We start from the raw sequence: 123,673 nt of genomic DNA, 5'->3' as shown, positions 1-123,673 counted from the left end.
CATCCATCCATTCATTCATCCATCCATTCACTCATCCATTCATTCATTCATCCATTCATCCATCCACCCATCCATCCATCCATCCATTCATTCATTCATCCATTCATTCATCCATTCACTCATCCATCCATCCATTCATCCATCCATCCATTCATTCATTCATCCATTCACCCATTCATTCATCCATCCATTCATTCATCCATCCATCCATCCATTCATTCATTCATCCATTCACTCATCCATTCATTCATCCATCCATCCATCCATTCATCCATCCATTCATCCATCCATTTACTCATCCATTCATTCATTCATCCATTCATCCATTCACCCATCCATCCATCCATCCATCCATCCATTCATTCATCCATTCATTCATTCACTCATCCATCCATTCATTCATTCATCCATTCATCCATTCACCCATCCAGCCATCCATCCATTCATTCATCCATTCATTCATTCACTCATCCATCCATCCATCCCAGCCCAGCTGAGAGACACAGTCCCTCCAGTGTGACCTTTATGTTATTTTTATTGTGTATTTGTGTATTTATTGTGTATTTCTGTCTGTGAAAGCTGCTCTATGAATGACGTCTACTGACAGACTTCTTAGCAGGCCTTTCAGGTCTGGGAAGCTTTAGCTCTGCATGAACCCAAACACTCTCACCAGCCTCCATTCAGTCTGCCTCGATGCAATCGCGACACTGAAGCGACAAGAGGTGACATTTATGTCGCAAATATCAGCCTCTGCAACGACAAACAATGCCCTGCCTGAGAAGAGGCAGCTTCTGGAGATCCTCAGGACTTCTGCTTTGTCAGGCATCACATGGGCCACACATGGACCCTCTGAGCCGTTGTAGTTTCCCGCTCTGGTTGGTGACCGAAAGCAACATCTGTTGAGGAGTAGGGAAAAAACAAGGTGAGCAAACATGTCCTGTTCTCACCATGCACTCCATTAGTGGCCTTGAGCATCCCTCACCTTTGCCCCACTTTGTGCATCGGTTTGACCGGAGAGCATCAACAGCTTCCCGACTGGAGATTATTACTCTTGATCGTCCACACGTTCCTCGCTCGGCTGCGTGCTAGAGATGGATTAAGCTGTTTTAGCTGACGGAATGAATAATAATCATGTTTTATTTTTATTAAACCTTCATGGAAAAGCTCCTCAAGTGTGCTGACATCTGGAAAACGCCGATGTGGTACGACTCCTGCATCGCTATCATCTCCTCCTCCTCTCCATGTCCACGAGCGTGCAAGTCAGAGCAGCAGTTCAACAGCCATTCCAAACGAATGTCACATTCCTTATAATGGGTAATCACGTTTGGGATATTTAGTTTGAAACAAGCCTGCCCAATTATTGCAGATATTGCAGGCTGTTTCATGGTACTTACAGTTCTGTATATGAATTATTAATTAAGAATTTAAAGGGGACATATAGATATTTGTTTTTTTAAATAACTTTTTTTAAAGAAGAGTGGATAAATCTATCTTTGGTGATAATGTCCCTGCGAATATTGGCTAATTTCTTTTAATATGCGCTAAAAAAGTCACCTCACCGGTTACCATGGTAGCGTGCAGCTGCGCCCGTCCCCGCTATGAATTTAGTTTTGGTTTAATGTTCAGAGGCGTTTCTGACAGAGCTGTTTGAGACAGAAAAGAGGGACGCTGTCCTGCAGCATCTGTTTGCTATTTTGACCAAAGACAGTCACAGATATTTCATATAAGATTTTGTGAACTACTCTGAAATCAAACAATGTATGAGGCAGTTTCAGGCTTTAAAGATCTGTCAACCATAATGTTAATAAACCATTAATAGTGGCTCTGCTTTATTCCCACTTTTGTCCCATCTAATGCATTTTGTGCAATGCTGTGTTGAAGTCCAGTCTCCTTTCAGCCTGACATACAGATGTGTTCATTCAGCCACTAGAAAACTTGACAGGCACTGTACACAGACATAGTATCATCACTCTCCTAACTGTCACACTCACATACACGTGGCAGGTTTATTCCCTCCTGAATCACAGCTGTGCATGAGACACAAAAAAAAGAAGGTATTGCAACTGTCCAAAGTATCTCTTTAACATCCTGTGATTATGGATGCTACACGTTATCAGTGCTACGATAACTCAGAAAAAAAACATCTTCATGGAGGATAGACTGCAAAAAAAAGGAAATCTGTCACCTGCAGCTTTGATATGAGCCTTAAAATGATGTGCTCATCCTGAGGGTGGGGTAATGACAGCACACTTGAACACACAGCACCTGAATTTCACATAGTTGTGCTATCTCTCTTTGTACACACACATAAATATATCCCTCATTCGAGTGGCCCTGAGTGGACATTGAAGTTATTTTCCGGGTCGGGACACTTGTTATCTGAATGCACCTGCACTCTGGAGGAGGTGGCTGGAATGGGAGGAAGAAGATTAAAAAGAGAACGAGCTAGTCAACCGTGACCACAAGGCCTTCCTCAAAGAAACGTTGGAGCGACATGTGGCTTTGATTTTCTTTATTCATGTCATAGAAAAATGTACATCAAAGACGATACCATAGAAAATAGAAAAATAGCACACGGTACTCACTAGTTCAAGCACAGTTAGGGCTATACAATACTGCTTTGGCATAAAAATAAAAGCATGGACTAAAGTGCAAGGTCTTCCATGCTTTAAAAAAAAACTAATTTAAATACATTCACATGTTTGTTTTCACTTTTTCATCAGCGTTTCTTGTTCACAGCATCATAACAGTGCAGATACAGCATGCATGAAGATACGTTACTATCATCGTACCCCCCCCCCCCCCCCCCCCCAGATTGTCTATGGTCACAGGAGGGTTTGTCTTTTTGCTCACACACGTACAGCCCTATCGCCTTGTTACACTTCACTCGGCGACCGGGATCGATAGGCCGTGTTGGCTTGAAAGCAGCCGCAGAGAAGCATGTAGATGGAGCGCTGGATCTCTGCATTCCTAAAGGCGTAGATGATGGGGTTGATCATGGAGTTGTAGGTGGCAGGCAGGAGAGTGGCGTACGTGTACACTGTCGGGTAGTCCCGCTCACCTACTAGGCAGTAGATGGCGAAGGGCAGCCAGCTGGCGCCAAACGTCCCCAAGATGATGGCTAGAGTGGAGACACCCTTCTTAGTGGCCACATAATGCGAGGTGGCGAAAAAGTGCTGCTGGAGGGCGATCTGGTGGGCGTGGTGACACACGATCTTACAAATCTTGAAGTACAGTGTCAGCATGAGCGCGAAAATGCCGAAGAAAGAGGTGGCCAGGAGCGCGACGTTGCTCCTGGTCAAAGGTCGCACGATGCTGCAGGAGGCGGGCTCGTCCAGGCAGTTCCATCCGAGCACCGGCAGCATGCCCAGGAACAAGGACACTCCCCAGGTGCCCAGCAGCATCAGGTGAACATACTGCAGCGTCTTGTCCGAGAAGTACGTCAGGGCATTGTAGAGGGATAAGTAACGGTCCACGGTTATGGCCAGCAGGCTGCTGATGGATGCAGTGAACGAAGCAACCAGGAAGCCTACAGTGATCAGGCTGATCGTCTCGGACGACATCACGTACTGGAACACAAAGTTCAGGATTAATCCCATCCCTGCCAGCAGGTCCGCTGTGGCCAAGCTACCGATGAGCACAAACATGGGCGTCCTCAGTGTTGGCGTGTAAAAGATGATTGCCACCACTATGGCATTTTCACAGGCAATCACGGTGCCCGACATGCAGAGCATAATGTCCCATGGGTTGATGGGGAAGTCGAATGGGGCCCTGGAGAAATCCAGGCTGCCGTTGCGCTCTGGAGAGTCTGTCTCGATCCATGGGAGCGCCTCACCTGCCACGAAACCTGCAGAGGAGTCGTTCACCGCCAGCGACTCGTTCATATCGCCAGGCTGTCGTCTTTGTTTCCTACAAGCAGCAGCAGAGGAAGAAGATCGGTATGTTGATGAGAATGAGAGGGCACAGCATCCTTCCACGTAAAAAGGGTTCAAGCCTGCGGCTCATTATAGTCTTCTAATGAGTTCTTTTAAAAAGCACAATGTACCTTTAATTGTAAAAATGTAACAGAGAAAATTCACCCTTAAACAGTCTGTAGCACAGAAAAGTTTGGCCCATTTTAAAGTCAGCTTTAGGGTGGATTTCTCTATAATAGTGAGGCAGAAGCAGCGGAGCTGTCCATGGTGCTGAATGAATAAAACTATGGGCAGAAGAGAAGGAAGAATCTGTTTGGAAAGTTAAATGAAAAAATTCTATATATTAAAAGACTCACAAAGTGATTACATTAGCTGTCTATTTTTGTAAAAGTTAATCAACCTGATTTGTAAAACTATGTGTAATTATTGGTATTTTAGCTGAAGGTTGCTCGTTTCCCAATTAGCCCATAAGCTAATTTCATTCATTCTTAAAACAATCTCTTTGCTATTTTGGAGAGATAACTCAAAGTTATTTTTTTAATATAATTTCCCCAACAATAACTAATCAGTAACTGTTTCATCATCATCGGTTCTGTAGTATTTCGATTACCTACCTCCGTGGTAAAAACGGTATCAGCAGAGATTAGATCCAGAGTCCTCCTCTGTGGCAAAATGTCAAAGATCTACACAGAAGGGAGGCGAGCAGAGCCCCCTGTTCTCTCCTCCAGAGAGAGGGGGAGAGAGAGAGAGAGACAGAGAGATAGAGAAAGGGAGAGAGAAACAGAGACAGAGAAACAGAGAGAGAGAGAGAGAGAAACAGAGACAGAGACAGAGAGAGAGATAGAGATAGAGAGATGACAATCCGGACTCCTATTGGATAGCAGTAGGAAAACTGATATTCTCTTTTAATGTATATTAATTAAATAATACCAGAGGAAGCTGCTGCTAAGTTAGCCTAGCATCTGAAGCTGCATTCAACAGGCCACTTTTTATTTTATTTTTATACATTTTATTGAAAATGAACAAATATAATACAACAAATACTGTGACAATTTTCAACAGGCTCAAGAAACATGAAAATCTGGAGAAAGACAAATGAAAGACTTAAATTCTTACAACAATTTTTTCAAACAAAGTCTTGGCTTTCATTGCTTTCGCGTTCAAGGGCAACTCAAATAAGAGTGCAGGAAAGGTATAAAAATAACAATGTCAGGTTTGCTGGCATGAATGCATTCAACAGGCCACTGGTCACGTTCAGCCACAGCTGGAGCGTCACGCCGGCCCAGGGAGACAATGATGACCGCCCATTATAAACACACCAGTGCGCTACTGGAACTGTTATCAGCCCCATCAACGATTCAGGTATAATACATAGAATGTTAAACGAGCTAACTCCATCGGCTGCTTTGGTCCAATCCAAATCACCTTGGATTGGGACGAATGCTCCGAGAGAGCAATAAATAAACATTAATAAACACCAGTTGTGAACGGGTTAGTGGTCAGGCCATGGTAGTTCATGTCTGGCCTCATCTCTTGGGTTGAGGGGGGTCGAATCTCCGATATGCAAAACTGTGTTAACGTCAGATCACAGACCCGTTTATGCTGTTGAACTGAAACCCGGCGGCGACACAAAGAATACGTTGGTTCTGGATCAGACGCGCCGATGCAGAGCATCCTGAAGATGCTCCGTGGACATGTCTGGTGAAGACGCAGCAGTGGAAGAACTGGGATGCTTTGAGCTTCCTGGAATGATGTACAGAAGAGGACGGCAGTGAATGAAAGAAGGGCAGTGACTCATGAACTGCAGTTTTTTTTTTTAAGGCCGGTTAGCCTTTTTTTCTGGATTCTTGGAAGACATTGGAAACGGTTTGTGTTTGAGAAATTAAATTCAGCTCGGAGGCCACAGCTCCGCTGGACATTCAGTCAGAATGCCGATTGGAAGCTACTGTACCTTGGAAATTCCAACTTCTGTGGCATTACATTCTGTTATGCTTGAAAAATGCCAGGTATGAGCTTCATAAAAGGATGTAATCTGCTGTATCAATTACATGTCATGCAACAATGGATGGGAGGCAGCAGTGGGAGGAAGGGGAGAGTCACTGCTGAAGAGCAACATGGGAGCCAGTTTTGGTTTCCAGGCAACAGCTGTTTGTCCACCTTCTGTCAGCAAACCTGGGATGAAGAGGGGGTTGTCTTCATTCATACGCTAAGTGGTCACATGAATTACACGCCCAGTGACTCATGTCAAACACCGACAACACATCAAAACCAAAAACAACAACTCCAAATCATTTCTGATTGTTCACCCAAATGAAAGCAGCGCGCATAAACATTAAATCCCTCCTTTCTTTTTCTAGAGGAGAGCTTCCTCCTATACCATCGTCTGCATACAGTTATTAGTCTCATGAGTCTATGGAGAGGTTTCCAAGTAATGAGTCACCTGCACAGGACAGAAACGCAGCGGAAGTGGAGAAAGTTGATTTGCTGTGGCAACCCCGGATGGGAAGAGCCGAAAGAGAACAAATATTTTATAAAAAGTGGTTTCATTGGAGTAGCATCATTAATGAGGGGAAATGAAATAAACATTGTAACAATCAATACTTATATTGGACTGCAATTAATAGATTAATGTATATACACCCCAAAATATTTACAGAACTCAATCCAAGTAGATAATGTCATATGTGTCAGGTTTTGACGATCCGATCAATCTTTGTGACAGAAACGTAAAAGTAGTTTTTGTTGCATCTGCAAATATTCCAATGATTTGAAATACGCATCTTTTTTTTTCCACCTCTTGTTTTAATCTGGGCCTAAAAGCTCTGGAGCAGTTATTCATTTGATTCTCCTGCCGTTCCAGCACATCACATGCTGAAACGCCCCCACTCCTCCTCGGGCTCACAAGGCATTGGTCAATCAACATGCTGGTTGAAGCGCACGTCTGTTACAGGAAAGGCAATTTTCAGCACATTTCACATTTCGTGACACATGCTGTTGAATGTTCAGAACTAGGAGATAAAAGCAAGAAAGCATGGACAAAAATAAACCGGGGGGGGACATGCAGAGGTTAAATGAAAGCAAAAATATCACTTTTCTTTTACTGCAACAAACTGGAGAACAATAAAGGACAAGTAAAGGAGCTAAGAATAAGAAATAGGAAATAGTGGGGAGAAAAGCACTCAAATGTTGATAAATATTTAATTATACAACTATATATCAGAAATGCCTTTACACAAAACACAATCATTGTGAAGTTTTGAAAACAATAGTTTCTGTAAAATTCACATAAAAATGAAAACTCAGGTTTATTTTAATCCAATAAAGCAACGTGCAACTTAAAAAATAAATAGAAGTCAAATCACCCAGATAAAACTGACTATATTGAAATTGTTTCCTGAGTGAAAAAATTAAATAAAAAACATGTAAAACTTGTGGCTTTTTGTCTGAGGTAATAAAAAGAAATTCAAATCTCAAAGCACGTTTAAGCTGGTATTTAAAGGGCCATTCGTTATATTCTTTGGACTTGCCATTATTTTGACGTGATGTTGAAAACATGTCGTTAAGTAGGGGGATGCAATAAAATGTTATTAATGGGAAAAAACTGAAAGTGCAAAAACTAAATAGCTCGTGGAGACATGAATGAATGAACAATTATTTTTTTTGAAGCTATTAAAATAAATGCCTTTGCTTAATAGAAATACTAAACAGACCTGAATCCTTCAGTCCAAATAAAGGATGTACAGTTTCATCCATCAGTGAGGACCATTTCCTTCCAGCAGGAGGACACCTGGGCTGAAACACGTCTACGCCGCCATCTTGTAACTGGGAATAAGTCATTGCAAGTGTTGCCGATTGGATCTTGTGTTTTGGGCTGGAGCGATCGGGTTTAAAATATGGAGCTCCAGTTTGTCTCACATGAATCTGTTCTTGAAGTAGTCCCTATAAATCAACATGTCCTCCCTACAGAGCGCCCTCATCTGGCCATGAGCCGCCATCGCGTGGCTTTCAAACTCGTCGCAGCTGGCTCTGTCGACCTGCGGAGGACAGACGGCGTAGATGCTGTCCTCTGAGAAGGAGGACACTGGCTCTCTGAGGAGCAAAGGACAGAGATGGGTGAAAGCATGTTCAGATAGCGGCTGCATTGTTGATCTAATTCAAGCTAAATCCCACATTGCAGAACAAAAAAAGAAAAAGCCATGACCATCAATTTTCAGGGAAATACGGCTACTTTTTTTTGGTTGCTCGATGTTCTAAAATTTCACCAAGGATAAGAAAAATGCATGAATAAACCCCCCCCCCCTCAAAACTGCAGGGGAGATATCCTCTTTAAGAGAACTGTTAATAGAAACGAGGATGAAGCAGTCAGACCTTCTTAAAGTAGATGACTCATATTTTTACAGAAACCAGACTCAATCATGTCTCATCATGCTCCGAGTGGATTATTAACCGCATGCTCTTCATGCCGGCGAGCCAACAATAGTGAGGGGCTGCACAAGGCGTGCATTTCACACGGACGCCAGTCATGGGCAAAGTCACAACGTCAAGAGCGTCAAACCTCAAAAAAGGCAAACTACATAGAAAATAGCATTGACTGTTCTCTCTACACGCATCTTTAGTTATATTGCATCCATCCATGCGCGATGGACGAGAAGAAAAGAGAGTAAAGAAGTGACTGCTACGTATAGCAAAGCGCGGTAGCTCTGTTCACGTGTTTCAAGACTGCTAAAAATATCACGTTACCGTTGAAAGAGTCCGATTCCAACTGCAGACAAATGTCACGTCATGACCAGCGTCACGTGAATGAATGCCCGTCAAACACATTCTCTTTTTGCTTTCTGTATTTTAGTAAATGTGTCACGTGTTTTTCTCACAAGCAGATGATGTTCGCCAGGTTTACGTGGCCGGTTCTCTCCCTCCTGTGCTGGCTCTCGCCGAGATGTGCAAACCTGCAGAACAAACGGATAAAACCATCTTAGAAAATATATAAAATACTGTAAATAAAAAAAAAAACACCTGCAGTCTTTGTGCTTTGTGGAAACAAGCGCGTCTCTGCCACGGGCCCATTCCACCTAACAAAAGGTAATTGGGGCAACTATTCTCTCAAATGCTGTACTAAATCGCAGGTTGGTTGCCATCATCTGTTCGTGAACACAGATTATCAGGAATGAGCAAAGCACATCTGTTGAGGTCTCTAATGCTCATATCATCATCAAATCTCCAATTTATCTTCAGGTTATTTTTCAATTGCAAAATACACAATAACAAGCAACAGCCGAGCGCTCCCCTCCGGCCCTCGTTCATGATTTTTTAATATTAATGCACTGATTAGTGGAGCTCTGGCTGCAGCAAACACAGCTTAGGAGCCATTCCAACTTCCAGTCTCGATAATGAATGGAGCGTGTTTCTCATTATGTGCTACTACAGTGAGATGATAAAAAAAAACATTCTCCACTCCAGGTTTTTTTTTTAAGTGATCCCTGACTGTTTTGACAAATCAGTCTAAAAATACAAGAATATACATAAATACATAAATATTTTTGTCTATGTCTTTCTCATAAGCTATAAAATCCGGTTTGTTTGGTGGCCACCAATGTTGTTTACGCCGCAAGGCATTCTGGGTGTGACGCCAAATGGTTGCACCACCAAAGCTCACTGCTGTGTTGGAGTGGAGCAGCTGGTCAAAAGTTTCTTCAACAAGCAAAAATCATTCCTGAAACATTAAGTACATTTTAGATTGCTCCTGATTCTTGTAGCTAATTTTTTCATTAATTGTGTTGGAAAATACAGAAAACAATGTTTTCTAAAGCTGTGAGAAAAACTGAACTATTCCTTGTAACTAGTATTTTGGTAAAACAGGATCATCTACACTCAAACCACAGCCTCCAAATTGAGCATTAAACCATTGTGTCTTTTAACAGTTTTCACAAAACAGGGCTACAAGCTGCTTCATTTGTAAACTACTGGATGGGTGTTCATTAAATGTAATTAACAAACAGAGAAAGGACAACCTAATCAGAGAAACCTGTTTTTAAAGTTAATCTAAAATACATTTTATAGCATTTTATAAATCAAAGTCTGACTTTGAGCTGGGAGGGTCCAGTATTTCAAGGGTGACTAGATAAGTCAGGGTCTTAGCATCTGAAGGGGTCAGTCAGAACAATTGTAACCCAACAACTGCGCTTGAAACTCATGAACTCATATAAAACTTGATCAGCTATTGCCTCAGAGGCATGAGCATGCACCAAAACAAGCCAGGTATTCTCGCTGGGCCGGGGAATAGCCAATAGCAGAACAAACTATTACAGCTCCAATCAAATCACGGGACTGTATCAAATGTGCAGCTGGCAGTGAAAGAACAGGCAGTCGTGTTCCGTTTCAGAGTCTCACGGTGCCTATTCACCCATCAAACAAACAGAGAACGGACAAGATGAAATCGACGCACAAACATAAATGAAACCACGGGGTGAGGGGAAGGAGCTGTGGGCAGAAACAGAGCGGTCCGAAGTATGATACGCACGGGATCATTTCACCGCCTCAGTAACAGGCAATCTGGTCAGTCAGAAAAATGTCTTAAATGTTATTTCTTGTCCACTGTGCATTCTTAGATTTTGTGACAAATAAATTATTAATGCGATCAAAACACCTCTTTTTCTGAATTTTTCTACACGTGTTCTGCTGAGAGAAATGGACTTGAAAGATGGAAAAAGCCCAACAGACTGAATGCACATGTGGATCTGCAATGCAGCCGCGCGTCCATCACCTCTCATAGATGAGCAGGTCTTCCTCAGCAGGAAACGCAGCCAGACTGAGTCCATAGGGCTCCTTCATCGACTGCTGCTTCTGGATCTCCTGTGGAGGAGACACGGGAATGCAGTTAACCTGAGCGTCCAACTGAGACAGAAAAATACAAGGAAGTTTAAATAAAAGTAAAAAGAAAAACACAAAGAAATTAAATTGTTTTAGTTTAAAGCCTCCTCCAACTCAGATGACATTACATCAGATCAGTGCATCATGTTCCTTGACTTTTATTCAAAGCAATTGTAGGTGTCTGATGAGGGTGGGGTCATCTATGGGAGGGGTACAGACATTCTAATCATTATAATTTTAGAACTCATTTCAGAACATTTTTTATTACAACATGGTTTTAAAAAGTAAATGTAAACAATTAAACCAAAAACTGCTGAGCACCTAAATCTATGAAAAGAAAAGCAATATACAGTATATTGACAGGGTGTTTAAAATTCATCAGATGAGCCTCTCTCTGCTCATCACATTTGTTAGATAAGATGAGGAGGCAGTGACAGAATGTCTGATCTGATTAATCCCAGTTTTTGTGTTCACACGCCGCTGACAGGGAGGGAATGCCGTGCTATCGGCATGCATCCAGCTTGCCTTGTGTCATGGGGCGGGATTGCAAGCCTGCTGTTAACGCATGGCCATGGGTGGCTTCTTGGCAGCTTGTGGGCCATTTCATAACAGCTGAGTATATTCTGAATATCGTGGATGAATTCAGTTACAACTGATCTTTTGAGTAATTGGTATGGCAATTCATCATAAACACAATAACTTCTGATAAACCAATAAACATGTTCTTGCAGGGGGGGGGGTGAAATGAATGAGGGTGTTTCAGGACCACGTCCGAGAAGCAGCAGCTGTGAACACACACGTGTGTATATACAGGGGAAAAAATAAATTAACATCACAAAAATACACATCATTGCACAGAGTACGCAGGAACACACAGGTTTTGCAGCACATGTATTGCGTGGAAACAGATTGCACTGTAAATCCAGCCATATTCAGGCAGGTGCACATAGAAAATGAGTCCATGAAATTACACGTCAAACACTGTAATGATCCGGCGTTTAAATATTTTAACAGTTTTGCATTGAAAGATTGCACCCTGCAAATCCATTCTCAGGGAGGGGCTTGGAGGCAGCAGCACGAGACGGGGGGGGGGGGGAGTGTGCGCCCAACACGTGAGCTCGCTGTGCCATGAGCAAAACTCATGACCGGCTCATCGTTCAAGGCCCCCCCCGACAGACGGACCAGAGAAAACACTGATGACTCATAAAGACAGATTGATAAGGAAGGGCAGGCTTAGTCAAAACTCTTTAGATAAAAATTTTCATCCACTGGAATCTGTTTTTTCTTATAACTATCTGCTCACTTTTATGTTTTCTTGAATGCACCAAATGGAAATGTTAATGGAAGTTGAAACGCAGCAGCTTTAGGCTGTTAAATCATTTTAATCCTAAGTTTTTTTGATCTATCAAATGCAAAAAAATCATTGATACAGTCCATTGAAGAACTATATTAGAACCATCAGTATAGGTTCTAATATAGGCTCCTGTTTCACCCTGCTACCCTATTACATTAAACTAATACGTCTGAATTAAGACATAATGCTCAATGCTTCTCAAAAACAATCCAATACAAGACTGAAGGGACAGGAACTTTATAGAACGTGAAGATCTGTTCCAACATTCCGTGACGGCACACTTAAAAGCACGTTCTGGGTGATTCATCCTGTAACACACCGACCTACTCGCGGTGCTCATTACTGTGCTGCATGTGTTCTGTGGAATCTGGATCAACAAGAAAAGTCAACCGGCAACCAGTCCATTTTGGTATTTCACTAGAGAATGAATTGAAACTTGAATGTCTGACTACGAGCCAAAGTCATGCAGCAATACCTTGGAAGCTGCTTTGTAAATGTATGTGCACGGTATTGTACTGAATGTGAGCTTTGGATCAAGAGTAACTTCTTTTCCTACCAAAATGTACAAAAATGATTTGAGAGTGCAGAGGAGCATGCGAACTCGAGCAAGACTGAAAATAGAGTTCATGAGTAAGAGGTTCCTCTGTCTGGCACAAACAGAAACCAGAACTAATTTTGTCTGGAGGACTTCTGGGACATGTAGATAGAAAAATACAATTAAGAATGACATATCCAAATTAGAGAACAAACTATTTCTGAGGCCAAAAACGCAAGTGAGTGGGATCAACACCACCTAAATCGCAGTGACAATTCGCTGGAGGCTTGAGGAGATTACATATCCTTGACTCATAAGAGGATCTCATTTAATTTCCTCAGTATCAAACAATGAGGCTTCATAGGGATACAAATTTAGACTTTGTTTACTTGTGCTTCCAATTCCTCTTTCATAATTTGTTCAATATATTTAATATCATTATTGTGTCAGTGCGTCAGTAAATGCGTTGCCTTTTCATACCTCCTGTGTACGAGAGCTCTCCCCAGACTCCGTTAGCAGTTTGATGGGGGTAGAACGCTGGGACACAGACCCGTCATCGTCACGGTCCTCCTCTGAATCGTCCTCTGAAGTGCTGCTAATGGCCTCCTCGCTTGGGGGAGGAGGTGCACTGGCTGCCGTCTTCCGCTGGAGCAGAGTCTCATCCTTGCTGCTCTTGTTGCTGCAACGATCCAAAAAGATACGCATTCATGCTCAATGATGGTTTCGAGCCCATTATTGGTAAATTGGTTCCAAAACATGATTGTTCATCTAAAATGATAATACAGTAAATAACTGGGGACAGTTTTTAAATGTTAGAATTCTACAGAGAACTAATTGTTTGGGCTAACGGGATAAATTTGGTTGCAACCAAAAGACTGGTTAATAGTCATTAAGACCTTTTTCTTTTTAGCAACTTACCATTTCAGTGGAACCTTGGTTCTCAAACTTATAATTCGTTCCGTAATACTGTTCGAAAACAGAAACTATATTTCCCATAAGAAATAACGGATGCGATTTAAATGCCTACAGTAATATGAATAACTGTGTTCCAATTAATCAGCGTTAAGTAGTTACACATATTCAAGTCAACAATGACATGGGTGCCTACATTTATGCAAAATCTACTTTTAACACCTGATTTAACATCCAAGTGTTTTTCTAGTTTCATCATATTATATTCAGGAAATAAGTAGGTTATAAAATACAATCCTACCGAGAGGCCCTGTTGTCCAGAGCAAGGTCAAGGAAATCAACCCTTTACGAAAAATAGGAAATGCTCTTTCGTAGCGTTATTATGATGTCAGACAATAGGAAACGCTCCCTTCCTCATTAACTGGGGAAGAATTGTAACAGCATTAAACAAGCCTCCATTTTTCTCTTTTAGTTCTTGCTGGGAAGAGGAGCTGTCTCCCAAGACGTGAGTATTTCAGAAAAGCAGCGTAAAAAACACACACATAAACTCACTTTTGTTCTATGCTTCATGAAAATGAGTTGAGCTGAGATAAGATGTTGAGGTGCGATGAATTAGGATTGACTGGCCACTCGTCTGGTCACATGTTTTGCCATACACAGGTACGTCTGCCATACCTAGTGAAATGTTCCACAAGGGCCAAGTATTCTTTTATTGCTGTCGTTTGTTTTCATATGCAAAAGTCAACTGTTTCTGTACTGACTCCAGAAGACCACTTTGTGGAAGCTAACAGGGTTCCCGAAAATACAGGAAGCAGTATACTCTGCATGATTCTATTTTGTAATAATGCATGTGTACAAATACACGCCGTAACACACACACACACACACCAAACACACACTTGCGACCAAAACAAAAACAGGGGAAAAGCCGGAGCCGTGTTTTTGGTTACCTGAGAACACCATGTCAAATGACGCTCTGTCTACGAGGGCACAGTGACATGTAATTTAATACATAATAAATGAATGGATGAATTAACTAGAACATTTGTTTCCAAAGCCAAAGATGCCCTGGATGCTGGAAGATGCAGGCTGCATTTAGACCATAGCCTTTTTTAGAAAATAGTAGATTGACATAAAACCCCAGCGATTTAATTGTACTAGAAATATAGTCATGAGCACATTGAGGAAACTAATGACCAGATGCTCATCTTGAGGGTCTTGTCTTGTAATATCCTGCTTTCAGTTGCACTTTATTTTTTTCCTAGATGCTGCACATGTCCTCATTATGTTGTAGATGGAGGTTTCATTCATGTCTTTGTGTTTTAAAGCCAGGACAGCAGGACAGGGAGAAACTAGAGGAGCGACAGGGGAAAAGCAGAGAGAGCCTGCACTACTTTAAGACCACGTCTCCATGAAGGAAGGACGTGCTCCACCAGATGAGATACACAGTGACCCCGCCTGCACTGAGCTGTGGGACCGCCGTATAAACATGACATAACAAAATGATGCCTCAATACCAAAGCTCTGATGCTCGAGGCCACAATGACACAAATCATTCAGGGGAACAATCTCCCGAGTCCCGACTCATTGTAGTCTGAGCCGTGAGTCTGCAGAGAACCAGCAGCGAAGCTCCCAATCTGTTGTGATGGATTCCCAAAGAAATCATTCAGTAAACGCAAACAGGATGAAATCTCAATCAATTCTGTCTTGTGGGGGTTTTTTTTTTCTTAGGAGAAGTGGATAGGTCATATCCCCTTTTACGAACATTCATATAGACAAAGGTAACACAGATACACCATTTCTGGGATCATAAAATAAATCTCTCTCACCTCAGTGCTGATTTCCCTGTTTCTTCTGGCTTGCGAACGGTAAATGGGCTTGGATCCACTCCTAATGTTTTGGGCATAAATTCCCTTTTATGAAGAAAAATCAGATGGAAACCCATAAAACACTCTGCAACACACTACTGTATATAACAGCTCTCGGTTGAATGTTTTGTGTATTCACCTTAAAGAGTTGGTCATGGCAATGCAGAATGTGTCATCAAAGGAAGTGAGCTCATACGGTTTGAAGAACTCTGTGTATATGTCAATACTCTCGTCAAAGCGGTTCACCCTCTTCACTTTAACCCTCTTCATTGTTTCCTCACAGGGTACTGCACTCACACACACACACACACACACACACACACACACACACACACACACACACGAGTGCAGAAAACAAAAAACAACAACAATTAGTTTGCACTCAGGAGCAATCACCTGGTATATTCTGTTCCTCATTCCTTCCAGGAAAATTCATTCACAAGTCAATAAAATAAATTTGCACATTCTCATGACGTCTCCTCCCGTCTCAAATGAAACTCTTACCCAACTGTCATCTCAGTCTCTGTGTGTTATACTTTGCAATCATTTATCTGTGGCAGATTATTATATTATATAATATGTAAAATATGTTACACAGATGCCATATATTGAAGTGATACCTTCATCATAGGCCACAGGAAGGTAGGACAGGATTCCTTCTGACCACCACAATGTGTAGCTGTAGACAGACAAAATGCACGCGTTAAAGCCTTAGATGAAAACCTTCCACTGATTGATCTGTATTCTGCAGGCTTTGCTGAAGATTGAATTGCTTGGATCACATACTGCAAAACTATACAAGAACCTTAATCAATAGGATCAATTTGAATAAACGGACTGAGCGTGATTTAGTCTGATGTGCTACTAAGAATTATGAGCTACAGTATAGAGTTTGACTGACAAATTCAATAAAATCCATTGTAACCCTGTGGAATAATAGCTGTACAATAGTGCACATCTGGCAGACAACTGGTTCTCAACTTGGACAGACAACAGCTCCAATATCCGACTACAAACTCATGATGTTCAATTTATATGGCACATAACATGAATGCTTTAATTGACTTTGCAAGAGATTTAAGAGGTGTTATAATTAGACTCTTCCAACATTGCTGACTGACTAGCAAGCAGTTTCATGTCCCAGCCATTACTTTAAAGTTAAACCATTTTACATTACCGTCATTTTAAAGATTTACACAACTCATTCGTTGACATGATTTGATGAAAAAGATGAAACCCTTGACCACAGTTTGAAGACAACCTCAAGGGGATCATGCTCTATCAGATCTACACAGTGGTTCTTAGTTACATTCATACATCCTGCGTTTTACAGCCTCCACTCACAGTAAAGTTACACATTTGAGACTCTACAACCTTGAGAAGTTCTCTAGGGTGTTCTGTTATGTAATCGGGCACCTGTCAGTGCCCTTCTCACAAGATGAAAACACGATTCACTCATCGTGCCTATCTGAAGGGCAGATCATGTTAATATAAAGGGTTGTGACTTTCGCCGTGTTTCTGTGTATTTTCATATCTTGTCATATTGTGTATATGCACAGTTTTGCAGTGTATATTTAGAAGTATAGCTATTTATCAATATTTGGATTTAGATTTCTGCATGTGTTGCATGTACATCTAGCAGTCTTGTGTAAATGTAACAGTGCGTGTGCTTACCTGCGTCTGTTTTGAGGGAGGCACATGGTGTTCCTCTGATGCAGGTAGAAATCCGTCGGAAGCTCCCAGAGGTGTGGCTTGGACTCTGATGGCTGGTAGACTTGGAGAAACAGGTTGATAGCATCCTGTCTGTCCGCATCTGGAGGGACAAGTTGTGTGCATACAATGCATTTAATCATTCTCACGTTTGAATAACAATCTGGACAGTATCCTGTGAGAATACATTCTGATGCTCAGTCATGGGTAAATTAATCCATTGGCGAAGAATTAACATTCAAAAGGAGTCAGTCAATCATTGTCGTTATTTTTCAGGCTTTTGTCAACATTGTGTGACATTTGAGGGCACAAAATGTACCGACTGAATGAAAATAGGGAACAGCTTCATAAAGGGTGTGTCTCATGTTTCAATGAAAACAGCTCAACAACTAGAAAACGACAATCAGAGATTGCAGACCCCGCCTCCAAAAGACTATTGGATCTTGTGAGACAGTAAACAGGGCTTCCGGATCAGAGGGGCCAAACCTGCTCTAGCTTGCTGCTCCGGAATGTACTACAAGACTCCTTCTGGACTCTTTTTCCCATCATGCCATTCGTGTCCCTCCCTCTTAAAGTGACAGTTTACAGCACAGGCACAATTCCAGATGTAAAAATAATTCTAGAATCTGGATCCAGATCCGGATCAACGCCATTCTCGGGGAGGACCGAGCCACGGACAGAACCTTACTTGTGTAAAAATTTCAAGTCGATTGGGTTACTAGTTTTTGAGTTACGCGCTCGGACAGACAAACAAGCAAACAAACAGACAGACAGACAAACAGACAAACAAACAAACAAACAAACGCACCCAACTGCAATACCCTCGCCTCCTCTTCGGCGAGGGTAATGAGAACCTGAGACATGTTGGAGAGCTTTTGGGAGAAGCCGATAATTGGGTCATCCTATTTATTTGGATTTTGGAAGACAGTGAATGAAAAAGATGAGATGGCACCTCTACACAACACACCTGAGAAAGCGTTGCTGTAGTAGCGTGACAGTGTCTGCATGATGTCTTTGGAGTGTTGTGTCCATGGAGCAATCTTGCGGTAGGTCTTGACTCTGTGGACCAGCTGAGAGCCTCCATACTGGAGCGACAACGTGTCTCCATGGTCCTCATAGAGCTCCTCAAACAGCCTGGGTCACGCACAGATAACAAGCAAACACACATTAACAAGTTGATCAAATACATGGTTCCTGTCAGTTGGGTTGATGAGGGATGAATAGCACTGACACGAAAAACCACACACAGGCACGCAATCTATGATGAAGTAAGATGCTTTACCTCACGCAGTCAGTATCAAACTGGAGTTTGGGCTTATCGATCATTCCTAGTGCATAAAGCTGATAGGCCAGTGCACACTTTCCCACCATGAACTGGGCAGTGTTGGTCCTATCCAGACAGTCCACGCAGTTGGTCCGCAAGACGCCGGTCTACAACAACAAAGCTGTTGTCATGCCCAGTTATAGTAAACAGCTTCGATAACTCCTGGGACAGCTTACACAACAAGCTCGTCTGACCTCGCATTATGCAGTTACGTGTATTGACCTAGTTTGGTAGCTATAGCAATAAATACACACAAAAAACAACAACAATGCAACAATTACAAACAAAAACAGCTTCCTTGGCCTAGTACTGTATTGTGATTTTTTTTTTTGTAACTGAAAATATTAACAATATTGAAACAGATCCATTTTCCAGTGAACAAAAGCTACAAACAAATCAGCATTTGAGAGGCAAAAAATTCAGAGCCTTCCAAAAACCGAATCATGGAGACAGAAATGACAAAAACCCTGATCACGCTGTAACATACCTGCACAAGACCACTGGCTGTGATGCGTCCTCCTAGAGCTCCCCATCTAAATAAATGAATTCATGTATTTATTTCAACCTTAAAATAGAATATTAGCTTCAACAGATCATTTGGAACACACACCGTCATTATTAGTATATATGAGAGCAAAATTATCAAGATTCGCATTTCAACAAATAATACACAGTACATGCACAATATGCTTACTTTGTTAGCATTTATTTTATGGTATTATAGCCTAAACGATAACTGGTGTTACCCTGATTGATATTTACTGTGATGATGATGATGAATATATTTATTAGATAGAATGTTAGAGCAGTACAAGTACAGTGAAACAATAGTATGTATTTGCAGTACAAGTACAGTCAAACACCCTGTCTAAGAGGAGCATTTCAAAAAAGCCCTTGCGGTCTTGTTTCCGTCGAAAGTCCTTCGTACGTAAATACTGTACTATACTGTGGAGGAGGAAATGCTCACCTGTCCTCTGGTCTGAGGGTATGACAGTAGAAGTCGGAGCGATTGATGAAGAAGCCTGTTCGTTTAACCACAGTCTCTGCTATCATACTCAGTCGGTCCAGGACGTTGCACAACTTACTAAGAGAAATAAAGAAGCAGGATGATTCCTGTTTTAATTAATCAAAAAAATGGCATATATTTCCATTATTCAGCACTAATGTAAAAGTTAATATAAATTAAAGTTTATATAATATAAATGTTTAATGCATCCTCATGGGTAGCACGGGTAGTGCGGTTAGCAGGAGCTAACGCAGCATTGCCAGTTTCTCCCATCTGCTGGTCCCAAGCCCGGATGAATGCAGAGTGTTACATCAGGAATGGCAACCAGCGTAAAAAAAAAAATCAAAGTGCAAATCAAAGTAAATATAATGTAAAAGTCTCCCCTTGTGGATAAAGAAGTTTATTCTCAGAAGTACTCTGGCACTTTGTCCTGCTTCTTGTTCTTACGAATGCAACCTGTTAATTTGTGCATGTTTATTCAGTAATCCCCCTATGACATTGTTTTATAATGGGGCCACTTTCAGAAAACTGGAACTGTTTTGTTGTAAATGCCGCATCATGATTCATTCAGGCAAAAAAAAAAAAAATCAAACTGTGAGTGCTCCTGGTGAGGCTGGAGTGTTAATAACAGCATTTTCTTCTTTTCAAATGAGGTTGATATTTTTGATGAAAAAAGTATGACACTATGAAAGTAAATTTAACATTGACAAACGCCAACCTCTTGGTATAGCGGGCCATGTCCCAGGCGATGTAGTCGATGCAGTTCTCTGGAGGGAGGAACTGGTTGAGATTGAGCACAGCTGGGTAGAGCTCTTCACTCAGAATCTTCTCGTGTTTCCTCTTTTCTCGTTTCTGTAGCAGAGGCACACGTCACCCGTACTGTATAATAAACAAGAGCTGTGGTGCCAAGGTGTGAATGCAAGCGTAAAATTGAATTCCTGCTGTGTAAAAGGGTCCAGCAGGACATACAAACACGTGTATACAGAGAACCAACAACATATTTTCTCTTTGAAGCATTCACAACAATCAGTTAAGGTCTTTCTTCCTTCTTCTCGAGGTGAGCTCAGCTGCAAGAGTTCATTTACAGGATTTAAGGAGCGTGGAATGTCACAGCACCGAAAAATACAATTAAAATAATATACATAGATATATTTAATGTAAACATGTATACAACGCAGACCTATATACCTACACAAGCATGTGGGCTGACCATGGCTGTAAAGTAGCGCGTGACGCCTGCCGAGGTGTAAAATGTTGGATTCCAGGAAGGCGTGACTAAATTCAGCCTCACATGCACACGACAGCTTTGATCGGGAGTTCTTGCTATTTTTTTATTATTTTTTTCTCGACTGGGGAAATTACAACTCTACAATTGCATACTGACAAAAACATATCAATATAGAGAGGGTATTACACCTCAAGCTTCCAAAAGAAATGGACTCTAATTAAGTCAGCTCGCTCGAAAAAACAAAAAAACAGAAGCAGATACACATGCTTGGCCATGTGCAATCATACTATTCCTCTCACTCACACGAAAGACACAGCAATCGATGACGAACCCGAGCTGGCTCTGGTTAGCGCCATGGAGAGGTTCAGGATTTCACGGTTAATGGACGATTCTTCCTTTAGTGGGATGTCGTGTATAAAAGCAGGGCTTCCCCTCCCTTACTCCCCTCAGTCTAACTGTATCACATGGCTGGAGCTTGTGCAGACCTCCGAGCTCTGCGATTGGTCCCTCGTCTCTCCCCCTTAAGAGTAACAACGTGAGCTACAGTTTGCATGGCCGTGTGCCCAAGCGCGTCCACGCATGTGTACAACCAAAAAGCATAGAGCGATGACTGCTAGACGACCAGCTCCGATGAGAAAATGTACACCAGTGAGGCACACAGGGAGAAGGTCCAAATCAACGTTGATTTCTTTTCTCCGTGTATATTTTAGGACGGATTGGCTTGAAACCTTTTGCACGTCTTTGTCACCATTTTCAGGATTTCTATTTTCTCTGATGTTTCAAAAGGGAGCATGATGATATGATAACGTGGCATAAAATGACAATTTTGCATCTATGCAGGTATGCACATTTCCCGTGACGTCTTCCGTTTGATTACCGCTTTCAGCATTTTGAAGCACGTGGCAAACGGAGATAAATTTTCACGCAACCATTTTAAATGTCACCAGGAAGATCTCTGTGATTGTGAAAGTTGTTACAACAAATAACCTCCAAAAACAAAATTGCACAATTGAGCACTTTGTCATTATGTAACTGGAGTGATTTCGCAAACAGTTTAAGAATCCACCAAGACTTACGAATCTTACGTACTCTTTGCACAAAGCTTACGTTTAAAGCATTCCCATTGGTTCACAGCCACAGTTCATAAATTCAGCAATCAGAGAGACTCCACACACTCCAAAAGTAAAACTGTATCTTGAAATGTAAATTAACCAAATGTACGCACCTGTGAGCCATTAATGTGAAGATATGAATACTGTGTGTGTGTGTGTGTGTGTGTGTGTGTGTGTGTGTGCATTTATTACCTTGACTAGATTGAGGATGATGATGGGAGAACCAAACCTCTGCAGCATTTGGTCAAAATGTAGTGCAGCTACATGGGCATACGGATCAGCCTGGTCCACTGAAGGATAAGTCAGAGCCATTGTTTAAACGTTAGGGCATTGAAGGCAACATGTTATTGAGCAGTTACAAGTTCTGACAAACAACTTGGATTATGTAAATTATTTAAATAGCGTCTGCGTCTTTCAACGATTCATGCACTGACCCTGCCACAGGTCCTGCTCATTGTTCACTACTGCATCCGCTTCCATTGTCACAAGTCCACTCACTTTATTTTTTTAATCAACTTTAATGCCTCAATTTTTCTCTCCCGTGGAGCCCCCACACCTGTGGCCTGCCATCAATGTGGGACGACGAAGCAGCCAGAAGAACGATTAGAGGAAGTAGGTCAGGCCATGTCACAGTTTATCCCATAAATGTCTCACCAGTATCACAAAATCTACAATTCAAGTTTGTCATTTTCAGGTTGTCAAAATGATTATGTCATCATCCAGTGTGCATGTAACCGATAAAGTTCATATAGATTCTTACAGTCTTCCTGTACATTTGGAAATGAAGTGAGACAGTGGTGATGAAGAACAAGAGAAGATCATGCAAGTCATGGACGCATTGTTTACTCCCGTGTGGCAATGAGTTTAGACATTCAAAGCAGGGATGAGGAAATTGCTGATGTATGGGCTGATATGGTCGCCAGTCGTGCATACAAAGAGGAAGTGACCCGCTGTCTCCTCACAAAGTCTCTGGCTCACATTCATTTAATAGGTGTTTCTATACAGCCCACAAAATAATCAATATTATAATTACATGCATTATAGGTGGAGTTTTACGTCCTGCCTTCACCTGTTTGTTTATTTTTTTATGTATCCTAGCAGTGAAGAAGAATCACCAAGTCTTTAAGACTTATTTCAATGCAGTTTTCCCAACATTGTTTGTTCCTCCCTACAAGATCATTTCTGGACCTGGACAGCATTAAGAAAGAATACACTGAGCTTCATAAGCTGATGTGGCGTTCAACGCATAATCACTGAAGTAGAATATGGCAGCATTGTTAATTTCTTATCAGCGCAAAATGGACATAAAAAAGATGTTCCATCCATCCTTAGGCAGCTTCATCAGCTCACAAGCAGACGTTGAGTAACTTGAAGTACTGTATTTTGATAAAGGAGGACAAAGAAGCGGGTTGGTGTAAAAGGTAAGAAAGTTGTCTGGTGTTAAACGGGAGTCTTACATCGTATTGGCGGTTTTGGCATCATTGTGGAAATGTCCTGGGACCAGTAGAGTGGGACCGAACCTCGCACCTGGACGTATGAGGAGTAGCGTCCTGCGGTGAAAGACATAACTGAGGCATCATGGACTATCTGTTCAGTCTCAACCTCATTAGCCACATCTCCCTGGAGATGACATAAAAAAAACAGAAGCATGGTTAGAAAGGTCCATTTTGCAGCTACTCACATAATTCTTTTTTACTTGGGTTTGCTTATTTTTCATGTCCAGCCCTCTGTTTATACATATTAATTGTTCACTTTTATTGGAGACATAATCATATCCATGGGTGAAGATTATGTGATACAATTCAAAGCCTCCTCCTTCACGTCTTCAGCACGAGCCCGAGTAGGACTCTGAAAACATTTCAGATTGAGAAGACAGCAATCCAAACATAAAAAGAAAACCGATGTTCACGTGTTGTCTGTCTTTCGATTACACACCCACAAAAACACTAACGTACATTCAAGTTGGAGGCATTTCAGATGAACCCCCTGGGATCAACCCAAGTCATCTCCAGCATACCGTTGGTGCTCAGCCTCATTTCCACTGCCCCTTCCTTCTCTGTTGCCAGAGCTACTGCCATACCTCACAGTTGGCTCCTCTCTTAAGAAAGCGGGTCCCAGCAAATTTGCTCGAGCGCCTGGCAATGAGCGTGATGTGAACCGGTCGGCCATAGATCAGAAGTTCTGTGTTCGGTCAGTAAAGGAGAGATAACGCTGGAAATTTGCCACTGATGACATCATGTAATCATTTGTTTGTACACCCCGGTGCTAAAGTTAAAAATCATTGCTATTTTGCGTGACTTTTCATAGACCACTAGTACTTTCCACACAAACAACTGGCTCTTATAGTAAGAACATCCTCCTTTCTTTTTTTTAATCATCGTTGAACACTGGGATGTTGGTCATATTCATTAGCATTTATAGTTTTATAGAGCAGCTCTTTAGTCAGCATCTTGTTCAGCAGCATATATGTTACATTTTGTTTTTGTCTGCTCCTGATCTCTGTCTCTCCATTACTTCTCTATCCATCTCCTTGTTTTTGACTCTCTTCCTGCCTGTCGTTCTCTCTCTCTCTCTCCAAACAGATGGCCGTCTACTATGAGCCTTAGGTTCTGTCCAAGGTTTCTTCCTTGCCTCCATCTCCAAAGTGCTCTAGTGGGTCAAGTTGGATTCTGTCTTTCCCTGCTACACATGTAAAGTGCCTTGAGATGACTTTCTGTAAATCAGAAACTTTGGCGTAATATACCAATTCATTTAAAATGAATTATTGAATGAAATAATACCAGCTAATTTTGATTGAAATGAAAAAAGGCTGCATATTTACCCTTCTGAATGAGAATTAGGCAAATCGAACTTGACAGAAAATAAATATTTGAAACCTGGACCTAAGGCAGACTATTATGATGATAAATCAGACTGTTTAGTCAGCTGTTGTCATGCCCAAAACTGTTCAGCAGCAATCCACACAGACATGAGTGAAAAACATCTCAGATTATCAAGAAAATGAAGCACATTTTTCCATTTGGGTGTAATGCAAATATCTGGGACGTAACATAAGAAAAACTTCAAAAGCTGTACTAGCTCTAAAACAAAGGCTTTAAAAAACATTATAAGAAAATACAAAGACATGCTTTGACATCATTCTTATTTTGTGTGGTTAAAAGTCTATCCTATCTAATTAAATATGTAAACTGCTTTTTCATAGTTGATAACAGATGGACAGATTATGGAAGCGCCAGTGTTAACATAGCTGATAACCAGTGCCTCACTGTGACAATATTTGTTTTGCTAAATCTCTAAAAACTAACACCAGTTGCCTCTGCAGCATTGTGTTGACTCACACACTCCCTCACAGTGTGATCCACGTGTTCCAACAGGCCACACACAACTAGTGATGCAGCAATAAGGAGGATTAAGGGGAGGGGGACCAAAGAGGAACAGTGGGGGGGATGCAGGGGTGTCTGCTGGGCTATAAGTCAGATCATTCAAAGGTCCTGATTTATCCCAATAAAGCATTACACAATAGAATTTCTGTGTTTGTTTGGTTTTTTTAATTAAAGCAGCTAAAAAATGTAAACGAGGCACACAAAGATTTAAGAATTTGATTGACAAAGCTCAAAAGGATACTGGACTGTCCACAAAAGCCATGGATTATATACATGAGCCAGTCTTGATGCACGATGTCCTTGATTCTTTCCAGCAGCTTCCCGTTCCACACGTATTTGTAGTACGGCTCGTTCTGGATCCCATAAACCACTGTGGTGGCAGAGGAGACATAAAATCTTTACGCCTTACCAAATGATCAGTTAGAAAGCAACAAGCGGAAAGCTGAAGTGACACAATCTGTGAAACAAGATCATTTTTTAGAAACATTGGGTTTGATTTACTGCTGCTAAATTCAAGCTCATGTTACAACCTAGGTCATAAATAATTGATCTAATGCAGGTCAATTTGTTACAGTGGAACCTCGGTTATCGAACGACTCAGTAGTCAAACAATTCGGTATTCGGCTAAAAATAAAAAGGAGTTTAAAATGTCTCAGAAGTCGAACTAATTTTTGGAGTTCGAACACACGAGTGGAGCAGAGGCGAACCGGACACAAAGTTCAGTTCAGGGTTCAGTTGGAGTCGACCTGCGACAGGAGAAACACTGAAAATGTTTCGCCTCTAATGGGTGTTTTTTTGCTTTGTTCTCTTTATCTCTTCGTCATGGACCCAAAGAAAGGCAGCAGTAACACTACTGGAAAAGAAAAGAGGAACGTAGCGAGAACAACTGTTGAATTGAAAAAGGAAATAATCGCTAAAATATGAAAATGCCGTTCGTGTCTGAGATCTTGCTGCACAGTACGGTATGGAGAAATAAACGATTTAGACTTTTCTTAAGAAAGATGAGCTAAAGAGAGAGCGAAGGTAAACCCCCCCCCCCCAGAAGGACAGTTACCCAGTCATTTTATGGCGGGGGACTCCCTTTCAAAGGAATAACCTTTCCCTCCCTCCGCATTCCTCGCAAGACCACAGCCAAAAAGGTATGGAAATGATAAAGAATTGGGTTAAATTTAGTTTGATAGTATTACTTACACTTCTGTTGTTTAGTTAACACGTAGTTACAAATTAATATAACTGTAGGCATTTAAATGGGCATTTATCTGGTGCTTAGGAACAAATTAATCTAGTTTCCATTATTTCTTATCGGAAATAGAGCTTCGGTTTTCGAACAGTATTACAAAACAGATGATGTTCGACAAATAGGGTTTCCAATGTAGGCCAGTGACCTCAATAAAAAATAAAATCCTGCATTAGAACAGATAATTTACCTTATTTCGCACTTTTTCATAGTTTGTCTGGTCCTGCGTCTTATACTCAGGTGCACCTTTATATATATATAATATACACATTACATAACATAACATACACAACAAGCTGACTAAGTGTCCGACTGAAACATAACATGTATTTACCTCATCAAACATGAGGGCGTCTCCAGTCGACAGCAGAAACTGAGCAACATGTGGGTTCTTGATGAACTTCCTCTCACCTTGTGTCGGCACACCCTCATCTTCAAAGATGTCAAAGCTGTCCTGCTTGCTCTGCGTTTGGACCACTTCCTCAGCAGAGGACACCGGCGGTGTCCACAGCTCATAAGGCCTCTGCAGCAGAGTCAGGTTGTACTGCAGCGAATGGCTCAGGTCGTAGCTGTAGCTGCAATGGAAGGTAAAAGGTGAAAATAAAGGCTCACATAAATATAAGCGAATTTGAACTGAGGATTTGTCTTACCTGAAGTAAAAGTTACTGGATAGATCCACATTTTGAAAGATGCGTACATATCTAAGAGAAGAAATACTCATCAGTCCAACACACATCTCATATACGCAACATTGAGGTAATGCCAAGCGATTTATTAATGGTTTATATACATGTTATTAACAAAACAATTCGATATCAATAACGATATGTTGCAACAGCACTAATTCATACATATGACTGCTTAAAGCTGTTGTTGTGGCATTATTTATTTAACGTCTTTGTGACATTTGCTGCATGGGCTGGGTCAGATTTTGTAAATGACTGTCATCATGAGTCTGAGTTATGCATTTGGCAAGAACGATCAAATCAATGATCAGATTCTGTTACTGAGGTCATGAGTAATTATTTTAATCTGCTGCCATGGTCACACTGCAAAACTAAGAACAATCTCAACAACACACAAAAAAAGTGTTTGTTCATAGTTTCTTTGGACTTTCAAAAACTGATTTAACTTCTTTGAGAGGAAAAGATTATATAAAACATTTAACAGCTTTAAGAGGGTGCGATGCATTAATACATTATGAGACCTGCATTTAATCTCCCTTCCAGCATCTTGCACCCATTGCTGCTCCCGCCTTTGATTTTTGTCTGACATTCTGCATTCTGTTCAGGATTGAGCCCTTTTTCAAGTCAAGGAAATGTCACCGTGTCAGACGAAGTAAGATTGTTGTTTTGACTTTTACGTCACAGTGGTACTTCGTCTGACAGGAGAACAATCATGTCTGTGCCTAAAAGGCAACAGCTTTTCTTTTCTGTCACCATGTTCAAGAAGACTATGGTGTATGAGAGAGAGGAAAGAGAGCAAATGCACACATTTGTAAACACCCAACATTACAGCAAAAGGTCTGACCATATAACTGCATGATTCCTAAAAAGAGCAGCACCTTGCTTCATCAGGATGTGTAATCCTGGCTGAATCATTAGGGATGTAGATCATGCTAGTGTCTTCTATTTTGTAGACGGACTGGCCACCGATGTCAGCCACTTTTCTGAGCTTGGTGATCAACACGATGTAGTACCCTTCAAGGAAACGTACAAACCCTGTTGAGGAACAATCACAAATGTACACAATCAAATATAGTTCACTTTATGAGAACTTCCCTTTACCCTCAATTCTGATATAAATCTGAGTTTTTCCACACCGTGCTACGTCAGGCCAGAGAAGAGGTCTACATGCAAGCGGATCTGTGGGTGAATCTTTCTGCTTTCCAGCTACGGCTATTTAATAGGCACAAGTGAACAACTCATATAAAAGTAAAAAAAAAGTGGTTCATGAATATTTGTGTTACACACACACTATATTAACTGTAAATTCAACTCATTCAGTATTCCAAAATGAAAACCCTGACCCAGAAAGCATTATAAAAACGTAGTCAGCGACTTGCTTTCAGCCTCTGATGATCTTCTAGCCCAGTCAATGAAAAACATAATATATAATTATGCTGTATATCACCACAAAACCTAATCTATTGAGAGAAGAATAATACGTGTGTGCCAGTGAACACGCAGACACAAATGTCCAACTACTTTTGTGGTACGAGCCGGCCAGTGTGGGTGAAATGGTTTGTATTATGTTTCCACATACTCGGAGGAGGATGACACAAATATATTCAGAAGATTTAACAAATATTACATAAATGTATTACATAATTAAATAAGTAAAAATAATGATGCTGATATTAATGCATATAACTTTATTCTGTATTAAAGTCTAGAAAAATATAATTAATACTTTCCTGGACGTGCAGTTTAGAAAACTGATTTGCTGTATGTGGTGGGATTCAGAAGTTCAAAATACTCGTAATACACACGTAATACTCTAATTTGTAGCTTTACAGACTGACTGTTCTTCCATCAAATCATTACGTTTCTTGCTGTCTGGAATGGAACAGGCTGACAAAACTGTCAGATGAAAGGGTATGAAAACCTTCAATAATGGCACTTATTATTATGAAGTAATAGAAACTATGGCAGGAAAACAAGACTCGGGATACACTGACTGTACCCTACAAGGCTTTTACTCTATACAACACAATGGCTTTGCCAACAAAGGCGACACAGTAGAAAAAAATAAAGCATCCGATTCAGTCTAGCAAATATCATATGTCTGTGTCAAAGTGACCGACTCGACGACAGACTCAACAAAGATATTGAATTATGTTAGGTGTGTCACTATTATGCATGAAAGACCTATGAGTGAGCGACCTCTAGCATTTTCTTTGCCTGAAAAGGACATGCTTACAGGTTCACATACAAACAAGCCACAACAGTGGAATCAATTCATTGCTCAATCACTTTATTAAAGACCAATACATCTTAAAGCATAATAAACTACTCGTGTACTTCCGGCTTGTGCCGTGAGGGGACGCCGCAGCAAATCAACCTTCTCCACTTCACCTTGTCCTTTGCATCGTCCTCCCCAACACCAGCCACTCTCATGTCCTCCCTCCCTACGTCCATGCATCTCCTCCTGGGTCGACCTCTAGCCTTGTCTATAACTATGCAACTACCTCAATAACTGCATAATTTGTCACTAAGCACCTTCATTAATATCATACTTGAGTATTATGACAATAAAGTGCTATTCTAGTCTATTCGCTTCAAATCCGGCGACACCCTGAGACAGATGCTAGTCCACTCTAAAGACAAAACACCCAAACACAAACAGAGCAATACAGATGACGATGTAGATTAACCTCCATCCCAAATCCAGTTGACTCTTGTTTTTTTTCTCTTCAAGAATAAAAGGTTAGTGTTCTTTGTGCATTAGAGTATGCATAGCATGAAAAAGGTCCGAACTGGGGGAGTGATCAGGCAATGTACATGTGAATTTAACAGTTCTGATACACAAATGTACTTTTCACACCATAGCAGTAGTGCAAGCCAAGGACGCACGTTACTGGCTGCACACATGATTGGTTATACAGATTCCAATCTGCCCGTGAGAAATGATTTCAATAAGCATGCTTTTATAGCACCAGGTCAAAACACAAACGAGAAGTAATATTACATGGAGGTGAAGCACATGTTGCCATCTCATGCACCATAGCAGTTGTTGCGATGCCAGTGAGGAAGACAAGGATGGACTGTACTCACCCACAATGCCATAGGCTGCAACAGCCCTGGACAGGCCAGAGGAACCCTTCTGGCCGATCTTGGTGCGGTTTCCCAGATCCAGACGGCCCAGCAACTCCCGAACCTCTTCTTGGTTGTACACATGCTAGACGACAACAATAAAAATACAAAGAAATTGAGAAAATGAAGTATATATTTCTTCCTCAAAGAATAAGATGCCATTCAGGGGGAAATTCTTCGGAATAATTTCATTCAGAGCCATTGAGACTTGCACAATATAATTATTTTCTGAGCAATTAAAAAGTCAATGACTAACAGGCTTAGTTTAATCAATGACCAGAACGAATAGAGCAATCCTCGCTGACAGGCAAGAGTAAATAGATTAGCTGTTCTGAATTATTTCTGAATAACAAAATGAAAAACAGTAAATAAGTTCATGTTTATTACTTAGTTATAAAGAAAACCTCAGACTGGACAACAAACTATGATCGCAACTAGCAAATTACAGATTCTGATATTAAAATCCTTCACTGCAGGTGCAATAGGGATGTCTCCTGATGTGCAATAGATGCTACAGTACATGTGAGTATGTGTATTAATAGTGAATCGGATGAAACAATTATGCATAATACAATAATCCAATTCAAAGAGAGAATCCAAAATAAAACTAGACCGCAAGGGCTTTTTTTGAAATGCTCCTCTTAGACGGGGTGTTTGACTGTACTTGTACTGCTCTAATACTTGTACTTATCTAATAAATATATTCATCATCACCAACTACCAAAGTTTGATGCCTTCATTGAAATAACTGGATTTGTGCCGTTGTGGCTTGGCCAGAATAACAGCAGCATAACTTAAATACGACCTCAGTTCAAAAGTGTCCATAAATTGGAAAAGAAAAAGTAATCTGCAGAAACCAATTATGAAATATAAACCTTCAGGGCTAACACAAAGCATGTGTGAACTTTCATTGGATTCTGTCCAGTGTTTGTTGAGGTGTGGAGAGACCACATACAGGCAACAATCCTTTATGCCCCTTTTTGGGGCAGGAGTAAACAATTATTTCTCAGCTCACTGAATCTGTTTCATCTCAGAATTATAAAGAAATTGAATGCAGCCTTTTATTTCACTACACATGGCATGCTGTCTTTCCTTATAAATAAACTGAGAGAAAATGATGGGGCTCCGTGTCTTTGTCTTTAAACCAGCCCACCTCCACCTTGTCATCACAGTGAGTCCACACTGATCCCATTATGCATATCAAATAAAAAACAAACACGATTTTTCCTGAGATCGGTATCACTTCTGCGATGAATATTTACTTCTTTCAACAAGCACATCACAGTAATTATCACCCACAAAATGAACCTACAAATCTAGATTCATAGGTTCCTGGTAATGAGCGGCAGAGAAGGAAGGGAATTGCACTCGGCACTCATCAGCTAAGACGTCAGCGACAATACACCGGAGACAGGCTGAGTGATTACACGCAGTTTTACCTCAAGCGTGTTGAACTGTATTAAACAAACACTGTGTTTCTGGTGGAAACTCTATACTTACTTTATCGTCAATTATGACCAGGTCCTTGGGCTCAGTGCGGTCAATCTTCAGGACTCTGTGTTTCGTCTGCGCCTGATTGGTCCCAACCAGAAAGAACCGCTGGCAAGAAACAATAACGTAAAGGCATGACTGCATTTCTCCTCAAATGGGCGAATACATATTGCGGATACAATGCTTTCACCATGAGGCACTTTCTTTGACCAGTTTCTGTCTCTATGAACACTTTGAAAGACCACAGTCAGACAGTATGACTAAAAGATGCACTCTTAAATCTGTCTGTCAGTAACGTGTGACATTTTCTTTCCACCAAGAGCTGCCCAAGTACACATGTATGTATTAAAAGGTCTTGAAATTATACACAAGCTGAGGCAGATATGATTCACTTAATCACATGTGCTCCTGAATTAGAGCACTTTCCATCCAGAGTGCATGTGGGCAGAGCCCAGGCTAAATCACAAGGTTACAGTCTAATGTGTTACTTGTTAGAATTTGTCATTCTTGTGTGCCTATCAAATCATTATTTTTCTCACACTGGCTTGCGAGCTGTCTTAAGACATTCTGTCGACTTAACAACATTAAATTGGAACGCCATGTCTCAGTACAGCCCGTGACCATTGGGGCCACTTTGTTCTGTTCCACACATATAAGCATCCGATGGAGCCCTTCTTGTCCCCGGCAGTCGGTTTGTTTAGCTGTTCAGTACAACTGAAAAAAAAACTAAATAAGATTTTATGACAACTCAACTATGCATCACCCGGACATTCACATGCAATATTTATACCAGCAGCAATCCAACATTAATTAAAGCAAACCTATATTTACAAGCTATTTTGTGCATGAAATGTAAAACTGTCCAGACAATTATTATGCTAATTGCAGAGAGTAGGTAAGCAGGAGCCTGGAGTCGACTTGCAGAAACAGTTCAGCACAAACCAACATTCTCTCGCTGCCATCTAGTGTTTGTACAAATGTAGTCACGGCCCTATTGGGCTTCTTCGTCGTTCTCTCATCTCATTAGGATCTTAAAGCCAAGGCAAATTTCTTAAATCAATATGGTGGGATACTCCATTGTGAGGGTCTACATTAAAGCAGGAGCAATAAATCCTGACATGGATTTTAGCTGTTAGAGAGGGATGTATGATTGTCAGAGAATTAAACATCCGGACTGGCTGTAGAAACACACGTCGCAAGCAAACAGTTGTTTGGTAGCTAAGTATTTCCATAAGAGCTGAGAGAGGCTGGTTGTGCTGGGTAGCCCTGGATTAATCCACACTGGTATTATCAGTATACAACAGACACACACAGCACATGCTCTCTCTCCAGAGAGCAACTGTGTGAATATAAAGCCGTTTTGAGCAGACAATGAACCGGCGTACCGGCAGTTTCAACGCCAATTCCAAAAGAGTTTGGACATAATGCAAAAACGTTTTAAACTAAGTGTTACTGAATACTGTACAAAGAGAATATATCTCATGTTTAGTTTGTCATCTTTATTGTTTATTTTAAATATATGCCAATTCTGAATTTGATGCCTGTAGCTGTAGCACGTTGAGACAGGGTCGCATTTTCCATCATGTTAATCCTCCTTTTCTGACGATAATACTCACATCTGGGAAGAGAAGACTCCAATTATGGTATTGAACATTTAAACAGGGAAGCCTGTCCTATTCTCGCTTCATAATGTCACACACATTTTCATTCAGCTGAACCAAATCTTTCCAATCTGAAGCCACGCTGAACGAGGCTTTGGCACTCTCTAGCTGTTATAACAGAATATGTTGTTCCAAAGCACAAGTTACCCATGTTATGCCGGATCACGTAGGTTAATAGTTTGCACTTTGCATGATTGAGTCTTAACTCAGATTTGGAGATGCCACTGCAAACTAATTTCTGATGATAGTTTTCCAAAGTCTTCCCGAGCCCATGCAGTCATATGTTTCATGGAATAACTTCACATTTCAACGCAGGAATCATAGGTCACATACAGGTTTTCATCTGTTGTGGGATACCGATGGTGTTAAATACTTGCAAATAGTGGTACTCCAAAAGTATCATTCAGAAGATTTTTACATCAAGATTTTCTTTACTGGTGAACCTTTCCTCATCTTTTCTCGAGAATCAAAGGGCATCGGAGTGTACTATTTTCATACGCACTAATATATCAATAGTGTCCACCTCCAGAGTACCGCCGAGGTACCCCCGGCTTGCTGATCATGGAGCCCCATCCTACTACGGGGCCCATAGTAGGATGAAACAAATGCATTTCATTGTGTACTTTGTGTTTTTGTTATTTCTTTCTCTTTCTCTTCTTTCTTTAATCAGCTAAGCCCTTTATCTGTAGAACGTCCTCGTTATTCTGAGCATTCCACATGCCCCTGCCTTTTTCAGAGATGTCTTACTGATTTAACCAAAGGCATGTATGGTGAGACGTCAACAGCACAAAGATCAAGACAGACTTACGGCTCTGGTTTCATAGAGAACCATCGTCTGGATCCCACTGATGATGATGCTGGCTGACTGAGGCATTTTAATGGTCTTTAGTAACAGCCCGAAAGTGTCATCAGAGGCGCCTCAAAGTGTTACGAAACCCTGAAATGAAAGCTTACATTGAAACATCCGCCAAAGGCAACACCTTGCTTGGGCTGTGCATACCTTACTTTGGATGGTTTCCTTATTGGCTAGAACGAACGAACGTCACCCACCATTATTCTTTTTGGCTAGCTAGCTAGCAGCGTTTGCTTTAAACTACGCCAAAGGATATTATTATTACGTTCCTCCGGCAGTCAAAACAACTTCTCTGGACGTCCTCTATTTAACAGATGAACCTAAATGTGTATTTAACACGCTCAAGCATCCACAGCTAATACGTGAGCAAAACAAATAGTGTTCAGTCAGGTGACTGTGATGACTGGCTCGGCCGCAGCTGATACGGTGTCTCGCATGGTCAAAAGGCTCGCAAAACCGAAACGCGATAATAAATGAGTGCAGAGCGCTCGGCCGCAGCTGATACGGTGTCTCGCATGGTCAAAAAGCTCACAAGACCGAAACGCGATAATAAATGAGTGCAGAGCACTCGGCCGCAGCTGATACGGTGTCTCGCATGGTCAAAAAGCTCACAAGACCGAAACGCAATAATAAATGAGTGCAGAGCGGTCGCCTGCTCTGAACTTAATGTCGTTCACATAAAGTTACTACAGGTGCATAAAGGTGTTCAGAAACCACGAATGCACTCCAGCGTTATCGTTAACTACAGTATGAAAAAGCAACCCCACCGACCATTTGCTTGTTGCTATGGTAACAGTGTTTGGCGAACATTTCCGGGTCGCTCGGCTGCACAAGTGAGAGAAAGCGATACAGCGTTACTTGCTGATAGGATATAAAAAAATATTATTATTATTTTCCACGAACGACGTAATTCAATAGAGGATATAACAATGTACCAAAGTAATGGTGAGGATTTTATACTTCATTTCAAATATGATAGTAATTATCATTACTAATAATTATAATGAATAATAATAACAAGAATAAGAAATGTAGACTTTGTTGGGACAGTTCACAATTTAAGTTAAATGTTGCAATGTTTAAATGAAGTTATGCTTTGACTTTTGACTTGTGGTAAACTCTCTTCACTTTTAATGAACTCAAACAGATCGCCTGACAGACAGCCTGATGGAAGATGAGGTCGAGAGGGAGAGACTTCTCGCCAAGCCCACCTGCTTCATCATCGTTGGGAGACCGGTAGTTGTTTAAGCTCTCTCTCTCTCACACAGAAACACAGGTTGCATCACCGACACAGTCAGACGTGTTTCCTGGCAGCTATACAGTACATCGATACAATACTTCTCAGGAGATAAATATTTGAACACGTTTCAATGCCTGGTAGTTGTTTTGTATCTGGCGTTGGAGAGCTGATGCAACGAAAACAGGCCATTTTCAACAAGCACACATGGTCAAAGCCATAAAGTAATGGTTTGAGAGGCATTCTCTGCCCTGATGCTTTGCCCCATTCAGTCCCCAGGCCTTAAAGTCTGGTCGTCTTTGATATGTTGGTGCAGGATTCATTAAAAGGTTTCAAACTATCAACTCTCTTTTCTGAAGTGTTAAGGGTCACTTGTTTTTCTTTTGTTACATTCTAAAAGAAGAGAAATATCAGATAAATAATGCCTCTCTTTTTTTTTTTTTTTTGCCCAGGAGGTCTCAACCTGCCCTGTAACACTCTGATAACATTTTATCTTTCTTTGTTGCAGGGTGTGGGCAAATCCACTTTAGCCCAAAAAATTGCAGAGTCCTGGAAGTGTATATTAATTGATGGTTTGTAGTACAATTGCTTTATTTTTTGTTTTTGCCCCCCCCCCCCCCCCCCTCACATAATTCAGATATTTCTCACCAGTGGTTATATTTCAGATACAGATCTGCTCAACGCACACATTAAAAATGAAACAAAAGAAGGGAGAGAGGTGAGTATCACCTTCTGTAGTCATGTCTTCTCCATCACATATCATATCACACACACACACACACACACACGCATGTGCAGTTTATGATTGGGTGATTCTGACCATTGCAGCTCCTGGAAATATTATCCAGAGGGAGAAGTGTACCTGAGAACATGCTTCTCCAGCTGATTGTTGCCAGGCTGAACTCAACAGATGTGCAGCATTATGGTAAATCCCATTCCTAAACTTTGCTTATTCTGCTTCAGCTCAGATTAACTGTTTGCACGGTGCATCATAACCTGCCATGCATCTACTGAAAAAAACAAACATGTTGTTGTTGTAATACAGGCTACGTACTGAGCTGCTTGCCATTCATGTCAGAAGAATGTCTGAAGATTAAAGAGCAGATTGACCTGATTAAAAACCTCAAACTCACGCCGGATTTCATCGTCAACATCAAGGTTTGCACACGTCCTCTATTTACAGTGCATTGCTCAATGCAGCAGCTGGTAAATAGTAAAGTAAAGTAAATAGAAAGATCATATTCTGACACCTGGGATTGATGGTTACTCGACTTAACACTTCCCATCCGCCACCAGTGTTCAGACAAGGATCTTATCCAAAGGCTGTCAGGTTTGAAGCAGCACCCAGGAACAGCACAGCTGTACAGCAGGGATCAGTGGCAGCGTGAGAAGGTGTTTAGCCAGACGGAGAATAAGGATGAAGAAGAGAGGGTATGGACCAAAAACACAGTTGTGTTTATTGTTCCTTGTCCTTAGTATATGGGAAACCTGGTTTTGATGGTATGAACAGTCGAATCTTTTCTCACATTCCACCGTTAAGTTAGAAACAAGTTTAAGTCACAAATTTAAACTTGCGCTTTGAATAATTAGCTCTCAAGCTAACATTTTGTATCAAAAGATTTTTTTTCTTTTGTATGCAGCCTGGTGAAGAACTCCAAAAGGACACCATTGAACAGATGGTGTGGACATCAGAGAATTTAGAGAGTAATGCACTTCTCAGAATCCACATGTACAAAGATACCATTCTGAGACCGCTGGAGGTAAGTTATAAAGGGCTCCTAATATTCTGAAAGGTTCCCGTTTCATTAAGAAGTCTAATCTCATGCCTGACATGAATCCAGTTTATAATTGAAATGTACAATTTGTCATGTAATATAAATTTGGATGCTTTCTTTGAATTGTTTCCGGTCACATTAGTTTCAGATCAGCTCTGAAATATGTGCTTAAATCATGTAAACATTTTGTGGATGGACCTTTCCAGTCGGAGTGTTTTGTGGGCGGACCAGTCTCGCCCAACAACAAAATAATCGTAAATAGTATCACAAAGCGCATGTTTCCAGTCGGAGTGACTTTTATTATAATGATTCAAAATATTTTGACTTTTGAACCGTTTTCATTTTGGCTTTCAGTGTTGGTTGCACTTACATTACGTTATCCTCATGCGTTTTTCAAATGCCAACATGTTTGCTGAAAAGTGAAGCCAGTGTTTTCAAGGAAGTGTGCTTTCCAATGCAAAGATGTATGCATATATTAATGAGCATATTTTGTTACTAAATACAGTATAGAAATAAAATATGCAGTTTTGGTTACTTGTAAATTCTGTTAAGCCATTTCTACATTATTTCCTGTGTTTACAGGACTACATGATGGAACACGATCCACTCTACCTGTTGGAGCTGGATGGAAACAAAACGCCTGAAGAGTTGCACTCAGTAAAGATGCTAGGAATAAATGACATAAATGCTACAGTATTACAAACTTTGAATTACTTGATGTTGTGTTATGAATGCTCGCTAATTATATATATCTATATTTATTTATTTTTGGTCACCATTGTAAAGCTTTTAATTAGCATTCAGTATTAATCTTAAATTAGCTTAGCTTTGAAACAGCAATTTCCTTTTTGGCTAAATTAAATTATATACATAAACTGAACTATCTTATTGATTCTTTTGTCTCTAGTTTGTTCTGTCCCGTCTTGGATCCTTGGCTATAAACCGTGTTTCAGTTCCAGTCCTCCTCCACCAGACTGATGATGAAGAGTTGCCAGTGGACTTTGAACCGGTCTGCCCTTTATGACCATATATTCATATTTAATGTAACCCTTTATTGCCAACCATATAATATTTGAAACGCATGGCCTTTCAGGATTTTGAGACTTTTAATTTAGAAGTTTGAACTCCCCCCCCCCCCCCCCCCCCAAAAAAAAGATGATAAAAAAAATCCGGATTTTGCAAAAGTTACATAAATCAGAGCACTTACATAAAACATTATGTTTTTTGACAAATTTGTCAGAAGGTTCCATTAAAATTAGAGTGTTCTGACAATTACTTCATGGTGTGGGCTTTAAAGGGTTCAAATCTCAAGTGGTTCAAACTTTCTGGATAATTCTACATTCAAATTACACACACAGGTGATGTCAATGCATCCCCTCCTGAGTTAATAAGTAAAGTAGAGTAATTAGTAAATTCATTTTCCCCATTTTTTTCCAAGGAGGAGCTGCTGAGAGTTATGTCCTCCTCCAGGACAGTGGCCCCTGGCATCAGATGGAGAAGAAGTCGCTGGGGCCAAACCTGCCCTGTTGCTCTGAAGGAGGGCAAGGTCATTCCTGGAAAACCTGAGTTGTGTGTGGGGTGGGTGATCTTATGTATGCTCCTGTCAAGAAAGAAATAAGTGCTATAGCTTTGAATAGGACTCGAGGAAAATGCCAACCATCGTTTTCACTCGTGTGCAGCTTCCAGGACAAACTGTACGTCCTCTCGTCTCAGGAAGCCCTCGGGAAATTCACCACAAACCCCCGACGGTATTTACTCCCTCCAATGCCCCGACTGCCTTGCAGAGTTGCTATCATTGGGCCGCCACAGGCAGGGAAGAGCACTCTATGTAATCTTCTAGCTAAACACTACACTGCATCAGTGCTTGATATGGAGGCTCTGGTGCAGCCGCTTCTCGCCAAAGCTGAACAGGAGAGGCTCGGGAAAATCAAAGAGGAGACGACACGGATTGCTGTAGAGAGTATCCAGATGAAAATAGAGCAGGGTGGCAGTCAGGATTCAGGCAAGTTGAGCTTTCATTGGTAATAATGATGTGTCGTGCAAGAGATTATTTTATGTTATAAGTGTATTCTTGAACATGTGATTTCCTATCAAACACAGAATTAATGTTCTACTTCTTTATTTCATCAGATGAAACTAATTCTTCAGAAGGTAAGGTATATACCGGTGAATGTTTTTCTTTCATTTTAGGGTCTAGTTCAATTAAAAATACTCAACCTGAATAACTGAACAATTCTTTAAAGTTTTCACATAGTTTGTGGTGCACATCAAAAATGGTGTTCTGGTCCTGCTGTGCTGTGTCCCGTAACTTTGGACCTAGCAGCGATTATGTGGGTTTTTTCTTGGAGTGTGTATATATACTGCACTTCCGTTCAGATGTTTGCTCCTGCTTGTTCTTCCTAGTGAACGAGGAGCATCCAGAGGTACAAGCCATCGTGCTTGCTGCTCTGGAAGAAGCCAAACATGTGAGCACATCTCCTGCTGGCTTGTATATTCAGGCACTGGAGTCGCATGTTAAAGAGGTTGGTCTAAAACCTAAAGCATAGCTGCATTTACACAGGATTTCTGTTTTTAAAATGTGTCATCATGTTGTCCGATACACTATTTCTACTGGGATACCAAACATTTCCTCTCTAATATTTTATGACTGTTTTTGAACTTTTCAAATGTTTTATAAATTAACTTTATTTTTTATTATATTTGATATTAATTATCAACTCTGTCACTATGAGACCAAATTATAGCCTACCTATAGTTTGATTAGCTTTTAGCTTGAGATGTCACTTCCTGTAGATGCAGCGGCGATTCAATAATTCTGATTTCACAGATCGAAGAAATCGACATTGATGCAGGTTTCAGGTCTGGCTGGGTGCTGGACAATTTTCCCAAGAATGTCTCCCAAATGGATATTTTACAGCAATCAGGAATCGTGCCAGACATCCTCTTCTGTCTTAGAGACAGCGATGGAAGTCAGGGTAGACAGCAAACACACAATCTCTCTCTCTATGTATATGACTCTTATTAGAGCGTTCATGTATCATTTTAATGTGTTTCACAGTGTTGAAGAGACTTTATGAGATGAACAAGCAGAGTGTGGATGCTGCCATAAGCAAAAGGATGCAGGATGAACAATCTAAGAGGGAGAACCAGGCCTTGTGAGTGAAGGTGTAATGACTAGGTATATTTTCTGGAGTCGCTATAACTGGGACTGTTTTGTTAATGAAGCGTTCTCTCAGTTTCAGTAACCACAGAGCGTCAGAAGTGGAAGCCCGACTTGCAGAACAGCAAACAAATCTTGGGACAGTTGCTGAAGAGACAGAAGGTTTTGCATTATTATTATTGTCTGTGTGAAGCTAAAGTCGCTAAGGCATTCAGATTCAGATCCTAGTCTAAAAGCAACCATCTATCCCTTTTGTAGAAATTCCTGAACAGACTGACGCCATCAGTCCTGTAGGTCCTGACACGAAAAGAGAAGGTGAGCAATTTTCATTACTTGCTGCTGTTTCCAGAAATGAAAAAACTCAGTTACAAGAGGGAACATGTTTGTCATCAATATTCAAATGTAATGAATGAACTTGGGTTATTTTCTCCCCCAGAGAAGATCAAAAATACTTTTCAATATTTTAGTAGCATTTTTTTGTTTTCTCTTCATAGTTGCACATTAAATTTTGCCTCATTCTGTGGGGATGAGACATTTTTCATGACGGCCTCTTCTCTACCTCATTATTACCTCCGCTGAGGAGTTTATGTCTAATTAGTTAATTAGTAAACTGATACTTCACTTTGGATAGGAATATTCATTGAGGTCCTATGTGATGAAAATAATGACAAAACTATTCCCTCCATCTTCAATGCTCACTGCCTCCTACTCTCATCTGTGTTGCTCAAGCAGTGACTCTACCTGATTGTTGGGAGTCAGGCTACCCAGACGGTCCGGAGATGACTGACTACAAACTACAGCTCCAAGATTTTGTGACTGGATGGGAGCACATGCAGCCAGGTTTACCTTTCACCCTCTCCATACTAGAGATTGGTGAGAAAAGTCCTGAGAACCTGCTTCAAGAGATGATCCTGCAGATGCAGAGTGAGTCGAAACCTCAGTATTGGAGTCTTGAGTTTACGTAACACTGTAAATTTTTAACTGATTTTGGGCACACTAATATTTGTATTATTTAGTATTTTCCTCTGCTTTGTTGTTGTTGTTGTTTTTTACTGTACAATTAGGAAATTGGCAATGATCATGAGTATGCTCATTTAGGATTTCTCCATTTCTTTCTACTCAATGTCATATTTGGTAAAGCAACGTCCAAATTCCTTTTGCGTGTGATTGAAGAACCCTACCAGCATGTGCCCTGGGAGCTGTCGGCGGTAGACATGGAGGAGGAGGCAGAGGATATGGTTGCCTTATCTGAATGGGAGAGAGCAAAGGATGGAAGCAGCGACAATGACGCATCAGAGGAGGAGGATGCAGTCAGTAAAAAAACAACTTTTTGACTTTACTGATCTAGTCAGTCACATTTTGATAAAGAAAATATATCAACAGTATCTTCTTCCTGCTCTAAATTAAATCAGGGGGACACAGCAACCAAGAGATTATTAGGCGATACCCTTCATTTCTGTCCAGTGGCTTTAAAAAACGACAACATCCTGTGGCCTTGTACAGACAAATTTGCCGCAAAGTACCGTGAGAAGACATCCTACTTCTCCACCCCAGAAGCCATGGGGGCCTTCCTTCAAAACCCCACACAGTTTGTAGCAAAAGCAGCTCCTCTTAAGGTAGAAACTGACATCAGAAGAAGAAAAAATATCACAGAAGTCTCAATAAAGGGAATAAAAAACAATCCATAATCATTTTCCTGTCTTCTTATTTCTCAGCCTCCTGCAGTGCGGATCTTTTTACTTGGGGCTCGAGGGTCAGGCAAGACCACTCATGGTGAGTGGCTGGCCCAGCAGCTCGGCATCTTCTATGTTCAGTTCCGGGAGCAACTTCAAACGCTCATCATTGCTAAAACAAAACAGAAGGTACCTCATGCCGACGAGGTTGACTTTGATGAGGCAGCGAGGGGAGAAGAGAAGACAGAGATGGAGGGCATCTCCGCCTTCTCCGATGACATGGAGGTCAGGTTGGACAAAGACTCCCTGTAACGGGATTAACGCCGTTTGTTGCATCACGTTGTAGGGAATTATTTACGATGCTTTTTGTGCGCACAGCAGGAAGTGGCATTCACTGATGAGGAAAATGCCATCAAATCCTACTTATCTGCTGGAGATCCACTGAGTCCACAAATACTAGACATGGTTCTGAGACCATGCTGGAAAGAAGAGCCGTACATGTACGTGCACACGCCCACAAACAAATCAGTCCTGACCCTCCTTTGTAAACATCTGGCAACATAAAGCATTTGCTTTCTTTGACACACGCCTCCCTGTAGATCTGCAGGCTTTATTTTAGAGGGCTTCCCTCACAATCCTGAGGAGGTGCAGTACATGTTGCAGCGGCAGCTTTTCCCTGACCTCGTGGTCATCATGGCAGTCGATGCCTCAGATGTTCAGAAGCGTCTGTTGCCAACTCACCTCGAGAACTGGCATGAGCGACGCGACCGGCGTCAACGGCAGCAAGCGCTCCGTCATGAGCTGCGTAAGAAAAACTGGGTAAGTGATTTGGCATAAAAAGTGAAATAAACAACGCGCAGCATGTTCTGCACAAGAGAATTTTGACTTTCACATTAATTGTTTGTGCCATTATCTACGGTGAATCCCTGTTATCAACCATTATTCCTGCTGGCTGTCGATTGTGTGAGCATCAAGTTCAATTATAGCTTAACCCTTGGTTCAGGAAGAGAGCATTGCTAAAAGAAGAGCTGAATTGATGGCAGAGCTGGTCGCTAAGGCAACAAATGCAAAGGTAAGCAAACTCAAAATGTCCACCGTTTTTCTGTCTCTATACTTGTTCCTGACCAAACCCTTCCTCCAAACTCCACTCACCCTCCAGTCCATTTCTGACGAGGACGAAGCTGCAGGTGGCATAGAGGATGAGATAGAGGACCTGCTGGGGGAGGAATTTCCTTTAGAGGAAGATAACAAGGACTCTGAGGATGAGGAGTCTGAAGACGCAGCATCCGAGAGGCTGCGGAACGAGATAGAGGAGCGTTTTTTGATAGATGAAAACAGCCTGATTCCTGTGATGGTAAGAAGATGCAAAACCCAGTGAAGAACCTCACCGCCGATATCCCTTCACTTTTATTGATTCTAATTTGGCCTTGATTGACACCTTCAGACCTTCAAGTGTATTATATTGTGATTCCAAGTACATAATTTAAACAGAAAAGCACTCGGAGGATACAAACCTCCGCCAAGCAGCTCATACCCCTCACAACTGGGTTCACAACCATCCACATGGTGATCCAGATCATCATCAGAAGGTTAGACGTTGTTCTTGGTTTCTTTACACACCGACCGTGACAAGTAAAAGTGAATCAGCATTTTTAACTGATTCTAGGTCAGATCCAGAAGACATTTTGCATGACAGTGCATATCTGTAGGGTCAGATCGCTCTCTAAATGGGTTGGGATCTAAGTTAGACTAAGACCTATCTTCAGATTTGTTTTTGGCAAGATCCATCCACCACTTTTACCATAATCCTACTAAAAAAACAAAAACAAACGCCGTCAAAAAAAGAACCTCCTTGGCGTAATGACGTAAGTGTGGCCTATAATGATTTATGGTGTCTTAATAGTTTAGGATCAGATATTATACTTTATCTCATATATTCTGCTTTGTTTCATGGCCAGGAGATTTTGAGCGAACAAAACATACCACAAGTGACGCTCCGCGCGTCTCGTAAGCTACAGACGGTGCGACACCAGCTGCTCCAGAAAGTCCAGCCCTGGGTGTCCAACAGGGAGTCGCTCTTCCAGAAATGCCAACCAATCTCACCCGCCCTGGCACAGAGACTGTTGCTCTCTTCTTACAAGCTCCACAGTGCCTTTGGCTGTTCGGACCCAGTGAAGGTTGGGTCATAATTAGGCTATTTTAAGACGTTATAGAAATATTTTTTGTTTTTTTTGTTTTGTGCGTGTTAATCAGCAGACCTCTTAACATGGTTTTGTCCATATGTATCCCCTACAGCAATACAAAGAGAGAGATTTGATCCAGTCTCTGCAGTGGCCTCTCAATACCGCTTATCCCCTCATCTTTCATCAGAACATCTACTTCTTTGCGTCTAAGGAGAACCGTAAAACATTCATGCTGAGCCCCTTGAAGTACCTCAAACAGCCAAAGCCCTGCCCATCCCTTCCCATCAAAATGGCTGTGGTTGGACCTCCCAAATCCGGAAAAACCACTGGTAAGACTGAAACTACAAAGCTATCTTCTCAGAAGCAGGACTCAAATGTTTATCTCTCTCTTTCTCTCTGTCTCGTCCTCATTTTCTGATTCTATCACTTCCCAGTGGCACAGATGTTTGCCCACAAATATGGCTTGGCCCGGCTTTCCATCGGAGGCGTCATGCGTACGGTCCTAAACACTCAGGAGCACACCGATCTGGCTGTCCAGATGAAAACGTATCTCTCACAGGGCCTCGTTGTGCCCGATGAACTGGCCGTTCAGTGTCTGGAGGTGGCGCTCATGAGCTCAGTCTCCAGCATTCGGGGGTAAGCTTTGGGGTGTCGCTTATTTACCCCTTTATAGTAATCAATGTTTCAATACAAAAAGTATATTCTTAGAGGTGGGTGTGTATGTACATGAAAACGACCTTTATTTATTTGGTGTTCCAGGTACGTGCTGGACGGCTATCCAAAAACACTTAAGCAGGCAGAGCTGCTGGGATCCTGGTGCATCATGCCCATGATTATTTTTGAGATGGAGCTGGACACGGTGGAAGTCCTGAAGAGAGGCCAGGTGGACAAGATGAAACTCAACAAGTCAGAGAACACAGAACAATCAGAAATTGTACATTTAAAAGCTTTTAAAATATTAAAAAACTACAAAATCAAAATTTCTTCTGACCGTAGGCCTCACCTGACGCTTGATAGCTCTGAGATCCTCCACAACCGTAACGCCTGTTACAAGGAGGAGGTCGAGCATGTCAGGCAACACTTTCAACGAGAATATCAGAACTGGGTCCTGCTCGATGGCTTGAAGAGCAAATGGTGGCTCTGGAACAGAATCATAAAGGAGGTCAGCATCAGCATGAGATATATCCACAGCTACCTGGAGAGGACATGCAGCAGTAAGTGCATTAATCTTATCGAATCTTTAATCAAATATTACACCAAATGCTATATACTTATTATCCGCATGTGTTTGTATCTTACAGGAAAAGCAGCGAGCATCAACAGGCTCTGCATCACTCCCAAGCAGCTGCAGAATCGTCTGGGAGAGTTTGGCCAGTACTGCCCTGTCTGTCTGGCTCTACAGTACCACCTAGTGGACTGCTCTGAAACTGCAGCCTTGAGTCACGCTTCTGAGTACAGGCGACACTACTACAGAATGTGTGGCACGGAGCATCTCGAGGTCAGCATAATGGACCTACACTTTAGCATCAGTATGCAAATGAGATATTCAAGGCAATTATAGGTGATTTTCTGGAGCTATGTCTTGGAGTTTACCCCAATGAATGAGCGTGTCGCTTCCGTGCACCTTCGGGTCAGGGACAGGTGTCTCACTGTTGGTTCGGCCTATGGGCCGAACAGCATTGCAGATTACCCGGTCCTCTTGGAGTCCTTAGGAGGGGTACCGGACATTGACTGCCTTTAAGTCGTTATCATAATCAGGTTTCTTTGAAAGCGTAAACTTTTTTGGAACATGCAAGTGTGTACGTAAGAGTATTTTTTACAAAAACCTGACGCAAATGGCAACTTTTTTCAGAAGCACTTTTCTCTCTCTCTCTATAGCGGTTCCTGAACTCTCCAGATCGGTTTGTGGCTCCTACTTGCCCGAACCCTCTTCCAGAACCGCACCTGCTGCCAAGAAAGCTTACTGAGAGTCAGGTGAAGAACAGGTTCCCACAGCAAGTGGAGATGAAGGGCTTCTGCCCTGTCACCTATCTGGATGGAAAGCAAAGGTACCCTGTTCACTCAAATAAAGTTTAAATCTACCTCTGCCTCTGTTTAATATGTTCTCTTCAAGCTCCAGCTCCATGGCTAAATCTGTTTGTCCATAGGTATGAAGCCCTGGTTCGAGGAAAGATGGAATTTGCTGTGCAATACAGCGAACAGATCTACGTGTTTGAGACAAAACAGAAGCAGGACAAGTTTCTGAGGTGCAGAGCTATCTCTTTGTGTACTTGACACACATTTCTCAGCGAATGATGCTTTACTTTTACAAGTTTTACTCAGTTTTTCACATTATTATCCAGTAAAACTTGCTGTTGATCTGTCAAGGAGTCCTGAAACCTATTGGGACCAGAAGCTGCCCATTAAGGTTCCTCCTCTTTGTGAGCCTGCACCCCTCACCTCCCTTCCGCCGCTGGGTTACCTGGAACAAGTCAGACACACACTCAAGCTCATTTGGAAAAATATCAGTATCTGTAATAATTCTGTCTCGAGCTGACTTTTCATGTGCATCTATGAAAGACTCTTTGGCATCTGACCTTCATTATGTTAATCCTCTTTACTTCAGGGTGTGGCAGTAGCAATTATCAAGGCCATGACAGCTGTCGGTTGTCTCAAACCAAAGTATCCCTTCCTGAGCACACAAAGATCAGCACTCCTCTATGTAGCCTTTTACCTGAAAGGTAAGAAAGATGTCAGGGTATCCTAAGCAGTGTTTTAAAGGAGACATATTATGGAAAAACGCACTTTTTCCCAAGTTTCTACACTATTATGGTGGTTTTGGGTCATTACAAACCCAGACACAGCAAAATAAACCATCAAGTGAAATCGCTCCCCCTGTGATGTCACAGAGGGGGAACGTGCACAAGGCGCGCGTGCACGCAATGAATCTAGATTAGTTTTTGTTGTCAAAGGCTTTTCTGACAGAGCTGTTTGAGACAGAAAAGAGGGACGCTGTCCTGCAGCATCTGTTTGCTATTTTGACCAAAGACTGTCACGGATATTTAATATAAATATCTGGGAACTGCGTTAACTTGTGGAAAAAGAGTATACCGTAATGTGATCTTTAAGCATTTGTAAAGCTCAAGCACAGCACAGCTTTCTTCCTTTATACATCATGTACTTACTTGACAATGTCGTAAAACATTTTCCTGTCCAATAAATTCAATTTCATATTTTTACAGCTTTCAATCACAAGACTACAAACTACACCAGACAGAAGTACCAAAAGAAACTGGCATCTTTTGAAGAAAACTGTGCACTCCTCCCCTACCTGAGCTCAGCAATGACAGGGAACTACAGGCCTCCCAGCGAACGTCCCATTGACTTTGAGTTCAAACTGAATCGGTTCCTGACCTTAGGAAACTCGCCAGATCTTGATTACTGTGACTAAATATTGTGCAAATAAATGACAACGAAGTTATTTAAATGAAAACTGTGTGAAGATTTTGTCAGAGGTTGCATTTAATAAATATCCATCACTGACAAGGCTGGAAAATGTGTTTTGTTTGAACTGGGCTTCTGTGTCACTTCTATGCTTTTAGTGGGCACTTTATTTTACATGCATCGCATTTAAAAGAAAATGGAAGATAAATTACTTTTTGCTTTCACATGTGTTAGATTTCTCCATTTTCCCTCAATTATTTTATCTCATATTAGAGGTGAGGATTAGAGGTAAGGAAATACAGGGCTGGACTCTTCAACAGAAGCGGAAGCAGGATTCTGTAGGAGATTATCGAATTTTCTACGGCAATGATCTTTATAATGCCCGTTTTCACACTCCACCTGGGATGGGCCCTAACCTATTCCTACCATCTATCAGTTAACCATGTGTCATGATTTATGTGTGATTAATATATGTGTATGATTACTATAACGTATATAGAAATAAAGCAGCTAATAGTGTCGGTGTGGCCGATCTATTGTAAGCGTGCATGCATTACTAAAATTGCTCAAATATCTAACACATGACTTAAGATCCTTTCAATATCTATTTGTTAATATTGGCATTGAAAATTATTTACAAATACAATTATTACAAATATTGTCAATACATTTAAAAACGTTTTAAAGGAAATATTGTTACCAATGTTACCAGTTTTTTTCCGAGTCACAGTGGATCAGCATATATTAAGTGAAGTGACTCCTGTCCAACGATAGAGGGCGCAATTGCCCTCGTTAATGTACAGCTCTGAAGAAGAAGAATGCTGGGCGCGAATTACCGTAGTTCGCGGTGTCTCGCGCGTGTCCGTCAGTCGCTGATGTTTTTACCGAGGTGAGCGCCGCTCGTCCCCAAACTGTGCACTTTGTTGTTGTTGTTGTTGTTGTTGTTTTTTGCTCTCTGTATGACGTAGTCAGCCAGATAAACTAGTTCGGTTCGGCGGCTTGCTTTCACCGGACGCCGCTCTGCCTTTTCGGTTCATTTGTCAACACTGTTATGCAAATCTGTCTTTGCCGAGACAGCCGTGAGATTATTAGCATGCCGTTTGCTAACCGCCTGGGCTAGCGAACCACCACTTTGCTGTTCTGGCTGCTGCTTATGCTAGCAGCGACGGCTAATTCAGGGCGTTTATTTACTCAGTTTACGTCTCCACCAAACCAGCGTATTTGCTGAAGATGTCAAAAAGGCACCGCAGCCCAAACATCGCAACCCCCCCCAAACGGGCCAGAACCGCGGAGGAAGAAGATGCTAAAGATCACGACAGCGACCAGGAAGATGATCTGAGCGAACCGGTTCGTTGGTGCCTTCACCGCTAAACATGTCGTTATTCTTGTGCCCAAACTTTTATAGGAAGTTTTAAATGTCGCATTTTTATATTGGAGGATGAGTTTGTGTCGTGACGTGGGTCGTGTGCGTGTAGACCCTGTGCGCCGGTGAGGTGGTGAGTGATGCGGGGATCGTGGAGGGCATCACGCTGAAGAACTTCATGTGCCACTCTCATCTGGGCCCGTTCACGTTCAGCTCCAATGTCAACTTCGTGGTCGGCAACAATGGAAGTGAGTCGAGCTGCTTGAGTAGTGAAATAGTCAAGATGATTGATGACGTTTCTTCATCTTTTATATACTGTAGTTATTTGAAACATTATTTTTCTCTCTCTACCATCTTACACATCTAAGATAGTGACCATTAGATTACCGCGATTATATCGTAAATGTGTCACAGATGGATAAAGCAGAATTTTCAGAAGTTGTAAATGTTGTTTTACATAGCAAGCTAAGGAAAGTATGAGAACATTGATGGATGGATGTTTATTATTTGCCAGCCCATCATAAAACGTCAGATCATGAGATGAGGTGAAGGAAAACCAGTCTTTGTGCTGCAGAAATAACCCCAGGCAGCTAAAATAAACATGCGCATGAGTCACCCAGGGCCGTGCAGATATTTTGAACATTAGTTTTGATGTCAGAACCAAGGAGCTTCAAGTTATAGTGTAGTAAACCTCCTTTTATAAAGGCCTGTATTCACAGACCATTTTTACAACTGAGGTGTTTAATTAGGCATGAGTGATGTCTGCCTGTGTACCGTAAACTGTTTACATATTTTATTCATAATAGACACGTGACAATAAGTGAACTTAAAAAATGCAAAAATAGTTTTAATCCGGTGTCATTGCATGATGAACGTTATCTGGCGGAACGAGACGGACACGTTCCCTGTAGAGCAGACACCAATTATTGGTTATTCCTTCTGAAGGACTTTAGACATCTGACGTTGCATCACATTACTGTTTGACTCAAGAGCAAATCAAGTATGAATGGATAGTAAATGCAAAATTAAAGTTTTCTTCTAAAGTGAAATCATTCATCACTCTCGTACGTTATTAACAATCCTCTCTGTAATTGAGACTAAATCATGTTTTACTGTAAACGTAACATACTTGGTGCTCTTCTTCTTCTTTCTGGAATACATCGTATTTTGTTTTATCTCATCTTCTGTTTGTTTTTTCCCCTTTTCTATTCCACTCCCTTAACATTATTGCTAACCTGTCAGGTGGAAAGAGCGCTATTCTGACAGCACTCATAGTCGCCTTGGGGGGGAATGCCCAGGCGACCAACAGAGGAGTAGCTCTTAAAGGATTTGTGAAGGAAGGAGAAAAGTAACTGCACTGCCACATTCCCGTCGTGATCTTTACGAGATATGTTTCCAAAGCCGAGAAGCACCGTTTAGCTTTTATTGTCTCCACAGCTCAGCTGACGTATCGATCACCTTGCGCAACAAAGGAAGGGACGCTTACAAACCTGAGGTGTACGGCGAATCCATCATCGTAGACCTGAGAATAACACGCGATGGGTTGAGAACATATAAACTGAAGAGCAAATCGGGTAAAGGCTTTTGAGTTATGGCTCATTTGTTTTTAATTGTTTTTAATTTTTGATTCGATAGTCAAGGGAGTATAAATGAATTCTGAGTTGTGGTCAAACTGAAAAAGCATTTTCATTCCAGTCACTTGTAGCTCAAGAAAATCCCCACCAAATTAGATTGAGCCGAAACAAAAGAGCGAATGAGCTCAAATAAAAGCAAGACAAAGATTTAAAATTTTGTGAATGAACATTTCACGCATCTGTTTAGGAGATTCTCTCAGCTTTAGACATTCATGAATCTCTGTTATTCTCTTCCAGGTAAACTTATCTCACACAAAAAAGAAGAACTCGTGTCCATCTTGGACAACTTTAACATACAGGCAAGTGCTATGTAAAGTCTCAACTATAGCAACAAAGGTAAATGCTATGATAAGAAGCTGTGGGGCTCATTGCGTTCTTTTTTCCACAGGTCAACAATCCCGTGTCAGTCCTCACTCAAGAGATGAGCAAATACTTCCTACACACCAAAGGAGATGGGGACAAATACAAGGTCATTTTGCATGAATGAATGAATGACATTAAGCGTGTCTTTAACTTCGGGTGGCGACGTTTTTCTTGGCTATATGTGTTTTTTTGTATTGCTCTTGCAGTTTTTCATGAAAGCTACCCAGCTGGAACAAATGAGAGAGGACTTTGTGTACATCAAGGAAACCAGACACATCACAGAGGATAAAATTGAACAGCACAGTGAGGTAAGAATTGGTCCTCCTTCGGTTACGGTTTTGTGTTCTTTTGGGTCTCAGTCTATCTTTTTGTAATTATTAATTGTCAATATTTTTCCTTTTCTAATGTTTTTCCAAAAAATATTCTACATTTTGAAACAGAAACATGTAAATAATTAGTCCTCCTTCTTGTGTTAAATGACTAATAGCTGTCTGAAAAGAAGGAGATCATAATTGCACATAGCAGTGAACCAAAAGTGATGCTCATCTTTCCTGCATGGCTGCAGGAGGGTCTTATTCTTGTACACGGTGAACACAGGAGAGCGAATGCAACCAGTTTGTTACATCAGGTTTGCCCAAGTGTAGCAGGGTCAAGAGGGTACGACAGAAATAAAGCTATGAAAGGAATGATCCCCCCCCCCCCAGAAAATGTTACTATTAAATGGATATCTGGTGAAAAGAAATTACAAACAGGGAAAAGTTGCTTCAATGCATGGCTGTTACAGTGCTTGAAAGACTTTAAGCGGAAGTACCGGGAGAAGGAGGACCATTACAATAGCCTGGCATCGCTCGATGAAATGCACACAAGACTGGAGGAGCTGCAGAAACAAATGGCTTGGGCTTTGGTGAGCTCATCCTCCTTCCCGCACTACCATGTCCTTGTGAAACGGGGTCAATAAAATGTGAAATAATCTTGAATGTTGCAGGTGGCTGAGATGGAGAAGGAGTCCGAGCCGTTAAAGGAGACGCTGCAGTCCGAGAGAAGTGCTACAAAGAAATACGACGAGAAGGTGGTGGAGTGGAAAGTGAGTCCGGCTTCGCCGTAAAGACTGTCAGACGATGGCACAAGTGTGTTTCGTTGTCTTGTTCTCCTCTGATCTGTTCCTGCGTGATCCAGAATAAGGTGGAAGACGCTGAGCAGAAACAAAAGCAGAGCCAGGAGCAGTTGGATGGAATCACACGGCAGCTGTCGGCGCTCCAGTCCAAATGCGCTGAGCTCAGAGCCGGGGTCCAGAAACAGAACGTTGTCCTGAAATCCAGCGAGGTCAGTGTTAAATCACTGCAGTGACAAAGACCGTATCGGCATGGATCCCGCCCGCTGGTGGTGCATCTGAAGCAGAAACGTTTACGCTGCGGTCCAGCTACAGAGGAAGGGTCCCGCCTTCGTTCTGTTTGGCAGAACCAAAACGATGGCGACGTCTCCTTTGCCATGCTAAACTGCCTGGAGGAAAATGTAAATCGTAAATTGCATTAACTTACCTAGTTAGTCCTGTGAACTGATGCCCACTGGAACGCTGGTTAAGTTGATATGACTGTGATTTTGGTGAGAGGCCATGCTTCCACTGCTTCTGGAAATACTTTCCTGGGGTTGGTACATTCTGGTTCAGTCACTTTCATTTTTTCACCGTGAGTAATTCAAGGTTGTAAGAGTATTACGATGATGTAACGTTCGCATGTAAATGAAGTCGTGTTTACCCTGCTGAATGGGATAACACATCTGACCTAAACGTATTACCACAAAGTTCTTTCTGAAGTGGTCCAGATAAACTCGAGTAAAGATGTTTGGAGATGAAATGCTGTGCATCCTAACTTCCTTATAGTCATAGATTCGCTGCGATCATTGCAACAGCTGCTGTGTAACTATCATTTCTGTTTTCCCATCATGTGCGTGAGCCAGCTCACCGTGCACAGATGCAAGACGAACCTGAGGAACCTGGAAAAGGACAAGGTTCAGCTGTCATCCAGGATAAAAGACCTCAACCTGAGGTACGGCCCGATCTTGTGTTCTTGTTATCTCTGTTGCACCGAGGTTGAAACCAGATTTGTTTTGCGCTTCCTTCCTTCCTTTCGCCCTCCAGCATCAGTCAGACGACCGGAGCGGAGAGCCAGGCCAGGGCGGAGCGTGTCCAGCAGATGCAGACCGAGCTGGAACACCTGAGTCACCAGATCGCCACTCTAGGCCAGCAGATTGACCAGTACCAGAACGCCTGCAGCCGCGTCACTGAAGAGCAAGGAAAGATGAGGTGGGAAGAGTTTAGCGTTTCATTATTCGTCATTATTTTATGTTTCGTGTTGCACCTAGAAAAAATCCCAGTTTGTGAATCCTTTCACCGACGATGGCAAAGGAGTCTATTCTGACCAACTGACTCTTTCTCTCTTCAGGAGAGAGCAGCAGACGCTCCAGAAGTCCATCGATGCCAGCAGAAGAAACCTGCAGATGATGGAGAGCAGCCGGTCCAATCGCCTGCAGCGTTTCGGAGAACACTTGCCTGCACTGCTCAGTGCCATCAGCGAGGCGCACAAAAAGGGACAGTTCAAGCAACGACCACGAGGACCTTTGGGTGAGACTCGGCGCCCAGTTTTGCATAGATTCAACTCATGTCTCAGCCTTTGAAGAGTAAAAATCATGCAACAATGTCAGAGGCCGATCTAAAAAAACTCCCGTTTTCTTCCGACAGGATTCCTCATTAGCTTGAGGGACCCAGAAATGGCCCTTGCTGTGGAGGTATGTCTTAAAGGTCAGCTGCAGGCCTTCTGCTGCGATAACCACGGCGACGAGAGGGTGCTGCAGACCCTCATGGCTAAGGTACTCCGCACTAACCGCAGGCCGGCCATCATCACCAGCCATTTTCTCCCGCGTGTCCATGACACAAGTAAAAGGTGAACAATATTCCAAAATCTATATATTTACAAGCTTGCATTGCCTCAGACGGGAAACTAGAGGGCCTTTGTTCACCGTTAGCGATAGCGCCGGTCATCTTTAGCGCGTCGTTTTATATTTTTATCAGGCCTGTAATGCAGAAGCAGACTATACGTAGTCATGTTTGTGGCAGGCCGAAACGTTTGTTCACATTTCCGATTGTAATGGTGAATGTGTGAAAGCATCTAATCAATAAAGGTTCATCTTGTCTCAGGGCCGTGAATCACCCCGAATACCCCTCCGTTCTTCAAGCGCTAGAAATCGACGACCCAGTCGTGGCTAATTGCCTGATTGATCAGAGGGGCATAGAGACCATTCTGCTCATCAAGGTAAAACAACATCTTGTAAAGATGCAGTAAGAATACCTTCTGTGTGTGACGTGTGTGTGTGTGTGTAGAATCGCACAGAGGCCCGGAGAGTGATGCAGGGCAGAAACCCTCCTCAGAACTGTCACCAGGCGTTTTCAAAGGAAGGCGATCAGATCTTCACTAACCGCAGCTACACGGCGGAGCAGAGCAGAGCGAACTACCTCTCCGGAGACGTTGAGGAGGAGATCAGGTGAGTCGGTGAGCGGCGAGACTCATCGCTCCGTAGCAAGGCAGCTGGGACTAGAACTCCTCTGCTCCTCTTGGTCTGTCAGGCACCTGCAGAGGGAGATGGAGAACCACACGGCTCTGGCAAATCGCTTCCAGCAACAGATGAAGAGATTGGATGAGGACCTGAAACAGAATGAAGTACTGCTGAGGAGGACCCACGGAGAGCAGAAGGCGACCAAAGTAAGGCTTATTATTTATTTAACACGCGTCTGGATTCTGTCTGACCGGAGCGCACAGCCAAATAACGAGGACTAGAATGTCAAGTATTTAAAAAGGATCATTTATAGTCATATTTCATTCTCTTTTGAGAGCATCTGAAAGGGAAAATAAAAGCTGGCTAGGTTTATATAAGGTTTTCTTTTTCTCAATATTTGAAAAAGAGAAACCGTAAAAGCGTTTATTTTGGGTTATCTCTCTAGCTAGCTAGCTCTCTGAAGAAGTTTGATATCCAGGCCTTCCTACGTGACCTTTTTTCTAATGATTACGTCTCCCATGTTGAAAATATCAAATGTCAGGTCTAAATTTCTGACTTTCCTCTGGTTTCCAGTTGAAGTTATTGTAAAACTCAAAATTATTTCTTTTTTTTTTTGTTATCAATTTGTTGGATTGCATCATTATTTATTCATTATAGTAAATTCTACCCAATGGAAAAATATCAAATGAAATTGATATCTCTTCTTTTAACTGGATTATCAAATATCTGTTTGTGTTTTTCTTCTAGGGCAAGGCCATGAAATTACAGCTGGAACTGACAGACTTAAAAAACATGGATGAGTCTCAGCTGGAGGACCTTCAGCCCCTGGTCTGTACACGTCATGAATGAATCTCAGTAGCTCCACGTAGCCGGTTAAATCTGGTTAAATCTGACCAAGGAGTGTGTGCAACGCTAGTCATGTTGGGGAAATATAAATATGAGGTCACATTCCAGTGACGTGCTGCTGTCATCGTTCTACCACAGGAGGAAGATCTACAGGAGATTGTTGCCAAGATCTCATCCATGCGTGTTAAGCACGATGAGGAGCGAGCTCAGATGGTGGAGCACAAGGCCTCCTATGAGATGGCGGAGCAGGAGTACAAGAAGTACAAGGAACAAATCGCCACCCTGGCTGAGGAGACGGACTCCAAGAAGGTAGAAACCCCCAACGTGCACTGTGGCGTGTTCACCGGCTGCATGCGCGAACGGCTAGAAAGCACACATTGGAGCATTTTCAACTAATGTCACTAATTTAAATAGAGATAACAAAAAATACGGTTTTCAGTGAAAACATTTCCTGTAGCTCATCTTATAGGACTCACGAGAACCTCCTTAACTTGTTCCTTCGCCCCGTTAAAGGAGAAGCTGAGTAAGACTGATCACGTCGTGTTGAAATGCAAACATCACAAGAAGCATTACGATGAGAAGCGCAGCACCCACCTCCGCACCATTCAGACCCTCGAGGACAGTCTGGCCAGCAAGGAGCAGGAACTCGAGGTAGAAGCTCATTTCAGAAAGACCACATTTCTTTATTTTGTATTTGTCTGTATACTTATTTGGTGATTCATCAACCACTAATCGATTGATGGTACGGTTTAGGTATCGATAGTCAAGGCCACTGAAATCTGTCCCGAGCGTCAGGAGGTTTCACGGACAGCCAGGAGTCTGGACAGCGAGATCAGCCGTCTCAAGGTGAAGATCTCCACCCAGCAGGAGAAACAGGGGGACCGTGAAGAGGTCATGAGGTATTCTACTCCCGTCTGTATGTCAGAGCTTGCCCTTCGGTGTATTGCCATTTTGACATTTTATCATGCTGCCCCCCCCCCCTGTCCAGACAGTACCGCGAGGCTCTGGAGAACTACAAGAACATGGCACAGCAAATGAAGAACCTCAATAGCTTCATCAAATGTCTAGATAATGTCTTGAACGACAGGCTCCAGGTTTATGCTGAGCTCAGGAGGTCAGTAAAATGAGAATGGTCTGTACCCTCAACTCTTAATATTAGAATATTATTAGAATATGACTATAAGATCATTTGTGTTCTTCTTTTACTTTTTTTTTTAAGGTTTGTCTCTGCCCGCTGTAAATACTACTTTGATTGCATGCTAGCCCAAAGAAACTACACTGGATATATGACCTTTGACCACAAGAACGAGACCCTCTCCATCACAGTAAGAAAGGCTTGATTGAGCAGCGAGCCCAAATGTGCTTCTGCTATTCTCCTTTGTACCTCTGACTTGGGTCGAGGGAGACATCTTGGATCTGCTTTTCACTCGTCTTTATTTTTTTTATGTAGTATAGACATATCAGGTCGGGACTCGGTATCGGTTCAAAATCCAATGACTCTGACTCGGGGTCCAAAAAACCTGATTGGGACATCCCTAGTAATTATACGGCATTACAGAATATTTTGATATTTGGAGGGTGTTTCACACCTTGAAAAACGTTCAGCCCTTCGTTTAACGCCGACTCAGAAGGTGGCCGTTGGCCGGATCTAATATTTCAGAAGACGCACTGAAAACAGATATTTCTTCTCGTTGAAACTCATTTGCACCCGCTTGTCTGCAGGTCCAGCCGGGTCAGCGGGACGACGAGGGCTTGAATGACACGCGTTCCCTGTCTGGAGGCGAGCGCTCCTTCTCAACCGTCTGCTTTGTCCTCTCTCTTTGGGCCATCACCGAGTCACCTTTCCGCTGTCTAGACGAGTTTGATGTTTACATGGTAATGAGAGCCGCTCTCTGTTGATACTGGATGAACTGACTTGATCTGTTTTCATAGCATTAAAAAGGCACTGCCATTTTAGTGGACCTTATTTGCATGCTTTTTCCACCCAGGACATGGTGAACAGGAGGATATCGATGGACATGATGCTGAAAGTGGCTGCTAGTCAGCGCTACAGACAGTTCATTTTCCTCACCCCACAGAACATGAGGTATTAAATCTGTTTTTGTGCTGCATATTGAAGCAGTTAAGACATAGATGCGAGTAGCTAAGTAAATGCCATGTGATTTAGCTATGCCGCTAAGTCCTTGTAATGAGCACAAGTTTGACCTCTAAGGTCACATCGCCTCCCTTTCTTCTTCTTTCAGTTCTCTTCCGGTGAGCAAATTTATCCGCGTCCTGCGTCTCAAAGACCCGGACCGCGGGCAGAACAATGCGCAGAGGACTGAAGACGAGGACCAGTAGCGTTTCCAGGTGGACATTTTGTGTCTTTCGGGTAAAGGAGACCACGAGCATTCCACCGAAATCCTCTCCCACTGTGGGGGTCGTCTGTTGATCCCCATCCTCTGGAAACACTTTGTTCAAAGTTCATTTTACGTGCTGCAATTTTTTCCACTAAGTTGGTTCAAAAGAGTTTAAGAATTTGCAGAGTTCTGTTTAGTTAATTAAATGTTAAGGGAATAAACTCACCAATAATATTCTCTCGTAGGTTTTTCGTTTTATTGCCAAAATAACCGCTTAAAGGGTTAAAAGCAGCTGCCATTGTAAAGCCGTGTTCAATTTTCATTAAATACCTTAAACCCGATGAGAGTTCTGGTACGTTTGTTATGCATTAACATCATCATCAATTCTGCCCCATGATCATTGTTTCCCTCAAGTGTTTTAAGCCATACTTGTCAGTCTAGTGAAGAGGAAGGATTTGTGCCTTTAAGGGCTGCATGCCAAATCCTGGACTGCACCTCCAGTCATGCACAAAACATCTGTGGAAGGCACAGCTGGCCTGAGGGGGAAGTGCTACTTTTTATTTGTCAGACAGCACCAATACTGTTTGAACTTTAGCAACAGGAAATACTTGCCATGCACACAGCAAAATATGACCGACATGAGGACCGTGCACGTTGTCACCAGGACAGCCTGCACTGATGACTGGCTAGCGGAGGAAAACAGCAGGCAGAAATGGCCAAGAGACGTTCATTTTGCCTTTCTGCCAGACCGTTATGAGCCGCTGATGGATGAGGCGGCAAAAGTCGAAGCCAAAACGAAGATGGAAAGGAAGAAAAAACAGTTCAAAACAGTAAAGAAGGTTGGTATGTGCTCGTTTTGTTTCTGTTAGTAACATAACTCAAAAGGTCACGGACAGATCTTGATGACATTTCAGGAAATGTTGATTCTTAATAGATGTTTATGGAATGTGACAATCATGTAAGATTGGGATCTCTTTCCCACCACCGAATTTCATCCGGATCGGATCCGGATTGTGGATACTGTCGCGATACAAAAACAAAACCGGATTTTCCCCATTTACTTGTACATATTTTTTAAAAGCCTCATATATATCTTGGAAAATATGCATTCAATTCACTCATAAAAGGGTCCCTTATGCACTGTCATGCAAAATGTCTGATAATCTGATCCAGAATGAGGTCAGGAATACACCTTAATTAACAAAAACCCCATTTATGGATTCAAAAAGCTGTTAAAAATACACATCAACTCCGATTTCACTTTTACCGAGAACAATTTATATCCTATGGTGATCCAGGTCACCATGTGGACGTAAACTACGGGGAATGAGCTGCTTGGTGGAGGTCTGCGCTCTGAGTACCTTTCTTGTTACAGTTCAATCAACCTGTGTTTCTAATGTTCTCGTGGCACTAAGATAAAAGAAAATGAGCAACATTTGTTTCCAACATGGAAATCAGTATCAAGCTCTTTCCAAAAGATTGTTGAAATTACATGAAAGAATGCAAAATTCTGAGATATAAATGTCATCATGCCCTTGGAGAATGTCATGAAACTATTGAATTGTTTACAGTTATTGTCAGATCTTGGATCATAGTCATAGACTAAAGCCAGAGACTGTTCTGACTGAAAGCTTTAAAGCTGCCTTGGCTTTCTGTTACAAAGTGCACAAAACAAAAAAGAAACTCCTGACAGAGAGGTCACATTATGCTTTTAATTCAACATCCTGTTCTGAAACTAATGCTTTTCACCTGACATGACCTGACTAATCTTCTTACCAACATCCATATACCCCCCTGTGACATACACCTTTGTGAACACCCATTCACAGTGGAGGGACATTGTTCTCCAGCCTGGGAACTGGGGAACACAATAATAGGGTCGCGTTTATTTCACTAGGTTTTAGCTTTGCCTTGTCCTGCTGGGCTTGGGGGTCTGGATTATAATCACTTACATTATTACTATTATCAAGTTCAATTATAATGGAATTTAACTTGGGAATGTTACAAAGAAAGCCATCACGTTTTTTTCTGGCATGATCAATATTTGACAGAGTTATCGATTAATCCATATGTTTGTCTTTCAGGCAGTTGGTAAGGCCTTTCGTGCCACCTGGAAGTGTCTAACGCTTGGTCTGTGCAACTTTGCCCATGGTTACTCTACTCCGGTCGGTGTGGCTGCTGCGTTCGTCCCTGACTTTCATCTGGGAAAGAAGAACAACCTGAACTGAGCCCCTTTAGTTTCTTTACAATCAGGACACTCAAGCAAATTTCATTTTTTGGGGATTTGCCTTTTCTTATTTCTTCCTGCAAGGTGCAATCAAGAAGTCTTGCGGTGCTTTATGCACCTGAGTTTTTGTTAAATGTTTCAAAGCTGTCAATCATCACTGATTTCATTTACTTATTTATATTTATATATTTTAACTTTTTGAGTAGAGAATATATATATGTATATATTAAATGTCTGACGTTAAGATTAAAATGTGTAAAAAAAAAAAGGATGATGAAAATCCAAAGGACAAAGCACAGAGGAGCAGAAAGAATTATGCAATAATAATAATAAAAATAATAGGATAGTTTGGGTACCACAGCAGCATTACATATTATATCATATTATCATTAACAAAAAATTATTATTCAAAACACACAACAAAACAACATCCAACACTACTGTACTGTCCCATTTTAAGTAACAGTCGCTCCCGTGACGTCAAACTTGTGCGACAGAAGGATCACTTCCGTTGTCGTCTTGTAATACTCTTGTGAGACTCCACCGAGCACCGTTTTGTGACGATTATGGACAACAAAGCCAAGAATATTAGCTCTATCCCCATCGATGGGTTCAGTAATCTGAGGATTACGTCGATATGGACATTTATCATGTCTGTGAGTTTACATTACACGTGTTATTTACTGATAGGGCTAGCTAGCGAGGAGCTAGCTGTCACGGATTGATTGCCTATAACCACAGCTATCATCCAGCATGTGTATTCCTGTCCATTTGACGTTACAGAGAGCCGATATGGGCTTTGTTTCTGTCTCTAGGTGCAGTGGTCGGAACCGTGGCTCATGGGACTACTGGTGTTCCATGTCGCCTGTTTGTGCCTGACTGTTGTAACATGCAGGTACTACAGAGTTCAGACGTGCCACTTCCTGCTCATGGGTAAGCGAAAACAACCGCCTGAATGAGCTTCAGTTTAATTGGACTGATGCCTCGTACTGTGTACGTTATGTACTTGTGTCTGTACACGTCAGGGTTCATGTGTGTATCTCACAACCATGAACAATGTGTGCACAAACACAGTTCAGCAACCAAATATGGAAACAAAAATATCACGTATAATAGAGTATCTGATGGTCTTTGTAAAGCAGCTGGTTGCATTGTAAAGAAGTGGATCTTGGCTTAAGGTGTTAAGCCAATCGCTATGGTAACTGCAGGTGCGAGAGCTATTCATAGGTGTAAGCAGTCAATAAAAGTGATTGGCAGCCTTAAAGTCATTGAACAAAACACATGGTAAAGGTAAAGAAATGAACACGGACAGTAAACTCACTCAGACGGGCGAGTAGAACCAAAGCTGATTTTAGTCAAGAACCAAATAAATAATTTATTATTTTTATAAAAAGCAATATGTGATATGTGAAATGGCAGAAAAGTGTCTCAATACTCATCCGATGCAATAGTAAAATACGTGCTATGTATAATATATAGTATAATCCACGTTTATGTCCGTAGCATTCCGTTTAGTTTTCCACGGTGTTTTAGCCCGTGCAATATTCCAAGCCAGTTGACATGATGCGAGCGTTACGGCCTCCGAGCGCTTCAGCACGTTTTGGAACAACTGTGTCTGCTTTCCTGCATTGACTTTTCAAAGTGACCAACTTTTGTTTTGCGAAGTTCAGCCCCTTTTGGAAATTCCTGCTCGACGTTGGCATGGAGTGAACTGAAGTGGCGTAGAAGCTTTGAAACGATGAGCACGCCGTATCGAAGCCAAGCTGAGCAACCACGCCTGGTTTCCAGTTGCACCTGTTTGTGTACACCTGTGTCTGTGACTTCTTCAAGAAAGACATGACAAAGGGGCAGTCAATGTTTTTCTTTCTTTTGTGGTTTGATCTTTACCCTCGCCGAAGCGGAAGCGAGGGTATTGCAATTGGGTGCGTTTGTCTGTCCGTTTGTTTGTCTGTTTGTCTGTTTGCTTGTCTGTCCGAGCGCATAACTCAAAAACTAGTAACCCAATCGACTTGAAAATTTAACACAAGCAAGGTTCTGTCCGTGGCTCGGTCCTCCCCAAGAATGGCGTTGATCCAGATCTGGATCCAGATTCTAGAATTATTTTTACACCTGGAATTGTGCCTGTGCTGTAAACTGCCACTTTAAGAGGGAGGGACACGAATGGCATGATGGGAAAAAGAGTCCAGAAGATGGCTTGTAGTACGTTCCGGAGCAGCAAGCTAGAGCAGGTTTGGCCCCTCTGATCCGGAAGCCCTGTTTACTGTCTCACAAGATCCAATAGTCTTTTGGAGGCGAGGGTCTGCAATCTCTGATTGTCGTTTTCTAGTTGTTGATTGAATACAGTTGATGGGGATTGACATCATGAATAGGACGCATACTTGATCTGCTTAGAGTGAAAATTGATGGGTGAGCCGGTTGGACAAGGTTCAGACACTTTGTGGGGACAAACTGGAATGCAGATAGCGATTGAAATGTGTTCTCAATGACAAATGCACTGGTTTATTTTCTTTAGGTGACAGATCTTACTGATACTTTAATAGAGAGAAGTGCATGTGTAACCACTATTTATGTATATGTGTATATAATCACCCAACAAAGAAACCAGTGCAATGCATTTATACACACAAATAACATTTAAGCATTAAGGCTGAGAAGACAGTGTTGAGTCTGACTAAAAATGTAATCAAAAGTCTCTGTGATGTCATTTCCTCCTCAGTTGTTCTGGTGTACACCGCTGAATATCTCAATGAACTGGCAGCAATGAATTGGAGGTAATGCAATTGTTTATTTTATATACAGATTTTTTTGTTTTTGGGAACTAGTGTCTCTTAAAATAAGCCAGAGTAATTAAAATCTTTTTTTGTAACAGGTCCTTTTCCAATTTCCAATATTTTGACTCCAATGGCATGTTCATCTCGTTGGTGTATTCGATTCCTCTGCTTCTGAATACAGTCATCATCGTGGTAAGATGTATTATTTATCTCATTTGTTTTATATGGTATTAAATATTCAAAAGACAACAGCACATTTTCATGGGACTATTTGCATTGCGTTGCCAGATGGTGTGGGTGTACAGGGCGTTCTCCACTATGACTGAGCTGAAGATACTTCAGCTCAAGCTAAAAACACGACGAGACGAGAGACGGAAGAACGACTAACTCCGCCACTTTGATTCCTCCTCCGCACGAAGACCAAGTTTGAAACAGTCTCTCTATTCTAATCCTGAATTCCCGGGAAGGAAAGCGATCCATTCGCATGAACGATGACTGTCGGCCAGGTCTGGAGGCCTACTGTTGGACAATATGCTGTACATGAGGACAAAAGTACCTTTTACATTTAATGTTTTTATTTTGTTGTATGACGATGTATAAAGAAAAAGAAATGTTTGAGTGATTTCTGTGCTGATGATTTTACAGCCTGGGAATGTTGCAGAAGTTGGAAGTGGAGGAGAGAACGTTGTTTAAGAACGTTTGTACTGTAAGGCGCCGTTTTTCCCTCCGCCGAGGAGGTTATGTTTTCGCCGGCGTTGGTTTGTTTGTTAGCAAGATAACTCAAAAAGTTACGGACGGATCTTGATGAAATGTTGGGAATCTCACCAGGAACAAATGATTACATTTTGGTGATGATCCAGAAGAGATCCTGGATTCTGGATCGCTTTGAAATTTTTGGTAACATTGCAGTCAATAGAGCTTCAAAATTTGATCCTCAAAATCTTTGTTGATTATTGATAGATAATTATGAAATATGACAGTCATGTAAGGTGGGGACCTCTATCTCACCACCGAATGTCATCTGGATCTGATCCAGAATGAAGTCAGGAAAAATTATAAACTTTTTGCACTCATGTTTCCTCTTCTATGTGTAAGGATCAGTTCCCCTAGATTTGGAAGAGGTACGATGGTTGAGTTAGCTCAGCGGTTTTCATAAAGCTGCAGCATCAACGGTATCTAAAGCAGCGAATGCATGTAGAAAGTCCTTTGAATATTATTGGATTTAAACCTCTGCTCACTGATATTTGGTTAAATATTTACAAATCTCAAAACAGAATGCAGTTGCACAACTTTTTTTTTTTTTTTTTTTTGTAAATAGTTTTGCTCCAATAATGGTCGTGCGTGTTTGGTTCTTGCTTCCACCAAAGATGCGTGTTTGCTGTGTTTAGGTTTGGCAGTTTTGTTTTTGAGAATATCTCAAAAGGTTTTTCACGGAGGTGTTTTGATTTTGTGGCAAATTGTGTTTTCTTTCAATAAAAACTTTCAGGCTTATGTGAGCCGAAGGTTAATAGAAATAAGAGTACAACCTTGTAGTAGTGTAAATGGCTGTGTGTCCAAGAACCAATCCCATTTGTCTGTCGGCTCCCTCATGTGAGGCTGGAGAGGAAATAGATTTTACTGTATAACCAGTAGATCAAAGGCCGTAGCAGAGTCATCAAGAGACATCACTCTTTCATTAGGCCTGGCAAAAGCTCAAGGATAGTCTCCCTCAAAACAGCTCAGTCATCAGTCGCTGCACCTATCATCACTTAGATTATTTATAAATGGCTGATATTTATTAGTAATATAATGTTGAATGAGTCGTGGCCGTCCCAGAGTCCCACCATGGATGTCCTGAATGCCTACCAGACCGCATAAATTGGGAGAGTACAAAGACACACTGAAACAGGAAATATCAAACAACTTGGGGACTCGTCCGGGATGTGTGTATCTTTATCACATATTTCACATATTTTGAACCGTTCTAGAATTCATCTGTAAAGTACAGATTCATTCATTTTTATCCCAGGATTTTGAAAAATACAATTTGTCACTTAAAGGTCACATTTTTATGAAATATCTGTGACCGTCTTTGGTCAAAATGGCAGGGCACCGTCCGTCATTTCTGTCTCAAACAGCTCTGTCAGAAAATGAAAATGAAAATGAAACTGAAACCATGGTCACCGGTGAGGTGACTTTGTAGCGCACACTAAAACATTTTTGTCAGAAAATTATCACCAAAAATTAACTTTATCCACTCTGTTCTTCTTCGACTCATGCAGGAGCCGCAGGTAGAGCATGGATGTGCAGAGCGCAGACATGGGGAGCGTGCGCACACATCTTGTGAACGCCCCCCCCCCCCTCATGTTTTAATACTTGATTACAGAACTACGCAGGATTGGCTTGATGGTTTAATTTTGCGGGTGGTAATGACCTGAAACCACCAAATATTAGTGTAGAAACACGGGAAAAGTGATTTATTTTTTTCATAATATGTCCCCTTTAAACTAAGAAAACAAAAACAGAAAAAAGTCAGAGTAGGCAGAAACACAATAAAAGCAGTTGACCAGCCACCAGAGGGCAGTATGGAACAAAGCATACAATACAGGCGCACGCCGGGTTTCTAATCTCTGTGAGGAGTGACATTTCCTTCGAAGAGATGAAGCCAAAGTCCTCAGATCTGGCTGCTATCTTGTTTGATATTGATGTTTGAACAATATGCAGCCCGTAACACATTGAAGTGATTTACAGCACTGAAGAATGAAAGAAAAATCATCTGTTATAAAGATGGCTTGGTGAGATGACCTCTTTATTCAGGCCCATAAAGTGGGAAACAGTGTCCATCAGAGAATTCATAAAACAGCGTGGAGAAATGCATCCTAGGTAGAACTTGAGTCATAAGAGAGAGTAGCATCAATAAAAAACAAAGTTGTGAAGTCCCAGAAGGGTGATTAAGTTGATCAGCCGATGAACAGAAATGATAAGAGCGTCTGGAACGCTTCTGGAAGGAAGGCGAATTCACATGATCATGTATCCTACCATGAGTCACAAGTACGGATGTAACCCTGACTCATCTTAAAAATGTGCAGTATTTTGCAAGCATTTGCTATTTATAACTTATCTGACTAGTCAGTGAATCATGACTGATGAGCATGTTAAATCACTTATGACAGAAGGAATGTCATGATGGGCATTTAATCGGGGGTTTTTCCTCAGGGTGTTGTCCTGACATGCTTGTCAGCCGATCATGGGATATAAGCTGAAGCTGTTGTTTATTACACAATTAATATGTTTTCCAAAATTCCAAAACAATAAAGGCTTTCTATTCTATCCTATTCTGTTTTCCACAAGTTAATGCAGTTCCCAGACACTTATATGAAATATCCGTGACAGTTTTTGGTCAAAATAGCAAACAGGTGTTGCAGGACAGCGTCCGTCATTTCTGTCTCAAACGAGCGTGCACGCAATGCACATTTTGTGCAGGTTCCCCCTCTGTGACATCACAGGGGGAGAGATCTCTGCCAGATGTGTTTCAGTAGGTGATTACAGAACTACGCAGGATTTACTTGATGGATTATTTAGCTATTTTGGGGTTGATCAGGACCCAAAACCACCATAATAGTGTAGAAACATGGGAAAAGTGAGTTATTCACAATATGGGACCTTTAAACAAACAAACAAAAAAAAATCATATTTGGAATCTGATAGAATTCCTTAAGTGGCACCAATTTTAAAGGAAGAGGGATGTGTTCTACTTCTACTGCATCAGCTTTGGTCACTGGTTAAAAACTAGGCATTGTGAAATGATTGTCAAAAGCCATCTACTTTGACACAAGACAGACGATGTCGCAGCCTCTAAAATTTGGCAAAACATAATATGCATTCAATGGATTTGAGCATCTGCAAGCCACCCCTGCGATTATTCCTGCAAGTTCTGAGTTCTCATGGCTGCTTTTGATTGTGCTGCATGTCAGACCAACTGGCAATGGATGCTGACGCGCAGTCCCTTCTGCATATGAGAGAACTTGAATAAGCACATGCTATGTACCGGTAAGCCACAAAATATCACAAACTCATTGAGTTCATGTCTTGAGTAGAGAAAGGATCTAAGTTTTCACTGTGGCGGTGCCGTCTCTCGCGGTTCCTGTGCAGTTCACGTGGGCTGCTGCTGAGATGCTGCACAGCTGTGACTGTATATTCAGCTGATAAACATGTTTACCAAATGACTATTTATTAGAATTGCATGCTAATTAAAAGCAGTTCTAAAAACTTGTTCACATTACATTGCTATTCAGCAGTTTAAATACATATAACTAATGACGAAAGTCATCAGCCAGGTCGGCTACCTGTTGTCTTCTCTATTATGTTCTCATTTATTGAGGTGACCAAAGACACAACACTAAATTAATCTGAAATTATACGTAATAAAAATAAAATAAAAACTGCTAAAATGTCAGCTGTACTTTCTTACAAGTTGATTTCATTGTTGTGTTCAGAAGATGTATTTGCTGGCCCCCATTGGGGCCACATCACATTTCATATCATATCATTATTGCCAATTGAAATGGCAGGAATGTTTAAAGACCCGCCCTTGGGCCAATCACAGCCGAGGGTCTGATTTTATGCGGCCTCGCTTGTTTTGTCTAAAAGTTGGTTGTGTTTTTTGGTTGCAAATCAACCTTCTCCACTTCACCCTGTCCTTTGCATCATCCTCCCCAACACCAGCCACTCTCATGTCCTCCCTCACTACGTCCATGTATCGTCTCCTGGGTCGTCCTCTAGCCCTGTTCCCTGGCAGTTCCATCCTCAGCATCCTTCTACCGATATAGTCCCTGTCTCTCCTCTGGACATGTCCAAACTATCAAAGTCTGGTCTCTCTGACCTTGTCTCCAAAACGTCTAACCTTCACTGTCCCTCTTATTGTCTCATTTCTAATCCTGTCCAACCTGGTCACTCTCAAGGAGAACCTCAGCATCTTCATCTCCTCCACTTCTAGCTCCGCCTCCTGTCTTTTCCTCAGAGCCATTGTCTCCAAGCTATTTCTTTTTTGTACTAATGCTTTTAACAATTGTACATGACAAAACATTCTCTGTTTTTTTTGAAGGAACTCAAATACAGGCTGAATATGGCGATGTGATGTATCACAATGATGTGAGGGGGCCGACTAGATGGCAGACTTGACTTTTTGTGTTGACATGTTGCTTTGTCACCAGACATGTCTGTTATCACACAGAGTTGGATTTTACAGTTTCTGGTTGTTTCGGATGATCTGAATGCTTACATTTGGTATCTTCATTGTTTGTTGCATATAAATGAAAATACACTTGCGGAGATCAGGTTCAGGTTCAGCAGAAAGGCTTCTGGATTTATTGACAAAAATGTTCTCCGTGGTTGACTTCAAACCAGGGTGGGCCATTCAAACCAGCTGTCCTCACTTCTTAATTAAAGAAGCAGGTCTTATCTGCGCAGTGGACCTGCTCATAAGACCTTCACGGCAGGTTACACACCCCACACAGCCTGAGACATGTGGAGGGTCGTCTGTCTCACGCTCCAATCCGAGGAGGACATGGATATTTGGCTTATTGGGGCATCTGAAAATTGGGCTGGGAGTTGCCCTGGTGTACCACAACGTTCTTGAAAAATTGACCATGGATCTTAAAGTGCTTTTCGAGGCCTGGGGGGGGGGGGGGGGGCCGTGAGCTCATCCACCTCAGGTTATTATTGTTTGCACATAAACCTTGTTTTTAGCTCAAAAACAAAACCTTACTCCTGCTTTGTCTTTATGCAAAGCTAAGCTAACTAATTGTACTCACAATGGAAGTTAGCATATATCCACCTAAAACCTTTAGGCGAATTCTTATCTCTGATTCTTGAGATGCTCTACTGAAAAGCTCAAGAATAGGAAAGTGCAAACTGAAACTCAAAGCAGGTTTTCGAGGAATTTATATACAAGATATTTTGGAGTTTTCCTAGTCGTCTAGTTCACTAGAGTCGCCCCAGAGGTCTCCCTCTGCACATTCCACTATACATTACAGACATTTTAGGACTGTCATTATGAATGAGACCAAGAGCAACAACACATTTTGCAAAATTGCTGCTTCAGCCTGTAAGTGCGAACACATGTGAATACATATCGCATGTGGAGTGGGGGAAAACCGAGCCCCATATTAAACAATTTTTGATTAAGCACATGAAGAAATAGTGATTTAGAATAAATACATTTTGATCTGCTGAGTCACTTTTGATTTTTAATTGTCTCATTTGAACTTATGTGAGCAGCTAATCCCGGGCTTCAGTTGTTCCAAGAGCTGTGGGTGAGGTCATATCCATCTGGGAGCACCATTAAAATATACTCATCTCTGACATAAGCCAAAGAACACACAACTCTCACAAACACATTTGAACACAGCGAAAGATGAAATGCAACACTTTGGGGTGATTGATTGTATTTCAAAGGATAACATCTGGCTGAGATCGACGGGAGATGGAGAAAGAAAGAATGTTGTAGAAGTTGATGGCATTAAATCCTTCAATTGCTATCACATCACAAAAAATGTGTTAAAAGCAGCAAGTCATTTTTATTACCAGGATCCACATGGGTCGGCATGCTCCGAGTTCAGGCCAGCAGCTGTAACTGTCACCTCGGAGTGTTGGTGGCTCTAAAACTGTGGCGCCGTTAAAACGCTATAGCCGTCCCATCGCCTCACTCAAATACCAATGTGGGGACAATAAGCAGATGTTGGTGTGGACTTCGTCCATGTAGTCCCGCTCATGTTCAGCATCAGGGAGGACCTCTGTTGGCCGTAACCTTAATAGCAGACGCCAGAAAGAACGCCGCTCAGGACTAGACCGGCGGTTTCAAAAAAGCTTTGTTGCTTCACAAGGTATCGTGATCAGGGTGCGTCCATTTCCAAAGTGAGTTTACTCCTTAAATTCTTTTCATGTTGACACATTTTTTTGCAGGTTTATCCAGTCAGTGACTAACTCCTTTTGGCCTTGGTCTGTGCTCAACAAACAACCTCAATAACCTCTTTAAAGAAAGCGAGTGGGTCAAAGGGCCTTTGTTTACTCAGATCTTCAATCAGCTACAGGAAGAGTAAAAAAAAAAAAAAAACTAAACAGAGTTCTTGAGGCTGATTCCATAATTTGCACTTCTTAACCCTTTAAAACCCGCACCACGAAGTAATTGTTAGAACACTAATTTTTGGAAAATAAGGTCTTAATTGAACATTCTGAGCAATTTGTTTGTAACTAATTTATGTAACTTTGAAAAATGTGGAATTTTTTCATGGCAAATGCAGATTATGTGTTGGTTACCAACTGTTTATTGATGCATGTGACCATTATACGCACTTCATTGTGTAGTGTGTAGCTGTGCGTGGTGTTTGCCTCTCTTGGCAGGTCTTCCTTGTTAATCCTTCTTAATCTCACTGGGAGACATTCCTGGTAAAAACAAAGGTTATTAAAGTAAAATAAAAAGAGAACTATTGCTATTTTTGACTTTACACTTACAGTAACAGCAATCCTCATTGTCAGTTGACAGAGCTCAAAATATGAGTAACAGAAATAATCAGATGAAGCAGGAGAGTAGAAAGTTTGGTTGTTGAGATTAGAAGAACAGAGATGGACACGTTTCCTTTTGTTAGAAGAAAGATGGAACTTTAGAAATGTAAATTTGATTGATTGGGCAACATTGAAGTCCCGCAGTTGTTCAATATGTCAGTCTTGATCAATAATGGATACATTTTCAATCTCATGGAATAAAGCCATTGCAGCGCAGAGTGAAGAGCACCCATAAGAATCATTAGAGGACGTATACAGCATGGATTTCAGATGGGGAAAGCCCGACATTCGTTATGATGGGGAAATCGTGCGGGCAGTTTTCGCCTCACCGAGCGCACCGTCCTGGTACCGAGGGCTTCTTGGAGGATGAGTCGGTGCATTTTGCAGCCTCACATTGGACATTGCTGATGTACACATATCTAATGGTTGTTCCCTCGCCATGCTGTAACTGTTTTTAATGTTTTAAGTGTCTCACCATGGTTTGCTGCTTGTCCACAGCCGGCAGAGACCACCAGATTCCAGCACTCAATCTGAGCACTCCCTTACAACCGCAGAGGCCAGCTGCCCGGACCTGGATTGTGTTTCACCTTCACATACAGGCACATATTATTGGTGGGCAAACAGACAAAGAATGTGATGAAAAAAGCAAAGAAATTGAGCAGATTTATAATTTCACACTTATAATTTCAGTTTCCATTTACCAGTTTATCATTATGTTCTTCACCCCAACAGACTTTTCTGCTTTACTTCAGACATTAACCTTTTCAAGCCAGTCCATTAGTAATTTTTACTTTTAGAATCTGTCCCATGTGCCTGGACCATGAAACACACACACCAAAAAAAATTATCCTCTGAAACAGACTAAATAAATACTCCGAATCTGAAAAACTGGTGTCATCCCTTTCAACTTCAAGCCGCCCAGTCATGATCAGTCGTCCATTGTTACCGGCAGACGGAGCCAACCCTACTAAAAACCCTACCCTGGCTACCCAGTCCAGCCGGTTTGCCAGTCTGTCAGTGATTACTCACTTACTTCGACAATCAGACTCACCCCGAGAGGTGACAGGGACCTCTGAGACACCATGTTTCCTTCTACGCATCTTCAGTCTTTGTGGAAAAAGGTGCAATTGATCCTGCTTTAATTTGAGCTACAAATTATCCAACCCAACAGGTCATCAAAAAGCAGTTTGCTCAAACTATGGTGTGAAAATACTCGAGATGTTCCACTTCGGATTAGCGGTGTTTGCAGAGGTTTCCGTCAGACTTCACAAAGTCATTTCTGGCAGCTAGGTAATTCGCTAACTGTTCGCTACTTCAAAAATATTTATTTTTTTATATTACTTCTATTTAATGTTGTATCTAAGCACCAAACGGAACAGCGCTCCGAATCTCGTTGTGCATTGACTAATACTATGCAATGACAATAAAGGCTTTCTATTTCTCAATGTTGTTTTTTTCTTTCTGGTTGTGATAAAGACAAACTCCCATCCATTCCTCCTCTCAAGTCATGCAATTCCATTTTATTATCAGAATATATCTTTCAAATGTTTGATTTATTGTTCTGGCTGTAAAGAAGTCTGTTGAAGAAGTCTATCTGGGTGACAGGACACCCAACGTGTGGCCTTTCTGAGGAGTTTGCATGTTCTCCCCGTGTTCTCTGGTTTCCTCCCACCACCGAAAACATGGAACGTGGGTGAATTGGCTATGCTAAATTGTACATAGGCGTGTGTGTGTGTGCGTGTGCGTGCTTGTCTATGTGTGGCCCTGCGATGAACTGGCAGCTTGTCCAGGGTAATTCCGGAGTAATCATTGGAGGAAATGAATAAACGAATATGTGGAAAATATGATTAACACCACTCTCATCCATGCAGTGCAACAGCAACGGAGATTATCTCAGTACGAAGCGTTAAAAACATTTCAATTATTTAATTTGCACAAAAATAAAGTACATGAACAATAATCTGAGGTCCTTTTTTCTGTGTTATTTCTTTGCATGGATTACTGACCTCTTGGAATCTCTTAATCAATACAAGGTTTTCAGAATTCAAGTCCAAGCTTCCAGCAATTTCACTGCCAAAAATATTTTTTGACAGAGAGGCTTTGACAGTGTGATTAGGGCGCAACGTTCAGCAGATCGTTATTTATCAACCAATTTCAGATGTATTGGCCATCAGTGGGAAAGTGCATTTTAACACAGACTTTAGGATGAAGTGAGCTTATTTACCGTATATCCCATTGCAATATTCATAATCTAATACCAGTTACCATTTATCAGACTTCCTGATGTGAAATCTTTATGTTCTTCTCTTATTTATTCCTTTTCATCCATAAATAATAAGGCATGTCCTTGGGCTTGGTCTGGTGGTTGTGGTACTATGGAGTATGGAGGACCAAAACTGTCACATTTAAAAATCAAACAAATGAGAACAAAAAATTTAAATAATAAAATATATACATAAATAAATGAAAAACAGTTACTATAAAATATATATAACAAGATTCAAAAATTAATATATGTGGAAATAAATATGAAAATAAGTATATAAATGTAATTAAATACTAATAAATAAATGAAAGCGCTCTGCTCGTATTTATTTTTTTCATGCTGCAGATAATAATTTGGGGGCAACAAATTTTTGTCTCTATAAAAAAATTTTGATTTCTTTTGAAGTTTACCTATTTATAGGGGCTGGTCTTCACCTCTAGGGTATGTAATACAATATCTGAATTGATAGTTTTATAAGAATATCATTATTGATCAAAAATGTCAATCTTTTAAGCACTTTTTAAAAGCATCTGCAAGTATAGAACAACATAAAACAAAAGAATCAATTTTAACCCAATTCCACAGACCCTCAGTTGATGGTCAAGTCCCTACAGGAAGCATGTCAAATATGAAAAACTGCCTCAGTTGGCAACAGAGCCAACAACTACGGAACACGTGACTTTGGTTTGGGTGGGCGATCTAGAATTAGAGATTAATCTGTTCTCTCGCCGGTTTCTGTATGTGCAAGGGTTGACCTCCGACCGTTTTACGATAATACAGCTTTTTCATTGGTCCAAACAACAGCTCAGTAAGACTCTCCAGACAGAGATCCCTCAAGTGAACATTATGGGCTTTCCCTGGCATCAATAGATTATATATTCTGAAACTGCCTGTCAGGTCATTGGAGGAATGTTTTCCATGCTCTATCAAGAACTGTACATCAAGTATGTCAAATCTATAATTTGTTAAATTATTGTCAGGAAGACTGAAACTAATCAAAAGGAGACTGCAGCTGCAAAAATCATGAAAGCAGTTTTTATTAAATGTGAGAACCTTTCAGAGGTTATTTTATTTATATTAAAACTTTTAACACAAACAGAGATAGGACTCTGAGACAAGCACGTGAACCAAAAAAGATATTTGGGGACAGTAGGCATCCACATTATTATTATTATTTATTATTATTATTATTAACTCCTTGTGCTTTCGCCGGCGTTGGCTTGTTCGTCTGTCTGTTTATCTCTTAGCGGAATTACTCAAAAGGTTATGGGACAGATCTTCATGGCATTTTCAGGAAATGTTGAGAATTGTACCAGGAACAGTTGATTACATTCAATAAAATTTTATTTCTATAGCGCCAGATCATAACAGCAAGTCATCTCAAGGCACTTTACAGGTGTAGCAGCGAAAGACAGAACCCAACTTGACCCACAAGAGCAATTTGTGAGCCGCAGTATGGCGTTATGCCAAGGAAGAGTACCACAGACGCAATGTTTTCATTGACGCTAGCAATGGAGAAGTACAGGGAAGGTCAGAAGGAGCGGCATTGTGTCTTTGTAGATCTAGAGAAAGCCTATGACAGGGTGCCCAGAGAGGAACTGTGGTACTGCATGAGGACGTCTGGAGTGGCAGAGAAGTGTATGACATGTATGACATGGGAGTACATGGGTATGAGGCGGGATTGCACCAGGGATCAGCTCTGACCCCCTTTTTGTTTGCCATGGTGATGGATAGACTAACAGATTAGGTGAGACAGGAAGCTCCTTGGAATATGATGTTTGCAGATGACATTGTGGTCTAGGAGAAGTGGAGGTCTGCTCTAGAAAAGAGAGGAATGAAGGAGAGCAGGAGTAAAACAGAGTACATGTGTGTAAATGAGAAGGTCCCTGGGGAAACAGTGAGGTCACAAGGAATAAACTTAAAGAAGGTAGAGGACTTCAAGTACCTCGGGTCAACAGTGCAGAGTGATGGAGAGAATGTGGAAAGGAGGTGAATAATCATGTACAGGCAGGCTGGAGCTGGAAAATAAAGATGCTGAGGTTCTCCTTGGGAGTGACCAGGTTGGATAGGATTAGAAATGAAGCAATATGAGGGACAGTGAAGGTTTGACGTTTTGGAGAAAAGGTCAGAGAGACCAGACTTTGATGGTTTGGACATGTCCAGAGGAGAGACAGGGACTATATCGATAGAAGGATGCTGAGGATGGAACTGCCAGGGAACAGGGCTAGAGGTCGACCCAGGAGAAGATACATGGACGTAGAGAGGGAGGACATGAGTGTGGCTGGTGTTGGGGAGGACGATACAAAGGACAGGGTGAAATGGAGAAGGTTGATTTGCTGTGGCGACCACTCGCGGGACAGTAGTAGTATTGAAATTTTGTAGCCTCGATCAGTTGGTCTGTCGGCGTCTAATTGAAGATGTAATTTCTTATGAATAAACTTTGTGTGTGGACATGGAAACTTAAGTTCTGCAAGTAAACAGCATAAAGTGTTTCATGCATGCTGTGTTCATTTATTTACATAGGATTTTGGACATGTGCCGTAATGGTTAACCTGCAACACCACTCCGAAATCCTACTTTAACTATTGACCACAAAGGTTGGAGTAGTTTTCAGATACATATAAATCTTCACAAAACTATCCATTTTTGCCCATTTTCTTTCAACTCTCGGAAAGTGATTTGTTCAATCCTTGAATTAAACCTGTCTGATCCTTCAGACCGTTGCACAATGTTGTGTCAAGGAGATTTACAGCAAGCTCATAATCCTCCTGAAATACTGTAACCCATCACCTACGTTATTTGCAATGCCTTTTAGTTTTGCAAGCATTTGGACAAAAAGTTCCAATCCCAGATTCCACTACCTTTGCTAGAAACCAATGCAATAACAATAATGCAGAGGGGAATAAGGAACCATTCATATATTTTAATAATGCAAAAATAAATACAACAAGCCAAACTTTAGTCAAAACGAGAACAGTAACCCTATCGACGAGCAGGTGTCACAAATAAACATGAACTCAAAAACTCTGCCAACAGAAAATCTAGTAATAAAACTGAGAAAACACAGGACAGTTCATCTATCAAGACAACGAGAGGCAACCAAAGAAATGGTGATGAGAGGAAGCTGGACTTTGCCAGGCAGGTGAACAGGGTATAAGTAGTGATGAGAGGAATAGGATTCAGGTGCGCCTCGCTTCGTTTATTCAGATCTCTCGCAGCTGTGTGGAGAGCAGGAAACACGGTAAATAAAAGCACAATTACACAACCCTCAAAAGAAACAGGCCTATTCTCAACAAATGCATTGATTTATTGGTATTTAATCATTCATTCATTTACTAAAGGTAACATATTATACCCTTTTCCCACAAGTTCCCAGACACTTATACGAAATATCTGTCAAAATAAGAAACAGATGCTGCAGGACAGCGTCCCTCTTTTCTGTCAGCAAAGCCTCTGAAAATGAAAGCGAAACCAAATCCATAGCGGGCATGCATTACCACCAAATATGAACTTTATCCACTCTGTTCATCTTCTTCTTCCTCTTCTTCGACTCATGCAGGAGCCAGAGATTTATTTAAAATGTTCCCTTTTTTACAGATTTCACCGTACTAAATTCCACAGTATGCCGTATGCCCCCCCCCCCCCATGTGACGTCACAACGGGGAAAAGTGCTGCCAGACATGTTTCAATACTTGATTACAGAACTACGCAAACTACGCAGGATTGAATGGATGGTTTCATTTCACAGTTTTTGGGTTGGTAATGACCCCAAACCACCAAAATATTAGTGTAGAAACATGGGAAAAGTTTTTTTTCCTCAGAATAATTCCCCTTTAAACAAAAGATATATATTTCTTTCAAACATCAAAGTCTACAAATAGTTAATAAATATATGGAATTTAACAAGCTAAACATTCCTTAAAAGTTCTGTCTGGAAGTGACCAGCAGTAAATGTGTTACTGCTGTTTGTAATCGTTCCACCAGGAGACTTAACTGTACTGAACAATAGATGATTATTACATTAGCATGATCTCTAATGTAATAAGAGACCAAGTCTGGTCTGCTTTTATGTTTCTCCAGAAACCTCAATCCATTATTTAGATAGGAACTAGGTTTCCAACACACAGTAGATAATGGTATAAGTACCATGTTTCTTCCAAGGAAGTAGCTGCCTGCTGCAGCTCCAGTAATTGTTCCATGTGTGAATGCATTTTTCATACAATGATGATGAAGACTTTTCTGTGGAACACGCTGTTTTTTATGGCTATAATATAATCGCACTCTTCTGCCGCTTCCCCTTGGCAAGGGTGAATCTGATGTTCCGTGCTGTGACTGGAGCTAAACTTTGATTTCTGCTCCAACAAGAGTTTAAGTATCTAAACTCTCTACCAGTCTCTCAGAACTGAAGAAGCCTCTTGGATGAGAAGGTGAAATGTCTTCAATCAAACTTGATTAAGTCCAGCTGAGTCTTCTTTTTTGCTCTTCATCACTTACCATGAGCAGGTGAGTGAGAGCCCACACAGACTCCCTGGGGAAATTCTATTCACAAACACTGAGCTGATGTAACCTCATTTTGTTTGTTTGTTTATCTCTCTCTCTCTCTCTCTCTCAAGCTTTTAGAGCCCTTTGCAGTGATGTTGAGTGGTTCTGGGTGACGGTAGATTACTAATTACGTATGAATACCAAGGAAGAGAGAGAGAGAAGATGCTGACATGGAAATTCATCTTTACAATAAACTACTGGGTATTATTACATCAGCAGAGGTTTTCAATTTGCCTGTCATTTCCTGAAATGCCCTCGTAGTGTGTAGCTACTGTAAACTCTCTTATATGTGTCCAAACTAATGATATTAATGTGCCATATTTCAGTCGGAGGTTTTCTGGGGTGTTGGCAGTGGGAGATTTCAGTGTTTTTACCACTGTCACTATAAAGTGTCCCCTTTTGATGGAGCACCTCTGTCTACACAAATACAATAAATCTGCCATTGGGAAAATTAAAAGGAACTGCAGTCATGACATTCCTTTCAGGACAGTAATGTCCAGGTGTTAGCCAGGGAAGAGAGATGGGGGGTCTGATTGCCTTGGTGGTTTCTGCACCTTTTTTGCTTCCTTGTTTTCTCCTCCAACAAGAGTTTAAGAATCTAAACTCTCTACCAGTCTCTCAGACCTGAAGAAGCCTCTTGGATGAGAGGTGAAATGTCTTCAATCAAACTTGATTAAGTCCAGTTGACGCTCCTTTTTTGCTATTAGTGACGCATTCTTTTTGTGAGACTCCACTACAAAAACTCATCATGCCTTCCCTCTCTTTCTTCTTACATTTAGTACAGATGTGGGAGACTGTTACCCTCACAGGAGACATTTAATAGTGCTGAATAAATATGCAGCGCAAATTTAAATCACCCACCTGCATTAAAAGCATGCTTCAAGTATGTGCACTCTGTCAGCCAAAGACCAGACCCCAGTCATGACTCCAGGCTCAAACAAAGCTCCAACATCTGGAATCCAGTCTGAATATCATGCACAGGCACACAGCAGGATAACAACAGCAAACACACATTGATATGTAGTACACACACACACACAAAAGGCCAAAACATTGGATGATCAAAAGACAAATGTAGCCAAAAAGTAATGGAACAGAAGCAGGCTGGATCTGCAAAAGAGCATCAGAAGTTGTTTATTGTCAATGAGGGTTCACAGACTAGAAATGTTTCTTGGTGAAGTCATACATCATGTGACAGTAATGACAATAATAGATGCTAGCTACAGCGCTATGCTGCAGCGTTCGCCCTAGAATAGACTAAGTTACAAGAAAACATATACAAGTACAGAACACATCACAAAAACAGCAGCATCAGGAGTGGATCCACAGACGTGTGTTAGCAGCAGTAAAACTAACGGAATCACACAGTGCAAACAGAACAGTGCAAGTTACTGGTCGTAAAATGTTCATGAGTCTGAGATGGAGTTATTGATTGTTCTTGGGTCAGATTCAGAATTATTAAGTGTTCACGAGTCTTACAGCCAAGCCTTTCATGAGTCATCCTTCTCCCTGAACGCTATATTTTCACATGGAATGCTTTGAAGTTAGGTGGGAAAATGTTACTTGTCAACTGGAGGCAACTGGAAGTCAGTTGCAAAACTCTTTAGTTTTTTTGTGGATCTGAATTATTCAGGATTCTCTGTGGCTCTCAGGTGGAGACAAAGTGTGAAGTGTCCCCCCCCCCCCCACAAAATAAAAGTACAAACAAGCAAAATCACTTCAGCGTGTGGCAACAACACAGCATGCAGGACTCTTCAGAGTCAATCTTCGAGGAGCTCCACCATCTGGATTACGGGGATGGAGACTCTCCCAACAGCTCTGCTTTACATTAAATGTGATGCGACTGCACCATATCCCTTTGAAATCTGTCCCATCTGGATGGGATGATGGTGAAGAGTAACCCTATGCACTTTGTCGAGAGGGGCCGCCATAAGAAATGGCAGCATGGTTTCCGGTGGAGGCTACCCTGTCAGCACAGCTCCGGTCGTCTTGCCTCGCAGTTTGCAGCATGAATGCAGCAGAGCACTATATATCCAGAGTTCACCAAAGCTTTTACTCCTGCTGCTGCACACCAGTTGAAACGACAGAAATGAAAGACAACCTTAATGTGGGATTCATTATAGCATATCAAAGCCCCCACTAAATCAGCCTTTAGGACACTTTGCTGCAAAAATGATTGGGTTCAGATTTAAATATAGGGAATAGTTTCACAATGAGATTATTAATTTTCACCACAAATCATTAGAAATTCATCCCATCTCATCTGGACTTTGCTGACATGTCAACCATAAACGGTGTTGGTATATAGTGTGCAATAAATGAGGAGGCAGGATGGTGTGAACGCATTGCGGAAAAACGTCCGTAACGTTTGTCGCGTTTGTCGAATGTGATCTACAATCCTAATAATTGGGGGGAAGGAGGAAGCAAACTTCCTGGTACATAAGAGATAGAAAGAAGCTCGGGGAACTACGCAGCTTTGTCAAGACTCTGTTTTCTTCCTTTCCTTTTTTACCAGCAAAGAACCAAATTGACGAAATTCTGGAAATGGACCTGTTTGGTAAGAAGAGAATAGCTGTGCTGTATAAACTGATGCAACAAATACAACCTATAAATTGGGAACAAAAATAAGAAAACCGCTTGGCAAAGGGATTTGAGTGTTGTTTTATCTGAAATAAAATTGAAATTCTGGGTGTAGATTCAGCCTACCCTAGATGCAGTCATCTGAAGGTCATATGCTTTGGTCCTGTCCTGGTTTGGATCATTATTGGGGAGATATTTTTCAGGCATTGTCTTGCATCAACATTTATCACCAGATTTTAGAATAGGTATTTTTGGTATAATGCCTCCAAATTATCAAGTCAATCGGTTTCATGGAAACGCAACAGAATTTGCTACTTTTTTATTTTATTTTTATTTCCTGAGAGCCAGGGTTGTAGGGTGGGGGGTTCCTTATTGTATTATGTTTAAAACACTGTAATGCCTGTTGTTATTGTGAAATGCATAAATAGAGTAAAAAAAATAAGCAAATAAATACAAAGATATGAAAACTGCATTTGAGCACAACTTTATCATGTCGTAAAATAATGTCCGTACTTAACTCAAATGAATTTCACACAGATATACCTGAAAGCCATACATGTACTTCAGATATCAAGAAAACTGTTTCAGGAATTATTTTGAAGTATGAATATGGAAAATGTCTCTCGCTCTCAAAAAATAGTAATGACAGGTTAGATTTTGCTTGGGGTTAAAAAATGTCCCTCTCCCTCTGTTTCATTGAGCCACACACACACACACACACACATTCCGTTTCCGAAGAATGACACAATTATGGGGCGCTGAGTCCATTTTAGCTTAATAACTGACTAGAGTTCAAGGCACTGTTTTCTGCATTAGTAATTATAATATCATTATAGTGATTATAATCTCACACATAAAGGGTGAAGGAGTGTATTTGAAATATCCTCACGTGTGGTCCATTAAGAATTGATGTCACATAATTAATTATAGCTACTTGTCTGTTTTTTCCCCAACATTATAATTCCTGTTGAGCATCTTCTCCTATGTTGAGACGGATCTAACTAAGGACACATTTTACATAAACACAATGAGTTTATATCTGTATTCAAGTGCCCACTGCGCCTGAAAGTATTGTCTGTGTACCTTCATGTGACTCTGTGTGAAAGATATTGTGTTAAAAATGTGCAGTTTGCTCCCACTAAGCAGAAGGTGTTTATTGCCATTGCCAATGAGGGTTCACAGACCAGGAATGTTTCTCGGTGAAGTTGTGCTACATGTAACAGTAATGACTAAGATACAAAAAACATATAAGTACAGACACATCACAATACAGCAGCAGCAGGAGTTGATACACAGATGTATACTAGCAGCAGTATACTAGCAGCAGTATACTAGCAGCAGTATTCACGCAGTGCAAAGAGAACAGTGCAAGCAGGATGAAGGGTTTGCTTATTTTGGGTGAAGTGGTTTCCACAATATCACCATTCAGCATCAATTATTGGAGACTTTACACAGAAATTTAGGATCTGTTTCCTGTTTGTTGCTTTTGGCAGTGGAGGATATAGAATGTTGATGATGTTTTGAGGCAGATTCCAGATGCCTTTTAAACTAAATATCAGGACTAATTTATTATCTACTCTGTGTTGACTTTTTTGTACCATGGCCAAATAACTCAAATTGGAACAGTGATCACTTGTGTTCCTCTTGTCCAATACAAATTTCAATTCAATTCAATTCAATTTTATTTATATAGTGCCAGATCACAACAGAAGGTTATCTCAAGGCACTTTTCAGGTGTAGCAGGGAAAGACAGAACCCAACTCGACCTAAAAGAGCAAGCACTTTGGCAACGGAGGCAAGGACAAACTTCCCTTCAACAGGTAGAAACCTTGGACAGAACCTAAGACTCGTGGTGGACGACCATCTGTCTGGACCGGCTGGGTTAGGAAGGAAGGGAGAGAGAGAGAGAGCGAGAGAGAGAGTGACAGGTAGAAGGAGAGTCAAAACAAGGAGATGGATAGGGAAGTGATTGAGAGACAGAGCGCAGGAGCAGACAAAAACAAAATGTATAAAACTGTAAATGCTAATGCAAGCGATATGGACATCAGTGTTGAAGGCCACAGGTCCAGGTTCTGCAGCACCACGGACAGAAGGACCTGCAGACAGAGACAGAAAGAGGGACAAACAGAGCGAGAGAGAGCACAAGACTACTAATTTTGCAATGCTTCTGCAGGTGTCAGCATGGTTGCGTGCAGGCTAAATTTGAAACGTGGCATGTTAGGTTGTGGCCGAAGTCATTTTCGTGACTGACTCACTTTAAATGTGCAAAATTTATTTCAAATCAAATCCTACTTGGAAGGACTTGAATCATTTATGGTTATTTAAATGCCTTCCATAGAGATTATATGATTATAATGAAATGTGATTACACTCATCTATGTCATCCAAAAGAATGATGTATTTATTTTTGCCAGAAGGTTCAGCCAATTGTTATCCCTTCTGATAAGATATGTGTTCTTTAAGAGCAGCTGTTTTGAATATGTGCTGAGAAGGCCGCTATCACAGTAAAGGGGGGGGTGATCAGGCAGAGGAAGAATACAAACGATCAATATACCCACACCAGAAAATATAGTGATGGAATACTGGAATACATTGGAGGTCTGATCTACTATAAATACGTTCTTGACACGTATTCCGAATCAGAATCAGTATATTTGCCGTTGTCAGGGAAAGGATTCACAAACTAGGTTCAATCATGTGCAACATGTATACTTTTTACTGGGTATGCAGTAAAAATAGACAAAGTTAAAATAGCATGTGAATACAAGAAACTCTCAGAAACAGCAGCATCAAGATGGATCCACAGATGCACATCATTAGCAGCAAAGACTAACGCAGTCACAGTGCAAATAGAAATAGTGTCCGGATGGACCGTAGCCTCCTGCCTGAGGGGAGAGGGTCAAACAGTCCTTGTCCAGGGTGAGAAGGGTGGGCTCTGATCCGACCTGCACACCTCCGGGTCCTGGAGAGATGGCAGCTTGCAGCCAATCACCTACTCCGTAGCACGTACAATGGAGGCGCTGTAGTCTGTGTCTGTCCCTGGTGGTGGCGCCAGCGTACCACACGGTGATGGAGGAGGAGAGGACGGACGCCACGATGGAGGTGTAGAACTGCACCAACATCTGGGTTGGCAGCTTGAGTTTCCTCAGCTGCTGCAGGAAGAACATCTTTTGCTGAGCCTTCTTGATGAGGAAGCTGATGGTCAGCCCCCACTTGAGGTCCTGGGTCACGGTGATGCCCAGGAAGCGGAGAGGGTCTACGATGGAGATGGGGGTGGGGGAGACTGGGAGAGCAAGGGGGGACGGTGGGGCTGTGGCTTTCCTGAAGTCCACGATCATCTCCACTGTCTTAAAGCTGATCCACTTTTGCTTCATGATTTAAAAAGAGGAATAACCAATGAATGAAGAATGTCTAATTGTTGTGTACTGTTCCGACTCAAACAAGCTTGGAGCAGAAATTAGGGTGATGCATTTTGCAGCAAGCCAGAACCAAGCAATACTACATATATATAAAGATAAAGAGATAAAACACATTCTATAACATGCAAGTACAGCCCACCTTTCTTCAGGGTCGAAACTAGATGGAGGTCTTCTCTCCTTATCAGTGACGTGCGGTGAGGTTCGTGTCTGGTGAGGCACAGTCAGATTTACAAATAAATGAACCTACAGCTTGTTCATCATTTGATTGTCAACATTTAACGTGTTTTGTTTAAAAATTCGTACCAGAATTTTTTACATATTGTCACAAACCTGGCTCATCAGTTTATGACAAAAAGGGGAGACCACACATAATCTGCGTATTTACAAGAGATTTAATAAAATTATTCAACTCTGCGTATCAGTGTGCGTGCTGCGTTGAATGTGTGTGGATGCGTGTGTTGATCAGTTAAAGTTTAACAGATGTTTAACTGTTAAACACATGTTCTGAGACATGTCTGTGTGTGGGTGAGGGGGCGTGTCGCCGTCCAGCTGGGGCTGCGGAGAGAGAGAGAGAGAGAGAGAGAGAGCTCAATCAATCAATCAATCAATCAAATCTTTATTTGCAGACACAATGGTCCAATTAAAAAGCACACATAACATTTACAACATTTACAACGTTTACATAGTAAACACAGTAATCCTATAATAACATCAGGTACCAATGACATCAAATACCTGAGTTAAACTTCACAGCACTTAGGCTTGGCTGAGTCAGTGTTCTGATGATGTCATTCCCTGAGTCATGCAGCCGACATATAAACCTGAGAGAGAACAGAACGGAACGGCAGGGGTATGCCGGCGATGGGGGAAAAGCTGGGCTTCATTTGACAGCTTATGTTCTCCAGAACGTTACAGAACACTCGTTCACATCCAATGGACTCTGTCAGGCGCAGTCCGCCGCGGTTCTGCTCGAATCGGTCCCGCAATTTGACCATGAATACGCGCGGTCGCTGCTCGTGTTTGGAGGCTTCTCGGTAAATTCTTCATGTCGCAATATCCCATCCGAGTCCAGACATCTTCAGAAGTTGAGAAAAGAAGGCAAGAAAAGCAGAAAAGACGGGTTCTTGCTTGACGTCCAGACATCCAGACAGCCGGCGCTTCCGTGTTTACAAGCCCATCTCGAACGAGCGGATCAGCTGATGAGTGCGCTGAATCACTCACGGGTCTCCTATGGGCTGGAGGCCGTATTACACATGGCCTCATTCTGCAGTATTTTAATGCCGCTGAGCACAAGAATACGTGATGCACTAATTGTATTATTTAAAATAAAAAAATCATAAAATATACAATATAATATCACTGATGTTATATTATATATTATATGATTTTTATATTATTTTTAATAATACAAATACATGATTTTTATATGATTTTATATGATGACAGGTGAGGCTGTGCCTCACCTGCCTCCACTGACTGCACGTCACTGCTCCTTATGCTAAGTGTCACAGCTTGAGGGGGGGCTGTGGTTTTCCATGCATTAACTTCTCCTGCCTTCCAGATCATCCTCCTGCAATCAACTAATTCCGGTCACCTGTGCTCCCAGGCTCACCTGCAGCTAATCAGGCTGGACACGACACATACTCAGCTCAGACAACACCCCCTTTCCAGATTGTTGTGATTCACGCTGTCATTTCCAGCATTGTATCCTGATCCTGATCCTGACTCCGGTGTACCTGCCCTGCCTGTTTTTGATATCGCCTGTTTGTCTGCCCCTTCAGATCTGTCTGCCTGCCTGTCTTGGTTACCCGGTTTTTAACCCTTGCCTGATTTCTTGAACTCTCCCTTTGCCTGCCGCTCTTCTGATTTGTCTGCTGGTTTGACTGACTACCCGTTTTTTTTGACAATAAAGATCAGTTTCTGGATTGCCCCTCTTCTGTCGTGCATTTGGGTTCTTACCTGCCTTGGTCCGTGACACTAAGACTGTGTTTTTCCTCAGGGATGATGCATCCACTCAGTAAAGGCAGAGGAGAAGGTCTTCCCATTATCGGAACACAGAACTGTGAAAATGTCATATTTAAATTTAAGGTACTTTATTAATCCCCAGTAGGGAAATTCTTTTTACACTCAATATATTAAATACACATACACAAATACACACACACACACACACACACCAGTTCACACACCAGCAACTGTGGCTTACCGGAAGTTGGTTGTCCAGTGACAGAAAGGACAAAACTTCAGATAAAGTGTATATCTGATGAGTTTAATACTCAAATACAGCCAGAATGTCTCCCTGGTTGTTTCCAAGAGGCACGAGACAGTTGGGATGTGATGAACTGAGGCAGCAGATTGCCGCCCCCTGCTGAAGACGCAGGAGGCATCAGTCTGGCAAAACAGGTTAAATCTTCAGTCTAGTTTTTATTTTCTTTTACACATACATATTATACAGCATATGTGTCAAACTCAAGGCCCGGGCGCCAATGTGGCCCGCCACGTCATTTTTTGTGGCCCGCAAGAGCTTTATGCAGACATTTGTTTTTGTAAAATGCTGAAAAGTAAAAGTGAATCAGAGTTGATGTGTATTTGTAACTGATTTTTAATCTGTAAATGGGGTTTTAATGTTAAAATTAAATATTCGTTGCTGACTCCATTCTGGATCCGACCCAGATGATATTCAGTGGTGAGATAGAGCCCCCCCCACCCTACATGACTGTGTTAAATTCCCTAAATATCGGTCAATAATCAATGGAGATATTGAAGAAAATATTACAGACAGACGCCGGCGATTACATAACCTCGGCGGATATTTTTACAGCAGTAAGGTATCGATATATTTTTAGAACTATGCAATTGCATATGTAATATTTATAATTTAATTAAGTATGTAGTCGTAAATACAGTTATTTAGCAGCATGTTAAGGAGTAGTTACATTTATTTACATTACATTACATTTACACAATGTTACATTTACAAGTGGCCCTTTGAGGGCAACCATCATGCTGATGTGGCCCTCGGAGAAAATGAGTTTGACACCCCTTATATACAGGATGCACTTTCAGATTTGTAAATGGTACTGGTACATACAGAGGAACGTGCTCTCTATACTCAAAGAATCTTTCATATATTTCTATATTTTTATTTATCTATTTATTGTTGATATTTATTTTCTGATGGTTTCCATCATAGAATGTTTAGAGACTGATGAATTTAGATGAATCAAAAATACAATGTGACGTTTCAGAGGGAAATATATATATATAAATACATATTTAATACACTTTCCACTTCACTCTTGCTAATCTTTATCACTTCACTTCCTAATCCACAACAGGTGCCTCTACTACCTTTTGTTCTCTCTCATTTTCCTCATCCATTAATTCCTCTAAATACTTCCTCCATCTTCCTAGCACACTACTGTCCTCTGTCAACACTTTCCCATCTCTATCCTTCATCACTCTAACATGCTGAACATCCTTCCTGTCTCTACTCTTCATCACTCTAACATGCTGAACATCCTTCCCATCTCTCTCTCTCTGTCTGGCCAGCCTGTACAGATCCTTCTCTCCTTCTTTACTATCTAACCTGCATACAGGTCATCATATGACCTCTGTTTGACCTTTACCACCTCTAGCTTTTCCTTGCGTCTCATCTCCCTGTACTCCTGTTTACTCTCTTCTGTCCTCTCAATGTCCCACTTCTTCTTAGCGAAACTCTTTTCCTGTATACATTTCTGCACTCCCTGGTTCCACCACCAGGTCTCCTTATCTACTTTCCTTCCAAAAGACACATCCAGACTACTCCTACCTGTCTCCTTGATCACCTTAGCTGTTGTATTCGTCTTCTGGAAGCCTCTCTTGCCCACCCAAAGCCTGTCTCACCTCTTCCCTGAAAGCCACACAACACTCTTCATTCTTCAGCCTCCACCACTTTGTCCTCTGCTCCTCCTTCGTCCTCTTCCTCTTCTTCACCACTAGTCATCTTACACACCACCAGCCTATGTTGGCTGGCTACACTCTCTCCTACCACGACCTTACAGTCACCAACCTCCTTTAAACTGCTCCATCTACACAAGATGTCGTCCACCTGTGTGCTCCTCCCTCCACTCTTGTAGGTCACCCTGTGTTCTAGTCTCTTCTGGAAATAAGTGTTAACTACTGTCATTTTCATCCTTTTGGTAAAGTCCACCAACATCTGTCCTTCTAGGTTTCCGTCCTGAATACCAAACTATATTTCCTTCACCAACATGCCCATTGAGGTCTGCTCCAATCACGACTCTCTCACTGCTAGAGAAGCTCTGAACCACTTAATCTATGTCACTCCAGAACTTCTCCTTCCCCTCTAACTCACCTCCTACCTGTGGAGCGTAAGAACTTCTCCTTCTCCTCTAACTCACCTCCTACCTGTGGAGCGTAAGAACTTCTCCTTCTCCTCTAACTCACCTCCTACCTGTGGAGCGTAAGAACTTCTCCTTCTTAAAGTTCAAAAAAAAAAAGAACTTCTCCTTCTCCTCTAACTCACCTCCTACCTGAGGAGAGTAAGAACTTCTCCTTCTCCTCTAACTCACCTCCTACCTGTGGAGCGTAAGAACTTCTCCTTCTCCTCTAACTCACCTCCTACCTGTGGAGCGTAAGAACTTCTCCTTCTCCAACAACATCTAATGCTGTACCAAACATAGATATCAGAAATCTCAAATGTGGCGAGAATCCTTCTACAAAAGTCTTCTCGACTACAGACGGCAGCTCCAGCCGGAAACTATCGTGCTGCTTATGCATTAAAAACCCGTGCGTAACGAATACTCAAACAGTGCGTCTCAATCCCCATGATGGAATGAAACGATTAAATGAACTTCTGAGAATCACATGGATCGTGCGTGCGAATTTCTCTTCGGGCTCTATATTGAACTGACTCACTGGAACATCGAGAGAAAGAATTAGTTGGAAGAAAGGCGCTTCCTTTTCCTGCGTATCGCACAGATAACTGGAATAAAGAGGGGAGGGGGCAGAACACTTCACACGGCGTTTCAGTGATGGTCTGCCAACTCGAGAGGTCTTTTCCTTCCACCAGACCCGACAGCGCGTCTTGTTGTCTCCACAGATGCGATGGAGTAACTCCGCGTGTGTCTGTGAGACGGGATCAAAAGTGAGCCTCACTTTCAGGACGACGGATCTGCGCCCGAGACTTGGAGCTGATTGCCCACTCGCTTCCCTTCAGTCGCCCCCTGCCCAGAGGTGGACCACGGACGCGCAGCGTTTACTGATATGACTCCGGGAGCGCTGATGTTTCCAACATAATAGCAGATTTAGTTTGGACTTATTTCCGCCAGAACGGAAGAAGTAATTACGCGCAGTTCTTTCCATTTTCATCTTTGGAACGTAAAATCATTACTGGAGAAGTTTATCCAGACTTGAAGGTAATCACAATTCATTCCCATCATTCTTGCCTTGCTTGGATTTTATATTATTCTAACTAACGCAAATGTGCTTTGCGCTAATTGATCATTTGAAACGGAAATCTCGATCTGGGATTCGCATAAACATAAAACTAAAGGCGCAAGTGCAACGATACGCCCTTTACCGGAGTTGCGCTGATTTATGGTCAAAATGACAGTTGTCTGGAAATCTGTCATTTAAAAAAAAAAAAAAAACACACAGCAAGTGGTACATGCGTGTGTTGTATTTCTTGAAGCGTAAAATAACTGGCTTCGTGCGTAAAAGTGGCAAAAGTGAGACTCCTTGTGATTGAAATGTCTACAACAGTCATTAATCTGTCCATCACATCTACTATGGAAATTCCCTACACCATCATGGAAAATAGAGCAAAGCTGCATTTGGTTATGGTTGCGCGTCTTCTCTGAAGATCGGTCTCGTCTCGGAATCCAAGGCATTTTTACGCGGTCAAGGCGGACTCGGGATTTTTGATCAAGACCGGTCGAGGCCAGGCCATTGCTGCTGCGTTAAGTGAGAAGCGCAGAACGCATGCAGCTGCGCCGCCTTTCCGGTGTCGCGCAGTCTTTGTGACACCTGGAGGGACACCTGGAGGGTCACGCCCCCCCCCCGCACACCCAAAACCATAAGGTCGTCATCTGCTTGCCTCGCATTGTCGAAAGCAAGATAACAGAATAACAAACAATGAACACGCCAGGTATTAGTCGAGCCCCCAGGCGTTAGGTTATTATGCAATGGAAACGTTATTCACTACACCGGTAAATGGGATGCAAGCCGGGCCAGCAGGACAATCTGGAACTCTGGACCTTTTGAGGTCTTTCATAACAAGTTAAGTTAACTTTTTTTTCTTAGTTGTTGACTTCAGACTTAAGTTGTTGTTTTGACACCTGTTCATTCTTGCCATGCCATAATTTTCACGCCAATTATTCCTCGATCATTTATGATGTACTTTTATGAAGGAAACTCGTTTATCGCTGCTCAGGAGAATTAATACTTCTATAAAAGGACATTGTTCTGATGAAAGTTCACGGCTGTGCACATAAGCTGGCTGGCAAAGCACCAAAATGTCAAAGTTCAAGAAAATGATTGAAAAAAAGACTTTGCTGGAAAGAAATGTCAGGACAATTCAGTTTTAGTAAGTATGATTGCATAATTAGTAGAAGTGGGGGGGGGGGGGGGGGAATAAATTCGCTTAGATTTGATATTTATTTAATTGTGCTGGTTCCAAAACAACATAGCAGATGTTTCATTTTTATTTTTTTTAAACTGAAATAAATATACTGGTCCTTTTTTGATTTTTCTTTGATTTATACACTCTTGCTTTTGTCTCGGTCTCGGTTGTTTTATTGCATTAGCCTCACAAATGGTTGCTTTGACCTCCACTCTCGATCCCCCTTACTTTTCCAGGGGCGCTGAAGAGAGAGATTCATAGCTGGAGTCATGAGCGAACTGCGCAAACACTTCAACATGTGGCTGGTGCTGCTGATGTGCGCACTGACCGGCCACTGCGCCGAGAGCGCGCCCTCTGCAGCCCTGGCTCGGGACGCCGCCGGCGCGGGGGCTCCGCGGAGCCTGAGGCGGGCAGTGCAGGTCCTGAAGCAAGCGGAGGAAAGCCGGCATCACCCCGGCGTGAGAACGGAGGCCCTGGTGACGTCACAGACGAGGATCTCCCCGGGAGAGCCATGGGATTTACGCAACTTGAAAACAGACACACGGGAAAAGACAGTGGGTGAGTGAAGGCGTGTCCTCTGTGTGTGTGTGTGTGTGTGTGTGTGTGTGTGTGTGTGTGTGTGTGTGTGTGTGTGTGTGTGTGTGTGTGTGTGTGTGTGTGTGTGTGTGTGTGTGTGTGAGTGTGTGTGTGCGTGTGAGTGTGTGTGTGTGTGTCCTGCTGCTTTAATGTGGCAAAGTCGCTGGAGAGTGATGGAATTATGACCTGGAGAACATAAATCAGATCAGCCCATGACCGTGTTCCCCGTCACCAATGTCAATATGTATTGCCCTTATGAATGTATGAATGACAAATGAATGTATGAATGACAAATGAATGCCTTTATTGACTTTTCTTTTCCATCCGTGTGTCCACAGTCATACTCCCCACCAGAGTGCTCAGAAAGAAGGAGAAATTCATCAAACATATAGCAGGTGAGACCTCACTGAAAGTGAAAAGTTCTTTTTGGATGGCGGTCGAACACGGCAGTCAAAAACAGAAGACAAATTGATGGTCAATGACAGATTTTGGTGGTTGTGGAGCTGGAAATGCGCTGACAATGTGCTCTCCTCCCTCCCAGGGCCACTCTACTTCAGCCCCAAGTGCAGGAAGGATGTGTACAGACTCTACCACCACACCAGGGACTGCACAATACCTGCATGTAAGCTGCGTCGCTTCTCTCTGTTCAGAATGATTGATCGATGCTCTAGTGTGTAGAGGCTCACAAATGCAAATCTGTTACTTCGGTATCCTGCTCAGATATCAAAAGATGCGCACGACTTCTCACGCGGCTCGCAGGCAGTCCGCGCTGCACAGGAGGCTAAACACACTCAAGGTAATGTAATGCATTCATCTGTAAGTAAAGTAGAACTGAGGCACAGGATTTATTAGCTTTTATGAGGATGAGGAGGATGTTATTTGGGTGCTGACGGGATTTACTTTACAGTTTCACAAGATAATGGTGGAGGAAGTCGATATTGAGATATTACCTTATATAGTATTAATTATTTTATGAATTATCCTAAGGAATTACTGTGTAAGCATGTGCTCTTGTAGCTGGTGGGGGGAACGGATTGAACTGCACTATGGGTACATTATATTCTATCAACTTAAAGCAAAACTATTAGAACAATTTACAAAGTAACTTGGAACTTTAGCGTAGATCAGACGTAAATGCAGAATTCTATTAATAATATATTTTCCGGAGCATTCAAGCAGCATGAAATAAATATATTCAAGTAAGGCACGCGTTTCTCAAATTCGTACTCAAGAGTGAAATGTTTTGCATCATGAAAGGTCGTTCCTGTTCACAGCCTGAATGAAAACCATTCACGATGCGCCGCAGCAGCGCTGTGGAAGAACAAAGTACCTTTTCCCAAATATTATAGTACTTTATGGGACGCTAGATGACTATTTGAATTTTATTTGTGCATTTTATGCTTTTCCTCCACCACTTTGCCAAATTACACATCTAAATTATTTGAATAATTTCCCACCGCTGCATCAGACAATATCGGAAAGTGAAGTGTAAGTTAAAGATCCCATATTATGCTCTTTTTCCACAAGTTAAAGCAGTTCCCAGACACTTATATGAAATATTTGTGTCAGTCTTTGGTCAACCTAACAAACAGATGCTGCAGGACAGCGTCCGTCATTTCTCTCAAACAGCTCAAACATCAGAAAAGCCTCTGAAGGATTTAACGAGGATTTCTGCCAGACATGTTTCAGTAGGTGATTACAGAACTACACAGGATTGACTGGATGGTTTATTTTGCTGTTTTTGGGTTGATAATGACCCAAAAACGCCATAATAGTGTAGAAATATGGGAAAAGTGAGTTTTTCATAATATGGAACCTTTAAAGTCTGAAAGTGGAGATTTCTCTTTTTCCATCTGGAGACAGAGGCAGCTGTTCATATTGCTGATTTGCATCCCGTTGTCAATGTATTGTTAATCCAAACCTACACCACAAGGCACCAGAACAGCAAGAGCAGCAAATCTAAAGCAAATCTGTGAACCGATTTATTATTCGTGATTCATTTGTGGAATGGAAAGAATCTGAAAAGTGAAGCCCAAGTTGGAAACAGCACTAAATTAACTTTTCTTCTTCATTGCAGGTTGAAAAAAAAAAAAAAAAACTCCTTCGGAAAGAAAACGTGGGGGAAAAGTGCCTTAGACAGTCGGAGGGAAGCCGAAAAACACCCTGACGAGCCCCTAAATGGTATTAGGCATGGCAATGCACTTTGGTAAGGTCTGTACCGCTTAAGCGTGAACCACTGTATCGCACCACACTTGGCATTGCTGGTTGGCTGCTACAACGAGGGAGCAACAAAACCAGACTGAGAAAAACGTGTTGATGCTAAGGAGCAGAGAAGATGAAAGACGCAAGTGACTGAGAGATGCTAAATCATGGGGCCTTTTTTTTCTGTTGCAATCCAAAAAATGTTGGTTAAAAAAAAAAAAAGAAAAAAGGGATTCCATATTTCCATTTTGTTCCGAAAAGATCAAAATCCAAATGTATTGATTTTTTAGCACAAATAGCTTTGTGCGATTGGTTTCCTCTGACTGAGAACATCAGGTCAAGCCGATCCCTTCTGCTGCACGACCCCGTATATTACAGACAGCAATTCTCATAGACCTCAGCAGGGCAGTGGCAGCAGTTTCACCCACATAAGCTCACGAGAAAGAACTGTGATTAAATTATTCACTACCGGTACGTAACCCTTTCCATGCATCTTTGCAAAGGCTGTTGTAATTCCCAGCCCTCCTGTGAGACCGTGTTACAGACTATATTTATACATTTACAGCTGACCATAACCACTTAAGAGAAATATGTACATGCAGTGCAAAGCTAAGAATATGAGTCATCTATCTATATACCATAAATTAAAATGACTTGCATTCATCAAATGGATATGAAACATATTTAAATAAATTTTATCATTGGTAAACTTATGGTCTTTTTTTGTCGTCCCCCCCCCCCCACACACACACACACCTCCAGCGGTTATGTCAGAGAAAAATCATTTTAATGTGAAGCCTTTTCAGAATGTTTGTGAATCTGTGAGATTTCAATTAATAGAAATGACATTTTATTTGTGCGTTTCTTAGCATTAAAACCAGAACGCACCTAAAAGGGTTCATACCTTTGCCAATGTTGTTTCTAAAACCTCAACAATCTGAAATATTTTTTTTCCAGCTTATTTTTAATAGAAAGTCCCTCGAGAATCCTAGTGGCGATTCATTTCCACTCTTACTATGTCTTGTGTTACTGTGAGGACTGTCGTGTGACTGCATCGGGACAAACCACACATTAAAGCAGGTAACCAACTGGCTTCCTGCAGGCTTCTAATGGGACAGCCTGGCCTTTTGATATAAAGGGCAAAGAAAATTCTCTGTCGTCGTCAAAGCATTGTTAAAACAGGCAGTTCAATTCATACAAATCCTCACTTGATTTTGAAAGGAGAGACAGTTTGGGAACATCTGCGTGATTTGCAATCTTATTTTAAGATAGGACGTTTGTGCTTCAAGATCAAATTAAGCACAAGCCTCCCTGTTTGGCGAGTTGTTTTCAACTGAAAAGAATTATTTTACAGTACAAGTTTAGCGATGAAGAGTTTATTGTACTTTGTTTGTGCAATAAACATGGCTGCTGGAGTTTATTACTCGTAATTTATGAGCGTTGAAAAAACAGACCCATTTTGTTCGACTTTGGACAAAAACAAAAAAGACGTTTTGCATTTCACGCTTAAAAATAAATGCTGATCAAAATCAATTTCTTCAGTGTGGCCAAAAGTAAAATCCCTATTTTCAGAGTCGAACTATGTAAACCTCAACGGTGAGGGGGGCAGGCTTACTGGATTACTGGACCTCTGGCTCTCATTGAGACAGCCACCCCTGTGATGAGTGTGCCTCGATGACATGGCTTTACCAAATCTACCTCATGCTAAATGAAGTGACACAACCTAATGCGTTTACCCTGGAAACCTACTCAGAGTATTCAGTCATGCACTTATAATCAGGAGTTAATGAATTATCAACAGACATAGAAACAAAAGAAAATAGCAGTCTAATTTGAGAGACTTGAATCCATCCGAACGGTGATCACATCTTCTCCAAATAGACAGTGAAGTGAATTCTTAAGAAGTTGTTTGTAAGCGGAGTGAGCTGCCTCCTCTCTTATCGATGTGCATTCAAACCCAAGTAGAACTATTTACTATTAAATTGCTGGAACTTGAAAGTGTGTTTAAAATGCAAGTAAATTTGTAAATAGAAAAATGCATTAACTATCTAAATATATATTATCACATACGAGAGATCTAGTAGCCCTAATAGTGCGAGGGCGTGACATGAGTTTAGTTTAATTCAGCTAAAGAGGGACCATCGTGGTCTGAAAACACTCATTCACAAGTAAAAGTCCTGAATATGCACTCGAGTACCGCAGGAGGAAGAGTCTAGCTAAGTTAGTCACGGAAGTAGTGGAATAACTAGTTTGTTACATTCCAGCACAGGACAGTGAAACCCTCGGCAGTGAATGTTTGGGTTTAGATGGACATCAATGGCATTGAAAGAGTTAATAAGCTGTTCAACTTTTGCCCTCATCGCAATCTCATCCTCCAACGTTTCTGGCAATATATGAAAGGAAATCAGAAGGTGCTTTAAGTTTAAGTGGCTTTGGGATGTTTCTTAATAATTTAATCACTGACGGCACAACGAAGTATTCTGGGAGGATAGTACTTAGGATATCATGAACTTCGACCCCAGTGTCGACCTTTGACCTGCAAAGCCCATCGGTGCCCAGTCATACATCTGCAGGATAAGGAATAATCTTCAAGGCCAAACACATTTATCCATTTTATTAAATCACATTAACTACAACATTACGAATCACATAATATGTGAAATGATTAACGCTGCACTCTGGTTCTCGCTCCGATGTCCACGACAGGTTTTTACCGGCAGGTGCTTCAGTGATGCAGGCTCAACGGATGCGGTTGATCCGTGTAAGGTCAGGCGGCATTAAGTGTTCGCCTCCAGGAATGCTTGGCAGCAGCGACAGCACTGTTCATACACTTTCTCAAAGTCTTCAGCACTCCCCTAAGAGACAAAATGTAAGAGAAAAATCACAGTAAGTTGCAGCCAAGCGCTGAGAAGACATTACATAAAAAAATAAATAAATACTTTTTGTGTTGGGGGAAAAAAATAGCTAAAATATTATATCCAACATGGCGAGGTTCCTATTTGGCAGAAATGCTCTGTTAACCACGCTGTTGAGCTGCTGATAAATCGGACTGTCATCGGGCTTCAACGGTAAATTTGCCGATAGTCAAGTCTGGTAGCGTAGCATTTCCAAAGAGGAATATATTGCTGGAGTAATTCTGGATTGACAGTGTGGAACAATGTTTTACAACCAGAGTAAATTTGACATTTTAATATTGTCTTGAATTTAACAAATACTTTTGGAGAAGCTGTATTATTAAAAAAACACCCTTCAATTGTGGGTCAATAGAAACTAAAATGAGCTGTTTCTCTAAAATAAATTATTGCTTTCAGAACTCTTTTGCAGTAACTGATAAACCAAAAGTGGCAATTCAAAACATGATTATTTCAGATTTGATCACAAAGGATTTATTAGATCCATCCAACAGCAAAACAAAACAGGATCCATAAATATTTAGGCATTAAAATCAAAGATGAACATCAGTTGATAAGAAATAATTACATTAGAGTGAAGTATCTACTGAGCTACAGAGAAACCCTTCAAGATCTGATGTGGTCAATTTTGATATTCAGTTAAGTTCCTACATTTTGTGGAAGGACTGATCACAAATGTCAACAACAAAAGTTCAAATCCGACAACTGATTGAAGGAGCTGGAAGGACCTAATAGGCAGATTTTTTAATCTACAACATAAACATTCAGAATTGTTTAAAGAAAACTACAAATATGTCAGATCTTAGCCGCATATAAACTAAAAAATAGCACCTACCGAATGAAAGATTAAAGTCTCTTCTGTCATCAGAAACAGAAAGTGTGTTCCTACCATTTTCGGGGTTATTGGGCATTAAAGAGAGGCAGATTGGCAGTGAATGCTTGGTTATCAAAAAAACGTCTTTAGATGTGAATGGAACTCAAAGAGGTAATGGTAAAAAAAAGTTTTATACTATTACTTTAAACTGCATAAATATTCGTAAAAGGATTATAAAGTTTTAGCAGTTAGCACATCAGAATTCATTTTCAAATTTATGGCAGCAACTAATCCGTTTATCCCCCCCCCCAGCTTATCCAAGTCACCAGCAACAAAACATTCAAACCTTATCCGAACTTTTCCCACTCATGACCATCAAGATGAGGAAAAAGAGGCAACGACTCGTGTCCAAATCATTTGTCAGCACTTTCAACTTCATTCAAGGTCTGAGTGAGCACTGAAGCATGAAAAGGCTAAGGACATAAAGGTTTACGATGAATAACACATGCTACCATGGTAACCCGTTAGCAAATATTAAAACGTTTGTGCCAATTTTCACCGGAACATTACCACCGAAAATGTACTTTATCCACCCTGTTCTGCTTCGACTCACGCACAAGCCACAAATAGAGCGCGGGCGTGTGGAGCGCAGACACGGGGAGAGTCCGCATCTTGTGATCTTGACTGGATGGTTTAATTTCCCAGTTTTTGGGTTGCCAATGACCCGAAGCCATGAAAATATGAGTGTAGAAACATGGGAAAAGTGATTTTTTTTTGAGTGATTGAGAAACAATAGTGTGCAACAATAGTATATTTCTGTGACTGTTCAAGCTTTTCAGACATCTTTCACGGGAGATTGTCTTAAAAAATTGTATCTACATAATTATTTAAACATTTGCACATCTTCATCCTATGTTGGATGTCCCCCCCCCTGACCTTCAGTGCAGCTGTTCCACACAAATGGAAACACTTGATTACTGGCAGCAACTTGTAAAATCGGCATAGCCTTTGAACACTTTACACTTGCTGCAAATATGTTTCAGTAAATACTTACTTACCCACAAATATTCAATATCCATCTTGATCACGACTTTCTAAAGGTAACCTCAGAATTGACTTGAATACTTACGTAATATGGGTCTTTGATGATGCGTTGGTTCTGAGGGTCGTATGAACCGAGGAGCTCAATCTTCGCTGTGCTGTTTTTCCACACCTTTGCTTTTCTGTTCAATTCACTATGAAGAGAAAAAGCTATAACTCTGAGAGAGAAAGAATCAGGAGCACATGAAGGATATGACCTATTTTTTCCATTTTACATGGAGTATAACTTAAGTTAGACAGTAACTTGGTTTCCATTTATTCCAGGTGGAACATCCATCTTATGTAGAGCTTTCCTGTTAAAACGCTTGCCCTATGGTAGTGATAACCACATTATTAACCCACTGTTAACTAATCTTAACCTCAAGTAACAAAATCCAAACCCCAATAAAGTTACAGTTGATAGCAGTGAATTAGGTGATTTTAAAACTAAATATGGACTGAGCACCCTTTGTCTGGGACTGGGTCTCATTTTCATCAGTTTAACGTTTGTGGAGAGAAAAAATGTGCAGGGAAAGGAGAAGGAAAAAAAATACCCCAAGAGCAAAGACAAGGCATCCAAAGAACTCAATAAGCTGCTTACAAGCAGATCTGCGAGGGGCATGTGATCCTAAAATGATCCCTAAACGTTCAAAGTATCAAAAAATATCCCTCCTCCTGACCTCTGGAAAGAGCTTAAATGCTGCTCATTAAAAGGAGGCATTCATCTACAAATAAGCTACAGCTCAATGTTACTACCATTTTCAGGTGTCTGAGTAGGTTTCTCAGTCACACAGGTCGATTACGAAGAGCAAAAATGAAGAATAAACTGGACTTGTTAAAGTTTGTTTAAAAATACATTCTCCCGTACCAGTGGGGGGGCATTCATCCCAAAAGCTTGTTCCGACATATCTGGGTGGGAAACTTAAACAAGTCCAGTTGATGCTTTGTAGCACAGATCACAACCCCCCCCCCCCCCCCAACATAGACCCTTTTTGCTTTCTGTGCATCTAAACAGCGATCCAGCCACCAAGAAAAAAAAACAACAACCACCAGAAATGTTGCTGCTGTGGGACGACCTCGTACCTCAGATTGTTCTCGTCCATGCAGAGGATGTACTCGAAGCTCATAAAATCTTCCTTGGTCACCTGGGGAAAAACAGACCAGGACAAAACACATTACGCTTCTGTATTTTTGGCTTTTTAGCCAGAAGAGTCTATCTGAACCTCCAGAGGGTTTAGCGATCTGACCGGCGCGGATAGTAGCAGCTAGCCCGCTAAAAGCTGATTTCCAGTGTTAATGTGCAGTGAGAAAATAAAGCCACGTCTCTTCGGCAAGCCTGCCATTTTATTTTACCATTGTTGGACACTTTTTGACCGGCGTGGAGTTAATTAAGGGAGTTAAACCTGCATGGAAAGAAGCCTTCAGCCCTGGAGAAGACAGATCTCTCTGCTGCTAACAGATCGCTCCTAGACTCCAAAACAGCAGTGAGCCTGGTGGTGACACCCAGAATGCCTTGCGATGTAAACGGCCCCCAAACAAAACGGATTTTACAGCTTATAAGAAATACTTTCCGGTATATATTTTTGTCTATGTATTTACGTAGTCGCGGTATGTTCTCGTATTTTTTACACCGATTTGTCAGGGATCACTTTAATCTCATGCAGAAAAAAAAATCAATGAATTCCCAAAATAAAAAGGCATGCTCTACAAGCAGCAACCAGAGTTAACCAGGTTAACTCTGGTTGCTGCTTGTAGAGCATGAAATCAGATTACCGGTACTGTCAAATGGCCTCTGTTTGAGCGCTGTTGCTGCTTTAGCCAATTTGAGATGCAGCCTTAAATCATCACTACAGTAATCATGAGAATGGATCTAATGCCACGTTTTCCACGCTGTTGTGAAGCTAGGGCTGACCCAGAGGCCTACATGGTGAGCTGTCCTTGAGTCAAATGTTCTCGTCCACAGGTCCTCAGGGTCGGGTTAAATGATGAGAAAGAACTCCCCAACTGGGACAATGAAGATTTTTTTAAAAAAGAAAGAGTTGTGCTTTGCTAATTTTCCATTGTCCAACCGTATATGGCTCTGTGCTTTCCTTTATAACACTTTGGTCAAGGTTCAGGATCACTGATCGGTCAGCGAATATAATCACTTCTGTGCCACGGTCTTTCACATCATGCGCTTTGATGTAGAGATTTCACAGAACCCTATTTTGCCCACCCTTCAGCCTTTTCTTTCCTGCTGTGACAAATATATGCTGGTGTTGTTTTTACGATGACCTCAGCAGTGTAATATGGTGTCACTATGAGTCAGCGGAGACCAGAGCCTACATCAAGGATGCGCTCTTTGCAGTGCGAAGAAATAAAAACAAATAAGGAAATAAAAAAGTGCCTGGTAACTAACAAATGTGAGTGGAGAGGTGCAGGGCTGTACCACGCAGTGGTAACATGACGAATGCTGCACATCAGTCAGCAGGTGAAGGCCTGCCGCAAGCATTCACGAAGCTTACAATGATTTATTGGAACAGCAATAAAAAATACGAAAAAACTGCAGAACTGAATAGTTTTGATGGATTTTGAGAGAAGATTTGAGGAATGCTGAGGAGGATGAGAGGATGGCTGGAGACCAATGGAAGAAGAGAGGAAACAAACCAAAACGAGACACTCAACATTAGGAATGAAACTTTTGTTACACTTCAAATGTTAGGATACAAAATTTTCCGGACTAGAATCACCGCTGCTGTTAAATTAAATCATCACTTCAATAGATTAATTTCAGAAGCAGGAGGTCGGTCATTGGGTTTCACCAGAAACCCGTTTTGTTCAAAATCAAAAGAAACAGACGGCGGAGGAGGCGACTGGAATACATCAGTCTGGGAGGTTGCAAGGTTATTCAAGCCATAGATTACCGTAGAACATTTTTGCTTCATTCAACTAACATGTTTATTAACTTGGATATTGTAATGCTCTAAAGCTTCTTTAACTTAGCCAGTCTGCTGCGATACTGGCTGCAGCGGAAGTTCAGCCCAGTCGCCAGTGAAAAAAATAATTGGGAAGGAAAGCAAAAATGTCTCTCCTTTGCATTGTTGGGGAAAATCCAGCGAAAGGAATGGTGACGGTGAAAGAGTGAAAGACGAAAGAGCAAAAAACTTGTCAAAACTCATTGCAAAGATTTGGCTGGGCTTAAGCCTCTGCGCTTTGAGGAGATTAGATCCAGGTCTGACTGCTGAACTTGCAGATAAGGCAAACCAACAAGATGGCATGTCTCATGCACAAAGAGAATGCTGCCGGACTGTCAGGGAAACAGAAAGAAAAAAAGAGAGTGCTTTAAGGCTAAAAGAACGTAGGAGTTACACAGAGGATAAGCCAGCACAGTGTTAGGCCTACAGGCCCTACATGGACAAACATCTGGGTTTCATTTCAAGCCTGTTCCAGAATCCGAAACACATGTTGCGAGGTGATACAATGATTGCTTGACTGCCTCTGACAGCACTGAGCAGACACAGATTGTTATCGGTTTGGAGACCAATACAGACGGTCCTAACCTGCAGTGATTTAAGACTTTTGCAGAAAGTCCACTTAAAAGAAATAAAAACAACAATATTGCTGCATCAAATCATGCATAAAGAGTGTATGCACGTTGAAATTAGAGTTCATTTATCTGGATCTAAGATTTAAGTGAACGTGTTGCACAATGTGCACCTGGAATAATAAATCTGTCTAGAACCGCATCTATGAGGTTTAACTGCTAAATGAACTCTCACCTGACCTCCACGAGGAAACAAGAGGGTCATGGCTGTTCTTACCAGTTAAAAAAATAATAATAATTTAGCAATAAACATAAACCATTTACTGAAAATGTTTTCATTACATGTTTGGCGACAGTGAGAGTCCTGGATTGAATTCACGTCTTCAAGTTGTGATGAGTGGTTGTTCAGAGTACTGCTACTACTACTACTACGGTACCTTCGGCTTGTCTCGTGGGGGGTCGCCACAGCAAATCAACGTTCTCCACTTCGCCCTGTCCTTTGCATCGTCCTCCCTCACTACGTCCATGTATCTTCTCCTGGGTCGACCTCTAGTCCTGTTCCCTGGCAGTTCCATCTTCAGCATCCTTCTACAGATATAGTCCCTGTCTTTCCTCTGGACGTGTCCAAACCATCAAAGTCTGTCCTCTCTGTCCTCTCTGTCTAACCTTCACTGTCCCTCTTGTTGCCTCATTTCTAATCCTTGCCCCGATATGAACCTATATTAGCAAGTAAAGTTAGCTAGTCTTGCAAAGTGACAGATCAAAAGCAGAACCTGACAATCTCGGAGGTATCAGCTTACCAACCTCCCACTCATACACACACAGGCCGATAAGATGATAAGAGCCACGGGGCATGTGGGTGTACCTGTCGGGCCCTGTGGCTCGTCTCAATCCCATGACTCCTAAGACACACCAGTCCACGGGCGTCTGGCAAGCTGCCTATATTCCAGTCAGATGTGGCACCACTGTCTATGAGCCACTGTAAAACAAAAGAAAAAGGGGGCTAACTATTCTAAGTAGGTAAGGAGATGGGTTCGTACCTGCCTGGCCACGTGGCTCATTGGCACGTCATGCTTCTTCATGCAGGCTTGACCGCGATCGTCTGGAGAGTTTCCTATCTCGTAGGTGGAGGTGGCAGCGCTGTCTATCCCCCACTAAGCAGGGCAGAGCACCGGGAACAACAACACAGCACGGATGATTCAGACTCTACATTGCTACGGGGAACGGTGGTCTGTACAGGGCTGCAGACGAAACACATCACGACAACTTTTATCATCTACAGAAGCTCTTAAATCAGTGTTTCCTGGTCATCATTTCAGCCACAGTGAGTGCTTAAATGTATTAATATTCTCATACTGTGTATAAAAAATATCTTTACACTTATTTGATGATTAGAATCTTAAATATGGCACAAATAACTGATATCAGAAATAATAATTGATGGATAATTGCAACAAACAATCTATGCACGTTTCAGGACACCATTACAGGAGGTCAAATCACGAATTAAGAAATAAAACTCATGAAAAAGAAAAGCCATTTATTGGGCTCTCACCTTTGTTTAGATTCATCTCTAGGAGATTCAGTAAGAGTCAGCAGGCTCAAAGGAGCCGAGGTTGTCCCAGCGAATGGGAATGTGCTGGAATAGCAGGTCCAGGAATGTTTTGGTTTGTTTCTAGCAGGTTTGACGATTAGCTTTTTGATGCAAATTTGACAAATAACCTCCAACGCGTTAGCCTTTATCTAGCATAAAACCAGAACGTGTCCACTACCACACCAAGAGAAAACAGCAACGTCGGTGACGTGCTAGGCTTCTGTGATTCTTTACAGATAGCAGATAAGTCAAATGTGATTGATTTAAACTATGAACGATAAAAACAATATATATTTCTTTGAATATAAACAAAAAGTGATTGTTGTATCAATCAAAATGTTTGAATGGATGAAATATTGAGTCAATACTATTGTTGTCATGTATTATCAGTATAGTAATCGCATGTGCCCTGACGCCACTGTTGCTTTTATACACCCATCTTACATTGATTAATGTTTGTTTAATATGTATTTTTTGTTTATATGATTCATGTTGATTTGTTATTATCTGTTAAAGCACTTTGGGAATTTTATTTCTAAAAAAGTGCTATATAAATAAAGCTTATTATTATTATTATTATTATAATTATAATATAACTACCTTATCAACCATGCCAGCCCCTGTTGCCATCTTCCTGAAGATGGCTTCAGCAATGGGAGATCTGCAGATGTTTCCTGTTCAAAACAACAGACGCCACGATATTATAAATATTAACAAACATTTTAATTAAATCAATCTGCCAATCGATCAATCAGAAAAAAGATTCATAAAAAGTTTTATTGAACTGTCATAACAATGCTTCACATACAGCTAATTCGGGCTGCACATGTGACAATATAATAACATCATCTGTGTCTGATTATAGGCCATAATAAAAAGAGTTCCGTTTAATTATGCTGCTGTCAGTCTGTGTCATGGGAAGGGAAACTGTAACCAAAAGGGAAACAGTTGTCACAAGACACAGAAAGTACCAGCGTGTAAACATGATGTTTATTACTACGTCACGGTCCCGGGGGGCCTCGTCATTCCAGGACGTTTGTTCTGCCTTGCAGGTCCTCAGATTGGTGGAGCCGAGATGATATAAATTGGTAACATCTTTAACCGACTATATTGGTAGAAGGACGCTGAGGATGGAACTGCCAGGGAACAGGGCTAGAGGTCGACCCAGGAGAAGATACATGGACGTAGTGAGGGAGGACATGAGATTGTCTCCTGGATCGTCCTCTAGCCCTGTTCACTGGTAGTTCCATCCTCAGCACCCTTCTACCGATGTAGTCCCTCTCTCTCCTCTGGACTAGAGCTGGGCGATATATCGAATATACTCGATGTATCGCAGGTTGTTCCACGTGCGATGTATGAAGTGATATCGCGAGTATCGAGTACAATCTTTTTTTGCCCCACACTGTCTATATTTGACTTTCACGTTAAAGAAAATCCTTGAAAACAAGAACTTCAAAATCCGCAACAGTCCAAATTGTTAAAGTAAATGTTTTAACGCATCGGTACGTCATTCTGTTTGGAGTGTCGCTCCCTCGCCCTCTCCTGCTGCACCGCTCATGGGAACCAACCAGCACACTCCCCCGCCGCCCATCCGGAAAGCTTTCCTGCCCACATGGGTGTTTTTGCGTTAAGAGCGTTTACAGTTTTAACTTGTTTATTCATAATTTTACGAAGATGTTTTAATTGTTACAGTACAATAGTTTAAAAAACATCAGCCTAATTTATTTTAAATATCACCCACATGGGTCACTTTTATTTATTTACACAAGTTCTATTGTTTGAGAGTTGACAACGTCATAAATGCCCGATTTAGCTAAAGTTAGCTGTGACGCTTCAGACAGTGCTATTGGATCAATCTCACATCACCTGAATTAATTACTTATATGTCGTGAATGTTTACACTTCTTGTAAGTGATATTTGACTTTAAAAAACCGCACCTTCATCAATAAGACTCTATCTCTTACCCAAGCAAACGAACAAGACGGACTTCGTATTAGTGGACGCCATGATGCTCTCAAGTCTCCCGGAAGTCTTACCACATATCGCGAGAACAAGCAATCCGGTTAACGGAAACAACTCTCCTAGCCAATTTCAAAATAAAAGCGAGTGTCAGCTGCAAGTGATTTCACATTCATTCTTTCAATCATTCTTTCAATAACAAATTACTGAATATTTAAACAAATTTGGAATGACCTTACCAGTGGTAAAATAACAATAATAAACCTATTCAAACTGTTTTTTGAATAAAGTTGTTTTAGAAATTCGATTTTATCATGTTTCCATTGTGTGAATAATAATTTAAACTTAAAAACATATTGTCATAGATGCATTTGACTCAAGAAACAAAATGTCATAGAAATGTCTTTGTATTTTGATTTAGAAGTATGCCTATATTATCTCCACATTCAGATTAATACTGACACACACACATACACACTCATGCAATTAAATAACTTTTACACCCTAAACAATCTACACACATGCCGGCATATACAGTCTGTAAGGGCCCTGTGATATGCGTGGAGAAGGCATACTGTAATCACATTGGCATATTCCTATCTTAATTTAATTAAGACTTAATTTCCAGACAGAAAGATAGCAATATAAAAATAATCACTTCTTATGGTGATTTGATGTTTAAGGTTTCTATTTGATTTCTTTTACACAAACAACTTTATTCTTTAGTGATTCTCTAGTCACTGATTTGCTATATCATGAAGTGGAAATTAATTTTTGGAAACTGGAACTAAGCTGTTATCATAATTTAGAGGAAACGCTATGGAAGTCTCTCTGAGTGACCCAGGTGGAGGTATCTAATTTGGAAATTAAATTGGGATTGCATAAACAAGACTTTATCAGTCTATCAATTTTTTGTCCCCTGATCTGAGGGCAGTCACACTTTCACTGTATACGCCCTGATCTTCTCTGCTCCTAGAGGCTTCTGCATAGCTATTTAAAAGAAAACCTCCCCATCTCATGTGCATACAGATGAAATTGAAATTGTCTCAATACTGCTTGACTCTGTTGCACAACTAAATAAACAGGAGAAATTGCATGTATCAAATTCTGAAGGATCTCTTGGGCAAACACCAACCTGTTAAAGCTTCCAGTGCCATATTTATCCAATATTATTGATAAAAAAAAGAGCCTTTAGTGCTCTCTCGTCTGCTCCCCCCTAACTTTCAAGCAGCTGCCTCTAAATATGAATTTAGTTTTGGACTTCTTTTAGAAACACTGCACTTGATATCAGAATGGGTATCAATCCACCCGTATAAATTTTTCATTTTCATCTCCTCTGAAATTTGCAGATTCAAATTCCCTGATCGCCATCACGCTAAAATAAAGGTAGAATATCATCTCTTACATGAAGACCTCCACCAGCTCTCTCGAGGTCATTCTCACCAAATTCACCAGACATCATCACCTCTAACATCCTCCTCCATTTTCACTATATCATGGAGACGGCCATGTGTCCCCATCTTTCAGATTTAGAAACCTATGAACCAAACAGAGTATCTTATTCACCATTTTATTGGCAGCAGTTAACGAGTTATGTTAAAAATCACATCAGCATTCTTTACTCATAATGTACCATAAACTAGTACATTTAATAAAAAATAACTTTTTTATGGTCTTACCTTTAATTATAAATGAAGTCCATGTGTTAAATTGAAAATAACTTTTTTGTACAAATTACTGAATAAATGTAACAATTTAATTTATTTTTCCTTTTTTTTTTTTTTGCATGATAGCAGGCGATACACAGCCTCCCCTGCCGGCACTCTCTCAGTGGTAGTTTTGTGCAGTCCTGGAACTTGCCTCACTGAAAATTCCTCCAGGCTGATAAGTCAAGTTACTGCTCTGTCCTCTTGTAACTTGATCTTCCCGCAGCCTTTGTTATGGTTGATCATTTAATCCTCCTTCACAGATGAATTCAGCATGCGGTGGTCGCTTAATTTGTTTTTTCCACAGATCCTGCATTATTTCTAACTTCCTCAGGCCTCATGTCCTGTGCATGAATTAGTGACACTAAATTGCCCGTAGGTGTGAGTGTGTGTGTGGCTGGTTGTCTGTCTTTGTGTTGTCCTGCAATGAATTGGCGGCTTGTCCAGGGTGTACCCCGCCTGTCGCCCATTGACTGCTGAGATAGGCTCCAGCTTGGCCCGCGACCCGGTGAGTTTCCCAGCATTAAAGTGTCGCCAAAGGGCCAACGTCTGTAGAAACGTGCCCAGAAGTTGGCGTGAGGCACCGCATATTTCCGCGGTCTGAACTTTGACGTGAGAATGTACGTACGCCAGGTTTTTGTGCGTACGCACGGTTGGTGCATGAGGCCCCAGGTGAAGCGAGGCATTGATCTACAACAGCAGACCGCCTGTACAAACAGGCCAAAGGAGCTGAGCTAAGATGCTGAAATTATTCTAAAATGATGTCCCAACCGCTTAATCCTTTATCGGATCCAAAAGAATCTGCCATTACTGAAAGTGTTCTTTTAGTGAATAACTTCAAAACCAGTAATGGTATCAACATCAATGCTATTGCTAAAGGTTTGTTTTCATGGTTAAGGAATATAAAAATGTAGTTAAAATAAATGTAGATCCATTACTTTTTGTGTAAATCACAATATAGGGGTAATGAGGTGCTTGACTGCTCTCCAGGTGTTTTTCCAGTTTCCAATAGGACAGGAGGAAATAATGACCTTCAGTTGTGTCAGCTTTCACATTTCTCACCTGCGATGGTATCAGGTGTACTTTGGACAAGCTTGTGTTTGGTTAAAACTAGGCCTGCGCAGAATGGGTGGGGTCATTTGTTTGAACAGACGAGGTAAAATCTCCTCTTGGGATACAAGCTCAGACATGGAGCAGGCGGGAAAGGAATCTTTTACCTCCGGTACTGAAGAGACTGCATGCAACTGGATTCCTCACTGTTTGGAACTAAATGACTTGAGTCTCTGCTGAAACTACAATGGAGGCGACCAGCGATGCCACAAAAATCCTGGAGAAGGGTCCCGAATACCTTCGAAAGCAAATGGAGCTCGACGGTGAGACGAAAGGACACATCAGTGCAGTGGAGAGGCTCGCTGCGAGCAAACCTAAATACGTCAGAAGCCAACAGGCGGTCAACTCGACTGAGGAGCCCGTGACCGCCCTCGGCTCTGCCTCTGTGAGTAGCGCTGAGTCTTCTAAGTGGAGTTTGACCTGTGCGGGGAAAATAGTCAAGGAGAGTTACTCATGTGGTGAACAAAGCTCACCAGGGCAAGTACGTCGGTACAGCTCCAAAAAAAGGCCAGACTCCCTCCTGCTTTACAGACAGAAAAGTGACCCGCTGAGAAAATCAATAAATGATCGGAAACAACATGCAAAACGAAAGTTGCTGCTCAGCTCTGCGACCAAAAGTGCTTCTTTACCTGAGGCAACAGAAAAAGACTGCAAAGCTGCTGAAAGCACAGGGAAAGCCGCCACGCCCGAAGGGAGAGCAAAGGAATGCAGCTCAAATGAAGGTGGCTCTCATCCACAGAGGAGGGCCAATGAGGGAGCGGAGCGCAGCACCTCTGCGGCAACGGGGGCAGCAAGCCGTGTAAATAAATCCGCCAATCTCCTGACAGTTCCCGAGTGTGAGGGGCGCTCGGCTAAAGGGGTTGGTCGTTCTCACTCTGACATTAGTTCCAGGTATTCCAAAAGTTTTGCAGACTTTGATGCTTTTTTCAAGTACTGTGGGCTGGGCGGCGAGGTTATCGAGTCTTTGGGGAAGGAGAACTTCTCCGCACGATCAGATGAAGTGACAATAAGCGTGCGGCGCGTAAGCATTGCTACGTCAGACGGCAGCTTCGGCAGGTGCAGCGGCAACGGCAACAGCAACAGCGAGTGCCTCCTGGAGGACGAGTTGCATGACAAGATGCGTCAAGGGACATCAGTTGTTGAGCGCAATGCGAGGATCATCAAATGGCTGTACAGCTGCAAGAATGCTACAGAGGCTGGGAAACGACTGAGGGACTTGGATTGAGATGATTGTGTGTATGTGGGGGGGGAGTGGGGGTTCTCCAGGGACCACATCTACCAAAGGCTGTGGAAATGATGTCCATTTAACACGCTTGTTCACAGAAATTACTGGATGTTTGTGTAAATCACAATTTAGGGGAGGAATGAGGTGCTTGGCGGAGGTCTGCGCTCTCCGGGTGCTCTTCCAGTGTCCATGAACGTGTGAGTGTTTACGCCTCTATGTGCAGTACACTATTTCTACACACTGCATGTGTGTGCCAATTTCAGCTGTCAAAAACACATTTGCACTGGTTAAAACTTGTCAAGCATGAATTCATCTGTTGTCCATCACACAGGACCAGGGGTAGCATCGCGCCAAATACAGCGGAAGTCACACAAAAGCAAAATAACCAAAATCCAAGACTGCACGCAATGCATGCCACCGAAAGACACGTTATGGGCACACAAGTCATCCATTAGCCAAAAGAATTTCAATGACAACAGCCACCGTTAAATCACCGCACATGTTCGCTAAATGTTTTTTTAATTGAAAGTGCGAACTAAGTAAAGGTCTAGCCTTCGTGTTATTGCGTCATCACAAGCATGAAAGCGCCATTGTTCAGACATGATTCTGAATGAGTAATGAATGCAGTTATCTCATTTACACACACACACACACACACACGCGCACACACACACACACGCATTAAAAAGGCATTCATTAGAGTCATCTGCTCTGAATGTTTCTCATGGCCAATATTAAATCTGGTAAAACAATTTAACTGCAGCCAGTTAAAAAGATCTTCCCCAGATCCTCTGTGACAGGAGTGCACCAAATGGCACACTTAATTCCAGCCAGCACTTGTGACTGCATCTCTCTTTCCTGCTCATATGTCCTCTGATGAAAGCCGAGAGGTTGTAGATGGGCAGGAAAAAAGGACCGGCTAATGTTGAGTCAGTATGTAGAACAGGGGTCCCCAAACCTTTTCCTGTGAGGGCCACATCACGTTTTCCTTCTCTGATGGAGGGCCGGGGTCAGTTTGTACAGGAAAAGTGTGACGATGGCAGGTGGGCCTAAACATTTATTGTTTTCCAGACAGCCACCAAATAACCCTTTCTTCACAGAAAAAAAAAGTTCGGAAATAAATAATAACACTATTAATAAAATAAATAATAACCAAATAACCTTTTCCGAGTTCGTCACAGAAAAAAAGTCCATGGAACATTAACTTTCTGGTCATATGTAATCATCATTAAAAATTTCCCAAACGAAAGGAAGAAAGCTTTTCTTCATAATATTAATATATTCTCCACGATCAATATTATTTTTAGGAAACAAAAGATTGAATTAATGACCCCTCTTAAATGCACCCCATACCATTATTGACCCCCCAGCCATGCTGTATGGAAAGGAAAATAGTTTGGAAAGGGCCGTAGTTTGGGGACCACTGATGTAGAATGTCCTCCCTACCTGTTGTGCTCTCACACATGCACAGAGGCAAATGTTCTGTGCACGAGAGTAGACTTCAGTCAGATAGACAAACCCATCATTTCTTCGTGGGTCGTCTGCCAAACATGAAGGCAAGTCATGTCTTGTCCCAGAGCTGATCTCAACCTTCAGATGAAAATGCAAGTAGACCAAAGTACTGCTTATGTTTACTGGTGGACAATGTGGTTTTCTCGCTTTGCTGTGAGCATGTAAGTGTATTTTTTTTTATTGAGACTTTTATTATTCAAAGGTAAGATGCTGAGGATGGAACTGCCATGGAACAGGGCTAGAGGTCGACCCAGAAGGAGATACATGGACGTAGTGAGGGAGGACATGAGAGTGGCTGGTGTTGGGGAGGACGATGCAAAGGACAGGGTGAAGTGGAGAAAGCTGATTTGCTGTGGTGACCCCTCACAGGACAATTCGAAAGTACAGTAGTGCCGATAGTAGTATTAGTACTTCAATCCTGGTTTGCAGCTGCTTGTGTAACACTGTCTCATAACGAAGTATTGTATTGTTTATAAAACCAATATTAAGTTCATTTATGTTTATTTATGTATGTTTTTCTTACATCACTAGTTGCTTGAATTTTATCAAAGTCATGTGTGTGTCCCATTCTGTAAAGATAATAAATTTATACCGATTATATTTTGACAAGGTCAAAAATGTGTTCATTTCTTCCAAACACTGTGGAACTGATTAGTTTAATAGCTAAATTCTTGGAAAGTGAATATGTGCAGTTATAGTGCTGTTATTACAATGAAGAACATTGATGCACTGTAGATCAGTAAGGTTTAAAGGACATAAAATTAATGTGAGAATAAAGCGTTGTGACTGCTGGTAGTGAACTAGTGACCTGTCCAGGCTGCACTGGACGGGTTCCACCCCAATCCCATGAGCATTCAAAGGACGCTTGTAGTGATTGAGGCGCTATACATTTACAATCTGTTTTTAAGTGAACAAGGAAACAAAGCAACAGAATTATATAAAAAAAAGAATCTGCATAAAATACTTTCTATTGACAACAACTGATTATATTATGCCATAAAAGGTATAACTTTTTAGATAATAAAATAAAGAGATGCATACCTTTAGGGCCCCTACAAAGCAAGCATAAAATGAAAATGTTACGGCTGTATAATTATAGTAGATGTATACTGTATAATCCTACTGTACATTTCCCCTTTGGCAGGATCATAAACATTAAGAGTCCATACTTACTTTAAACTTTAATCTTCAAACAGGTTTACCTGTTAGACTACAGGAGGAATGGGGCATTTATATATATTTAAAAAATATTTTTTTAAATCGTCAGTTCACAAACTGTACAGAGATACTGTACATCAAATACCGAAGGGTGTTTACACAAGAACTTTAATAACTTGTAATTTTTCATACACACATATCTCGAATTTAAAGTCAAAAAATCAATGCAAAGAACAGTCATGTAGTGTCAAATCCTGACTTTTATTATTTCGTCTATTCGATGACAGGATCGAATATGAAGGATTATTGATACACCTTATTGTGACGTGTAATGTGGCCGACTACTGACTTTACTTGTACTTGTTTTGAATGGCTCGTCCTAATTCAGAAGATCACAGGAGATGAAACAATACAGACCGGTTAATATACACCCCCCCCCCCACCCCCCCCACAACACAAAATGAAAACACAAGTACATGTGCGCAGTCCTCGGTCACGTGCGGTAAAGAGCCCCAACAGCACGGCTGGGCTGAAATAGGCCGATAGTCTTCGGCAGCCAATAAGAGATGTTTATTCGGCCAGCAACGAATTAAATGCTGAGAAAGTGTCCAATCAGAAAGGAGTAAGGGGCGTGTTCGTATTCTGATGTCCGCACTGTGTTTACTTCCGCCTGCCAGGGAGACGCGAAACAGAAGGAGACAGGTACACAAAAGGACCCACGCAAGGTCTGTATGAGACATTTAATTTTATTTTATTTCTAGACATCTCTATTTATAGTTGAGATTCTATATCGTGATTATGTGTGTTGAAGCAAATGGCAATTTGTCTTGCCTTCGTGTTTGACAGCTGTTTCATCAATGCTAAAGCGTGTACGTCATAGTTATTGTCATATTTCTTTTTTTTAATATTAATCCTTTATTTAATCAGGAAGTCCCATTGAGATTATAAATCTCTTCTACAAGAGAGACCTGACGTGTTATTAAAGGTAATTGGCTAATATGTGCTTTCAGGTTACAAAAATAGATTCAACAGAGACATAAATCTATTTGTGTTCACCTTTATTTATAATAAAAATATTAATAATTTGACTACACGCTAAAAAGAGCATGCACGGTAGTTTTAGGCTAAATACTACGTGTCTATTATTACATAAAGGTTATTATAATCTATGTAAACTAAACTAGATTCTGAATCTCAGTATTTTGAATTCTTCGTTCGAAAGTCAAAAAGTATCATTTAAAATTATTTCAAAGGTTTTGTTATTTGTTTGGCTTGAATTACTATAATAATATTAATATTAACTAATATTAACTGAAAAAAAAGTATTTAGCAATTTATCTTGGCTCTTTTTGTTTGTCCCTGAACACAAAGACAACTCCTTCCCTCCAGGTGTGGTGTGACAAAATTGCTCTTTCGTTACAGCCCCCTCCCGCTGAAATGCCTTTCTTGGGCAAGGACTGGAGGTCACCTGGTTGGAACTGGACCAAGACAGAGCATGGCTGGAAGAGGATTTTCTTGTACGGACATGAATTGGGAGAGAACAAAAGAGAAATACACTTAGAAGAGTAAGACACCTATTTATATCCGTTAACAGTATCTTCCTTAAATCTCATTTTCTTGCGAGATCTGTTTACGTCTTTACATAATCAGTCAAAATCACACTCTTCAATGACCAAATTCAACATTTTAAAGTGAGTTTGTCGAATTATTATTGTTATTACTCATGTGATGATGATGAATATATTATTGGACAGAATGTTGGAGCAGTACAAGTACAGTCAAACAGTAGCATCTGTTACAGTACAAGTACAGTCAAACATCCTGTCTAAGAGGAGCATTTCAAAAAGCCCTTTGCGGTCTTGTTTCCGTTGAAAGTCCTTGGTACATAAATCATCGACATGTAACAATACAAATAAAAATAAATTACTCCATTGCTAATGCCGAGCAGCAAACCATATTTTCTGCAGGATACTGACACAGTCAAACTTTAACTTGTTACTGTTTGTGGAAATGTGTTATAAATTGAGGAAAATGTGAGGACGCAGGGTACGCAGTGACGCCAGTGGCCCTCTCATGGGGGCCTCTTATGTAGTTGTACTGATAAGGTCAGATCATTTAATTGCAAAGGTAAAGTAAAGATTCAGTCACATGGTATCAGGGCCAGTCTTTGCTGAGGCGCTTCGCATCCCACCATCGCAGCCTGCAGACTAGAGAATGGGGTTGGGTTAAAAGGGGAGTCATTTCACAAAATCAACTTGTCAGTCGTTCCTGCTAACAAAAAAGATGAATATTTATAAGGATGTTTTATCTTTGATGTGAAAATATCTGAAGTATGGAGGTTGAATTTCTTCTGCAAAAATATAGCCTTAAAGCAATAACACATGCTCTTTGTTTTTTGAACACATGGCATGCAACCCGGTTGTAATATAACTCTTGTAACACTGAATGTTTTATGAAAACAATAGAACCAAAAAGCATGGTTGGGAGAGCTCACTTTCTCATTTGCAGGGAATTTGTTTAATTTTGGGGAACAGGCCAGCTGGCAATGAGTCGCCACATTCAGGCGACTCACATTCACATTTGTTTTTCTTTATGAGTCACCTGAATTTGTATTTCTTCACTTCTTTGTTCTGATTGTTCTGGTAATCTTAATCTGATGACTTTAAGTCATCTGTTATGTAATGCGTTTCATTAGAATTCTAAAGGCGTCCATCCTCATTACAACAAAGTAATAAAATTCATTTGGATGGACGGATGGATGGAATCAGTTTTGGGTGTAACTAGCAACTACTGCTGGCTTCTAGCAGCATCCATCCAGCCATCCATGCATCCATCAATTTTCTGGTAGATGAGTCGATCATCTTCTCGTTGCGGCTCACGGGTGTTGCTGCAGCCTGGGCTAGCTGACAACGGGCGGGAGGCGGGGCACACCCCGGCTGAGACGCCAGCGCATTGCGGCTTCTAGCAGCGTCTTAATAATTCAATGCAGCTACATGTATTTAGCAAAAAAAAAATACAATAATTGTATTAGGTTTTTCGGTACAACATCTGGGGAGAAGAAGATCCATGAATAAACTGTCTGACCAACTTGTTTGGCTGCTTGAATGTAGACTTTTCAAAAGAGTATAACGCTACATCGATGGCTGCTCGTAATAATACCTGCACGATATGGCTTCTTCTCTATTAATCAAAAAGAATACTGCTTGACAATAATACAGTAATAAAATGTACCAATCTGCCCATGGCAACACCACCAAACCTGCCGTGCATTGCCACAGATTAGTGAGGTATTACCCTTACACTTTCTCATGTGGCCCTCGCTGAAAGAGGTGAGAAGCATCATCGTCCTAACGATCCAATCAGGCACAGTGAGGCGGGCTCATGGCTCACGGGTTCGTGAGCGTGTTGTTGGGAGACTGACTCATGCTCAGACAGTGTGTGTGGTGTCTGACTGGTATTGATGGGCATCGGGGTGCCTGTTGGTGATATCTCCCTCATGTCACAGTGTCGCCCTGTCTCTCAGCTAACCTTGCAATTCAACAGAATCTCACATGAGCTTTTTTCCAGCAATCTTCTTATGAAAAAAAGCAAGCAGCTATTATCTTATCTATTAACTTGGCCGCTCTCTAAATGCAGCCTCACTCAGAAGAAGCAGCACATGCATGCATGCATGCCCGGCATGTTAGACAGCGTTACACACAAGGAGATAAACTCATGTTGTTCCTGACATCATGCTAATGCTGTCTCTTAATGTGTCAGATTCTGGTAAATTTAGCGACAGCTGCTGTGAATAAGGGCCTACTCCCTGCGAGGGTTCATTCATCTGAAGCTGATTGAAACAGTCTAATTTAATGTGCTTTGCTAATGTTGTGTTGTGTGAGGTCTGCTTTTGGCTCGGAGGGCTCTGGATGCAGCAAGTACAACAAAAGCAGGTTTGCATTCCTCATTTTTAAATCGTGGCAGATCACTGGTCTCGCATGTGTGTTTGAGTGTATACTTTTGCAATTGGATGAATGGTTAGAGATGAGGGTTAAACGCAGAGCCTATTCATCTCAAACTGGTTAACTTTATGTTCAAACCAAAAAAATAAGATGGAGCCAAACTTATATGAGCTCAAATGTTTTTGTGCTGACATCAGCCGGATGGTGACTGAGACATTCTTCAGCTCTTCTCCATTTGTTCTCAAACGCACGTGAAGAGAATTTAGCAGAGTAACAGATCTGTTTTCAGTGAACGCTGTGATTTTATATGAGGCCCATAGATGCTTATTTCTTACTTCCAGTCCAACTGGATTACAGTTTATTTGACCGTTAGAGCAGCAAATGCCCAAATTTTGAGGAGCAATGATCAGGAAATATTTGATATTTTGGGTCGTAAAAAATGACTCGAGAAATCAATCCATTGACAAAATGATTCCCCGCTCTGAGTATGTGTATTCATTGATCAGATGTGGTTGTCTTTGTAATCACCGCTGTTGGATTGTTTGTCTGTCTGTCTGTCTGTTAGCAACATAACTAAATTTTTTACGGAGGGATCTTGATGAAGTTTTCATTAACATTGCAGTCAATGGAGCTTCAAAATTTATTCCTCAGTGTCTCTGATGATTATTGACCGATGTGTATGGAATTTGACACAGGCATGTAGGATGGGGACCTCTATCTCACCACCGAATTTAATCCGGATTGGGTTGTGGATACTGTCGCGATACAAAGAAATCTGTATTTTCCCCACTTAATGGAGGCTTTTTCAAAAAAGTAATAGCTTCTAAAATATGCATTTAATTCACTCTCCAAAAATCACAGTCATATAGTGGAGTCCAATTTGCAAAATGTCTTCTGGATCTGATTTAGAAAAATATAACATTTTAACGGTCAAAAGTCAATTTACGGATTTAAAAATCAGTTAATGATCCACATCAACTCTGATTCACTTTTACTTTTCATGGTTGGTGTGTAAAGATCAAAAACAATTCATAACCTTTTGATGATGATCCAGATCACCATGTGGACGGTGTAAATCCAATTAAGAGAGGAATGAGCTGCTTGGCAGAGGTCTGAGTGCTTTTCAATTTTTATTTTCCTTTATATTGTTAACATATTTTAAAAGAAATTACATTAAAAAAAAAGTATCAAAAAAAGACAGCCAGATGGACGTCGGATCCTTTGATGTCAAGACTTTAGTTTTGATTTGTCAGCTGCATATTCTGAACAAGCGCTGATGCCTCATAGCAAGACGGTCTGTGTGGAGTAAGCGTGTTCAGGACGCAGAAACACACAGTCTAGCTGAATACAATACACTATGAAGTCATTTCATAGTGGTTGGTAACTGTAGATGAGAGGGATGAATCTGGCGAAGCGTGCCAATAAGGATGGCTTCGGTTTTGGAGCTATTTAATTGCAGGAAATTGAGGTTCATCCTGGTGGCTCGGTGGCGCAGTGGTAAGCACTGTTGCCTCACAGCGAGATGGTCGCGGGTTCGTCTCCGACTTGTAGGCCATTCTGTGAGGAGTTTGCATGTTCTCCCCCCGTGTCTGCGCGGGTTCTCTCCGGGTTCTCCGGCTTCCTCCCACCACCAAAAACGTGCAGCCTAGGCTGATTGGTGACACTAAATTGCCCATAGGTGTGTGTGGCTGGTCTGTGTTGCCCTGCAACTGGCGGCTTGTCCAGGGTGTCCTCTGCCTCTCGCCCGTTGACTGCTGGGATTGGCTCGGGATAATGGATTAAGCGGTTGGGACAATGAATGAATGAATGAGGTTCGTCCACGCCTTGATCTCCTCCAGGAATGAGGTAAATGTCTGCTGTGTTTCCTGTATCGTTACTGACCCTCTGCCATTTTAATGTCGCATCTTGACCTTTCTGGCTCCCGTCAGGTCTAGCTCAGCTTTAAGAATATTCAGATTTGTGCAAAATACATCTGATTAAGATTAAGAGATTAAGATAATATTTTATTGTCCTTGTAATGTTGGTGGACTTCTCCACTTCCCAGCCCGAGGCCCAACCAATGAACGCTTTACACTTTACAGCACATTGTAATTACATGGTAACTCTGGTGCCACTTGCATGCATGTCATTAATAAATTCCTCTTGTTCTTGTTCTTGATCTGTCCAAACAGTCTCTCTACGGAAAATGAAGAAAATCTGTTTGTTGGGGACATGTGTGAGCTGGCCAGCACAAAGAAGAACAAAGAGCTATACAACAGTAACACCAAATCTCAATGTGAGTCCACACACGGGGCAAGAAATCAATGGGTGTTAAGATGTCGGATATAAATCATGGCTGCGCAGATGCTTTGTGATGCGATGCAGATGCTCAATCTTGTGGATAAATCCATTTATTTTGGTGAAAATAGAGATAGAATTTTATTTTGGCATTTCATGCCCGTTGTACCATACTTCCTCCAGTGTTGTGGTAGTATTTATTCAAACAATTAAACCCCAGCTGGCACCGTGTTTTCTCTTTTGAAGGCCATAAACTATTATAGTTTCATTCCAGGGAGTCTGTAAGTGTATAGACCTCATGGGGAACTCATAATGGAGTTCTGTTTGTGGCTTGTGTTGTCACTAACGACAGCACATTTATGGGTCTGTACATGTGGCCTCCAGAGGAACACACTTCTTCATCTAACCATCCCAGTTGTGTTGCTTAACTCTTCCATTCAGTCATGCTGTTGCTGAGTGCCCATTTGCAGATACATAGGAATGCAGTAAATTAACGTTTACAGTCTATCCATGAATGAGTTAACAGAGAAAGAGACGAACGTTTGCTGTGATCCATTTTATGGCAGCAAAGTCGCATATTTGCAAACTGAGAGTATGTGAGAATGATCAATCCAGGATTAAAGCAGCACAAGTGCAGCTGGCAAACACATCTGGAGGGCATGTTAAAACTGGATGAAAAGAACCATGTGACTTTATGAAGTAATCTGACTATCATTACATTTGCGTTTCCCTTTGAATTACTGTGCTTCTTCGATGTATTCTCACTCTTAGATATTTCTAAGCCAGTAGGCTTGTTTTATTTTACAGGTTTATGTCTACAATACTGCTATTACCCGCTTGGGAGGTGAGACTTAGGTGTGTAGCATAGTTACCTTGGTGATTTGCACTGGAGTGAGACAGGCCACTAACCAGGCGTTCTGACCCTGAAACTACAATGGAGCTGTGAGGGATGCTGGCATCTGATGTCCCATCTGTTTGGCCTGATTGTCAGCAGGACGTAATCTCTGACATGTCATACCGATCTGACATTCCATCGGCCATTTTCCCTTTCAAGATTGGGTCATCGCATGCCATCTCCTTTGAGTCTTCCCATCTCAACAAATTCTTGATTCATTTAGAAGATGATTAATTCTAATTTTGTCTTTGCTACAGCCGTTTTCAAAATTTCAGTTTGGATTTCTACAGTACAGGAGAGGTACAAAATAAAAAAAACCAAGGGGCTTTGGGTCATTATTGTGATTGGTCATTGATTTAAATATGATAAATATGATTGCCGTGCTTGTCTGCAACCATTTGCCATTGATTTTAACCTTAAAGGGCAGCAGCAGTTTGTCTGTCCCAGTTTGACCTTAGATTATCATGAAAGTATACATTTAATTACTGCAATTTGGACACCAAAGTGGATCTATGCATTCATTCATTCATTCTCTTGAAGGTTACAATCCGTAATTGCCTCATCTTCAGCCGCTTATCCGAACCCAGGTCACGGATTTATCCTGGAGCCTATTCCAGACACCAGGCAGGAGGATAAGTCACCAGTTTATTGCAGGGCGGCGTAGAGAGACAGACGCACATTTATAGTGACCATTTCACAGAAGCTTCATGCTTCATGGAGGTAGGAGGAAGCCAGAGAACCAGAGAGAACCCACACAGAAAACACGCAAACTGGGCACAGAAAGGCCCCAGGTGGAATTGAGCCAAGGGCCTTCTTGCTGTGAGGCAACAGTGCGACCCACTGCGCCACCACACTCTCCTGCATCTGTGCAGTCTTTAGTGATTCCGATTTAGGATTTAGCTCAAGCTGCAAAGCAATATTTTGTACTATGACTAACTAGGTGGAAAATAAAGTTTTCTCTTGTCCAGTTGTTTTCAGGGAAAAATGGATCTACGTGCTGCGAGGCAGCACAAAGGAGGTACGTGATGTGGCCATCGGTAGAATGGTTCCAGATATATTTGGTAAATAATTATTTGATTAAATGGATTTGTGTGTAACTGCATTTTTAACGTTTAGCGTCATGGATATTCCACACTTGGCGAGGCTCTCAACCGTCTAGACTTCTCCAGTGCCATTAAGGACTTGAGAAGGTTCAACTATGTCGGGAAAGTGAGTGATAATGATTGCACATATAGATCAATAATTGAAGTTGTTTGACAGGTGGCATAACTGAAAATATTCCTCTTTCTTTCCCTTTCTATTTCTCACAGCTTTTCCAGATAATAGCCAAGTCTGAGCTGCCCAGTTTGAGTGGAGCTGCCCAGAAAAACTATTTCAATATACTGGAAAAGATTGTACAAAAAGGTAAAGAGACTTGGAAGAATCAGTTTAGTGACAGGACTGGTATTGCACTAATCCCAGAACCAGTAGGACCAGTGTGCTCTGCCTGATGGACAGATTCTCGTCTGCATATCTAGAACTTGTATGATAAAGTCATGCAGTTTAAACTGTGGAGTGTTGAAAACAGTGGAAGTGGAACCTCGGTTCTCGAACATAATTCGTACCATTATATTGTTTGAAAACTGAAACTATATTTCCCAAAAGAAATAATGAAAACTAGATTCATCCGTTCCTACGCATCAGATAAATGCCCATTTACTCCACCTTCTTCCACGTGTCTTCGGTTCGCCTCGGCTCCACTCGTGTGTTCGAATTCCGAAAATCTATTGGACTTCCGAGGCATTTTAAACTCTCAAGTGTCGGGGGAGGCGGTTAGATTTTCAGGAAGAGAAGTATCCAAATGCAGAGTCGGGAATGTTTTGCAGAGATATGTACTCTTCTACTTCAAAGCTAGTTTCAATACTAGTTTGTAGTTTTCTGCAATCTTTTTTTGGTTATGCCTAGTACACATTCGAGTAGTATTTGTTCATGTTGTCGCAGTTTCACTGCTTGTGTTCCTTTGTTGACATTTTGACACTAGTTCTCGAGGACCAATACAATCCTGGCCTCATCAGGGAGCTGCTGCACAATCTGAACTCAACATTGCAGAATCTGATGATCCACGCTGGCAGGTGTGTCCTGGTGGGGAACATCAACATCTGGCTGTGCAGACAAGAGAACATTCTCATATGGCAGCAGCAGCTCGACAGCCTCCAGATCCACGAGGTATATAGGACGCATCAGCGTTTTTCCCGAAAAGCACCTCCAGAATAGATTTAAGATGAGTGAGGAACATGAATTATACAAACCATTCTAGAGCACCTAATTTATATTAGTTTAATAATCATTACTTAGAAATGTAATTAGAAAAACACTTTTTTATTGGAATGATTGTTGAGTCTCGCTCTGACTTTAACGTGTTGCTCCTAATTGTCACTTCAGCAAATGTACAGCGGGATGTCATTCAACGACTTGCCCCTACACATGCAAATCAAGATCCTCTTCAAGTTGTCCGATGCCCATGACGTCGTTAACCTGGGACAGGCCACGCCCACTCTCCAAGTCCTCAGCGAGGACACGCTGGTGTGGAAGAAACTCTGCTACTACCACTTCTCAGACAAGAAGGTGAGAAAATAACACAAATGACTGAATTTAACAAGGCAAAGAAAGTTCATGTTTTGTTTTAATTAATTTTGTTTGGAATAGTAATAAAAAATAATATATATAGCGCTTCTACACACTCAAAGACACTTTACATTGCATTATTCATTCACTCCATACTTTGGTGGCGGTGCCTGGGGTAGGCTGACAAATCGCCGCCGTCGGCCCTCCTGACAACCACCGACATTCACTCGCTCACTGCATTCACACAGGCAACGTGTGTGAAGTGTCTTGCCCAAGGACACAAGACAGTGTGCACATGTGCGGGAGTCGGGATTCAAACCGCCAACCTCTCGATCATAGGACAACCCGCTCAGCCACCTCACCGTCACCGTCGTCCTCAACATTCTGCAAAATATCCTTTTCTTAAAGGATAAGGGCGGCTGAGTAGTTCACAAGTTTGACCAAGAGAGAGCAGTATTTCCTCAATTGTCTCTTTTTCTCGACGAATCTCTCGCCCTAAGATACACAGTATATACTATCATATACACGTTATATAAGCTCCCACTCAGCATTAGATCTTATTGCACTTTACTGCCCTGTGTTCAGCAGTACCTTAATTCTGCGCTTCCATCCACGTGTAGTTCTCTGACAAGTTGGCCTTAACGAAGAGCGACAATGTGGACTGGAAGCTGATGTACTTCACCCTGCAAAAGCATCACCCAAAGAAGGAACAGTACGGCGACACGTTGTATTATTGCAAGCATTGTCATATCCTCTTCTGGAAGGTAAACAAACACACCAGCAACACACATTTGTACCACATTAGAAATAACCAGTAGCTATCAGTGGTAAATGATCGGTTGCACATTACCTTTTAGGAAAATAACAACCTAATCATTTTTAATAGATTGGTTTTCGTCTGTAATTGTTAGGTTTTTGTAGAATAAATGACTTTGTGTACTTTATAAAGAGGTGCTTCTCACAGACCTAGTATCAGTGAAACTGCACATGGGTCAGACATCAGAGTCTGTTTCTTGTTCCTTTGCCGAATAGACAAAACATCCTTGATCATTTGGCGCTTGGGGAAGTAAACTTCGCTCCAATCTCACAGTGATGTCTGTCTCTTGAAAGCACAAATCCCAACTCTGTACCGTAGATTTGGCTTCCTGAAAAATCCGCCTTGACATTCCCATTCCACTTTGACCAATTACAAATGAAATGTCAGGTCAGTGTGAGATGATGCAGCTTCACTTTTACAATAGTGGTGCGTTTAGTCACCAGCAGAAAATGGCAAAGGTAATCTAATCTCTGCTGTCAACAATGGATACTGTGAATTTCTTTAGTCATACATGCGCATGAGACAGACGGAGGTCAAACAACTGATGCGTGTCCTCAGTGACATCTCATCATCAGCCAACTAGAAGGCAAAGAGTTTTTGTTAATGACCTCTGAGGAAGACTAGTATTATGGGAGTATTTATCCCATAATCTCCTTCAGTGGGTCCCTATGTGTTTTAACCACTGCCCTCTTTGTACCCCTCTTTTTGCTGGTCTCCCTTCCTTCCTGCTTCCTTCCCTGGTTCCTTATTTCCCTGATTCCCCAAGGATCGCCACCTGACTTTGTTGTTCAAGGTATTTCCAGTCCCTTCGAGCCTCTGTGTTCCCTCGTTGCTAATCTCTTTTATGTTTCCCAGACGATCTGATTCATAATTGAGCTTTCTCCCATGTGTTCATCTTTGTCCCGTACCGTTCACGGTTTCACTTAATGCCAGCACGATTTGCTGCTCTCCGTGTTGGCGACCTTCTATCGATGCTGTCGTTTAGTTGAGCACAAATGTTTCTCTGCGGACGCCGGCGTTCATGATGAGGTCACACCAGCCATTTGTAAATTATCATCGTGTGTCGTGGAGCATGTGTCAAATCCTCTCGTGTTTTTTTCACATTTTCAAACCCTTCTAAAGTTCAACTTAAAAATAGCAAAGCTATCTCGACGTTTGAACTACTTTGTTTGATGCAGGGAATTTTAATTTAGTAGCACATAAATCCCTATTTGCTTAATAAGTTCACTGCGTTTGATCTCATGAACAGCTGATGATATGTTAGCAGTTAGCTGCATGCCTGGCGGCCCCGCCGGCCTCCTTGGCCCATCTTTCTAACATTCTGTTTGTCGTGTTCCAGGACTGGGGCCATCCATGCACGGCCATCGACCCAGACAGCTGCCTGATCCCCATCTCTCCACAGCACTTTATTAACCTCTTCAAATTCTAGATCCTCCGTGTTTTTTAAGCGGAGCATCCGTTTCCCCTCACCGCCACCTCAACGGTTTCTTCAAGACCTCAGTTTCATGTACCCAAATCCAAAGGGCTGCACATACGACTCTGTCTTTATTTCCTTTTGCACGTATGTTTCTATATATAATGTAAAAGAGACTAAACATGATTTACGATTTTTCAAATGTTAGTTGTGGGTTTTTTTTTATTTTAATTTCTCGCCTTCAGAATAAATAGGTGTTCTTGACAGCTGGCGAAAGGACTTGTGTCGTGTTTTCTTGAGAAACTGACGCAAGGGAAGACATTTGCAGCATGGCAGAATAATATGAAGCGTGTGTTTATTGTTGTTGTCTTGTGACGGGTTAAATGGTGGTCTTTTCCTGCCGTAATTGAATGCATGTCACACTAGAGTCTGTGTTTACATTCTGTGTGTTGTCTTTTTGCTAATGCTCTGTGTACACTGGAAGTAACACTGGAAGAAAATAATGTCAAAGTTGTCTTTTGTCCCAGCTGTCAACGGACAGAGTAAATACGAAAAAAAAAAATATTTAT

At 41.5% G+C, this 123,673-nt stretch overlaps 9 protein-coding genes across 10 annotated transcripts; 6 read left to right on the top strand and 3 right to left on the bottom strand.

Moving 5' to 3' along the window:
* Positions 1-2,827: 2,827 nt before the first annotated feature.
* LOC137915168 (G-protein coupled receptor 6-like) lies at positions 2,828-3,884 on the bottom strand. Its single transcript, XM_068758611.1, has one exon. The coding sequence runs from the start codon at positions 3,882-3,884 to the stop codon at positions 2,877-2,879; it is 1,008 nt and encodes a 335-aa protein (XP_068614712.1). The 3' UTR covers positions 2,828-2,876.
* A 3,211-nt stretch (positions 3,885-7,095) lies between these two features.
* Positions 7,096-34,291, bottom strand: LOC137915162 (polyphosphoinositide phosphatase-like). The gene is made up of 23 exons (XM_068758603.1): positions 34,226-34,291; positions 31,766-31,864; positions 30,227-30,350; positions 28,015-28,171; positions 27,101-27,151; positions 26,862-27,025; positions 25,455-25,583; positions 23,911-24,011; positions 23,288-23,450; positions 22,023-22,120; positions 20,209-20,342; positions 19,452-19,568; positions 18,972-19,017; positions 18,443-18,591; positions 18,128-18,294; positions 17,125-17,263; positions 16,071-16,129; positions 15,590-15,737; positions 15,412-15,495; positions 13,151-13,349; positions 10,675-10,763; positions 8,786-8,860; positions 7,096-8,003 (listed from the first exon to the last, which is right to left on the bottom strand). The coding sequence occupies exons 1-23, from the start codon at positions 34,289-34,291 to the stop codon at positions 7,826-7,828; spliced, it is 2,736 nt and encodes a 911-aa protein (XP_068614704.1). The 3' UTR covers positions 7,096-7,825.
* Positions 34,292-35,199: 908 nt separating this feature from the next.
* On the top strand, positions 35,200-47,728 carry LOC137915166 (adenylate kinase 9-like). The gene is given in 35 exon segments (XM_068758609.1): positions 35,200-35,215; positions 35,418-35,506; positions 36,016-36,079; positions 36,173-36,225; positions 36,336-36,432; positions 36,553-36,665; positions 36,804-36,956; positions 37,148-37,267; positions 37,865-37,939; positions 38,190-38,291; positions 38,721-38,860; positions 38,962-39,284; positions 39,659-39,804; positions 40,110-40,257; positions 40,341-40,437; positions 40,525-40,604; positions 40,701-40,757; positions 41,175-41,366; positions 41,616-41,752; positions 41,855-42,058; positions 42,158-42,615; positions 42,715-42,934; positions 43,119-43,187; positions 43,275-43,469; positions 44,074-44,292; positions 44,411-44,627; positions 44,733-44,934; positions 45,058-45,204; positions 45,295-45,512; positions 45,600-45,796; positions 46,177-46,346; positions 46,446-46,544; positions 46,666-46,768; positions 46,904-47,018; positions 47,520-47,728. Coding segments are annotated over 35 exon segments (5,244 nt in total).
* A 1,223-nt stretch (positions 47,729-48,951) lies between these two features.
* LOC137915165 (structural maintenance of chromosomes protein 6-like) lies at positions 48,952-58,149 on the top strand. The gene is made up of 26 exons (XM_068758608.1): positions 48,952-49,068; positions 49,197-49,332; positions 50,327-50,432; positions 50,522-50,658; positions 50,956-51,017; positions 51,107-51,187; positions 51,288-51,389; positions 51,866-51,985; positions 52,067-52,165; positions 52,258-52,404; positions 53,038-53,126; positions 53,219-53,383; positions 53,523-53,701; positions 53,819-54,020; positions 54,275-54,389; positions 54,458-54,618; positions 54,701-54,836; positions 55,378-55,458; positions 55,615-55,785; positions 55,990-56,127; positions 56,230-56,375; positions 56,465-56,590; positions 56,696-56,801; positions 57,199-57,351; positions 57,465-57,562; positions 57,720-58,149. Exons 1-26 carry the CDS (start codon positions 48,952-48,954, stop codon positions 57,814-57,816), a joined length of 3,270 nt encoding a protein of 1,089 aa, XP_068614709.1. The 3' UTR covers positions 57,817-58,149.
* A 2,413-nt stretch (positions 58,150-60,562) lies between these two features.
* LOC137915167 (transmembrane protein 18-like) lies at positions 60,563-64,294 on the top strand. Its single transcript, XM_068758610.1, has 5 exons — positions 60,563-60,698; positions 60,858-60,975; positions 62,759-62,813; positions 62,912-63,005; positions 63,102-64,294. Exons 1-5 carry the CDS (start codon positions 60,609-60,611, stop codon positions 63,198-63,200), a joined length of 456 nt encoding a protein of 151 aa, XP_068614711.1. The 5' UTR covers positions 60,563-60,608; the 3' UTR covers positions 63,201-64,294.
* A 25,759-nt stretch (positions 64,295-90,053) lies between these two features.
* LOC137915170 (ALK and LTK ligand 2-like) lies at positions 90,054-91,145 on the top strand. The gene is made up of 4 exons (XM_068758613.1): positions 90,054-90,342; positions 90,699-90,755; positions 90,902-90,982; positions 91,081-91,145. Exons 1-4 carry the CDS (start codon positions 90,054-90,056, stop codon positions 91,143-91,145), a joined length of 492 nt encoding a protein of 163 aa, XP_068614714.1.
* Positions 91,146-95,161: 4,016 nt separating this feature from the next.
* Positions 95,162-104,501, bottom strand: LOC137915164 (low molecular weight phosphotyrosine protein phosphatase-like). 2 transcript variants are annotated; one of them, XM_068758607.1, is made up of 6 exons: positions 104,451-104,501; positions 103,086-103,159; positions 101,932-102,045; positions 98,452-98,513; positions 97,418-97,523; positions 95,162-95,417 (listed from the first exon to the last, which is right to left on the bottom strand). In XM_068758607.1, exons 1-6 carry the CDS (start codon positions 104,491-104,493, stop codon positions 95,340-95,342), a joined length of 477 nt encoding a protein of 158 aa, XP_068614708.1. In that variant the 5' UTR covers positions 104,494-104,501; the 3' UTR covers positions 95,162-95,339. The 2 variants fall into 2 exon arrangements, with proteins under 2 accessions (XP_068614708.1, XP_068614707.1); XM_068758606.1 differs by lacking the exon at positions 101,932-102,045 and adding an exon at positions 101,757-101,870.
* Positions 104,502-107,448: 2,947 nt separating this feature from the next.
* Positions 107,449-108,486, top strand: LOC137915169 (protein FAM110C-like). The gene has a single exon (XM_068758612.1). It carries the CDS (start codon positions 107,449-107,451, stop codon positions 108,484-108,486), a length of 1,038 nt encoding a protein of 345 aa, XP_068614713.1.
* A 4,107-nt stretch (positions 108,487-112,593) lies between these two features.
* LOC137915163 (F-box only protein 25-like) lies at positions 112,594-123,662 on the top strand. The gene is made up of 10 exons (XM_068758604.1): positions 112,594-112,721; positions 117,269-117,372; positions 119,238-119,287; positions 119,386-119,478; positions 119,580-119,673; positions 120,290-120,474; positions 120,691-120,873; positions 121,494-121,637; positions 122,457-122,483; positions 123,030-123,662. The coding sequence occupies exons 1-10, from the start codon at positions 112,594-112,596 to the stop codon at positions 123,117-123,119; spliced, it is 1,098 nt and encodes a 365-aa protein (XP_068614705.1). The 3' UTR covers positions 123,120-123,662.
* The last annotated feature ends 11 nt before the right edge of the window (positions 123,663-123,673 follow it).

The sequence above is a fragment of the Brachionichthys hirsutus genome, unplaced genomic scaffold, assembly GCF_040956055.1.
Source record: "Brachionichthys hirsutus isolate HB-005 unplaced genomic scaffold, CSIRO-AGI_Bhir_v1 contig_321, whole genome shotgun sequence".
Classification (NCBI taxonomy): domain Eukaryota; kingdom Metazoa; phylum Chordata; class Actinopteri; order Lophiiformes; family Brachionichthyidae; genus Brachionichthys; species Brachionichthys hirsutus.
This window is presented reverse-complemented; position numbering and strand designations above follow the sequence as displayed.

Excerpts from the sequence above, each read along its gene's own strand:
- LOC137915168 (XM_068758611.1), bottom strand. The coding sequence starts at position 3,884 with ATGAACGAGTCGCTGGCGGTGAACGACTCCTCTGCAGGTTTCGTGGCA.
- LOC137915162 (XM_068758603.1), bottom strand. The coding sequence starts at position 34,291 with ATGCCTCAGTCAGCCAGCATCATCATCAGTGGGATCCAGACGATGGTT. Across the intron at positions 27,026-27,100 it reads TCCAGTAACTTTTACTTCAG|CTACAGCTACGACCTGAGCC; the intron begins GTAAGACAAATC and ends CTTCCATTGCAG. Across the intron at positions 13,350-15,411 it reads ACAGGGAAATCAGCACTGAG|CAACAAGAGCAGCAAGGATG; the intron begins GTGAGAGAGATT and ends GGATCGTTGCAG.
- LOC137915165 (XM_068758608.1), top strand. The coding sequence starts at position 48,952 with ATGTCAAAAAGGCACCGCAGCCCAAACATCGCAACCCCCCCCAAACGG. Across the intron at positions 51,390-51,865 it reads AAATTGAACAGCACAGTGAG|TGCTTGAAAGACTTTAAGCG; the intron begins GTAAGAATTGGT and ends TGGCTGTTACAG. Across the intron at positions 56,591-56,695 it reads GTTTATGCTGAGCTCAGGAG|GTTTGTCTCTGCCCGCTGTA; the intron begins GTCAGTAAAATG and ends TTTTTTTTTAAG.
- LOC137915167 (XM_068758610.1), top strand. The coding sequence starts at position 60,609 with ATGGACAACAAAGCCAAGAATATTAGCTCTATCCCCATCGATGGGTTC. Across the intron at positions 62,814-62,911 it reads CTGGCAGCAATGAATTGGAG|GTCCTTTTCCAATTTCCAAT; the intron begins GTAATGCAATTG and ends TTTTTGTAACAG. Across the intron at positions 63,006-63,101 it reads TGAATACAGTCATCATCGTG|ATGGTGTGGGTGTACAGGGC; the intron begins GTAAGATGTATT and ends TTGCGTTGCCAG.
- LOC137915170 (XM_068758613.1), top strand. The coding sequence starts at position 90,054 with ATGAGCGAACTGCGCAAACACTTCAACATGTGGCTGGTGCTGCTGATG. Across the intron at positions 90,756-90,901 it reads ATTCATCAAACATATAGCAG|GGCCACTCTACTTCAGCCCC; the intron begins GTGAGACCTCAC and ends CCTCCCTCCCAG. Across the intron at positions 90,983-91,080 it reads GGACTGCACAATACCTGCAT|ATATCAAAAGATGCGCACGA; the intron begins GTAAGCTGCGTC and ends TATCCTGCTCAG.
- LOC137915164 (XM_068758607.1), bottom strand. The coding sequence starts at position 104,493 with ATGGCGTCCACTAATACGAAGTCCGTCTTGTTCGTTTGCTTGG. Across the intron at positions 97,524-98,451 it reads ATGGACGAGAACAATCTGAG|TGAATTGAACAGAAAAGCAA; the intron begins GTACGAGGTCGT and ends TTCTCTTCATAG. Across the intron at positions 95,418-97,417 it reads TCATCAAAGACCCATATTAC|GGGAGTGCTGAAGACTTTGA; the intron begins GTAAGTATTCAA and ends TTTGTCTCTTAG.
- LOC137915169 (XM_068758612.1), top strand. The coding sequence starts at position 107,449 with ATGGAGGCGACCAGCGATGCCACAAAAATCCTGGAGAAGGGTCCCGAA.
- LOC137915163 (XM_068758604.1), top strand. The coding sequence starts at position 112,594 with ATGCCTTTCTTGGGCAAGGACTGGAGGTCACCTGGTTGGAACTGGACC. Across the intron at positions 119,479-119,579 it reads GGTTCAACTATGTCGGGAAA|CTTTTCCAGATAATAGCCAA; the intron begins GTGAGTGATAAT and ends TATTTCTCACAG. Across the intron at positions 120,874-121,493 it reads ACCACTTCTCAGACAAGAAG|TTCTCTGACAAGTTGGCCTT; the intron begins GTGAGAAAATAA and ends ATCCACGTGTAG.